Below are 139,933 nucleotides of genomic sequence, written 5' to 3'. Positions count from 1 at the left end.
CTTCAGAGCTACAGCATACCTGCTGCAATACCTCTCTCTTCCCAGCTCCTGTACTTCAGCTGCTCACCAGCTCTAACTCAGATTCTTCGCTCACAGTGCCACAGCAAACTCTGCCTGGGCCACACAACACACACTACACAAGCTACAATGGCTAAGACACACAAACTGGAACATTCCCACCCAATAATCAGTCGCGTCGCATAGGAAGGCTGCCGCACACTCTGAGAAACCAAACCTACCAGTCCTGAGCAGCTCCCCACCTCCTCCTGCCATCCACGCTCAGCACACACACTATTTGCCCCTCAAAAAATAAAAGCTTAGAATATACACACACACAATTAAAACACTATCTGAGATCCATAAATGCCAAAAAGACGTGCACGCACAGCAGCCCCTGCAGAGGTAATCACAGACTTACCCTTTGCAGAGGAAAGAGCAGACTCTCATACAACCCTGCTCAGGCTCTTGGTAATGCTGCATCTAAACTGCCAAGCCACATGTAGCATGAAATGAAGCTGGTTTTAGTCCTCTGGAAAATTACACAAGTAGGTTTATACATCTAGAGATTAAAATATAGCTCAAAAAAAGAAGAGCATCCCACCATCAAAAAAAAAAAAAAAAAAAAAAACCAAGAGCCAGCAACCTCTACTAAATATTCCTCTGTTAAGTGAATTCCAAGCACTTAGAAATCCGGAAATCCATAGACTCCAGCCTGCCTAGAGAACCCTGCAACTGACTGAAGGAAAACAAAACACTTACCCCAAAGAGCAGCCCAGGCAGAAGGAGCTCTCTGATGTCATGCCTGGGGCTCATATACCATTTGGCCCCGCCCAATATCCAAACCCTATCACCTGGAAAAGGGGAGGGACAAAGCACAAGGAAGTAGGAGCAGAGCAGGAGGAGCAGTAGCTGTTTCTTTTTGTTTGTTTTGTTTTGTTTGTTTGTGTTTTTTTTTTTTTAATCTGCTTTACCTGAACATCATGCAGAGAACAGACAAGAGACCTGGGGTGTTTCTAGAAGCAACAATCCCCATGCTTTTGCTGCAGCTTTTAATATTCAAAGGACAACACGACCAGTCAAGTAACTGGAACTTTTTCAAATGGAATTACGTCAAACACGTTCATTATCACTTGCAAAAACAGAGAACCAGCAATCACTAGCATGCCAGAGTGTTGTTGACGGAAGGAAGACAGGGACACTCAATATGAGTGATATGATCAGCAAGCTTCGATTTATTGGATAGCTCAGACGCCTTTTATTCCTTAACATATAATTAGCTCATACATATTACAAAATTTAAGCTCATGATTGGTTCCCCTACGTCCTTATCGTATCAGCTTCTTCCTCATCCTTTCGACCGAAATAACACAGTCGGTACTTTCCCAAACCGCCAAAGGATATTGCGTCCTTGTGTCTGATTGGCTCAGACAAGTTGTGTGCGATGTTTGTCCAACTCGTAAAGATTCAGCTGTTTTATGTCTACGTGACCTATCTCAGTTAACCATCCCTCTACAATTCCCCCGTTTTTATTTTGGACTACTAATACCTTTTCTGTGACTTGTTCAAGCTTCTTAGTTAAGCAACCAAAAATTATTCGCGCAGCTATTTTTATCAATATAACTATAAGCAGAAAGCGAAATCCCTCTTTGATTAGACTCACTAACCAGTTAGACAGACCCCCAAAGATGGACTGCAACCAATTGTCAAGCCAACTAGGTTGTACTGTAATTTTCTTTGTGTGCTGCATCAACCATTTCAACTGGTCATGAATCGATTGACCATGATCTGAAAGATTGAAACAACACATTCCTTCAAAATCTTCACATCCATGTCCTTGCGCTAAAAGCAAAAAATCAATTGCAGCCCTATTTTGTAACACAACATGCCTAAGACTATCCATATCTTGTGCCATTTCAGTAATAATTTCAGTTGTTACATTTGATTGCTTAACAGCCCAACAAGCAAGCTTATTAATGCTAGCCAAAGCATGTGCAGTTCCCACTGCTGGAACTAATGAAGCAAATATTCTCTCAGCAGCGCCCCATAATTCTACACCATCATCACAGTCAGAACCTAAAGTCTTAAGAGCTCGTTTGGATCTCTGCGACAAGCTCTGGTTCCGGAGACTGTATAAGTCCGGGGCGAACAATGTGAGTCGCCCTAGATAACATGGACCCCCAAACGCGTTGGCAGGTATTCCTTGCCACGCACGATCCCCGCAAATCAAAAACATGCCAGGTGGCAGAGCCTTTGCAGTGTCATTATTCCACATCGGATTGTTATTAGATTTTGCTTCAGCTCCCAAAGCCCCCAGTCCTTGACTCCATACTTGTGAAATATGATTTTGCTCGACCGATCGCAACTAGTCCTACTAGTTGCTTACAATCGACTCCCCGTTTTTCTAAAAAGCACTGTAATGAATCTAGGGCTACTTCGTCCTTCATTTTCCTATGATTTTTTTGCCAGCACTAATTTCCTATGATTTCAGCCTGCACTATGGCAACCTGCACTATGGCAATAAGCACGCTCTCACTAACACAGTACATAGCACACTCGCACACACACAGCACAATTGCACACCCAGAGGCCTCTGGCACATCTCAATCTCAATCATACCACAACCTCAATCATACCACAAGAATATAATTTAGAATGATAAGCAAACAATACGTGCAGCCAATATAATTTAGAATCATAACCAAACAAACAAGTATTGCCTCTCATTGTGTTCCTCGTGAAGTGACTTGCAACACTTTGTTTTAAAACCTTACCCTTACACAAATACTTTCAACACAAAATACCTGGACATTTAAGAATAACACATACAATTATTAACACTCCAGTTAGTATCCCTCCAGCAGCTGAAAACATACTGTTTGTCTGCAGCTTCAGGAGATCTTTGCTCCTCTGGTGAGCAGCTGAGAGTGGAGTCCCCTCCGAGCAAAAACGCTCAGGGTGCACCTAGGGGCGTCCACGCCGCAGCCGATCCCCGCAGCCGAGCAGTGTCTCCTCAAGTCTGCCAGTGGTCATTTGGCAGTGTAATCTGCATCTCTGCACTCCTGCCCCGCAATAGAGCTAAGTCGTCATTACTAATCCATAGAATGTGGCAACCCCACGGAATCTTATCCAGAAACATAGTTATAACACTGATCTGGGGACGAATAGTCTTTTTTGCATTGCAAGATAAACCTCTTATAAAATGAATGACAGAGAGAAGCAGCACAGCCGCCGCTGCTTCCATGGTTACGTCAGACAGTCTGCAGGGTCCTGATGTCCACCCCTCTGCTCTGTGCCAACTCACCACACAGTGAGGGTCCGCTGTCGTTGTCCACTGATGCCTCTGCTCTACTGTAGCAACCCGATCTCGGATGTCCCGCATCGCACCACGATTACTTCAATTTCCCAACTCCCTCCTCAATTCCTTTTTCCGCGTCCCTCCGCAATTCCTTTTTACAGTCTATACCCTGCGTGCTCCGCTTTTCTAAAAAGCACTTGAACAGATCATACGTCGCTTGCCTCTCCATACCTTTGTTTACGTCAGCACTGTTGCAGCCTTTGCAAGACCTCGGCGACGCGTGGCCGGCGGGACCCTCTATAGGTGCTCCTGGGTGCGAGGATTTAGCATTTTCATCCCTTCCACCTCCTGAGCTGCATTGCAGGACCTGTTTCCTTCCCTTATTCCGTCGATCCGTGGCTCGCAGGTTCACCGCCAGCAGGGTCCGTGTTCGGGCGCCATTTGTTGTCGACGGAAGGAAGACAGGGACACTCAATATGAGTGATCAGCAAGCTTCGATTTATTGGATAGCTCAGACGCCTTTTATTCCTTAACATATAATTAGCTCATACATATTACAAAAGTTAAGCTCATGATTGGTCCCCCTACGTCCTTATCTTATCAGCTTCTTCCTCATCATTTCGACCGAAATAACACAGTCGGTACTTTCCCAAACCGCCAACGGATATTGTGTCATTGTGTCTGATTGGCTCAGACAAGTTGTGTGCGATGTTTGTTCAACTCGTGAAGATTCAACTGTTTTATGTCTATGTGACCTATCTCAGATAACCATCCCTCTACACCAGAGCTAATACCCACCTCCTGCACAACGCTCGCTACTACTAATGCAACATACAGTTGTGCAATACCTCTCTGTTCCCAGCTCCTTTATCTCACCTGCTCAGTAGCTCCAACTGAGAAAATGTGCCCGGGCGGCGCCGCGCCGAAATGTGCCCGGGCGGCGCCGCGCCGAAATGTGCCCGGGCGGCGCCGCGCCGAAATGTGCCCGGGCGGCGCCGCGCCGAAATGTGCCCGGGCGGCGCCGCGCCGAAATGTGCCCGGGCGGCGCCGCGCCGAAATGTGCCCGGGCGGCGCCGCGCCGAAATGTGCCCGGGCGGCGCCGCGCCGAAATGTGCCCGGGCGGCGCCGCGCCGAAATGTGCCCGGGCGGCGCCGCGCCGAAATGTGCCCGGGCGGCGCCGCGCCGAAATGTGCCCGGGCGGCGCCGCGCCGAAATGTGCCCGGGCGGCGCCGCGCCGAAATGTGCCCGGGCGGCGCCGCGCCGAAATGTGCCCGGGCGGCGCCGCGCCGAAATGTGCCCGGGCGGCGCCGCGCCGAAATGTGCCCGGGCGGCGCCGCGCCGAAATGTGCCCGGGCGGCGCCGCGCCGAAATGTGCCCGGGCGGCGCCGCGCCGAAATGTGCCCGGGCGGCGCCGCGCCGAAATGTGCCCGGGCGGCGCCGCGCCGAAATGTGCCCGGGCGGCGCCGCGCCGAAATGTGCCCGGGCGGCGCCGCGCCGAAATGTGCCCGGGCGGCGCCGCGCCGAAATGTGCCCGGGCGGCGCCGCGCCGAAATGTGCCCGGGCGGCGCCGCGCCGAAATGTGCCCGGGCGGCGCCGCGCCGAAATGTGCCCGGGCGGCGCCGCGCCGAAATGTGCCCGGGCGGCGCCGCGCCGAAATGTGCCCGGGCGGCGCCGCGCCGAAATGTGCCCGGGCGGCGCCGCGCCGAAATGTGCCCGGGCGGCGCCGCGCCGAAATGTGCCCGAACAGACTTATTCTTCAGTGATGAAGAAGGTGACCCTGCTCAGTCTCTTGCAGTACTGCACTTACGCGGTCAAGAAACCGTACCGCACGGTTTCCCAAAAACAACGTACCTGGCAACCCCGCATAAACATACCTCAAATATGTGAATTCCATGCACATAAAGCCTAGAAGGCTTTATGGTCTAAAGACTCGACAGACAGCAAACACACAGGCAAAAGCTCCAGAAATATAACAAACCGCCCCTAACCCTGAGAAAGACCACTGCTTATATGCCCACTGCTGCCATTTTCAGATACACGCTCACACAGGGAGCCTCCATCATACATTTCTCCTAAACCCTGCTTCCATCACTTTGCCACCAAGGTTGTGACTTTGATAAGATTTGACATATAGGCAAAGACTTACAAAGCGCCCCGTAATTCTGCAAAAGTCATAAGGGACCCAGAAACACAAAGCAAACACACAAAATAACATTGCCATACTATCCGTAAAACTGCTGTAATAACTACTCACCTGAGGAAGAGCTGCGTGCAATACAGGCACCTACTACTTAGATCGCTTTACTATGACAGATCCTGCCAGTTGCCACCTCGAAAAGACATGCGTACCGGTTTCTACTTGAAAACGCATCAGTCCATAGACTCTGACCCACCTAAAGAACCCTGCAACTGACTGAAGGAAAAACAAAGCACCTACCCCAAAGAGCAGCCCAGGCAGAAGGAGCTCTCTCATGGCACACCTGCAACTCAGTTACTATTAGGTCCCACCTGGAACCTGAAGCCAATCACATGGGAAAGTGCAGGGGGAAAGCACAAAAAAAGCAGAAAGAAGAGGAACAGCAGCTGTGGTTTTATTACCTTATTTATATGGCTTAGCTCAACAGCAGGCAGAGAGCAGACAGGAGAACTGGGGTGTTTCTAGAAGCAACAATCCCCATGCTTTCGCTGCAGCTTTGAATGTTGGAAGGACATTACCACCAAGCAAGTAACTGAAGCTTTTCCTGCTGGAATTAACTCAAACTTTTATTTATGTAGAAAGAAAAATCTAGGAGCAGAACAGATTACATGCCAAAAGAAGAATTCAATTCCATTCCACTCACAGGAAAACTCACTTCCTTCAGCAGGCTATCTGAGAACTAAAAGGCTATGCTGATGGGTCAAAACACACTACAGGACACTGGGGCCGGGCCCTCCGCTGCACTGAATTAAAACCCATCCCTACACTCACCAAGGTACAACCCCAACCCAAACACAGACGCAGCATTTCAGATTCAACACAGTTTTCGGAACTGCTGGAAAGCAGGCTTCATCCTCAGCAAGGCGTGCTCAGGCTACACAGGACAGGGCTTTGGGCACCTCTTTGCCTACCACAGATGATCGACATCAGGAGCTGCCACACCAGACAACCTTTTTCTTACACAACACCTTTCTCGGGAGCCACGCAGCATTCCAGTGACCTGCTTTCCTCCTACTCTAAAGGCTATCTCAGCCCACCTTGTATGTGGCACCTCATAAACAGGAGACAAAGCAACCGCAGCAGCAAAAGCCACAGCACCCTTGGGACAGTTACTCTCATCCCCTTATGTACCTCAGCCGCTTGCCTGCCCCCCATGGGAAGAAGAGAAAGCCACCGCAGCACTTGGAAACCATCCCTGCACGTGCCGCTCCTTGACGCTCTCTGGCCCTATCTCACATCCTCAGCCAATTCTGTGGAGAGCCTGCCACAGCACCTGCAAAGCAAGACGGACACCTTTCATAGTCACTTTGTGCTACTTGGCTGTTCTGCTCCAATCCAGCTTATGACCAGCTCCTCTTCTTACACAGCTCTTCAGAGTGCAGTTTGCTCCTTTGAGCCTGTGCGAGACACCTGTGAAACAAAAAGAAAAGCATAGGCCGAGGCAGCATCCAAAGCCACAGCACAGCTAGGACAGTTGCTCTCATCTGCTGCCTTACCTCTGCCCACTTACCTGCCCCTGAGGCAGATGATTCCATTTAACCTCTTCAAACAGCTACACCACCTCTAAAAGACAAAGAGGGGATGCTTACACTAACAGTGAGAGCTGCAACACAACAACTGCTGCATCTGTTCCTCACTCACCTTGCCAGAGGCAGCTCTGGGTGTGACGTCCCAGGTTGTACACTGCGTTTCAGCTTTATCAAATGAAAACTGTCACAAGATAATCATTCAGGTGCCAGTAGTAGTACCCATCCCTCAACAACACAAGGGACCCCGTTTACAACATTATCATTTCAAAAGTGTGGACAACTTGCCTCAGCACCTCAGAAGTAGACCAAGCCAGTACACTGAGCTGCCGAATGAGAGCTTGACAATTCCGGAAGGTGTTCTTTCCTTTGGCTGGTTCCTCCTGAGGTTTATCTAAGGCTTGCAAAAAAAAAAAAAAAAAAAAGAAAAAGAAAAAAGTCCACATCTGCAAGCTTTGACAATTCAACAACAGAACTCTCCTCCAGAACTATTCAAGCACTACGCGAGCAGCTGCTCTCAAGCAGCTCAATTCTCCCCCCCCCCAACATCTGCCAACCACCAGAGATGACTGTGCCAGCTGCCCTTCAGTACATGCCCAGAGGCAGACCGGATGTCTTTGCCAAAACAGTCCAGACAATGTATTAGTACACCCATGCACTGCCACGTTAGCTGTCATCACTAACTGCCAGGCAGGACAGCTCCAGACCAAACACATACACACACAGGCACGCCACAAACACTACAAACAAAACACACAACACAAGGCGCAAGAAAAGGTGACCCCCAGAGGAAAGCCCTATGGCAACAGCAAGTCAGAATAGGTGCTCTGCATCAGACCCTAGGAGACTCAAATGTCACAATATGCGACTGCAAGCAACTGCCAGAACTGGGATGATGGAGGCCTAAAAAGCCTGCCTTCAAGACAACAGACCAGAAGGATGGGGACTGAAAATCCCATAAGACGATGCTTAGGAAATCAATTCCCAAGCAAGAGCTCTTGATACGGCCCAGATGACTTCTGCAAGAGCAAGGATGGAAACAGATGTGATCTCAAACCGAATATGATGCACAAGACCTGAAACAGATCTGCACCTCAAGCAGTGACTGCAAGACAAGAAGTGCTCACATCAGCCCTACGATGATGAAACAAGCATTTAGGACCTTTGGTGTGGCTACCAAGTTGCCCGTCTTGTCTGCCCAGTGGAAGAAGGCAATGCGGATCTCAAGACATGAGGAGCGCGTAACAGATGTTGATCATACCAGGAAACATTTGATACAAAAATCTATTACACGCACAGAAGCGATTCCTTTAAGCTCCCATTGCAAGACAAGAGGTGCTCAGCTCCCAATTGAATGAACATCAGCAATATTCCGAGGAGGTCAAGTGTTGAATACCCTCAGGATGGCTTCCCCAGGGCCAGCCAAGCACCAAGAGCAACAGTACAGTACAGCACACACAACACAGAACACAGATGACAAGCTGGGACTGCCCTGCCTTGCACGTGCTCACGCTGTATGTGACAGAACTTCCCACACATAATCTCTCTGCCTGACCTGATCGATCCTGAAAGGCCCCATCCAAAGCAATGACTTAAAAGCACAGACCCTCACCCTATGGGTGCATTCACGACCCCAACTCAAACAAAGCACTTTCCCCTCAACTTAGCTTGGGAATGCTGGGAGGCAGGTTCCATCCTCACCAAGGAACACAAAGCCTAGCCAGGACACTGCTTCAGGCACAAGGCTCCTCTTCACCTGCAGAAATAAAGTACCATTAGGCACCAGCACACAGGCCAAACTTCTTGCAGTGAAACACCCTCCTCAGAAACAAAACAGTAGACAACTGACCTGCTCTGCTACTGAAATCAGATAGACAACCTTTAGACAACTCCCCACCTCCCCCTGCCAACCACTCCCCAACATACAGTATTTCTCCCTCAACTTAGTTCTCAGGGCTCAAAATCCTTCCTCAGTGTGGACCACAGAGGCCAGCTAGGATGTTCCCAGTACCTTCTTCATAACAGGAAAAGAGGAGTCACCCAGAGGTGCACCAATAGACTGCTACACCAAAAACAATACCCGTTTTCCAACTTCTCTCCACTCACCTTCCCGATCCAGGCTTCAAGCTTCCATTCACTGTGCTGAGCCAAGGTCACGGGGCTTAGACCAAGAACAGAAACCTGACAATCCACAAAACAGTCTATACCCACTCCTTTCCTCCCCTACTGCAACAGCCAAGAAGCCCCAGAGCCACATGGCCCAACCCAGTACCACCGCTATGCTCACCTAACATCCCAAGGAGATGCATCGCGCTCCCAGCTCCTCTTGTGCTCCGAGCAGCTCCAGCATTTCAGGAACTAGAACCGCTGACGTCTGGCACATCTCAGAAACGTGGCAGGAGACATACTCTGCTGTCGCAAGGCGCTTGCAAAGTTGGCCCGACAGGTGATGCAGACTAACACAGTCCACCGAACAATTCTGGGCCCCCACTGCTGTCCACTCACCCTCATGCTTCGTTCAAGTTCCCGTGCCTATGCCCTGAGCTACAAGAAACAAAGAGAGAAGGTCACAACCACAATGGAGAAGCAAACAGTGCAGGTCCTTGCAGAGAACTCAAACACAGAGACAAGAGCTAGACAAATAAAAAAAACACCCTGAAGTCCAAAAATGCCAGATGGCCATGCATAGCAGCCCCAGCAGGGGTAATCACAGACAATCTTTGCAGACGAAAAAGGTGACCCTGCTTAGTCTCTTGGTAATACTGCACCAATGTGGTCAAGCCTCTTGTACTATGTAATGAAGCTGGTTTTAGTTCTTTGGAGAGTTACACAAGTGGGTTGATTCATCTAGAGATTAAAACATAGCTCAAAAACAGGAGCAAATCCCAGCACCCCAAAAAAAAGTGAGCCAGCAGCTTCTACTAAATATCCCTCTATTAAGTGAATTCCAAGTACTTAGAAATCCAGAAATCCATAGACTCCAACCTGCCTAGAGAACCCTGCAACTGACTGAAGGAAAATCAAAACACTTACCCTAAAGAGCAGCCCAGGCAGAATTAACTCTTATGGCATACTTGGGGCTCATATACCTTTTGGTCCCGCCCAGCACCCAAACCAAATCTCCTGGAAAAGGGGAGGGACAAAGCACAAGGAAGTAGAAAGAGAGCAGGAGCAGCAGCAGCTGGTTTTTATTTTTTTGTTTGCTTTTTTAAGATCTGCTTTACGTGAACAACATGCAGAGTGCATACAAGAGACCTGGTGTGTTTCTAGAAGCAACAATCCCCACGCTTTTGCTGCAGCTTTGAATATTAAAAGGACAATACGACCCAGCAAGTAACTGGAACTTTCTTAACTGGAATTAGCTCAAACTTTTATTTACACAGAAAGACAAATCTAGGAGCAGAACAGATTACACACCAACAAAATTAATTCCATTCCACCCCCACGAAAAAATCACATACTCTCATCCCCTCCTGTACCTCAGCCGCTTGCCTGCCCCACGTGGCACATGCTTCCATCTGTTCTCTTTACCCACTTATAGCACCTCTAAACAGCAAACTGGAATTTTACTCTATTGGATGTAGGAAAATAACTGCAGTGACAACCGCACCCCAAAACAAGAGTTACCTCTGCTCATCACGCACCAGAGTCACTGCAGAGGCAGCTCAGGTCAAGACGTCCTGCACTGCGCACTGCGTTTCACCCTGAACAAAGGAAAAACACAGGCAGAAGATAAACGTTCAGCTGCCAGCAGTAGCACCCATCCCTCAACAAGAAAAGGGACCCCATCTTGAGTTTTATCCTTTCAAAACAGCAGGCCACTTGCCTCTGTACCTGCAATTAGGTCCAACCTTGAAAGGAGCGGCCAGCATCACCCACACCACCTGGGAACACAAAAGGACACAATGACCACTCTTCTTGCAAGCACACACCTGCCACACTGCTCCTCTATCCCAAACAGCCTCACCTCGGACCCTCACAGGGAAACACCTGAGCGCCTTCCCTTCACTTCGGATAAGGGATGACCAGGCTGACAACACTCACCTTCCCTCAGAGCTTCATGACACGAGGATTTCCCTTCCCTGTCCACGACTGCACAAAGCACCTGTAGAGACAAGAGCAACGCACACTCTGAGGCACCTCACAGCCACAGCGTACCTGCTGCAATACATCTCTCTTCCCAGCTCCGGTACTTCAGCTGCTCACCAGCTCTAACTCAGATTCTTCGCTCACAGCGCCACAGCAAACTCTGCCCGGGCCACACAACACACACTACACAAGCTACAATGGCTAAGACACACACGCTAGAACGTTCCCACCCAACAATCAGTCGCATCGCACAGGAAGGCTGCCGCTCACTCCAAGAAACCAAACCTACTAGTCCTGAGCAGCTCCCCACCTCCTCCTGCCAACCACGCTCAGCACACACACTATTTGCCCCTCAAAAAAAAACAAAACCTTAGAACATACACACACACAAAAAAAAAAAAACAGCTGAGGTCCACAAATGCCAAAAAGACGTGCACACACAGCAGCCCTGTCAGGGGTAATCACAGACTTACCCTTTGCAGAGGAAAGAAAAGACTCTGATACAACCCTGATCAGGCTCTTGGTAATGCTGCATCTACACTGCCAAGCCACACGTAGCATGAAATGAAGCTGGTTTTACTTCTCTGGAAAATTATACAAGTTGGTTTATACAATCTAGAGATTAAAATAAAGCTCAAAAACATAAGACTATACAACCATCGCAAAAAACAGTGAGCCAGCAACCTCTACTAAATATCCCTCTATTAAGTGAATTCCAAGCACTTAGAAATCCTGAAATCCATAGACTCAAGCCTGCCTAGAGAACCCTGAAACTGACTGAAGGAAACCAAAACACTTACCCCAAAGAGCAGCCCAGGCAGAAGGAGCACTCTGATGCCATGCCTGGGGCTCATATACCATTTGGCCCCGCCCAATATCCAAACCCAATCACCTGGAAAATTGGAGGGACAAAGCACAAGCAAGTAAGAGCAGCAGTAGCTGTTTTTTTGTTCTTCTTTTTTTTTGTTTCTTGTTTTTTTTTTTTTAATCTGCTTTACCTGAACAACATGCAGAGAACAGACAAGAGACCTGAGGTGTTTCTAGAAGCAACAATCCCCACGCTTTTGCTGCAGCTTTTAATATTCAAAGGACAACACAACCAGTCAAGTAACTGGAACTTTTTCAAATGGAATTACGTCAAACAGGTTCATCATCACTTGCAAAAACAGAGAACCAGCATTCACTAGCATGCCAGCCCTGATACCCACCTCCTGCACAACGCTCACTACTACTGATGCAACATATCACTGTGCAACACCTCTCTGTTCCCAGCTCCTTTTACTCACCTGCTCAGTAGCTCCAACTAAAAAATGGGCCCGGGTGGCGCCGCGCCGAAATGGGCCCGGGCGGCGCCGCGCCGAAATGGGCCCAAACAGACTTATTCTCTAGAGATGAAGGAGGTGACCCTGCTCACTCTAAGCACTACTACACTTATGTGGTCAAGGAACCCTACCCCACGGTTTCCCAAAAACAACGTACCTTTTCTTTTTCTTCGTATGTTATATTTATGTAGAAAGAAAAATCTAGGAGCAGAACTGATTATACTGATTATAAGCCAAAAAAAAAAAAAAAAAAATCAATTCCGTCCCACTCACAGGAAAAATCACTTACTTCAGTAGGCTGAGATCCAAAAGGCTATGCTGATGGGTCAAAACACACTACAGGACACTGGGGCCGGGCCCTCCGCTGCACCCACTTAAAACCCATCCCTACACTCACCAAGGTACAACCCCAAACCCAAACACAGACGCAGCATTTCAGATTCAGCACAGTTTTCGGAACTGCTGGAAAGCAAGCTTCATCCTCAGCGAGGACTGCTCAGGCTACACAGGACAGGGCTTCGGGCACCTCTTTGCCTACCAAAGAAGGCTGCCATCAGCACCTGATTTGTTCCAACTCTAAACACTAACATCACAGCCCATATTGCCTGGGACACCTGATAAACAGAAGAGAAAGCAACCATACCGTTTTCAAGCCATCCCTGCACGTGTCGCTCCTCAATGACCTGCAACCTCTTCTCAAATCCTCAACTGCTTCTGTGGAGAGCCTGCCATGGCACCTGCAAAGCAAGATGGATACCCTTCGCATTCACCTTGTGCTACTTGGCAGTTCTGCTCCAATCCAGCTCACAAACAGCCCGCCCTTCTCGTGCTGCTCTTCAGAGTGCAGCTTGGCCCCTCTGAACCTGTGCGACACACCTGTGAAACAAAAAGAAAAGCATAGGCTGAAGCAGCATCCAAAGCCACAGCACAGCTAGGACAGTTACTCTCATCTGCTCCCTTACCTCGGCCCCCTCACCTGCCCTCGAGGAAGATGCTTCCATCTGCTCTCTTAGGCCAGCTACAACACCTCTGAAATATAAACAGGATTTTTACTGTATTTTGTGTAGTTAACTAACTGCAGTGACAACTGCACCCCTAAAGTACCTGCTACATCTGTTCATTGCTCACCTTGCCGAAAGCAGCTCTGCTCAAGTACCGTGTTGTACACTGTTTCAGTTTTAACAACTGAAAACAGATACAAGACAATCATTCAGCTGCCAGCATTAGCACCCATACCTCCACAACAAAAGGGACCCCGTTTACAACGTTATCATTTCAAAACAGCAGCCCCCTTGCCTCAGCACCTCAGAAGTACATCAAGCCAGTCACCGAGTTGTCTACGGAGTGCTGAACAGTTCCAGAAGGAGCTCTTTCCTGTGACAGGTTCCTCCTAGCTTTTACACTCTACTGGGGACAGGAAAGAAATAAGAATAAACATTTCAAAACCCCTTATCTGTAAGCTTTCAAGATTCGACAGACCTCCTCAAGCACACCGTTCAAGCACTTATGCGAGCAGCTGCTCACAAGCAGATATACTCTCCCAAATCCACATCTGCCAACCACCAGAGATGACTGTGCCAGCTGCCCTTCAGTACGTGCCCAGAGGCAGACCGGATGCCTTTGCCAAAACAGTCCAGACAATGTATTAGTACACCCATGCACTGCCACATTAATCACTAACTGCCAGGCAGGACAGCTCCAGACCAAACACATACACACACAGCCACGCCACAAACACTACAAACAAAACACACAACACAAGGCGCAAGAAAAGGTGACCCCCCAGAGGGAAGCTCTATGGCAACAGCAAGTCAGAATAGGTGCTCTGCACCAGACCCAAGGAGAGACTCAAATGTCACGACATGCAACTGGAAGCAACTGCCAGAACTGGGATGATGGAGGCCTAAAAAGCCTGCCTTCAAGACAAGAGACCAGAAGGATGGGGACTGAAAACCCCGTAAAACAAAGCTTAGGAAATTAATTCCCAAGCAAGAGCTCCTGATGCGGCCCAGATGACTTCTGCAAGAGTGAGGATGGAAACAGGCGCGATCTCAAACAGAATATGATGCACAAGACCTGAAACAGACCTCCTCTTTAAGCAGCGACTGCAACACAAGAAGTGCTCAGATCAGAGTCATGATGACAAAACATGCATTGAGGCCCTTCAGCACCACTACCAAGTCGCCTGTCTAGTCAGTCCAGTGTAAAAAGCTAGGAGGATATCAAGACCCAAGAAGCACAGAACAGACATCGCAGAAGCAACACAAGACAGACAAACAGAAGGAAACTGTCCTGCCTGGCGCACGCACTCACTCTACAAAATAATCCCGCTTCTTCTATTAGCCTGGTGACCCAGCCACAAGCAGCCTGAACGTGACCCAGCCTGAGCCACCCTCACCGTGGAACCAAGTCTAGTCAGCCAGCTGGCTCCATGCTGCTCTGACTCCCAGCTCCCATTAGCCACCCCAGATATGCAAATACCAGGTGCCCCCCAACTTAGCTCTCAGATTGCTGAATGGTAAAGTCCCTCCGCTTCAAGAAACGCACAGGCACTGATTTTCATCTTAGTCAATTGCCAGGCTCATCATCAGCTGCAAAAACAGAGTACCAGCATTCACTAGGACGCCGGCCCCATTGCTCACCGTCTCCAAAATGCTGACCACTACTGATGCAACATACGATTGTGCTCACCTGTTCCTCTCTGAGTCCAAGCTCCAACAGTGCAGCCAGTGTCATCCACACCACCTGGCAAAACAAAGGGATTAAATGATCGTTGCGTTCACAACAAGTCAGCCAATGGTGTTTGTTTTTTTTTTATTGTTGTTTTTTGTGTGTGTGTTTCCTGTATTTATTTTTTAGTCTGCTTTAGCTCAACGGCATGCAGAGTGCAAACAAGAGAACTGGGGTGTATCTAGAAGCAACAATCCCCACGCTTTTGCTGCAGCTTTGAATATTAAAAGGACAATACGACCCAGCAAGTAACTGGAACTTTCTTAACTGGAATTAGCTCAAACTGTTATTTACATTGAAAGAAAAATCTAGGAGCAGAACACATTATACACCAACAAAATTAATTCCATTTCATCCCCAGAAAAAAATCACGTACTCTCATCCCCTCCTGTACCTCAGCCGCTTGCCTACCCCATGTGGCACGTGCTTCCATCTGTTCCCTTTACCCACTTATAGCACCTCTAAAAGGCAAACTGGAATTTTACTCTATTGGATGTAGGAAAATAACTGCAGTGACAACCGCACCCCAAAAACAACAGTTACCTCTGCTCATCACGCACCAGAGTCACTGCAGAGGCAGCTCGGGTCAAGACGTCCTGCACTGTGCACTGCACACTGCATTTCAGCCTCAACAAAGGAGAAAGACAGGCAGAAGATAAACATTCAGCTGCCAGCAGTAGCACCCATCCCTCAACAAGAAAAGGGACCCCATCTTGAGTTTTATCCTTTCAAAACAGCAGGCCACTTGCCTCTGTACCTGCAAATTAGGTCCAAGCTTGAAAGGAGTGGCCAGCATCACCCACGCCACCTGGGAACACAAAAGGACACAATGACCACTCTTCTTGCAAGCACACACCTGCCACACTGCTCCTCTATCCCAAACAGCCTCACCTTGGACCCTCACAGGGAAACACCTGAGCATCTTCCCTTCGCTTCGGATAAGGGATGACCAGGCTGACAACACAAACCTTCCCTCAGAGCTTCGTGACATGAGGATTTCCCTTCCCTGTCCACAGCTGCACAAAGCACATATAGAGACAAGAGAAACGCACACTCTGAGGTACCTCAGAGCTACAGCGTACCTGCTGCAATACCTCTCTCTTCCCAGCTCCTGTACTTCAGCTGCTCACCAGCTCTAACTCAGATTCTTCACTCACAGCACCACAGCAAACTCTGCCTGGGCCACACAACACACACTACACAAGCTACAATGGCTAAGACACACAAACTGGAACATTCCCACCCAATAATCAGTCGCATCGCATAGGAAGGCTGCCGCACACTCTGAGAAACCAAACCTACCAGTCCTGAGCTGCTCCCCACCTCCTCCTGCCAACCACGCTCAGCACACACACTATTTGCCCATCAAAAAACGAAAACCTTAGAACATACACACACACAAAAAAAAAAAAAACCATCTGAGATCCATAAGTGCCAAGAAGACGTGCACGCACAGCAGCCCTGTCAGGGGTAATCACAGACTTACCCTTTGCAGAGGAAAGAGCAGACTCTGATTCAACCCTGCTCAGGCTCTTGGTAATGCTGCATCTACACTGCCAAGCCACATGTAGCATGAAATGAAGCTGGTTTTAGTCCCCTGGAAAATTACACAAGTAGGTTTATACATCTAAATATTAAATTATAGCTCAAAAACAGAAGCGTATCCCACCATCCCAAAGAACAGTAAGCCAGCAACCTCTACTAAATATCCCTCTACTAAATGAATTCCAAGGACTTAGAAATCCAGAAATCCATAGACTCCAGCCTGCCTAGAGAACCCTGCAACTGACTGAAGGAAAACAAAACACTTACCCCAAAGAGCAGCCCAGGCAGAAGGAGCTCTCTGATGCCATGCCTGGGGCTCATATATTATTTGGCCCTGCCCCGCACCCAAACCCAATCACATTGTAAAGGGGAGGGACAAAGCACAAGAAAGTAGGAGCAGAGCAGGAGCAGCAGGTTTTCTTTTTTTTTTTTTTTTTTTTTTTTTTTTAAAATCTGCTTTACCTGAACAACATGCAGAGGACAAGAGACCTGGGGTGTTTCTAGAAGCAACAATCCCCATGCTTTTGCTGCAGCTTTTAATATTCAAAGGACAACACAACCAGTCAAGTAACTGGAACTTTTTCAAATGGAATTACGTCAAACAGGTTCATCATCACTTGCAAAAACAGAGAACCAGCATTCACTAGCATGCCAGAGCTAATACCCACCTCCTGCACAACGCTGCCTACTACTAATGCAACATATCATTGTGCAATACCTCTCTGTTCCCGGTTCCTTTATCTCACCTGCTCAGTAGCTCCAACTGAGAAATGTGCCTGGGCGGCGCCGCGCTAAAATGTGCCCGAACAGACTTATTCTTCAGTGATGAAGTAGGTGACCCTGCTCAGTCTCTTGGCAGTACTGCACTTACGCGGTCAAGAAACCGTACCGCATGGTTTCCCAAAAACAACGTACCTGGCAACCCCGCATAAACATACCTCAAATATGTGAATTCCATGCACATAAAGCCTAGAAGGCTTTATGGTCTAACGACTCGACAGACAGCAAACACACAGGCAAAAGCTCCAGAAATATAACAAACCGCCCCTAACCCTGAGAAAGACCACCGCTTATATGCCCACTGCTGCCATTTTCAGATACACGCTCACACAGGGAGCTTCGATGATGCATTTCTCCTAAACCCTGCTCCATCACTTTGCCACCAAGGTTGTGACTTTGATAAGATTTGACATATAGGCAAAGACTCACAAAAAGCCCCGTAATTCTGCAAAAATCATAAGGGACACAAAAACACAAAGCAAACACACAAAATAACATTGCCATACTATCCGTAAAACTGCTGTAATAACTACTCACCTGAGGAAGAGCTGCATGCAATACAGGCACCTACTACTTAGATCGCTTTACTATGACAGATCCTACCAGTTGCCACCTCGAAAAGACATGCGTACCGGTTTCTACTTGAAAACGCATCAGTCCATAGACTCTGACCCACCTAAAGAACCCTGCAACTGACTGAAGGAAAAACAAAGCACTTACCCCAAAGAGCAGCCCAGGCAGAAGGAGCTCTCTCATGGCACACCTGCAACTCAGTTACTATTAGGTCCCACCTGGAACCTGAAGCCAATCACATGGGAAAGTGCAGGGGGAAAGCACAAAAAAAGCAGAAAGAAGAGGAACAGCAGCTGTGGTTTTATTACCTTATTTATATGGCTTAGCTCAACAGCAGGCAGAGAGCAGACAGGAGAACTGGGGTGTTTCTAGAAGCAACAATCCCCATGCTTTCGCTGCAGCTTTGAATGTTGGAAGGACATTACCACCAAGCAAGTAACTGAAGCTTTTCCTGCTGGAATTAACTCAAACTTTTATTTATGTAGAAAGAAAAATCTAGGAGCAGAACAGATTACATGCCAAAAGAAGAATTCAATTCCATTCCACTCACAGGAAAACTCACTTCCTTCAGCAGGCTATCTGAGAACTAAAAGGCTATGCTGATGGGTCAAAACACACTACAGGACACTGGGGCCGGGCCCTCCGCTGCACTGAATTAAAACCCATCCCTACACTCACCAAGGTACAACCCCAACCCAAACACAGACGCAGCATTTCAGATTCAACACAGTTTTCGGAACTGCTGGAAAGCAGGCTTCATCCTCAGCAAGGCGTGCTCAGGCTACACAGGACAGGGCTTTGGGCACCTCTTTGCCTACCAAAGAAGACAGCCATCAGCACCTGCTTTGTTCCGATTCTAAAGACTAACATCACAGCCCACATTGCCTGGGACACCTGATAAACAGAAGAGAAAGCAACCATACCACTTTCAAGCCATCCCTGCACGTGTCGCTCCTCAATGACCTGCAACCTCTTCTCAAATCCTCAACCGCTTCTGTGGAGAGCCTGCCATGGCACCTGCAAAGCAAGATGGATACCCTTCGCACTCACCTTGTGCTACTTGGCAGTTCTGCTCCAATCCAGCTCACAAACAGCCTGCCCTTCTCGTGCTGCTCTTCAGAGTGCAGCTTGGCCCCTCTGAACCTGTGCGACACACCTGTGAAACAAAAAGAAAAGCATAGGCTGAAGCAGCATCCAAAGCCACAGCACAGCTAGGACAGTTACTCTCATCTGCTCCCTTACCTCGGCCCCCTCACCTGCCCTCAAGGCAGATGCTTCCATCTGCTCTCTTAGGCCAGCTACAACACCCCTGAAATATAAACAGGATTTTTACTGTATTTTGTGTAGTTAACTAACTGCAGTGACAACTGCACCCCTAAAGTACCCGCTACATCTGTTCATCGCTCACCTTGCCAAAAGCAGTTCTGGTCTTCAAGTCCCGTGTTGTACACTGTGTTTCAGCTTTAACAACTGAAAACAGATACAAGACAATCATTCAGCTGCCAGTATTAACACCCATACCTCCAAAACAAAAGGGACCCCATTTACAATGTTATCATTTCAAATCAGCAGCCCCCTTGCCTCAGCACCTCAGAAGTAGATCAAGCCTGTCACCGAGTTGCCTACCCAGTGCTGAGCAGTTCCAAAAGGAGCTCTTTCCTGTGACAGGTTCCTCCAAAGGTATACGCTCTACTGGGGACAGGAAAGAAATAAACATTTCAAAACCCATATCTGTAAGCTTTCAAGATTCAACAGACCTCCTCAAGCACACCGTTCAAGCGCTATGCAAGCAGCTGCTCGCAACCAGATACACTCTCTCCCCCCCCCCCAACATCTGCCAAACACCACTGAGATGACTGTGCCAGCTGCCCTTCAGTACGTGCCCAGAGGCAGACCGGATGTCTTTGCCAAAACAGTCCAGACAATGTATTAGTACACCCATGCACTGCCACGTTAGCTGTCATCACTAACTGCCAAGCAGGACAGCTCCAGACCAAACACACACACAGGCACACTACAAACATTACAAAAAAAAAAACACAGAACACAAGGCACAAGAAGAAGTGACCCCCAGAGAAAAACCCTATGGCAACAGCAAGTAAGAACAGGTGCTCTGCACCAGACCCAAGAAGCGACTCAAATGTCACAACATGCGACTGGAAGCAACTGCCAGAACTGGGATGATGGAGGCCTAAAAAGCCTGCCTTCAAGACAAGAGACCAGAAAGATGGGGGGTGAAAACCCCATAGGAAGACACTTAGGAAATCACTTCCCAAGCAAGAGCTCCTGATGCGGCCCAGATGTCTTCTGCAAGAGTGAGGATGGAAACAGACGCGATCTCAAACCGAATATGATGCACAAGACCTGAAACAGATCTGCACTTCAAGCAGCGACTGCAAGACAAGAAGTGCTCGCATTAGCCCTATGACAACGAAACAAGCATTTAGGGCCTTTGGTGTGGCTACACAGTTGCATGTCTTGCCTGCTCAGTGGAAGAAGGCAATGAGAATATCAAGACCTGAGGAGCACATAAGATATGATGATCATATCAGGAAATGTTTGATACAAAAAACTATTAATCACATAGTAGAAGTGATCCCCTTAAGCTCCCACTGCAACACAAGCGTTGCTCAGCTCCCAGTTCAACATCAGCATTATTCTGAGGAGGTCACGTGTTCAATACCATCAGGATGGCTTCCCCAGGGCCTGCCGAGCACCAAGAGCAACAGTACAGTACAGCACACACAACACAGATGACAATCTGGGACTGCCCTGCCTGGCACATGTTCATGCTGTACATGACAGAACTCGACACACATAATCTCTCTGCCTGACCTGATCAATCCTGAAAGGCCCCATCCAAAGCAATGACTTAAAAGCACAGACCCTCACCCTACGGGTGCATTCACAACCCCAACTCAAACATAGCACTTGCCCCCCAACTTAGCTTGGGAATGCTGGGAGGCAGGTTCCATCCTCACCAAGGAACACAAAGCCTAGCCAGGACATTGCTTCAGGCACAAGGCTCCTCTTCACCTGCAGAAATAAAGTGCCATCACGCACCAGCACACCAGCCAAATTTCTTCCAGTGAAACACCCACCTCAAACACAACAGTAGTCAACTGACATGCTCCTCTACTGAAATCAGACAGACACCCTCTAGACAACTCCCTGCCTCCCCCTGCCAACCACTCCCAAACACACAATATTTGTCCCTGGACTTAATTCTCAGGGCTCAGAATGCACTATCAATGTGGACCACAGGGGCCAGCTAGGATGTTCCCAGTACCTTCTTCGTAACAGGAAAAGAGGAGTCACCCAGAGGTGCACCAAGAGACTACTACACCAAAAACAATACCCGTTTTCCAACTTTTCTCCACTCACCTTCCCGACCCAGGCTGAGCACTTCCATTCACTGTGCTGAGCCAAAGTCACAGGGCTTAGTCCAAGCAGAAAGAACAGACAAACGTGACAATCCACAAAACAGTCTATACCCACTCGTCTTCTTTCCTCCTGTAAAACAAGAGCCCAGAAGCCCCAGAGCCACGTGCTCCAACCCAGTACCACCGCTATGCTCACCTAACATCCCAAGGAGATGCATCGCACTTCCAGCTCCTCTTGCACTCCGAGCAGCTCCAGCATTTCAGGAGCCGCTGACATCTGGCACGTCTCAGAAACGTGGCAGGAGACGTACTCTGCTGTCGCAAGGTGCTTACAAAGCTGGCCCAACAGGTGAAGTAGTCCACAGAACAACTCAGGGCCCCCACTGCTGTCCACTCACCCTCATGCTTCATTCAAGTTTCCGTGCCTATGCCCTGGGCTACAAGAAACAAAGAGAGAAGGTCACATCCACAATGGACACGCAAACAGTGCAGCTCCTTGCAGAAAACTCAAACAGAGACCACAGCCAGACAAATAAAAAAACCACCCTGAAGTCCACAAATGCTTAAAGTCCATGAATGCACAGCGGCCCCAACAGAGGTAGCCACAGACTTACCCTTTGCAGATGAAAAAGGTGAACCTGCTCAGTCTCTTGGTAATACTGCAACTACGTGGTTGAGCCTCTTGTAGCATGTGATTGTTATAAATGGCTCAGGATTCAAATTAGGATTAAATAAAAAAATAGGATTTATTGAAAGAATATAAAGGAATAGAGGTAAGCAAACAGCGCTGGGTGCACCGGGAGTCTCCGCTCCACCAGGACGCACACCAGTTACATCAAGCAGCTGATTTTTATGCTCCTAGACTAATATATCTTCATTACTACTTCTAAAAAAAATAGATTATTATAATTAGCTTCTGGGGTCCTGTCCCTCCTACTGGAGCATGCGCATCAGTCTCCTCTGGGGGTCTCTAGGGGTCTTTCATGCTGAAGGCTCGTAGTCTTCCTCTCCCCCTTTGTACTTACTTGGCACCATACCAAGTTTATAGAACATTCTCTGCAGGTCTTGTCTCCCAGCCGTCCTTCAGCTTCTTTTTCCTTCCTCTTAATCTCTCGGCCCCCCTAACCAGATACCAAAGATCCGCATAGTATCCCATAACAGTCACTAGTTGTTATCAGTTGTTTTGAAACTCCCAGACATCAAACACAAACAGCTTTCTTATTTGACGCTTCACGAGTAATTAAAACATTCTTCCCCAGCCATTCACAGACACATCTATAGCAGTGTTAAGTTAATCTCGAAGAAGACAGGCAAAAAGGCTGTAACTGTTAGAAATAGAAGTCCGGAATAACAAAAGCAAACAGGTTCATAAATTTAAGGAGTGTTTTCTGAAGACGTGATAAATTAACTAGAATGAGGGGGAGACTGGGACACACTGCATCTGTGGTTCAAGAATTAAATTGCCAGTGCAGGGCCCAGAGGCAGACAGGATTCAAACAGAATTGTTCTTTATGGACACGAATTGTTAAAACATTCCTCACATGATCAAGCTGGTTTTAGTCCTCTGGTAGTCCTTTGGAGAGTTACAAAAGTGGGTTGATTCATCTAGAGATTAAAATACAGCTCAAAAACAAGAGTGTATCCCACCATCCCAAAAAACAGTGAGCCAGCAACCTTCACTAAATATTCCTCTACTAAGTGAATTCCAAGCACTTAAAATCCAGAAATCCATGGACTTCAGCCTGCCTAAACAACCCTGCAACTGACTGACGGAAAAACAAAGCACTTACTCCAAGGAGCAGCCCAGGCAGAATGAGCTCTCTAATGCCATGCCTGGGGCTCATATACCTTTTGGCCCCACACAGCACTCAAACCCAATCACCTGGTAAAGAGGAGGGGCAAAGCTCAAGAAAGTAGGAAGAGAGCAGGCACAGCAACAGCTGTGATTTTTTTTTTTTTTTTTTGCTGTTGTTTCTTTCTTCTCTGTTTGTTTCTTTTTTAAAATCTGCTTTAGCTCAGAAGCATGCAGAGAGCAGACAAGAGACCTGGGATGTTTCTAGAAGCAAAAATCCCTGTGCTTTTGCTGCAGCTTTTAATATTGAACTGACAGTATCACCAAGCAAGTAACTGAAACTTTCTGAACTGGAATTAGTTTAAACATGCTCATTCCCATCTGTAAACACAGAACCAGCATTCACTAGCATGCTAGCCCATACATTTCTCCTAAACCCTGCTCCATCACTTTGCCACCAAGGTTGTGACTTTGATAAGATTTGACATACAGGCAAAGACTCTCTAAAAGCCCCGTAATTCTGCAAAAATCATAAGGGACCCAGAAACACAAAGCAAACACACAAAGTAACATCACCATACTATCCATAAAACTGCTGTAATAACTACTCACCTGAGGAAGAGCTGCGTGCAATACAGACACCTACTACTAGATTGCGTTACTATGACAGATCATACCAGTTACCACCTCAAGAAGATGTGCGTACCAGTTTCTACTTAAAAATGCAACAGTCCATAGACTCTGACCCACCTAAAGAACCCTGCAACTGACTGAAGGAAAAACAAAGCACCTACCCAAAAGAGCAGCCCAGGCAGAAGGAGCTCTCTGATGGCATACCTGCAATTGAGTTACCATTTGGTCCCACCTGGAAACTGAAGACAATCACCTGGGAAAGTAGAAAAAAAAAAAAAAAAAAAAAAAAAAAGAAAGATGAGGAGCAGTAGCTGTGGTTTCTTTACTTATTTATATGGCTTAGCTCAACAGCATGCAGAGTGCAGACAAGAGAACTGGGGTGTTTCTAGAAGCAGACTAACACAGTCCACCAAAAAACTCAGAGTCCCCACTGACATCCACTCTCCCTCGTGCCTCATTCAAGTTTCCGTGCCTAAGCCCTGAGCAACAAGAAACAAATAGAGAAGGTCACATCCACAATGGACACGCAAAGAGTGCAGCTCCTTGAAGAAAACTCAAACACAGAAACCAGAGCTAGAAAAAAAAATAAACAAACAACCTAACGTCAACAAAAGCCAGAAGGCCATGAATGCACAGGAGCCGCAACAGAGGTAGTCACAGACTTACCCCTTGAAGATGAAAAAAGTGAACCTGCTCAGTCTCTTGGTAATACTGCACCTACGTGGTCAAGCCTCTTGTACCATGCAATCAAGCTGGTTTTAGTCCTCAGGACAGTTACACATGTGGGTGTATACATCTAGAGATTAAAATATAGATCAAAAACAGAAGAGTATCCCACCATCACAAAAAACAGTGAGCCAGCAGCCTCTACTAAACATCCCTCTACTAAGTGAATTCCAAGCACTTAAAATCCAGAAATCCATAGACTTCAGCCTGCCTAAACAACCCTGCAACTGACTGAAGGAAAAACAAAGCACTTACTCCAAGAAGCAGCCCAGGCAGAATGAGCTCTCTAATGCCATGCCTGGGGCTCATATACCTTTTGGCCCCACACAGCACCCAAACCCAATCACCTGGTAAAGGGGAGGGGCAAAGCACAAGAAAGTAGGAAGAGAGCAGGCACAGCAGCAACTGTGATGTTTTTTTGTTTTGTTTCTTTCTTTCTTTTTTGTTTTTTTTTTTTTTACTCTGCTTTATCTCAAAAACATGCAGAGAGCAGACAAAGCAAAAATCCCTGTGCTTTTGCTGCAGCTTTTAATATTGAACTGACAGTATCACCAAGCAAGTAACTGAAACTTCTTCAACTGGAATTAGTTTAAACACGCTCATTCCCATCTGTAAACACAGAACCAGCATTCACTAGCCCTAACCGTAACCCCAACCCTCACCCTAAACCCTAACCCTAGCCCCAGCCCTAGCCCCTAACCCCAACCCTAGTTTCTGAGAACTACATTTCCCGGCATGCTCTGGGCATTCAACATGGCCTCCCGGAGGTCCGGAGTCCCAGAACTTCATTTCCCGGTATGCTCTGGGCACTCAACATGGCCTCCCGAAAGTCCGGAGTCCCAGAACTACATCTCCCGGCACGCTCTGCGCACTCAACATGGCCTCCCGGAAGCCCAGAGTCCAAGAACTACATCTCCCGGCACGCTCTGCGCACTCAACATGGCCTCCCGGAAGCCCAGAGTCCGAGAACTACATCTCCCGGCACGCTCTGGGCACTCAACATGGCCTCCCGGAAGCCCAGAGTCCGAGAACTACATCTCCCGGCACGCTCTGGGCACTCAACATGGCCTCCCGGAAGCCCAGAGTCCGAGAACTACATCTCCCGGCACGCTCTGGGCACTCAACATGGCCTCCCGGAAGTCCAGAGTCCGAGAACTACATCTCCCGGCATGCTCTGGGCACCAAACATGGCTTCCCGGAAGTCCATTTTTTCCTCATCGTTGCTATGGCGTTGCTAGAGGCCGCACTTCCGCCTCTCGCCGTCCAATCACCGCCCCTCCCGCGTCACGTGCCGCGTCGCTGGCGTATTTAAGGCTCGCCCCCACTTCCGGCCTGCACAAAATGGCGGCCGCCGCGGTGGCCCACGCTTCAAGTGGGCGCTGGAGCCGGGGACGCCCCCGGGGGGGCGTTGAGGACCTGGCCGTGCTTTTTGGTGGGGATTTTGAGGGAATTTCGGGGGAATTGGGGGTTTGAGCAGGTATTTGGGGGTCCTGTGTTGGTCTGGAGAGGGTTGGGGGGTGCTGAGGAGGTTTTGGGGCGTCCTGGGGTGTTTTGAGGAGATTGGGGGGTTTGAGGGGGTCGTGAGGTGTTTTTGGGGGGGTTCTGAGGGGTTTTAGGGGCGATTTGGGGGGTTTGGGGAGGTCCTGGGGGGTTGTGAGGGGGGCTGGGGGGGATTTGGGGTGGTCTTGTGGGGATTTGTGGGGGTCCTGAGGTGTTTTGGGGGGTTTGGAGGGTCTGAGGGGGGGGGTCCTGAGGGGATTTAGAAGCGTTTTGGGGGTGTTGGGGGGCGGGGGTCCTGGGGGGTTTTGAGGAGATGGGGGGGGTGAGGGGGTCCTGAGGTGTTTTTGGGGGTGGTTCTGAGGGGATTTAGGGGCGATTTGGGGGGCTGAGGGAGGTCCTGGGGGGTCATGAAGGGGGCTGGGGGGGGAGTTGGGGGTGTCCTGATGTGGTATGGGGGGTCCTGAGGGGGTTTGCGGGGTCTTGAGGGGGGTCCTGAGGTGTTTCAGGGGGGCTGGGGGGAATTGGGGACATTCTGAGGGGTCTTGGGGGTGAAGCCTGGTGCCGGAAAATTATACTATACCTACCAGCATTCCTTGGACAGCCGGCACAGCCAATCACAGCCAACTACATTTACAGCACACACCGTAACCCTAGCCCTTACCGCCCTTACAAGAAAGCCTCAAGCCCTAACCCTAAAAAACCTCGAAACCCCTACAGACATAACCCAAACTATTTACCACACTAAATCCCTGAAGACCTATGCCTAAAACTCCTAACCCAATAAATTAAGATGTTCAAATCCCAAGCCCACAAAATTAAGACACTCAAATCCCAAACCCAAAAAATAGGACTCTCAAAACCTAAACCCAAAAATTGAGGACACTCCAAACACTAACCCAAAATATTAAGATGCTCAAAACCCAAACCCAAAATATTAAGATGCTCAAAACCCAAACGCAAAATATTAAGATGCTCAAAACCCAAACCCAACCCAAAACATTAAGATGCTCCAAACCCTAACCCAAAAAATTAGGACACTCAAAACCCGAACCCTGGAGAACCTAACCTAAATAAATAAATAAAATTTTAAAACCCTAACCCTAAATAACTTACCTAAAATAAAACCCTAAGACCCTAACCCTAAAAAACCTATCAACACTACAACCCAAAAACTCTAAAACCCTAACACGCTAACCCTGAAAACCTTAAAACCTTAACCCCCAAATCCCTAAAATCCTAACCATTAAAAATCCAACCCTAAAAAACTTAAAATCCTAAACATAAACCCTGAGAACACTTACCCTGAAACCCAACCCTAGTGCCCTACCCCTGAAACCTTAAAACCATGAATCAATCTTTGGAAAATAACATAGGTTCAGGAGAGGATCTCAGTAAAGTAGCATTTTTATTCGAGATTACAATGGTGGGCGTCACACAAGCAGGAGGGTGCCTACTAATTCCATACACAGTTTATATACTTTCTTTTTTTCCTCCCTAGGACCGGGACCCTCCCCTATTTCCCCATTAACTGTGCAATCCAGGTTCATACTCTACCTGGTGCTTCACATAAAATACACAGCTGCTGGCCTGTTACAAGTCACATTTCTTTTGAGGCTTTTACTCTTCGAGGTGGTAATGTTTCTTACACCGTGATTTCCACCTAATGGCAGTAAGGATTCTGGTTGTCTGCATTTTACAAGGTTGTCTGTTGTAATAAATCACTAAGTCCCAAATAGGATTACAATCAAAGTTTACAATTTATTAAATGAATAGAGGTAAGTAAACAGCACTAGATGCACCGGGAGTCTCTGCTCCACCAAGACGCACACAAGTTACATCAGGCAGCTTGTTTTTATGCTGAGGACCTGGAACCACAAAGTAAACACACAAAGTAACATCAACATCCTATCCATAAACATGCTATAACAATTACTCACCTGAAGAAGAGCTGCATGCAATACAGGCACCTACTACTAGATTGCTTTACTATGACAGATCCTACTAGTTACCACCTCAAAAATACGGGCTTACCGGTCTCTACTTAGAAACACATCAGTCCATAGACTCTGACCCACCTAAAGAACCTTGCAAGTAACTGAAGGAAAAACAAAGCACTTATCCCAAGAAGCAGCCAAGGCAGAATGAGCTCTCTGATGCCATACCTGGGGCTCATATACCATTAGGCCCCGCCCAGTACCCAAACCCAGTCACCTGGGAAAGGGGAGAGGCAAAGCATAAGAAAGTAGAAAGAGCAGCAGGAGCAGCAGCTCTGTTTTTTTTTTCTTCCTTTTTTTTTTTTTTTTTTTTTTTTTCTTCTTTTTCTAGCTTAGCTGAACAGCTTGCAGAGTGCAGACCAGAGAACTGGGGTGTTTCTAGAAGCAACAATCCCCATGCTTTTGTTTCAGCTTTTAATATAGAATGGACACTATAACCAAGCAAGTAAATGGAACTTTTTCAACTGGAATTAGCTCAAAACTTTCTTTTACACAGGAAGAAAAATCTAGGAGCATAACACATTACACACCAAAAAAATAAAAAAGCAATGTAGTAACATCACTCAACGGAAAAAAAAAAAACGTGCATGCACGGCACCGCTCAGCCTGCAGTATCCTTCAAAAACAGCAGAAAAAATGCACACCACACTGTCTAGGGGAGGAAATAACGGCCCAGAGCAACATGCCACTCCTGGCTTGGAAGCCGAGCAGTAATGCTAAACTACATTTCCCGGCGTGCCCCATGAACCAGCATGGCCGACCAGAAGCCCAAAGACAACAACTCCCGGCATGCTGCTGGGCACGAAGGCTGGCCACCGCTACTGCGCATGTGCACAGCCTCTGCTCCTGCTGTACCGATTCTTCGCCAGCAGGCGGCAGCAGAGAGCGACGGACCGCTTCTGCGCCTATCTGCCCGCCGTACTGATGTTCGGCCAGCAGGTGGCACCACAGAGCTCCGCGGCGCCCGTTCCGAGCCAGCCTGCTCTGCTCACGCGCGGAATCAGAACTGCAGCAATGGCTTTGAGACAGTTTGCTCGTTAAGGGAAGCAGCGTGAACTGCGCGGAACACCGCACGAAAACAGCAAGACACTCCACTCTGCTAACGCGGAAGGAACTGCCCTTCCGAACTATGAACGTGCCACGTCAGGCTTGAAAGCTGAGTGGCTTGAAAACTACATTTCCCGGCGTGCCCTGGAAACCAATGCGGCTGACAAGACCACAACTACCAGCATGCTGCGCGGCACGGTGCTCACAGCCACCTGACCCTGCGGACGCCCCGGAGCCACCCCCGTCGTCAGCCCTGCTCCCCCACCTCACGGTTCCGCCCCCCCCCCGTCAGAGGCTTTCCCTGTCCCAGTCTCCTCCACACCCTCACCTCTCCCCTGCTCCTCTGCAAGCAGAAGCAGCGCTGGCCACGCTTGCTAACCACTCTCTCCATGCAGACCGGCCCTAGCACACCCACCCCTGGGAGCAAAGACATCACAGGGCTACTCCACTGCTGCCTTTGCTTCTTCCCCCACTCCCCTGGCCCAACAGCCTGCAGCCCCCCAGCAAGATGGGCCCCACACGCCAAGGAGCAGTCCACATCTATCAGCCCCTGCAGCCTCAACTGGGGCCCTGCTCCAGGAACTGGGGACCCTCCCACCCCATTATGGAACCCGCACCCACTGACACAGGGATGGCCCCTGACCCACAGCTACAAACACAGACAGCAGTGCAAGCCAGAAAGCAAACTCTTTATTAACTGGTATACAGGACTCCCCAGAGGGAGACTGTGGCAGGGTTCTCTGCCCATACGTGGGAAAAAAAAAGTGACAGAAAGAAATTGAGAGAGAAATAAAATCATACAACCATAGAATATCCTGAGTTGGAAAGGATCCATAAGGATCATTGAGTCAAACTCCTGGCTCCACACAGGTCTATCCAAAAATTCAGACCACATGACTAAGAGCACAGTCCAAGCACTTCTGGAACTCTGACAGGCTTTGTGCTGTGACTATGTCCCTGGGGAGCCTGTTCCAGTGCGCAACCCTCTCAGTGAAGAACCTAGGGAGCAGGAAAGAAAGATTGAGAAAAATCAAATACTGCTGGGGCAACAGGACTGAGAAATGAAGAAGGTCTTAGAGGGAGTGGGCAGGGGGAGGCGAACACCTGAACACTGAGACTGAGGGGTCTCAGAATGGGACAGAGATGAGAAAGGAGAGAGCAGTGTGCAGCAGGGTTGAGATGGCAAAAGAGCGTCAAGGGAAGGGGAGAAGGACAGAGGCACAGAAAGAAACAGGTGAGCAAGCTGGACAGAGGGCTTGATGGCACGATGGCAGAGGCCATAGGACAGAAAGATGCGGACAGGTAGGACAAGGACCGGAAGGACTACAAGAGCAAAGAGCAGGGCAGACATGGGTACTTAAACATTAACAGGGGACAGTTGGTGTGTAATTGAGAAAGACGGAACAAAGGACAGAGTGGGGAAAAGAACGACATGGACAGAGAAGGAAAAGCCTAGGATGAGCAGAGAGGAAGGGGAAGTGGGGGAGGGGAGCAGGATAGAGAGAAGAAAGAACCTAGGAAAGGCGGCAACACAGAGGAAAAGGGACAGTAAGCAGGATGCAGTAAAACATGCAGATGGGAAGTAGGCCATACAGAGAGCAAACAAGCAGGACAGGGAAGAGGACTGAAAAGCATTCCAAAGAGACAGACGGGCTAGGAGGAGACAGGGGACAGAGAAGGGTTGCAGATACAAAGGGGAGCAAAGGCAGCCTGGGATGCAGAACAGGGGGGACACAGCCTCAGGGACCTGGCGCTTACCACAGCTCCCACTCTGGGCGCTGCCAAGAGGATTTCATGGTTCAGACACTTCTCGCTCGCTCGCTCTCCCGGTTTCCTCCTCTGTAAGGATCTGGAGGCTCAGCTGTCACCCGACCAAGAGAATACGCAGGGGTGCATCTGCAACAATGGTAGATGGTTGTCCACAGCCCTTGTATTTCATAGTAATCTTTCATAACTGAATAGTGGAAGGAGAAAAAAGATACACACCATGTCCACAAAAGCTTTTGTGGAGAATACTTAAAGAAAAACAACAAAAATAGAAATATTAAGCAGCCAGTACATCAGTTTTGTTAACATACTAGAAATTTCCACATTCTTTACCCTTTACCTTGAAGATGTCACCCAATTCTGTCACTGTTGACCATTAGCATTTTTAAAATTTTTCATTTAGCATTTTTTTAAATTTTCATTTAGAGGGAGAACGGGGAAAAAAAAAAAAAAAGAGGGGTGAGGGATTGTAGTGGGTTTACGTGGCAAGGTTTTGGTAGCAGGGAGCCATAGGGGTGGTTTCTGTGAGAAAGATCTAGAAGCTGCCCCATGTTTGGGAAGGGCCCCATTGTTTTCCAGATCTGAGCCAATAAGCGATGTTGTTTTGCGCCTCTGTGAGAGCATATTTAAGACAGGGAAAAAACGCTGCGCCAGACAGCAGCCGGGAGTGAGAGAACAGCTTTGCAGGTGCCAAGGTCAGTGTAGAGGGAGGGGGAGAAGTGCTCCAGGCGCCAGAGCAGAAGTCCCCTGTGGCCTGTGATGAGGACCATGGTGAAGCAGGATGTCCCCCTGCAGCCCATGGAGTACCACGGTGGAGCAGGGTTCCACGCTGCAGCCCATGGAGAAGACCACGGTGGAGCAGGTGGCCCTGCACCGACGGAGACTGCCGCCTGTGGAAGACCCCTGCTGGAGCAGATTCCGGGCCGGACCTGTAGCCCGTGGAGAGGAGCCCACGCAGGAGCAGGTGACCTGGCAGGAGCTGCTGCCCGTAGGGGAGCCAGGTTGGAGCAGTTTTCTCCTGAGGGATGGACCCCGTGGTACGGACCCATATCTGGAGCAGTTCTGGAAGAGCTGCTGCCTGTGGGAAGACCACGCCGGATCAGTTCATCAAGGACTGCATCCCGTGGGTGGGACCCCACAGCACAGGGGACGAGAGTGACCGAGAAGAAGTGGCAGAGAAGAAGTGCTGTAGACTGACCATAACCCCCATTCCCCCGCGCCGCTCGGGGGGAGGAGGTGGAAGAGGGTGGATGGGGGGGAAGGTGCTTTTGTTTTTTTTTTTTCCTTTGTTTTCTCACTTCTCTCGCTTGTTAGTAATAGGCAATAAATCTTACTATCTCCTTATGCCGAGTCTGTTTTGCCCGTTACAATAATTATTGCATGATTTTCTCGTCTTTATCTCAACCCTTGAGCCCTTTTCACATATTTTCTCCCCATTCCTCTTTGAGGAGGGGGAGTGAGAGAGCGGCTGTGGTGGAGCTCGGCTGCCCACTCGAGCAGAACCACGACAGGGATGAAGTGGCACAGCCATTTCTTTCCTCAGTAACACGAGCAAAAAGCTCACTCAGCAAGAACATGCTTTAAATCAGTCCATCCAACCCAAGAGGGGACTCCACCACACACACACACACTCCCGCTGCCTCTTGCAGCTCTTCCCACATCCCCCTGCCATCTCTCAATGTTCGTCCCCCCTCACGCCCAGACTCCCAAAGCCCAGCACAGCAGAGACTCTCCTCCCCCCCCTGCCGGTAGGGTCTGCTCCAGCACACCCCCAGCCCTGCACAACGGCTGTTTCCCCAGAAGCCACCGACCGCAGCGCCCTGACCACCTGACTGCCTTGCCCCGCACATCATCATGGGGCAGCCCTGACCACCAACCTCGGTGCGGCACCGTGCCTCGCCATCCCATCCTGAGCAGAGCCCGGCACAGCTCCTGCTCCGGAGAAGGGCGCTGCCATGTTGCCATGGCCAGGGCATGCAGTGCCAGCCCTACAGCATTGCTCGGCTCTTGCTCCTCAGTTAGCTCCGCATGTGCATGGAATCAGAGCAGCAGGCATGGCTTGCCAGAGCAGCACTGCTGTTCAAGCTTAAACAGAAAAACAACAACAACAACACACACAGCTTTATGCGTTTACACAACTTAGGGCAGAGGTTGCCCCTTTGTTGGGGTGGTACGCAATAAAGGCACCTACTACTGTATAGATGGCTTTACTCTAAATTATCCTGCTAGTTGCTACCTCAAAAAGATATGCTTAACTCTCTCAACATTGAAATGCATCAGCCTATAGACTCTGACCTACCTAAAAAAAACCTGCAACTGACTGAAAGAAAATCAACTCACTTACCCCAAAAAGCAGCTCGGGCAGGATGAGCTCTCTGATGGGATGCCTGTGGCTCATATACCATTAGGCACTACCCAGCACCCCGCCCCAATAGCCTGGAAAAGGGGAGGAGCAAAGCACGGGAAGGGAGAGAGAGCAGGAGTAGCAGCCTCTGTGTTAAATATCTGCCTTAGATCAACAGCTTGCAGTGTTACTGGAAGCAATAATTCATATGCTTTTGCTTCAACTTTTAATATCAAAAAGACGATAATCTAGGAGGGTAACAGATTACACGCCAAAAAAAAATCAATTCAGTGTAATAACATGACTCAAAGGAGAAATCAGGCACTTGAGTAGGCTATCTGAAAACAAAAGGTTACACAGCTGGGTCAAAAAATAAATAATAATAATAATAAAAAACAACAATCAAGGTCTGAAAAGGGTACAGATACCCTCAAAGGGCACAGGAGAAAAAAAACAGTGGTATTTAAAAGACCTACAGAACCTCAGGAGGGACCTGAGCAGAGCACACAGGTTCTTTGGGAGGAGGGAGGGTTGAGAGCAGGTAAGGCAGGGACTAGAAATGCTAAATAGAGGAGAAAACAAGTGTTGGGGGCCTCAGGCATGTGCAAAGAGAGTAAGGAGGGCTCCTGAGAGGACAGGGGAACAAAGGGAAAGCTGCTTACCTCTGGGAAGTCATCCACGATCTTTGTGCCATGGATGTTTGTCTCACATGCTCGACACACGAGTTAGGGGTCCCCATACGTTGAAGGCTTCTTACCTCTGATAAGTCCCCCCTGGGGCTTTCTTCTAGTAGATTATGGCTTTCCCAGAGACTGCACGGAGAGGCCCTTAGTCCCCCTTATAATCGGAGAGATCTCTCTTGCACAGAGAGATCCTTGCCTGAGCCTTCACAGCCTGTGATGCCATGTGCATGCAGCTGTTCTCAGGAAAACAAGCAGCTTTACAGTCTGAACTGTAAACAGCACGCGTTTCTTCTGGGCAGGTTTCACATCATCATCTCCCTTCGCAGGAAATGGAAAAGTCACTCCTGTTTGCTGCTCCGCCTCTCCCAACATCTCCCTCCCCCCCGCCCCCCATCTTCCCCTGCTGATTTTGCTCCTCTTAGGTCGCTGCACGCCTCCACCTTCCAGAGCAGCTCATTCTCATCGAGTTCTCCTGCATCCTGTCCCCAGCTGTTCCCATCCCACAGTGCTTTCAATGGCAACATTAGCTGTACTCGGAACTCCTTCCCGCTTGGTACCCTCTGCAGCTATCCCTGTTGTGGGAATGGCAGAAAACTCTGCAGGGCATCTGTAGCCATAAGGTTGAAGAATGCATTTACCTGGAAGTTTCTGATGAAAGATTACAAAAAGAGTCACACCTCTTCGCAAATGCATTACGCCTTTCCAGAGAGACACTAAGATGTCACATGCCATCTCTCTGTAACTTTTTCAAATTCAACAAGGATTTGCGGTATTACAAAAAATAACATTAGACAGAGAAGACCAGTAGTCCTGACAAATTCCCTAAGTCAGGAGAACCTGTCCAATCAACCCCAAACCGTTCATTACTTTTGAAAGCCAAACGAGGAGGTGCGTATTCGACTCTTTCCCATCCGTGTTCTTGTTCTGGCTTAACCTGGCAAGCAGGTAGCGCAAATAGCACCGTGGGAGACTTGGGAAGAAAAAATAGTCAAAGCTCATGGGTTCAGATAAAGACAGTTTAATTGGACAGAAATTAAACATCTCCGGCTGTTTCTCTGCCCCAGCTGCCAATCCCGTGGGTCCCAGCCTCCCTGGCACTCTCCCCTCCCCTCTTCCTTGCCGGGGAACACCAGCCCCCCCCCATGACACCTGTCCCACCGTACAAAGACAGCACAGACCTAAGCGCCCCCCCTTCCTTCACACCACTACCCTCCTGCCCGCTGGCCCCATGCCTGCAGCTCCCTGGCAAGATGACCTGCACACCCAGAGGGACTGTCTGCATCTGTCGACAACACCCCTCCCGCAGCCGGTGAAAACGGGGTCAATCCCCAAGGCCCTGCCCCCTCCGCACCCACCCCGCTATGGAACCTGCACCCACGGACATGGCGATGGCCACTGGACACAGGGCTACAAACACAGATGGGAGTGCAAGCCAGAAGGCAAACTAACTCGTGCACAGGACTACTGGGAGGGAGGGAGGCTGCAGTGGGGCTCCCTGCCCATACGTTCTCCCCTTCCCCTGGGGGACCATGGGGCTTGGGCATAAAACAGCGTCCTTCCCTCTGTCCATCTCTGCATCCGTCCAGTGGGGAACCATTGCCTCCTGCAGCCACAGGCTGCAACGAAGCACAGGAGAAGGAAGAAAAACGAAGGAAAAGGGCACAAGCAGGACACAAACAGCGAGAGAAAACAGACAGCGGGCGCAAATGGACAGAAGAACCACCCAGAGGGCAGGGAGCAGGACAAGGATGATCAAGAGGGTTGGTCAAGAAACACAACAGAGGCACAACTGCAACGACACGGACGACTGAGAGTCATAAAAAATTTACTATTACTGACTTAAGACATTTTTTGGTTTGGGGAAGTAAAAAACAAAACACACCATAGCAGAGATGACTGTTTAACAGCCTCTGCATTTCCAATATTTGAAAGGAAAAGTCACGAGGATAAGTGCAAAAGTATGCAGCTATTACCAACAGAGACACCAGAGGTAGGCTTCTCAATATTGCTTTTGGTATTTCAAAGGGAAAACATCAAGCCTAATATTTTTCATCCATAAGGCCTTGGGGAGCAAGCAGAACCCAAGACTCTTAGTATGTCTTCTGAGAATCCCAGCTTACAGTTAATGGCTTCTGGTCGCACAGGATGAGGCAGAGGTATAATTAATTCCTTCATCTCTCTGGTGTGACTTTTAGAAATGTTCAAATATGACCTATGACACATTCTGTTTCACTTGTTTAATTATGCTTGGCTACATATTTCCAATGACTTTTTAACTCAGTGGCTTCACTTTACTTCCAAGTCAGCACTGTGCAAACTTACGTCCCTTTTGAACACAGCACTGGTCCTCATTTTACCTCTAAGAGCTACCACTGCCACCACAGAGCTACTCCTGGGACACTTCATTTGCAGAAAAACAAAGAATAAATTAAAAAAAAAATCAATGAAGTATACATGCTTGTAATAACTTTATCTCCTAAACCCTTCTCCTTATGCCACCTTTACAAATGCATTCTGGATAGAAAACTGTGATAACATTTTGTTGTTCTTGGATCTGCAAGCGAATAGCTGTCTCACCATGGTGCAGTGGCACAGTTCAGTCCTGTTTGGTCCCAATTAGTGGCTGGTCAGAATATTTCTGAGGCTCAATGAGACGGGCTTTGGGTTCAGGTGTGTCCCAAAGGAGAAGCAGTTCCCACCACCACCAATAAGCAACAACTCCTTTTCATTTGGCAGAAAAACACTACTATGATTATGCAGCATTAATGGCCACTCCAAATGCTCCTGAAAAGAAAGAGATTTTAAGTCCTTAGCCTGAAACAGAAACCTGTGTAGTCTGGGGGACACCAGCCAGTCACATTCTGGAGAGGTACACAAAGGTCAAGATGGGGAATTGGACATAGAGCAGTAGGACGTCTGGACAAAGTACTCAAAAATCAGAAAGGGAATGAGAACTAGTAGCTTCTCTAATTACTCAGAAATTCAACATCTTAGGGTGGGACTTTTTTTTTTTTCCGTACTAAGGAGCAAAGGGAAATGCAGTAAGTTCACCAGTTAGGCACCTGGTAAATTCTGTTTCAATTATTGTGTCCACCAATCTGGATCAGACTTAGGAAGTAATCTTTGAACATACAGGACTTCAACAGATGTATACCTCATACAGTGCTGTAGAGATACTTCATATAGACACCTTCATTAAAAAAATAAGGACAACCACAATGGGTGACCATTTAGTCAACTACACCAACTACAAATATGGACAAAAAAAGATACCTAGAGAAGAACGTAAAAGCAAGGAAACCATAATGTACTCTTCTAAGATACTCCACTCACTGAACAACTTGCAGTTCAGTGATTCTGAATGAGAGAATGTCTTCGTACTCTCCAGGCCTCTAGAATTACTGGATAAGAAAATCACCAGGAGTAGTCAGCATGGATTTGCCAAGGGGAAGTCATGCTTGACCAAGCTGATGAGTTCCTACAGTGAAATGACTGGCCTGGTAAATGAGGGGAAATCAGTGGATATTACCTACATGGACTTCAGTAAGGCTTTTCATAGAACCATAGAATCATAGAATGGCTTGGGTTGGAAGGGACCTCAAAGATCATCTATTTCCAACCCCCCTGCCATAGGCAGGATGCCATCAACTAGATCAGGTTGCCCAGGGCCTGATCCAACCCGGTGTTGAACACTTCCAGGGATGGGGCATCCACAACCTCTCTGGGCAACCTGTGCCAGTGCCTGGCCACCCTCTGAATGAAGAATTTCCTCCTAACCTCTAATCTAAATCTCCCCTCTATTAGTTTAAAACCATTCACCCTTGTCCTGTCAATATCTGATTGAACAAAGAGTTGCTCTCCATCTTTTTGATAAGCCTCCTTTAAGTACTGAAAAGCCACAATGACGTCACCCCCCAGAGCCTTCTCTTCTTTAGGCTGAACAGCCCCAGCTCTCTCAACCTATCTTCATAGGAGAGGTGCTCCAGCCCTCTGATCAACTTTGTGGCCCTCCTCTGGACCTGTTCTATCAGTTCCACCTCCTTCTTGTGCTGGAGGCTCCAGACCTGGACACAGTACTCCAACTGGGGCCTCACAAGGGCAGAGCAGAGGGGGACAATCACCTCCCTCAACCTGTAGGTCATGCCTCTGTTAATGCAGCACAGGATGCAGTTGGCCTCCTGTGCAGTATTCTATAATATGGATGCAGAAGGATTGGTAGCTGCTTTTGCTTATGAATTGTTTGGCTTGACTTAGATGCAAATCTGTAGGCTTTAGAACCTACCAGTTCTGTTCTCAAGTATTGACAGTATTGTGTAGCGTATGTGGATTGGTCCCAAGTTCTGAAAGACTGGAAGTATTGGTTTTCTGTGCAGCACTGGATACTATTAGTATTACTGCTTTTATACATGTGTTAGAAGGTGATAGCACCAAAAGTTTTTGGCTAGTAACTCTCTATGTGCTTAAAGTAGCCATGCACAGAGTGCATGGTCACATACATGGTCACATACATTACAGAATCATATGAGAGATGTCATATACATTAAATTTTATCATATATTTTTTTATATTGCTCTATTATTTTGGATAAAACTTCATTACCATTGTACCATCATCACTGCTATGGAAAAAGCTGCAATGTCAGCCAGATGTCCTCATACTGCCTATCATAAAAAACAAATCTGTTACAAATTCCAGTTTCATCTGTACATGTGCATCCTATCCTAGGTATCTCAGGAAATCTGTTACGTTATGTAAAAGAAAAATAAAAGCTTTTCAAGCAAGAGGAGCTTTCTCCAACCAGTATTAACACAGATTAGGGCTACTCACATAGACAGGTTCAGATTTAGGAAAGTTTTGCCCAGACTATGCCAAAATCCTGCTGTGTAACAAGCACACTTGTATGACTGAGATGAGATCAGGTCTTATGTTTGAGAGATTAAGGCTTATGAGTAACAGCTGAGGGAGCTGGGGTTGTTTAGCTTGGATAAAAGAAGGTTCAGGAGAGACCTTATTGTACTTTATATTTACCTTAAAGGAGGTTGTAGCAAGGTTGGGACTGGGCTCTTCTCCCATGCACCAAGTGGTAAGATGAGGGGAAATAGCTTCAAACTGTGCCAGGGGAGGCTTAGGTTGGATATTAGGAGAAATTTCTTTACTGAAAGGGTTATACGGGATTGGAATAGGCTGCCCAAGAAAGTGGTTGAGTCACCATCCCTAGAGGTCTTCAAGAAATGTCTGGATGTAGAACTTAGCAGCATGGTTTAGGGGTGGACTTGTCAGTACTAGGTTAAAGGTTGGACTAGATGATCTTTGAGGTCTTTTCCAAGATGACTGATTCTATGATTGTTTTCCAGTGAATTACAGAAAAGAATCACAGAAAAGTTGAGGTTGGAAGGGAACTCTGGGCATCATCTAGTACAACCACCCCAGCTCAAAGTAGGCTCAAGTTGAGCAAGTTGCTCAGGACCTTTTCTAGTCAGTTTTTGCATTATCTTCAAGGATGGAGACTCCACATTCAGAAGAACCTGTTCCAATGTTCAATCACCCTTACAGCAAAAAGTAGTCTCATATTTAATTGGAGTTTCCAGTACTTCCATGCTGTTTTCTTCTTGTACTTCAGGCAGCAGCTACAGCACACAGCAATACCCACTGTGAAGTTTTAAGTGAAATAATACCACAGACCTTCATAAAAACTAACTGAGGCTCTGGTTTAATCTATTCTCATCATCCACTGACATCCTGAAATTGCTATATTTGTGCACATCTTAGTACTGCACCCAGTCTGAAATAGTGCAGCTCTGTGCCCTTCTGTCTTTTGCACACTCAGACTCTCCCTCTCTTAAGGCTATTATGTTCTCAAGGCTGGTCAAAGCACTTCAAAATTTGATTCTACCACAAAGAGGTAGAATCTAAATTCTACCATGCACAAATTTGACTCCTTTGCTTTCCCTATTCCATTTCAAGAAAAGGCCCTGAAGTTACCACCTTCCTTCGCACAACACTGTTTACCCTGAAAAATATAATCAGTACTTACCACACTAATTGTGTAGTCCAAGCAGAGACCAGTTATTAAGTCAATGACAGTGATGCCTGGCACAGAGAATGAGTGAAGCCACACTCCACCAACAAGCAGTAGTTTTCCATCATGCACGTGAGCAGTATGTGAATACCTGTGAGTTCAAAATTAGATTGAACTCCATTAATAATGGGAGACAGCTAGAGGCAGGCCAAAGATTCACTGCTGAACACCTTCTACTTACCTTGGGATGAGAGGAGGGTGTGTCTCTACTGTCTGCCACTGAAAGCCGTTCTCAGCCTCCCTCAGAAAGAAAACTGAACCTAAGGGCTGCTCAGCTGCTCCCAAACCTCCTGCAATTAGCACTCCTCCTTTCCAGCTACAGGCACTGTGAGAGTGACGGCCTTCTGGTACTGGACCCTCAACAGGAATCTAAGAAAACATAAGTCCAAGCCTGAAGGTTGCCTCTCTTCCCATTTTGTCTCCTGTGGGATTTAATATTCCTTTCCTTCCTGCCATAGGATAGGTATAGCTGGGGAGGGGAACAGACTGAGTAAGCACAATTGTAGAATCAGAGAATCAAAGAATCATAGAATGGCTTGGGTTGGAAGGGACCTTAAAGATCATCTAGTTCTGATCCCCCTGACGTGGGCAGGGATATTACCTGCTAGATCAAGTTGCCCAAAGCCTCATCCATGCTGGCCTTGAACACCTCCAGGGATGGGGCATCCACAACTTCTCTGGGTAACTTGTGCCACTGCCCCATCACCCCAAGTAAAGATTTTTCTCCTAACATCTAATCTAAATCCACTCTCTTTTAGTTTAAAACCATTCCCTCTTGACCTATCATTATATGCCTGAGTAAATAGGGAAGAATAAAAAAATCCTCAAGCTGCACACATGGGGGTTTCCTCTAAGGATGGCTACATAGAAGTGTTTCAATTTACACTGTCTTCAGTATTTCTCTAGATTTTATTTAATATTGTTCAGCCTTTATAGAGTTTTATTTCTGTACATGTATTAGAAGTAACTTTGTTTTCCTTCTTGCACGCTGCTCTCTGTTCAAGATACACCTGTGAACCTTAAGTTTACAAATACATGGATTATAGAATCATAGAATCATTAAGTTTGGAAAAGACCTCAGGATAATGTGGTCCAACCATCACTCTACCACTAATGTCACCCACTAAGTCATGTCCCTAAGCACCACATCCAACCTCTCCTTGAACATCCCCAGGGATGGTGATGCCACCACCTCCCTCGGCAACTCATTCCAATGCCTGACTACACTTTCTAAGAAGAAATGTCTCATTTCCAACCTAAACCTCCCTTGGCACAACTTGAGGCCATTCCCTCTGGTCCTATCACTAGTTACCTGTGAAAAGAGGCCGACCCCCAGCTTCCCACCCCTTCCTTTCAGGCAGTTGCAGAGAGCAATAACGTCTGCCCTGAGGCTCCCTTCTCCAGACCAAACACCCCCAGTTCCTTCAACCACTCCCTCTAGGACTTGTGTTCCAGGCCCTTCACCAGCTTTGCTGCCCTTCTCTGGCCACGCTCCAGGGCCTCGATGTCCTTCTGGTAGTGAGGGGCCCAAAGCTGAACCCAGCACTCGAGGGGCGGCCTCAGCAGGGGGACGAGCACCTCCCTGGCCCTGCTGCCTGCACTACTCCTGACACAACCAGGATGCCGTTGGCCTTCTTGGCCACCTGGGCACACTGCTGGCTCATGTTCAGATGAGCATTAATCAGCACCCCCGGATCCTTTTCCTCTGCACAGCTCTCCAGCCACTCTGCCCCAGGCCTGTAGCGCTGCATGGGGTTGTTGTGGCCAAAGTGCAGGACCCGGCACTGAGCCATGTTGAACCTCATCCCTTGGCCTCTGCCCATCGACCCATCCTGTCCAGATCCCTCTGCAGGGCCTCCCTATCCTCTGGTAGATCAACACTTCCCCCCCATCTGCAAACTTACCGAGTGTGCACTCAATTCCCTCATCCAAATCATCAATAAAGATATTAAAGAGGATGGACCCCAACACTGACCCCTGGGGAAAAACCTCCAGTGACTGGTTGCCAGCTGGATTTCACGCCATTCACCACTACTCTCTGAACCCAGCCGCCCAGACAGTTTTTAACCCAGCAACGAGCAAGCCATGGGCTGCCAGCTTCTCCAGAATACTGTGGGAGACTGTGTCAAAGGCCTTGCTGAAGTCTAGGTAGACTACATCAACAGCCTTTCCCTCATCCAACAGGCGGGTCAGCCGGTCATAGAAGATGAGGTTGGTCAGGCATGACTTGTCTTGCAGGAACCCATGCTGACTGGGCCTGATCCCCTGGCTGTCCCACACATGCTGTGTGATTGATTTCAAGATCACCTGTTCCATCACCTTCCCTGGCACCAAGATCAGGCTGACAGGCCTGTAGTTCTCCATGTCTTCCTTACAACCTTCATCTGGTCCAGCCAGCTGGTCTAGCCAGCCTCCTACCTCTAGCAGGAGGTTTAGGGGCTTAGGCAGAGGTAGTAGACATATGCTGGTATTCAAGAGATCAATGACTGCAGGGTGCTTGTGAGGTAAGTGCACCCTCAGCAAGTTTGCTGATGACACAAAGTTTGGAGGAATGGCTGATAGCCCAGAGGGCTGTGATGCCATTCAGAGGGACCTCGACAGGCTGGAAGGTTGGGACAAGAGGAACGTCATGAAGTTCAACAATGGCGAGTGCAGGGTTCTGCACCTAGGGAGAAATAACCCCAAGCACCAGTACAGGCTGGGGTCTGACCTGCTGGAGAGCAGCTCGGCAGAGAGGGACCTGGGAGTCCTGGTGGACAGCGAGCTGACCATGAGTCAGCAATGCACCCTTGTGGCCAAGAGGGCCAACGGTATCCTAGGGTGCATTCCAAAGAGTGTTGCCAGCAAGTCAAGGGAGGTGATCCTGTCCCTCTACTTAGCCCTGTTGAGGCCACACTTGAAGTGTTGTGTCCAGTTCTGGGCTGCCCAGTACCAGAGGGACATAGAACTACTCAAGTGAGTTCAGAGGAGAGCTACTTAAATGATGAGAGGACAGGAGCACCTGTTGTATGAGCACAGGCTGAAAGAACTGGGCCTGTTTAGCCTGGAAAAGAGAAGACTGAGGGAAGACCTCATCAATGTGTATAAATATCTGAGGGGAGGGTATCGAGAGGATGGAGCGAGTCTCTTTTCAGTTCTGCCCAGTGACAAGACAAGAGGCAAAGGGCACAAACTGAAGCACAGGAGGTTCCAGCTCAATATGAGGGGGCACTTCTTTACTCTGAGGGTGACAGAGCATTGGAGCAGGCTGCCCAGAGAGGTTGTGGAGTCTCCTTCTTGAGATATTCAAAACCCGCCTGGCTGCTACCCTGTGCAATGTCCTCTAGGTGATCCTGCTCAGCAGGAGGGTTGGACTAGATCATCTTCAGGAAGTCCCTTCCAACCCCACCCGTTCTGTGATTCTGTAAGATATAAGTGTGCACAAATGTTTGCTAGCAAATTTCAAGTTGTACTAGCTGGCAATCAAGAGACTCACAAAGCAGGTAAGAGAGCTCAGGATCTGGGCAGGCATCTCAGATGTGCAGAGGGACTGTACTGATACTTGATGGAACTGCAAATGCACACATGCCTATCAATCTACAGAATAGAGGCATGTGTGCTCTGACTACTGAACTTCCAGTCCTTATCAGCCAAAGAGAAGGGAGGGAACTAAAGGCACTTGACTCTGGATTTCATGTGAGTCCTGGTAATGTTATACATGGGTGCTGTTGAAGGCATCATCTTATCTGTAGCAGTCAGTGTAGCTGGCCATGCCAGTGCACTCTATGTGTGCACATATCTATGTGTCTTTGGGATATACAGTCAGCTTCACTACCAGTTGAACCTGCACACAAGAAAACAGCTGCCATATCTATTAGCCTGGGACAGATACATCCCAGGTCTTTGGGAACACTGGAGAGGATTCCAGTGGCCAGTAAGGAGGAATTTCCAGGCCCAGAGCTGCTGGAAGTGACCGCTACTTATAACAACTGTGAACAGAATTTCCTCCATGCAGTCTGGAATCATGCAGTCTACCATATGCTTAAATACGGTAATACCACTGTGATTTAGTTGAGCTTCCAATAGCACAGCACTTTCTATTCCCCAGGGCCTCCCTATGTTCTTACCACAGCGCAGGAAATTTCTGGAGTGTGCAGGAAATACCAATCTCCTAGCACTGGCTGCACAGCAGAGCGGCCTCCATATATAAAGAGGTACTTCTCACCTGCAGAAAAACAGAATGAAGGAGAAAGAGAAGTTAGAATTTGCAATGTCACAAAAGCAAAAACTTATATTTGCATGGAAGGAAAGCTGAGCTGAGATAGCTGGTCATGCAGCTGTATACTGTTTACTGTTATGTATACTGTTTATATGAAGACATACAGCAACTTAGAATCATAGAATCATAGAATATCCTGAGTTGGAAGGGACCCTTAAGGATCATCAAGTCCAACTCTTGACACCGCACAGGTCTACCCAAAAGTTCAGACCATGTGCCTAAGTGCACAGTCCAATCTCTTCTTAAATTCAGACAGGCTCGGTGCAGTGACCACTTCCCTGGGGAGCCTGTTCCAGTGTGCAACCACCCTCTCTGTGAAGAACCCCCTCCTGACGTCCAGCCTAAATTTCCCCTGCCTCAGCTTAACCCCGTTCCCGCGGGTCCTGTCACTGGTGTTAATGGAGAAAAGGTCTCCTGCCTCTCGACACCCCCTTACGAGGAAGTTGTAGACTGTGATGAGGTCTCCCCTCAGCCTCCTCTTCTCCAGGCTGAACAGGCCCAGTGACCTCAGCCGTTCTTCGTACGTCTTCCCCTCAAGGCCTTTCACCATCTTCGTAGCCCAATAAATTGTTTAAGAGATACAAGCATCACCCTTTTATCTAGATTTTTTATAAGGCAATTGTAGGAATAAAAATATTTCCACTGAGATGCCGTATACTTCATGCTCGTGATCATTGAGAACACCCCCATCACCCACTTATATTATGTACTGTCTGAATGTTTAAAGTCTGAATGTAATTCACACAACACAGTCACAAAAACAAAAGGAACAAACATGTTTTTAAATACAAATAACGGAGTTAAGGAATGAAAATTCAGACAATGGAAAGATGACACCTCTAGAAAACCCTAAGAGCATAAATCATAACAACACAATGACATGGATTGACAGAAAACAACAAAAGAGATGAATCCTCCTAAGACAACAAGAATGCATTTTTTCATAGAAAAGGGAGATCAAGGTAACTTAAGTGTGTTGGAGAATCTGGAGAAGCCTCAAAAAGGAGGTACAAAAGGTGCACTAGTAGTCTGGGTAGATGTCAAGAATGTGCATCATGTTTTCATAATGGACTGTGCAAGTAACACAAGTATTGATCGATTACTTTTGCTGAAAAGCAAAATCAAGGCAAAATAAGATGATACAATACAATCTAACAAAGACAAAAGCACTGTATTATTCATAACATTTTATTTATGCATTTAATTAAACACTGCCCCACAAATTCAAAGTACACTTATACTATAGAGTAGACTAACAACTACTTAGCAATCTCCTGATGCTCTCCTTCAGTAACACCTTGCCAGCTAGTAGAGAATGACATCGCTTAAGAAAGGACAGCTTTAACCTCCTGAATTCCACTCTCAGTCTCACCACTGACTAGCTAACAACTGCTCTAGTTTTCATCCATTACAATCATTATCTTTACTAGAGAAACCTTCAGTGTGCCATTGCTGGTCTTGATTCTACACCTCACAACTAATGAATAGTTATCAACTGCTAACAGAAGTGCAACCTTTCTTCTGAGGCACTTCTTCCAAAAAAAGAGCCATGGATCCTACTCCATAATGCTTTAAAATTAAAATACTGCTCTTCAGAGAAGAAGTCCTGAAGCTTTTTTTCTGGCATGATCAATCATGAATCACTTCAGCCATAAATGATCTCAAAAAATCAGTCTTCCAAAACAAATTATATACCTAGGTTTCAATTCGGCTTACCACTGGGGATTATGGGGCATATGTAATCAGAAATTATCATATTTCACGTTTCAAGAAGAGCCCTTTTGAATATATTTTCTACTTTAGAGGGTACTCAGTCTGTGATAGTTGTATTAAAACTAGGAGTGTGTGGTAGTTTTACCCTAATAAGCAGATGAAATCCATCATAGCCACTCTTTCACTCCCCTTCCTCAAAGGAAAAGGAGAAAATATGGAAAGGGCTGAAAGGTTGCGATAAGGACAGGGATCACTCACCAGTTATCATTATGGGCAAAACAGACTCAGCATAGGGAGTTTAATATAATTTATAACCTATAACTTATGGGCTAGAACAGTGAGAAACTAAAAGCAAACTAAAACACCTTCCCCCTGTATTGGGTTTATGTGGCAAGGTTTTGGCTGCAAGGGTGAGAAGAGCCCAGAAGCTAACCCGTGTCAAATAAGAGCCAGTTACGGCCAGCTCCAAAAAGGAATCTGCTGCTGGCCAGAGTGGAGACACTATGTGATGTTGTTTGTGCCTCTGTGAGAGCATATTTAAGAAAGGGAAAAAAAACTCCTGCACAAAAGGAGCTCGAGAGGAGTGAGAAACAGCCATGCAGACACCAAGGTCAGTGCAGGAGAACAGGAGGTGCTCCTGGTGCTGGAGCAGAAGTTCCCCTAAGGCCTGTGGAGATGCCCATGGTGGTACAGGCCATCCCTCCACAGCCCACGGAGTGGAGCAGATGGTGGAGCACCATGGTGGAGCACCATGGTGGAGCAAATTTCCATGCTGCAGCCTGTGGAGGAAGCCACGGTGGAGCAGGTTAATATGTCTTGAAGGAGGCTGCGGCCCATGGAGAGCCCCTGCCAGAGAAGAATCTGTTCTAGTGCTGTAGCCTGTGGAGAGGAGCCCATGCAGGAGCAGGTGATCTGGCAGGAGCTGCCACCTATGGGGGACCCCTGTTGGAAAAGTTTGCTCCTAAAGGATGGACCCCATAGTATGGACCCATATGGGAGCAATTCTTGAAGAGCTGCTGCCTGAGGGAAGCTCACATATGATAAGTTCAGGAAAGACTGCATCCTGTGGGAGGAACACCATGCTGTAGCAGGGAAAGAGAGTGTCAGCAAAGGAATGGTAGAGAAAAAGCATCATGGCATGACCGTAGTCCCTGTTTCCCACTTTTACCTTTGAATATTACTTCAGTTGTACTGTGTCTCCAGCGCAAAGCAAATGGTTCAGCAGCAGGCTGCAGACTTACAAGCTCCACTGTAATGTCATTTGGATCCGAGTCGTTACAGGTTTTGGGGAACTTAAGCCACAGCATTCCCAAAGCTGCATTTGGGGATGTTCGTCCTCCTACCACCAGGGCCAGGCTGCTTGAGAGACATGACACAGTATGGTACAATCGCTCGTCTGTAGAGACATAAGACATCACAGTTCACACTGATCTTCCATGAAATTCAGAACCTTTGCATCTCTTTGACTGTCAGTGTAATTGCACTCTGACGTCACTTTCCACTAGATGCTATTTCATAGCTAGCATAAAAACATCCTCCTTATCCTTGCCATCAATACCCACCTTGTGATACTCACCCCATCTTTTATCATGATTTTCCTTTTTCACACATCCAGCCTTCCAGTAGCCTTCATGCTTAATTAGCACATGAAAATTTCTCATACGACAGTGCTGTCCATTCTCCTCCCCAAAGCCTCCAGTGGTCAGAATTACATTGGGTGTGATAAGAGCAGAGTGGTGACCATAACGTCTCAAGCCAGAAGCTTCAGAGCGCACTTCACACACCAATGCATTGATACTCCCAACTATCCTGACAGGACCATGATGATGAGGAACTGAAGGCAATGAGAAACAAAGCATGTTAAATTTCATACAAAGAAGCAACACCCACACTTAAAATGACAGATTAAGCACAACTATTCAGCTTTTCAAAAAGAAAAAATCGTAAAGCAAGTCGGTACTTCCAATTGACAATCTGACATGCCCTAGAAATCAAGCTGTAATGATTTACACTACCCTGAGTCAACTTGTCTCTAAATTGGAGACATGGATTTAGCGGATGGACCACTAGGTGAGTAAGGAATTGGCTGGATGGTCGGTCTTAAAGAGTTGCAGTCAACAGCTCGATATCCAAGTGGAGATCAGTAACAAGAGGTGTTCCTTAGGGGTCAGTATTGCGACTGGCATTATTTAACGTGTTTGTCAGTGACGTGGACAGTGAAATTCAGTGCACCCTCAGCAACTTTGCCGATGACACCAAGCTGTGTGTGGTCAACACGCTGGAGTTTAGGGATGCCATCCAGAGACTTCAACAGGCTTGAGAGGTGGACCTGTGCAAATGTCATGGAGTTCAGCAAGGCCAAGTGCAAAGTCTTTGCAACTGGGCTAGGGCAATCCCAAGCACAAATACAGGCTGGGTGGAGAACGGATTGAAAGCAGCTCTGAAGAGAAGGACCTGGGGATGTTGGTTGATGAGAAGCTCAACACAAGCCAGCAATTTGTGCTTGCATCCTAGAAAGCCAACCATATCCTGGGCTTCATCAAAGTGTGGCCAGCAGGTCAAGGGACGTGATTGTGCTCTACTCTGCTCTTGTGAGACCCCTCCTGGAGTACTGTGTTCAGCTCTGGGGTGCCCAGCACAAGAAGGACATGGACTTATTAGAATGAGTCCAAAGGAGGGCCATGAGGATGATCAGAGGGCTGGAGCACCTCCCCATGAAGACAGGCTGAAGGAGTTGGCTGTTTAGCTTGGAGAAGAAAAGGCTCTGGGAAGACCTCATTGCAGTACCTAAAGTACCTTACAGTACCTAGAGGGGGCAAGAGAAGGACTCATTATCAGGGATTGTAGGAAAAGTAGTAATAATTTTAAACTAAAAAAGGGTAGATTTAGATTAGATATTCGGGAGAAATTCTTTACTCTGAGGGTGTTGAAGCAGTGGAACAGGTTGCCCAGAGAAGTTGTGAATGCCCCATCCCTGAAGTGTTTAAGGCCAGCTTGGATGGGGCTTTGGGCAACCTGGTCTAATGGGAGGTGTCCGGGCCCATGGCAGGAGGGTTGGAATCTTTACGGTTCCTTCCAATCTAAGCCGTTCTATGATTCTATGATTCTTTTCCATCCTTTTCTGCTCCCTGTAACACAGATTTCAATCTTCAGATGCAGACAGAATTGCTTGTGGTGCTGTACTATGAACAAGACCAGTGATGCTAACCAGGTTAAAAATAATCTGCTTTCCACTCTGAAAAAGGAAGCAAGCAGCCAAATGCAGGAATTTCTTGGACTGCTACTGCTGCCAAGTCTTTTTCATCATGGAAGCACAGCCTTGGTCTTGGCTTTACTCCTGCTGTATCACTTTTCGCCCATTTAAAAAACATAAAAACAACATACAGAAGATTTCAGAAACAGAAATGCTACATACACAATTCCACCCACAGGAGATAACAAAAAAAAGAAAAGAAAACTTGTGTTACACAGTCCCGAGTGCTCTCCTGGACTGCTTTGATGGTGCACTAGGTATAAGATATAACAACCTATCCTGGAAGAACAGAATGGCCCAGAGAGCTATATATGGAGGCAAGTTGGAATAAATTGAAAAGACAGAGTCTGGTGGATCCCAAAAATAGGAGGAAAAGCAGGGTAGCCTTGTGTTGCAGCCATCTATAAACAAAAGGAAGAACTGTTGGGACTGGAATGTTCAATAAATTAACAGAAATTAACATGAAACTGATCAGAACCACTTGCCGGGACACAGCTCTGGCTTTGCTAAAGACTGTGAAACCATTGTGATGAGGATGGAGAAAGCTAATCAGGTGGTAGCATCACATGCATTCCTTACTGAATTTTACTGCCTCCTAAAATTTCTCACAGGGAGACACATGATATAAAAGACTATAAAAACTAGTCAGTATGTACCTGTCGTACTGGATAACAATGGAGTCCAGGAAGGTTCCATCCCCTTTGATGCAGTCAAGACAAAGTAATGAGAACATTTCAGATGCCATTCCTGTAGAAAGCCAAAGAAACAAAAACAAACAAGGGCTCTCAAAAATCTCAGAGCAAGTGGCAGTAAGGATCTAAGAATGGCCAGAGTGATAAAGTCTTAGATCAACCTGGCTTAACAGTGTTTCCAACAGTGGCCAAAATAAAAAGCCTAAAGCTGAATCTGAGAAAGAACAAGTACGTATACAGTAATACCTTCCCTTCTCCCAAATGTTTACAGCCCAGGGCTTTTCTGTTTTATCAAACAATCCCTGGATTTTTCATCCAAGAACCTATACAGTTGCTTTTTAAACTCACATAAACCTCTTTCACCTGTAACATACTACAGCAAGGAATTCCATAGCTTCATTACAAATTGCATGATGAACACGATTTTTTGGAACCAGTTTCCCTTAATGCTACCCAGTTCTGATAATAAAAAAAGACTGCAGGTTGTATACCAGCGGAATTAAGATTTCTTAAAGGTCATGGAATGTAAGTGATTCCAAAGAAATGACAAATGTTCAAAGGTGCCACTTGGTCACTGACGGTCGACAATACCTAAATATGATTTACAGTTTCGCTGTGGAATCACTCAAAGGCAGAAGCACAAGCAGAGTACTGTACTGGAAGTTAGCAGCAATACCAAACTACACCCTGGCTTTTGTGGACATCAAGTAATTGAATATGTTTATCCCGAGGGAACTGAATAATTCAGACAATTATGTGACAAGAAGGCACAAACATGAAATTAAAAGGCAAAAAAACCCACAGAATACTTAAAGTGGAAGAATACACTATTTGTCTCTAGGAAAATTATTCCAAAAACAAGTCACCCTCAGCAGTAAGTATGTATTTTACATTTCTAACCTAATTCTATCAAGCTTGTTGCCAATAAGACTTGGATCTTACTCTATCTGGAAGGTTAATTGAAGAGCTCTCTGCTTATATGTATCTTACTCTTATGCAGAACGTCCGTTGTGGACTTGTAAACCTCCTCTGTAAGGAAATGGTAAACAGTCTTTACTTTCTCACTGTATGAGTATTTTCCTCGATCTACAATAATTCCTGTAGATATTGCTACACCACTTTGCAAATCTGCCAGAATCTTTCAGTCAATATTATTTTTTCATGTAGCACAGCAGATCCTGCGTGGAGGCAAAATAAATGCAAGTACATTAAATTGTTTTCATACTGTGGGCTATTAAATTTCTAGAAAGAATTATAGAGAACCACAAGGTTGAAAAGGAAACTTCTAGTAAGCATCCTACACAACATTCATCTCAAAGTTACTCATTGTCCTTGTCCTATCTTCTCTCCTAGACTTCCAATAGTTGCAAATTTGCCATCAGTTAACATAAAAATGGCAGAGAATATAGTCATAACTGAATTTCAATCATTATTATAGGAATGGCTTCACAAAATCAGACCAAAAGATATCTGAAGCCAGTAAACTGTATTCAACAATGACAAATGGTAGTTGACTAGGAAAATGCAAGAGAAGCACATACTCCACCCAGGAAAGCTCCCAGACATTTGCAGGTCAGGAACCTTACACAAGGTATACTTTTTATGTATTTAAATGATCCTCTATTGATTTCTTTCATTAAAAGAATTGCTCCTTTAACCCATGCAAACTTTTAGCATATATAGCATCCCTTATGCCACCAGCTACTTTGCTACGCTGAGACTGCCTCCTCAGGAGATCACTCACTGAGGAAGGAATAAGAAGCTTTTCTAATATATAAGAGAGTTTTCTTCCGATGTTACTTGAGGAGGATTACCTCATATTCATCAAAAGGCTCCAGAGACTGCACTCTTTGTTGTTCATTTTCTGGAGTACAACAGGTGAAAAACTCATTCATATCCATGACACTGCACTCAGTCCAGCCCTAAAACAGAAATCCCTCAAAATCATTACTTCTGGAAGAACAGAGACTCACTTCCCACAAGAAAATAAAGACCTTAAATAAAGTGCCTCACGAGCCTTTAGGACTGTCTAGCTGAAACAGCAGCAGCCCAGATTGCAATGAGGATAGACCTCTTGCCTGTAAAATTCTGAAAAACGTAATTACATTAAAAGCCTTAGAGGAACCCATCTTGCCTTAATTCCATACCAGAACATAGGCTGCAAGTTTGCAGAGACCTTCAAATGACTAGTCATGTTTACCAGAAAGGGCAGTGGCTTTGCCTTGTCCCTGTTTGCTTCAAACCATAGGTGGCCCAGATGACAACTTCGAAAATAATTTAAAGTTACAATCTACTATAATTTAAAGTAAAATTAACTTAAAATTAACTTAAAATCAAGTTAAATCTACTATAATTTAAAGCTACATCTACTAAGATGTTGAAGGGCTTAGAGGGGAAGACGTATGAGGAGCGGCTGAGGTCACTTGGTCTGTTCAGCCTGGAAAAGAGGAGGCTGAGGGGAGACCTCACCACAGTCTACAGCTTCCTCACAAGGGGGAATGGAGCAGCAGAAGCTGATCTGTTCTCTTTAGTGACCAGTGATAGGACCCAAGGGAATGGACTCAAGCTGTGACAGAGGACGTTCAGGCTGGGTATGAGGAAGAGGTTCTTCACTGAGAGGGTGGTCGCACACTGGAACAGGATCCCCAGGGACATAGTCACAGCACCAAGCCTGTCAGCATTTAAGAAGCGTTTGGACTGTGCTCTTAGTCATATGGTCTGAATTTTTGGGTAAACCTGTGTGGTGCCAGGAGTTGGACACAATGATCTTATGGGTCCCTTCCAACTCAGGATATTCTATGATTCTATGATCTTTCCCAGGTAAATCAGGTTTCACAGAATCACAGAATCACAGAATTTCTAAGTTGGAAGAGACCTCAAGATCATCAAGTCCAACCTCTGACCTAACACTAGCAGTCCCCACTAAACCATATCCCTAAGCTCTACATCTAAACGTCTTTTAAAGACTTCGAGGGATGGTGTGCCCTAGGGCTGCAGGTACTTACTTTTTCAAAAAAGCGCCTCTGCTGAGCCTCACAATCAGGGTATTGTGACAAAGAATGAAGTGCAGAGTTCAGCTGGCTAAAATGCTGCTGCATGACACGTCCAAAGGAGTCCTCAGGGTGCATCTGCTCATACAGCAGAAAGCATGCCTGAGAGAAATGCTCTGCTGCCCACTGAATCAAGGCATCTGACCTGTCAGGCAGATGTACATAAGAATAATTAAATAATTGTGGGTCCAGTTATTATATGGCACATGCAATAATCTTCCTGCAACATCATAAAGCATGCTATTAAGGCATCCTGACAGAGATAATTTACAAAAGAGAAGCCTGTGCTGGGGACCTATGAACATGTCCTCCTCCATGCATGAAGAAATAAATCAATCATTTGAGGTTTTTCCCTCTTTTTTTTTTTTTTTTTCCCTTTTTCTTTAAGAAAATAAAAAAACATAGAAGGTTCACAGAGTAACAGAACAACTGAGGCAGCAGGTACCTCTGGATGCATCTGCTCACATCCCTGCTCCAACAGGGCCACCCAGAACCACTCATCAAGGACCATGTCCAGATGGCTTTTGCAGATCTCCAAGGAGATTCCACAGCCTGTTTGGACAACCTGTGCCAGTACTCCATCACCTGCACAGTAACGAAGTGCTTCCTGATGTTCTGACAGAAACTCCTGTTTCAGTTTGTGCCCATGGCCTCTTGTTCTGATGTCACCTGGAAATCAACTACCACATTATACATATGATATAAGGAGCTGTTTGGGACTTGCACAGAATCCATGAGCTTTTAGTTATAAGACAGCAGGTCTCCCAGCCCAAGATGACTTACAATGAAATTGCTTCTTTTCACTTTACCACCTAGCTAACACAGGGTAATTCAACTGACCTGTTGAATTACCTGCTGTTTTCCAGATAGGTGAGCACCACCTCTGCTATGAAAAGGGTGGGGACTTCATTGTCCAGTCCTGCTTCTTTTAGGGCTGTACTCAGCTTAGACAACTCTGATAAATCCACTCCCAGTAATTTATAATCTTCTCCAGAAAAGGCAGTAGTGACTCCTGTGGGACAAAAATGATACAAACTCACTACAGTGTTCATGCAGTACTGAAAACAAAAAGGACAAACAGGAAAATCAGCTCCACCAGCAATCATTTATAAGGCTGTGTCCATCAACTCGATTTCTCTGCAACATATACAAGAAAAACCCGTAACTGAATGAACCACAAAGGGATAGCAACAAGAAGCATCAGTAAGAGACCCATTAAACTCAGAACTAAAATTCCATTATTCCTAATACAAAGTTCTCCTACTGGTTTCCAATAGAATTATATTTACTATTACAATAAAACTTTATCATGTTTACTTTAATAACATTTTTATATTACCACTATAATTCAGAATCAAGAGCTCTCATTTATGGACCCTTCAGTTCAGGCTAAGAAAGCACCATTGCTTTGTTACAATTTGAATGTTTTCCCTCACAACTGTAAGAATATTCTCAAATTTAGTTGTGGGTTTGGTGCTTTTGTTTTGGTATTTTTTTTTGTTCTTTTATTATTACTATCTTAAAACCAAACTTCATTTTTGTGAAAGGGTATGGGATTTTGAACTAGGACATGCTAACTGTCTGCAAATACTAAGACTAGTCTTATAGATCCCTGTTCTCAGAAATAACTGTCAACTTATATGTACATTATCACAGCACGCCTCTGTACTTCATAAGAATATAAGTTGTATGCTGCTTGAACCTTTTCAACCAAAATCAGATCATAAACTAGCAAGTTTGTAAAGTGACTTTAGAAATTGCCTGCTCTATGCCTCTATACTAGTGCAATCCAACAATTAAATTTGTCCTGTGAGCTGATAATTTACACTGTTCTCAAAGGCATCCATTAATGGAGGTTAAATGGCCTTCATAAGCATCCCATGCCAGTATTCCCTGTTACTTTCTTCTAATATCTAACTTGCCTATCCATCACTTCTTGTCCTCTAGACACAGAGAACAGAGTATTGCCATATGTTTTGACAACTGTCTTTTACTTCAAGTATTTGGAAAGTTACTGGTATGGACAGAATTCTTTTCCATAGGATGTTGTAGATATTAAAAACGAGGATGGATTCAAGAAGAAACTGGACCAGCTTATGGAAGAGCTACTCACTAAGACATGTTCAGCTGCTCATGGGAGACAGGAACTTGTGTTCTACTTCACAGAATCACAGAATTTCGAGGTTGGAAGAGACCTCAAGATCATCGAGTCCAGCCTCTCACCTAACACTAACAAGTCCTCCACTAAACCGTATCACTGAGCTCTACATCTAAACGTCTTTTAAAGATCTCCAGGGATGGTGACTCCACCACTTCCCTGGGCAGCCCGTTCTAATGCCTAACAACCCTTTCGGTAAAGAAGTTCTTCCTAACATCCAACCTAAAACTCCCCTGCTGCAACGTTAGCCCGTTCCCCCTCGTCCTGTCACCAGGCACATGGGAGAACAGACCAACCCCCACCTCGCTACAGCCTCCTTTAAGGTACCTATACAGAGCAATAAGGTCGCCCCTGAGCCTCCTCTTCTCCAGGCTGAACAAGCCCAGCTCCCTCAGCTGCTCCTCGTAGGACTTGTTCTCCAGACCCCTCGCCAGCTTCGTCACCCTTCTCTGGACTCGCTCGAGCACCTCCATGTCCTTCTTGTAGCGAGGGGCCCAAAACTGAACATGGTACTCGAGGTGCGGCCTCACCAGAGCCAAGTACAGGGGGACAATCACTTCCCTAGACCTGCTGGCCACACTGCTTCTTATACAAGCCAGGGTGCTGTTGACTTTCTTGGCCACCTGAGCACACTGCTGGCTCATATTCAGCTGAGTATCAACCAATACTCCCAGGTCTCCAACCACTCATCTCCCAGCCTGTAGTGCTGCTTGGGGTTGTTGCGCCCCAGGTGCATGACCTGGCACTTGGCCTTGTTGAACTTCATAGTGAGAGCCACATTCTGCTCCCCATTCCCTTCCACCAGTTCAGGGTACTGGGTATCCAGAGAACAACTGGTTTTGCCGCTGAAGACTGAGACAAAGAAGGTATTAAGTACCTCAGCCTTTTCCTCATCTCTTGTAACTAATTTTCCCCCCGCATCCAGTAAAGGATGGAGATTCTCCTTAGTCTTCCGTTTTGCATTGATGTATTTGTAAAAACATTTTTTGTTGTCTTTAACGGCAGTAGACAGATTGAGCTCCAGATGAGCTTTAGCCTTTCTAATTTTGTCCCTGCACAGCCTCACAACATTGTTATAGTCCTCCTGTGGACTGCCCTCTTTTCCAAAGATTATAAACCCTCTCTTTTCTCTTTTTTTACTTAACTTGATAGCTGTTCTCCATCTGTATTTAAACTGCAAATTACAGTCTAAATGTAGTGGCTTGCATATGTCTCTGTTGTATTTCATTCCCCATGTTCCAGAACATACTTCAGTCCTTAATCATTCTCCTGACCTATCACAGAGCATGCAGCAGTTTGCCATTGTTTTTGTATTGGTAAGCTCAAAGTTGGACATAGTACTTCAAAAGATGTCACAGAATGAAATTGAGCTCTTCACAAACCCATTGTCAGCTACACATCTTCTAGTTATCTCCCAATGCTTACAAATGGTTTCTTTGTTCCTTTTTTTTTTTTTTTTACCCAGAAAATGAACATATACAACTTCGTAGTTCCTCTGCCATCATGCCTAACATTTAAAAGGCTGAAGCTTTGTTTGTTTCTTCTGGAACATTTAGCATCCACAACATGTTCCAGAAGTATCATACCTAATCGCTCCCCTTCAGTATCTCCCACAAGTGCTGACAACTCTTTTGTTGTTTTGATCAGAGTAGCTTTCTGGCATGCCACATTTGGGAAATCCACCTCATACATCACAGTGTGATGCAGAAGACCCATGTCTTTCAAACGGAAGTACAAGGAGTCAAAGCCAGCACCTAAAGACAGGATCTGCAGATAAAGTATCAGAAAATAGTTACATTCAACTCTAGCAGCACCCTGAGCATCTACCCGTGAAGAATATTCAAGTTCAAGAACACAATCTGTTGAGTGACAAAAACAGGCAATGTACCAAAAGACGTAGGATATTGTATAGACACTGTTCCCTCCCAGATATTGCTGTCAGAGTGACAAATGGAGAGCCAGTAGCGACAGTCAGATTCTCCGTGCTCTTCCAGGGAAAGATCACAATAGATGCACTAATAAGCTAAAAGTGCCAAGATGCAAAAAAGATTTTTCACAAGTACAGTGGAAACTACAAGTATACCCAGACAAAGAAACTGTACCTGTGTCCTAGGATAGCTTTGGGTCTTTAGCAGAAAGTCTTGAACACAGTGATCTACAGCACGGGCACGGATATAATAACCCCTGTGAAATGAAATTCAATTATTTCTCCAACACTGGCGCCCTGTTTCAAAAAAAGAACCAGACCTTGATAATACATACAGAATTCCTGTATTCAGTGTCTTAACCATCAAGACTACGAATAACCCAGAGAAAAAAAAAGAGTGTAGATATCCTAACTGGACCTGTTCCATTTTGCATGCATGAATATTCAACGGGTGAAAAGTACGAATCCAGATGGTTCAGATACTTCCCTACAATGTGGGTGGCCAACATATGAGCTCCTTCTCCCAAATCAGACAGCATAGCAATATGAAATTAACTCCTTTACACGCCCTGTTGCTCCTCCAAGCCATCAAATCCCTCACTGGAATGGCGACGCCGGGCCCCGCGCACCGCCCGCTCCTCACCGGTGGACAAGCGGCGCGCGCCGCCGCCGCCGCCCCGCCAGGAGCCGCAGGAACCGGTCCTCGAAGTAGCCCCGCTCCGCCGCCGAGCACTTGCTGATGGCGCTGCTGCCGCCGGTACCCTGCACCTGCCGGGACACGGACACCGCGCTGGCGCTTCCGACGGACTCGGGCGCTTCCCCGCCAAGGCCAAGAGGCACCCGGGCCCACCGGGGCGGGGCGGAGGGGCCGCGCACGGCCAAGCAGCGCCCAGGGGCTCCGAGGGCTGGGCGGCTCTCACCGGCGCCGCCGAGCCCCAGCCTCTCTTCGCCCGGTCTGCCGCCCCCCTCCCCGAAGCCCGCCCAGGCACCGCCGGCCGGGCCGAGGCCCCGCCTGCGCGGAGACGTCCCGGGAGGCATCGCCCCGGCCGGCGCACACTCACGGCGGCGTCGCGCGGGGCGCCCGGGCGCCCGCGGCCCATCCCGCCCGCACCGCCCGGCAGCGCCGGGCAACCCGACCGCCGGGCGCAGGCCGCGTCGCACCGCGCGGCGCGTCAGGGGCGGGACGCTGAGCGTGGAGCGCGCCCCCTGGCGTCCCGGCCCGCCCCGCGGTCCCACCCCCGGGCGACCGGCCTGCAGCGGCCCCCCCCGCGGGACCCGGGGACCGCGATCCGCCCCGCCGCAGTGCCTCGCGCTGCCGCCGCGGCGCTCGGCGGATCGCGAGCGCGGTCTCGTACCTGGGCCCGGTAGCGAGGGAGGGCCAGAGGCACGTCGCCATGGCAACGGGCAGCCTCCGCGCGGTAAGCGGAGGGGCGGGGGGAGCCGCGTCAGAAGCTGGGAGCGGGGCTCCCCGGGCAGGGCGCCGGGCTGCCCGGAGGGTGCCGATCGCCCTGGCGGTGCGGAGGGCTCCGAGGCTGTCGATCTCCGTGACGGGGCGTGGAGCGCTCCGGAGCAGGACGCAGAGGTGCCCGGGGTTCGCCGGGCTCGTCGTGGCCCTGCTGCTGAGCTCCCCGGCGGGGGCGCAGAGCTCGCTGGAGCGGTGCGGAACTCCGTGCGGCGCTGGAGTTGGAAGTGACACCGGCGACTGCACGTATTTTGGAACATAGCTTCTCGGGGCTCACAATCTGGCAGTCTTCACGACAGACGGGCAGGGGCAGGGGGGGTGTCTGTGGTAGAGGAGAAGAATGTTCCATGTTATTTCTCTTCAGGGCTTGCGCTAGGAGTTCTAGAAGAGCCACGGAAGCCTGAACTGTTAGGTGTCTTGAGTACTGTGCTTGCATCCTGTGCAATATATCTCTCTATATATTTCACTCCACAAATTACTATATTGTGCATTAAATGAGTTAGAATCTGAATATGTCACTTTTACAGAGAAATGATCAGTATGCATATTTCTGACTGGGACCCATGTCCCAGCTCAATCCTCAACCCACTGTTAGCATTTTTTCAACAACCACGTGTAAATTTGAGGTTTAAAATAAACCTCTCTGAGATTTATTTTATTAGTGTTACCTCTTAGGTGATGCCTAGCATATTCAAAATAGCCTGTAGCTCCCATACTTGTATTCCAGAAGTTTGCACAGTTTCTGCAGAGATCAAGGCTTCCCTTCCCTCCAAGTTCCCTTTTTGGTAGCTGTTCATCATTTTGTTGGGCTTGTCACGTTTCTAGAATCTGGAGATGATATTTTGATTTAGTTGCAGTTATCACTCAGAGGGAACGTTAGCCCATCCTGCTGGCACTTCAGGTCCTGCAGTATTTCTAATTCTACAAGCATCCTGAGAATGATGATGGAAAAAAATGCTTGGCAGCAAGTTGGGGAATGGTTACTCAATTTACTGCATCCAGCTGTCCCAGGAAGTCCTTTCAAGTCCTACATTTCTATATCCATAATCTTCTGTGCAAGCTCTGTGAGAAGACACTGAAACATGAAGTAGACATCTTGGGTTTAACATGAGAAGACAGACCCAAAGAGCTTTGAGGGAGACTGGGAGGTTAGTTTCCTGTCCTCAGGACAAGGTACCACATGCATACTCCATGAGGGGAGGCTCTTTATTGGATTTCCATGGTGAAGGAAAAGATGGTGTGCAGCCATTCTTGTGCCTTTGTGTCCAAACCCTATCTTCCACGGGTATAAAATCCTGTAATCACTCGTAATTTTATCAGGCTCTAGTTTAAAAGCAACTGGGATTTTTGCTTCTATCTCTTTCTTACTTTGCAAAGATGATTTAGAGCCTGATTGCTGTAATAGCTAGAAAACTCATCCAGACTTCTTGTTGCATGTATTCATAGCCATCTTATATCCATCTAGATTCACAGTTAGTCTTAATATGAAATGGTTCCTTTACCTTTCTGGCACTGACTCCAAGTGTACAAGCAGATTAATTTATCACCACTTGGTCTGTGTTTTGCCAGATTAAGTTTAGCTAAGCAAGTTCTGTTGGTGGGAAGTAGAAGGCTTTTAAATGCATTTCTGAGAGGGGATGGATGCTATGTGCAGCGGGTGTGCTGCCGTAGCACTACTACATCTCTGGAGGTCCCTTCCAACCCCTTCAATTCTGTGATTCCCTCTGGTTTGGACATCTTTGCAGGCTGACATGGGGGAGGGATGCCTCATCCTGATGTGCATGGCAACCTTCCCGCCTGCTCTCTCCTTCCACTCCTTTGAGGATTCCCCTGGGGCTCTGCATGACATTCAAAGCCTGTGAGGAATGCACAACCCACCCCCTTTAACATAAAACACATCTCAGAGCAGCACAAGCATCTCGAGGCCCCATGCTGCTCCCACCCCCAGCCAGGCGGGCGGTCTGAGGAGAGGGGAGCGCATAATGAAAAGCATTTGCTGCAGCAGCTATCTATAGTCTTTTGTTTGGGAGCAGGCAAGGGACAGGCGTGGCCCTGCCTGCCTGACCTCAGAGCTGACGTCAGAGAGCCCCAGATGAGTAACTGAGTGCTCTAAAGGGAGAAGCGCAGCCAGGATATACGGAGCACAAGGTGCAGGGCATCAGCATCACCGAGAAAAGAGGTAAATGGGAGGTGTTATCTCCCACAGAAGGGTACACTATATACACGAGTCAAGGCTCTGGCGGCAGATCTAGGTGGCCCAAAGATGTTGGGACTTCTCCATAGATTGACTCAGCAACACAAAATATGTGCTTCTGATCTACAGTAAAGCATTTTTCCTTATTTGTCCTGCCATTTTAATCACTTGGATGCATGCTGCAGGTTATCAGTTGCAGCACAGTCTCTGTGTCAGCTTGCATCTGCAGAGCAGCTCTAGGAATGGTAAAATGGTTACACATCTGCCTTGTGCTATCCAGTAGGACTGTGTATGAACAATATTGCTAGCTAAAATAATTGATTCTTACGTCACCTATATTGTCCTGTTGCTCCCAGTCACTGCAACAGGGAAGGGCTGGGCTCATCTGCTAACCTAGGGCAATGTGGTAAGATCCTGGAGAACATATGGTATGAATCTCAGATCTCAATCATTTTATTTTAATGTAATATCACAGAGAGGTCTGAGTGACAGGACAAGGCCTTGTCAGGCTAAGGCCAATATGGCAAAATTTAGAGACCATAACTTATAATCGTAATTTCTAAGTCCTATACATACATGCTACACTTGAACATACAACCTAAGTACTTAACAAAATACAACTGGGTCATCAAGGACAATTATTAACAAAACAAGCTACAATCACAGGAGCCAACTCCTGGTCATTTTTAAGAATTTCAAAAAAGAACCAAAACAGTACATTATAATCCAAAATAATCTGCTGCCAAGGAAGATACTGTGATTTTTTTCACTGTACTGCTCACCGGAATCTTTTCTCCTCTTCAAAAAGAATTATGGAACAAAGTTCAGAAGATACCAATAGATATTAATGACAGGGACGATGGAAAAGGAAAGAAGACATAGTTATCTTATGTCTGGTGATAAGTTAAGAAGCACACAGGACAGTTATGAGGGCTCTTAAAAGACAAAAGAAGTAGTGCACTTTATTGCCTTGTAGAAACTGCAGTAGAGAAGGGGGAACTAAGGTGGAATGTAGCTATACTAGCATGGAAAGAGAATATTTGCAGCAGTGTTATAATGGATGAAGACTCGTGAATTGACAAAGAGGGTGAAAAGAACTGGCTGAGGAGATGTGAGAACAAAGAATGTTGAGGTATGGTTTTGTTTTTCTTCTGTTTTTGTTTTGCAGAGATCTTGGACCAAAACATCTTGAGCAATTACAAATGCACTGATATTTATAGGATGAAAATGGCATATCTTGTGAAATTGTTGTATCCTTAATACAGTATCAGACCTGGGCAAAATGGTGGAACGTTGCTACACACTGTGAGAGGGAGCAATGGTTGTCATTAACTATACAAGCATTATACATTTCTGAGCAAGATAATAAGTTTGTTTGTAATGCCAGTGGAGATACATTGATATGCTAGGAGGTTTGCTTCCCCGTTTTATTCCCATGCAATATTATGGTCTTTTAAAATATCCTTTCTAATAATTTAGAACTTCATTAAGTTATATTATCCATTCCATATTGAAGAACAAAAGCTTGATCTCAGGCAATGCTGTGGTTGAGTTTTTCTTTAAAAATACTTAAGCTGTCTGAAAAATGTCTTGAAGTCTTCTCCTTGCAGGAAGATGCTCGTATGCTTCACATCAAATGATACTGACCTCCCAGTCTGGCTTTCATCTTCTTGGTGGGAGGCACTCCTTATCTTGTAACCCACCATTAGAGTTCCTATACTACCTGCTGCTTTCACCATTTTAAGTAATACATTACCAAATGTGTCTTTTGTATTTACATTCAGTGATTCTCTGGACATTTTGTGAATAAACATGGATTGTGGCAAAGCACCCATGATACTTTTGGTAAACTAATATGGCATTTTTTGCTGCATTACACTTATGTTTATGCTATTCAAAGACCTTATCACACCTTCTCAATTTGCTTTCTCTCTCTAAACAGATCAAACTCATTTATTGTGCAGTATGAGGTTTTTCAAAAAGGTGTGAGCAAGATTGGACTCTTTAATTTCTGTTTAGGGAAGTTTCAGAAGTAACCTTTCTGCCTTTGTTTACAGTCCTGATGTATGGGGGTGTTGCTCCACCAGCCGCTTTAATCATCAGACCTGAGCATCTCCAAGCTCACTTTGTATTTTAGAGACAAGGACACTGCCTTGTGCTTCTCTCCAAATGCAAAAATGAAACACTGTCTGTTTAGTAATTTCTCTGGTGATTTGAAAGCCTTCAAATACCTGGCTGTTACATTGTTTCCTCCTCAAATCTCTGGAGGATTTGAGATCAAATTTTCCCATCTGTAGAATGGAGATAATAATTTTCTTACTTCCAAGGTGGAGAACATGAGAAAAAAAATAAAAGAATTTTGGCTCATGAGAGACAGATACAGGATTTCGATAAGGTATTTGGCAGTAGTGTATGAAGACCAACGTCTTTGTGCAGGTGCTAAGGGAGCCAACTAGGAAAGGTGCCCTCCTAGATCTGTTGCTGGAGAACAGAGAGGGTCTTGTGGGAGATGTGGCAATTGGCAGATGTCTTGGTCATAGTGACCAAGTTTAAAATTTTTGGGGACAGGAGGAAAACTGCCACCAAAATTTCAGCCCTGGATATGGGGAGAGCAGACTTTAGGCTGCTCAGGGAACTGGTTAGCAAGGTCCCCTGGGGAGCTGTTTTTGAAGGCATTGGTGTTCATCAGTGCTGGTCAGTCTTTAAGCACTGCCTCTTAAAAGCACAGGAACAGGCAATTCCAAGATATTGGAAGTCAAGCAGGTGGGGCAGAAGGCTGGCTTGGCTGACCGGGGATCTTCTTCTGGAGCTTAAGCAGAAAAAGAAAGTGTATGGCTGCTGGAAGTAGGGTCAGACAACGTGGAAAGAATACAGGGATGCTGTTTGCATTTGTAGGGGAAAAATTCCTGCAGCCAAAACCCAATTAGAGTTGAAGCTGGCCAGGTCTGTGGGAGCCAATAAAAAGTGGTTTTTTTGTTTGTTTGTTTTTAATTTGTTTTATTGTTTGTTTATTTGTTTAAATATGTGAATAGAAAAAGGAGGATCAAAGAAAACACAGGTCCACTACTTCATGGGGAAGGTTACCTCACAGACAAAGACATAGGCAAAGCAGAGACATTTAATGCTTTCTTTGCCTGTGCCTTCAATGCTAATGATGGGCTTTGGCACCCTGGGTGCCCTGAGCAGGAAGACCATGACGGTGGCAATGATAAACTGCTAATCAACACTGAACGTGTGCAGGATTTGCTGCTCCACCTGGATCCATACAAGTCCATGGATCCGGATGGGATTCATCCCAGGATTCTCAGAGAGCTGTCTGATATCATTGTGGGACCTCTTAATTGTTTTTCAGTGATCTTGGGAATCTGGAGAGGTCCCAGTAGACTGGAAGCTGGCGAATGTACCACTTTTCAAGCAGGGCAAGAAAGAAGACCCTGGTAACTACAGGCCTGTCAGTCTCACATCAGTGCCTGGTAAAGTTATGGAGAAGATTATCCTTGAAGTTACTGAAGTGCACCTGGGAGACAATGCAGTCATTGGTCCCAGCCAACATGGGTTCATGAGGGGAAGGTCCTGTTTGACTAACTTGATTTACAATAAGATTGCCCGTCTCATTGATCAAGGGAAAACAGATGATGTGATCTTTTTGGATTTCAGTAAAGCTTTTGACACAGTTTCCCACAGGATCCTACTGGACAAAATGTTCAGCATACAGTTTAAAAAAAAAAACATCATACAATGGGTGAGCAATTGGCTGATGGGCAGGGCTCAAAGGGTTGTGCTAAATGGGGCCATATCAGGCTGGTGGCTGGTCACTAGTGGGGTCCCCCAACGCTCCATTTGAGGGCCAGTTCTCTTCAATGTCTTCATAAATGATTTGGATATAGGACTAGAAGGTCTTTTGAGCAAATTTGCTGATGATACTAAACTTGGAGGAGTTGTTGACTCTGTCGGGGGTCAAAAGGCCTTGCAGAGAGACCTGGACAGATCGGAGAGATGGGCAGTCACCAACCACATGAAGTTTAACAAGAGCAAGTGCTGGGTCCTGCACCTGGGACGAGGCAACCCTGGCTATACATACAGACTGGGCGATGAGACGCTGGACTCACAGGGTGGGATCTGGGAGTTTTGGTTGATAGCAAGCTGAATATGAGTCAGCAGTGTGCCCTGGCATCCAGGAGGGCCAACCAAATCCCGGGGTGCATCAAGCATGGCATTGCTATTTGGTCTAGAGAAGGGATTGTCCCACTCTACTCTGCACTGGTGCAGCCTCGCCTCAAGTACTGTAGGCAGTTTTGGGCATTACAGTACAAAAAGGATGTGAAACTATTGGAGAGTATCCAGAGAAGGGCTACTAAGATAGTGAAGGGCTTAGAGGGGAAGACATATGTGGAGCGGCTGAGGTCACTTGGCCTGTTCAGCCTGGAGAAGAGGAGGCTGAGGGGAGACCTCATCGCAATCTACAGCTTCCTCACGAGGGGGAGTGGAAGGGTAAGCACTGATCTGTTCACTTTAGTGGCAAGCGATAGGACCTGTGGGAATGATGTCAAGCTGTGACAGAGGACGTTCAGGCTGGATATGAGGAAGAGGTTCCTCATTGAGAGGGTGGTCATGCACTGAAACAGGCTCCCCAGGGACGTAGTCATGGCACCAAGCCTGTCGGAGTTTAAGTAAGTGTTTGGACTGTGCTCTTAGTCATGTGGTCTGAATTTCTGGGTAAACCTGTGTGGTGCCAGGAGTTGGACTCGATGATCCTTATGGGTCCCTTCCAACTCAGGACATTCTATGATTCTATGATTCTAAGAGCTGATGGAACACTGAGCAGTGTTTTTAAACTTTTGGTTTAAAATACGTTTCTGTATGTAACAGTGGATAATTGTCATCCAGCAGGGTTATTTCAATGGGAGTCCCGCAAAGCAGTTCATGGTTACAGAGTGGTAGCTGTGTCCTGGAAAGCAGGAATTAAAGGATTTATTGATTGCATTAGATGACCAATACAATATGAATTCTCAGTTTGATGATAAAACTAGATAATATAGGTAGACCAAAATCTATTTTGAAGAGTAGATAAAAAGGGCAATGTCACAGAATCATAGAATCTTTGAATAACTTGGGTTGGAAGGGGCCTTAAATATCATCTAGTTCTAGCCCCTCCTCCATGGGCAGGGACACCTTCCAGTAGACCAAGTTGTTTAAGGCCCCGTTCAACCTGGCCTTAAACACTTCCAGGGATGGGGCACTCATAACTTCTCTGGGCAACTTGTTTCACTGCCCCACCAGTAAAGAATTTCTTCTGAATGTCTATTTTAAATCTACCCTCTTAGTCTAAAACCATTCCCTCTTGTCCCATCATTATCTGCCCACATAAAAATTTGTTCTTCATCTTTTTTATAAGACCCTCTAAGTATTGAAAGGCTGCAATGAGGTCTCACTGGAGCCTTCTCTTCTTCAGGCTGAAATATCATGTACAAAGGATGATTGGTACTACTTATGTATATTTCATTGCTGCAATGAAATATAAATTTCCCACAGCATTCTCCTGAAGAAACTGGCTGCTCAAAGCTTGGACAGATGTATGCTTCATTGGATTAAAAACTGGCTGTTTGGCTGGGCTCAAAGCGTCGTAGTGAATGGAGTTAAATCCAGCTGGAGGCATGAGTGGTGTCCCCCAAGGCTCAGTATTGTGGCCAGTTCTCTTCAATATCTTTATCAATGACCTGAACGAGAGGATCGAGTGCACACTTAATAAGTTGCAGGCGACACCAAGTTAGGTGTAAGCATCACCAAGTTAGGCATAAGCGTTGATCTGCTTGAGGGTAGGTGAGCTCTGCAGAGGGACTTGGATAGGCTGGATCTATTGGCTGAGGCCAACTGTATGAAGTTCAACAACGGTAAGTGCCGGATCCTGCACTTGAGGCACAACAACTCCTTACAATGCTACAGGCTGGGGGAAGATTGGCTGGAAAGCTGCCTGGCATAAAGGAACCTGGGGGTATTGGTTGATAGCTGGCTAATATGAGCCAGCAGTGTGCCCAGGTGGCCAAGAAGGCCAATGACATCCTGGCTTGTATCAGAAATAGCATGATCAGGAGGACTAGGGAAGTGATTGTCCCTCTTTACTTGGCTCTGGTAAGGCTATACCTCAAATACTGTGTTCAGTTTTGGACCCCTCACTATAAGAAGGAAATCGAGGTGCTAGAGCGTGTCCAATGAAAGGGCAACGAAGCTGGTGAAGGGTCTAGAGAACAAGTCTTTAGAGGAGTAGCTGAGGGTGCTGGGGTTGTTTAGCTTGGATAAAAAAAGGCTCAGGGGAGACCTTATTGTACTTTATATTTACCTTTAAGGAGGCTGTAGCGAGGTTGGGACTGGGCTCTTCTCCCATGCACCAAGTGGTAAGATGAGGGGAAATAGCTTCAAACTGTGCCAGGGGAGGCTTAGGTTGGATATTAGGAGAAATTTCTTTACTGAAAGGGTTATACGGGATTGGAATAGGCTGCCCAAGAAAGTGGTTGAGTCACCATCCCTAGCGCTCTTCAAGAAACATCTGGATGTAGAATTTAGTAGTATGGTTTAGGGGTGGACTTGTCAGTACTAGGTTAAAGGTTGGATTAGATGATCTTTTCCAGCCTGATGTCTTTTCCAGCCTGTGTGATTCTATGATTCTATGATTAATTACTGGCATAATATCAGTGTTCTGAGATCAGCACTTAAACTCATTCTGGTTTTAAGTTGTAAGGAGTTCTGGTTTGAGACCTCCCTTTTAATCAGAGAATGAAGGTACACAGTCTCTTTAGTTTTAAAATGATTGTAAAGTTATCTTTGTATCCACAGTGGGGCTTTCAGAAAGTCAAGTCCGATCTGGATTTGGACTGTGAGTTCAATTTTGTCAGCATCCTAGGTACGAGGCCTTCCATGTTCTTCTAACAGATGACTATTTCTTGCCAATCTCCTGATGTTTCAGGAAGCAGCATGTTGGCATGTTTGCCATCAGACATGGTGCTGCTTTCCCCACATTAGATCTCCTCATCCAAATGGTGTTAAAACTAGAATCACATTCACTGATTTCTTTGCAAGAAGCTCAGATGAACTGCACTAGCAAAGGAAAAGTATCTCTCCAGTGTCTTAAGCCCCATTTCTTCACCTTTCCTTTATCAGCTTCACTATTATCTTTGCTCCCATGAATTCATAACCTAACACACATCTAGCCATTTTCCAGGAGTCTCTGGTCCATGAATTTGGCCTCGTTTATAGCATCTGAACCAGGATGTCATCACATTGGGGCCCCACACATAGATGGCAAGGGAGGAAACAGTATAAATTATGTTGGGCCCTGCTTTCTTGTGGTGAGATCTCTACTTGCCAGGAACTTCTGGCCTTTGTTCTGAGCTGGGAATGGTTTTCGTAATGGAGAGGGAGGCACTTTCTATTTTGAGTGGAGAAAGCAATACCAGAGAAGGTTTTAATTATCTCTCATCAGTACAAAGCAGCCAGCCTGCTGTACAATTGCAGGAGTTGATGAACAGTGTAGTCCCAGTCCAGTCCATTACAGCAAGAAGGGCTGCAGGAATGGAGCATGTTCTTACCCCAAGAGAAAGGGGTCTTTGTTGGAGGATAAAAGGAGTTCTTAGTAAGATCCAGAATGGACTTGCTCCTGAGAAGAAAGGACTTCCTCTCTCAGGTTTGGAGCAATAGAGAAGCAAACACCAATTAGAAATGTAAGGGAAGCACAGTAGGCTTTTCTCACCTTTCTTCCATCTCTCAGCTGAGGTGACATGACATTCTGGTATTGTCCTTCTAAGACATTCTAAAGACTAATGTACAACCTGGGCTACTGCAGTTCATAACCTACCAGGGAATGTTTCAATCATGTGGAAGATGCTCGTCTTCATTTTCATGCCTTGCCTTGCAACCATCCTGTTTTTCTTCAGTGTAGCCTGGTAGTCAAGCACTTTGGGTTCCTGGTATGAAAATTATCTGATCAGTATTTTTCAAATGCTTTGGGGGGAAGTGTTTTTGTTTACATTCTGCTCCTACTTTTTAGTTCTTCATGTGTTAATCCTCCATCTTGTTACCACTATCTGTTAGTGGTTCACATCATCTTTGCTAGATCCTTTCTCTGCTTTGTTTTTGCTTTCCCATTGTAATCTGTACTGTCAGATGCATTAATTTTCTATAAATGATAAACAAGCCTTAAATTTTGCTTCTTTACTTGAGAAATAAAGAATCAACAATAAGCACAAAACAGAAAACCTGTAGTTGTGTGGAATGGAGGGGAAGGATAATGTTTCTCAGAATTACAGGCTTCTAAAAGCTACATATTGTTCATTCTGTCACATGATTATGGTAGAGGATCCTAAAGCCACTGTGAGTCACAATGTTTTATAGGTGATTGAAGTTGGAAATGCTGTCTTGCTGAGTATGGATCTGCACATCAGATATGACAGTCCTGGCAAAGTACTAGAATCATAGAGTCATAGAATCATAGAATATCATGAGTTGGAAGGGACCCACAAGGATCATTGAGTCCGACTCCTGCCACCACACAGGTCTACCCAAAACTTCAGACCATATGACTAAGAGCACAGTCCAAACGCTTCTTAAACGCTGACAGGCTTGGTGCCGTGACGATGTCCCTGGGGATCCTGTTCCAGTATGCGACCACCCACTCCATGAAGAACCTCTTCCTGATATCCAGGATCTTTGGTTTAACTTAACATGATTAGCATGATGCCCAGAGAAACTGTGGATGCCCCATCCCTGGAGGTGTTCAAGACGAGGTTGGACAAGGCCCTGGGCAACCTGATCTACTGGGTAGCATCCCCGGCCATGGCAGGGGAGTTGGAACTAGATGATCTTTAAGGCCCTTCCAACCCAAGCCTTCTATGGTTCTATGATTCTATTATTAGTAAAGTATGTAATATAATGTTTATAATATATTAAATATATATTAGAATAATATGTTTATATGTGTGTATTATTTTAATATACATAAGCATACATCTACCAGTTCTCCCTTTTTTATAATGCAAACACACATGCTCCTGAGAAATGCCATGAAGTTTATCTTGTATAAATCATCTAATCTTCCAGACAACAAAAAAAAAAAAAAAAAAAAAAAAAAAAAAAGCCATCTGTGTTTTCATCACAGAGATGCCTCCTGTGTAGGCCTAGACTGTTAAATCATAGTGTTTACTGGAGATGGTGGCAGGAGAAAGAACACCTGAAAGTTAAGCTTCATCCATTTCTTGGATAAATAGTTTGCTTTAATGAAATTAAAGCAAAACTGCACTGAAGATCAGTTTCACTGTGTTACACTTGCTATGGTAATACATTTCTGAAGAATTAGAAATGATACTCAAACTGCTGGTGGAATTACTGGGATGAGCAATCATCTACTGAAGTCCAAAAAAAAAAGTATTCTTCTGATTTCTCTATTATTGTGACCCTTTCTCACATAATTTTACTTTGAACACTTTTTTTCAGATTTGCCAGGTGCCTGAAGAATGGAGAATGCTTAAGTTGTTTAAGGTTATTTTTTCCCTTCATTACAGAACCACAGAATCAGAGAGAAGGGAGGGTCCTCTGAGGTCATCTTGTGAAAGCTCCTTCCTCAAGCAGGGTCAGTGAACCAAAGATATTTCCTCCTCAAGCTTCTTTAGACTGAGAGGTGCAAATGACTGGTCAGTTGATTTAAAAAAAAAAAAAAATTGTTATTGTTAGACCACTGTTTACCACCTTATATTTTCATCTCATATTTCAATATAGAAAAGAGATAACTGACCAACTATTCTGTCTTGACATCATTAACAGTTTATTGCCACATAACAGATTTCCCTATGCTGGATTTATTTTGTTCTTAGTTTACTTCAAAAACAAAAACATGCTTTTATTATCTAATATTAATATACCAGTTAGGTATATTTTCTCCTTTCCTTTTTCATTGGTTTCAGTTTTACATGATCTAGGGGAATTATGCCACTTAGAAATTACCTCTTTTCCTTTTGCAATTGCCACCTTTTCTATTTGCAGGATACAGATTTGACATGCTGAAAGCAGACATGATCCCATAATTACAGCTTAATTACCCTTTTTTGTTTTGTTTTGTTTTGTTTTGCTTTGTTTTGTTTTTCAGTCCATAGTAATGTAACTGAATAGGGAAGGGAAGGGAAGGGAAGGGAAGGGAAGGGAAGGGAAGGGAAGGGAAGGGAAGGGAAGGGAAGGGAAGGGAAGGGAAGGGAAGGGAAGGGAAGGGAAGGGAAGGGAAGGGAAGGGAAGGGAAGGGAAGGGAAGGGAAGGGAAGGGAAGGGAAGGGACACACAAACAGATTTTGATTCAGACATTAACAATGGCAAGATATTCACACAATTAGCTCATTTGTATTGTTAATTATTTGGGCTGTTAAAAGTTTGTATTCTGCATTTGAGTTAAATTGATCTCTTTCTTAGCATTCCATCAAGGACAGTTTTGCATTCTGTTACAGTCAAGCTAACAGACCTATAATTGTTCAAAATACTTTTTATTAAATATAGCTAATGCATTTGGTATTTACCAAATATTTCACCTCTAACGTGGCAGAACCGATTAAAAATTGCCTCCATTAACAATTGCTTCAGATACATATGCCCATTCCTTCCTTCTGGGATGGAGAGGAGATGAGGAGACGATTAGTACGAACTAAATTAAAAATAAATTCTAATTGTTTTAATCTGAGAAATTATCATTTCCATATTCTTGTTCCTAGTAGCACCTTTGTTTTTGATACCACGCTTCTCAGGTGTAGAAATCAGTGCCTTTGCATTTCTATAGATTCTACATGAAAGTCTATCATCTTTTCCAAGTAGGCATTCATCCAGGGAAGTCTGGTGCCTTAGCCTATGCAAAGATGGTATTAGGCCTCTGTACAATAACAGAACAAAACACCTGCTTTTGTATAGTGACTCTAAATTGGAGAGACGTGGATTTGATGGATGGACCACGTAGGGGGGATGGTCGTGCTCAAAGAGTTGCAGTTAATGGCTCAATGCCCAAGAGGAGATCAGCAACGAGTGGTGTTCCTCAGGGGTTGTCGCGTTAAGGGGTGTAGCTGATTAACCGTTACGGGCCCGGTCAGATTCAGGTTACTGAACCAGTCGGACATTCACCAAAAACACATTAACCGCCTGGGGGTCCAGTCAGACATTCACCAAAAACGCATTAACGGCCTGGGGGTCCGTTCAGACATTCACCAAAAACGCATTAACCATCTGGGGGTCCGCTCGGACATTCACCAAAAATGCATTAACCGCCTGGGGGTCTGGTTAGATTCAGAACACTGAACTATCACGGATAACCACCCTCACCCTCGTTGCACTCAATGAGAGTTATCACAATGCAATCAAGTATGGTTTATTACAGCAACAGATAATCAGGTTCTTTTGGATTGCCGGCGATAGTGACTGTCTGCAAAAGCAAGTTAGTATGCATAAAATACACAGGTGTTATAGGTGTTATAGGTGTTATAGATGTTACAGGTGTTATAGATGTTATAGATGTTATAGATGTTACAGATGTTATAGATGTTACAGGTGTTACAGATGTTACAGGTGCGCAGCCTAGAAATAAACGCGTTAAAAGGATCAAAGACTCTATAGAGATTTATAAGCAAGTATTCAGATCTCACCCAAAGGCGTCCCAATGGGGGGGAAGAGAGGCTCAGCCCGTCGACTGATCCCAGGAGTCAGGAGGTCCTAAGGATGTTGTCCTCGGGATGGTATCTCCCCTGACGGTGGTATCTTCCCTAACATCCCCTTTCTCTTGGGCCAATTTATATTATTTTCTATCTTTTAGGTGGAGCTTGAGTGGCTCTAGTCAAGCATATCTTAGTTATGATTGGTGTAAAGTTTTCCCGTCTCCGTTTAAAGTAATAGGCTCCGAGGAATTCAGAGCGCATGCTCAGTGAGGGGTGGTCGCACCTTGGAGGCGGGTAGCTTTTGGGATGGAGGTGTGTTTTGGTATTATAATGATATTATAATGAGCAAAAAGTACACTAGGGTACAGCATTTGTCAAAACATGACAGGTCTTTGGCTTAGGGTGGCAAAAAGTGCAGCTGTGTGCACAAGAACAATCGAGGCCCCATCTGATTACAGAGCCTAGCCGTGGTGTCTCCACTCCACTCTACGCTCCGTGCTGTTCCTTAGAGCTAGCACACCAAGTTTCCCCAGCGCGATAGCATCAAAGGTTGGGAGCCTAGGGAACGCTCAGATAATGCAGTTATGCCCTACCCTGAAAGCCTCTTCAATGCTGTACCTTTTCCTAAAAATGTGAATGTTAGTTTTATTTTCCTAGTTACTTCAGGCATTTACACCACATAATCCACCCCGTGACTATAGTCACTCAAGCTTCACAACAGTTGGAATATGTCGGGGATATCACATACATTCTCGGATTGAGGTTTATCGAGTGTATGTACATTGTGTAGAGATGCTAAGTGTTTCATCATAAACCAGAGTTTAACATACAAACTAATTGTCAGTATAAAACATAATACAGTGAGTATTAGCAGAACAATAACAGGGTGAAGCATCTTGTTGAAGATTCCCTTGGCAGCTGGCGACCATCCAAACAAAGTGTCCCACCAACGGTGTCTCTCATCTCTCTGACAGTAATCAGAGTCTTTTGTCCATTTTCTCGGACCTGTGTCATCAGCTGCTTCAGGTCCTCATGTACCAGCAATTTCTTCACCAAGGTAAGGTTCATTCCAATAGGAGTAGGCAGCAGTTCATGAAGCAGAATATAATTAGATGCAATAAGTTGATAAGAAGTGACAGGAACTGAGTATTTAAAATCACATCCTAGAATTTTGGTAAAATTGCAAACACAAACATTAGAGTGATTATTGATATCTACCACTGCATTATCTACGACTATAGAATCACAATGAGTTCTCATGCAAACACAACCTTTCCCAATATATACAAGTACAGTTTCAAGGGTTTCATTAGGATGTATCTCAAAGTGGCAAATATTTTGCTCAATGTCAAGACAAATGTCTTGGGATTCCAGCGTGTTACTTTCACAGATGAAACCTTTTTGTTCACGCACAATGTATGCTTTTACATCAATTGTTTGCCACTTTCCTCCCTTTTGATGGGCCCATACTTTATGCTCTTTAGGATAAAGTATAGTTCCATTATGATTGAGTCCTAATGCAATGATTGGCTATACATTGTATACAGTGGCATTACTTATAGTAAGTATAAAGGCAACAATTTTATCATTTTCTGCATAATGGGTAAAGTTGACTAATTGCCATCATGCTTGAAATTCTTTTTCAAATTCTGAAGCATTATCCCAAATCAATTTTCGAATTTCAGTGGGCAAAGTTACTCCTTCTCCCTCTCCAATAATAGCTGCTGCTACAGATTGTATCCATAACTGTTCTTGGATACAGCTCAAGGCAAGGGAGGTATTGCCTTGGGCTTTTCCAAGGGCATTTACAATTAATTGATGATCATTTTCCTCAATTTGTTCCCAATGGGGTAAAATATCTGATAGAAGCCATTGATTTGCTCCTAAAGCCAATAAAGTTGATTTTATTGGTTGTTCCAGTTTCCTTAGGTCATCTGTAGTAGCAGTTATTCTACTTATTAAAACCTCAGCATCAATGCTATTTAATATACCTAATCCTGTCCCTAATAACCCAGTTGCATCCCGTGGCCCTCTTTTAGGGACCAACTAGGGTCAAAGAGAATTTGTTGTTGAATTATGTAAGGGCCTGTATTGAAGATGGAAGGAGTTAGACCAATGGGAGGCTGAGTCGGTTCGTTTTCAAATATCTGCGGAGGCAGAGGCTTCTTATTCTGTGCCTCTGTAACCCCAAAGACAGTACACAATTATAGGTTTGGTGAATCAATGTATACTGTCTTAATTTCAGTCAGCCGATTATAAGTGGATCGGTTAGTTATTCGGCAACCAATTTGTATTGTCTGTCCAGACATGGCTTGAAGTTCAGCCATTCTTAGAGAATCATTCCAACTCCATTCATCTTTTGAAAATATTTTGTTTCCATGTAGAACTAAAGTAGAGTGATTTAGGTCCTTTCTGTTTTGAGATGTTCCAGTGACTGTGCTATACTGTGACAATACATGGTTAGATGCCATGGTGAAACACCTCAGCTCCATGCACAGACACAGTAGTTAAGTTTCCTTTAAGGTCTGTAATTGCTTCAAGGTCAGGGTAAAGCATGGCATTATTAATCCAAACTGTTCATTCGTCATCTTCCAGCTGTCCATATACAGTTTGCTCAGGGTTCCTGTGAACACAAAAGAAAATAAAATATGCTCGGTTGTATTCAACCGGCAGGGTTAGAAAGAGGGTGAAATAGCAATCTTTGATTTCCCATGCATAGAAATATTTGGGAGTAGTTAGCACTATTACTACTGTTAGATACACAGAGGGCTTTCACTATCTCTGCCATGTTTGGAACTGCGGCAGTCAAAGGTATAGTGTTAGCATTCAACTGTCTGTAATCCATTGTAAAATGCCATTGCCTGGTTGGTTCCTTTACTGGCCACACTGGTGAATTATAAGGTGAATGGGTCCTTTTAATAATGCCTCTTTTTTCCAATTCTGTTACCACCCCGTCAATCCCCGTAAATACTGCTGCTGACAACAGATATTGCCGATCATTAATGATTTTAGCAGGGGATAAGGGTATGGATGTTTGTAACAGGCTCAGTCTCATGGTGCCTGAATCCCTTTGATGTGTCGCGAAACTCCACACAGTTCCATCAGGGAGTTTCCACATGCGACCATGCAGTATGTCAAATCCTAAAATATTAGTATATGCAGCACCAACTAATACTTCTATTCTGGTTAATTTTTGTTCCTCTGGCAACCAGAGTGAAATTTTTGCAGTGGGGCATTGTTTTTCCACACCATTGATTCCCGTGAATTTAACCCTGCGTTGACCAGGTGTTATGCTCAGGGTTTGTGCTGTCTCATGTGTAATTACTGACATTTGGGTCCTGGTATCAATAAGAAAATTTACCAATATTTTTGGGGGTTCAACAGGAATGGCAATTATAGGGTCAGAGTGTTCATTAGAGAGCCATTGAATTGCTAATGCCCACTGAGCAGGGTGGCTCACTGCCCTCCCCGGGGACAAGAGTTTTTTTTTTGCCGACACCACAACTCACTCTGTTCCCTATTAGGTTTGAACCTCTCTTTGAATTTGGGGTATCTGGGATTTTTAGTGTGGATTTGGCAGACTCGCCGAGAGTGGTATTGGGATTTAATGCTGGATGAATTAATCCAGCCTATTTGGCATCCGTATTTATCTATGTCTTGTACCAATTCACTCCAGGTGGGAATAGGGGAGTTAGGATTTCGCCTACAACCACTATCATCATCCCTACAAGCAGCTAGTATGTGATCTTGGGTGTTTTCTACAAACATCTTAAGACAATCAGGGAGTCCACGAATGAGAGGAGTTAACCGAACTGGATCAATGGGAGCCAACATTGGGGATTTCCTAAATTCATCTCTTTCATATATCGCCTGAATACAGGCTGCTTTTTGTACTGCTACAGCCAGGTCAGAATAGCCTGTAGCTCTAATTTCCAGGGGTTCCCCTCTCTCTTGGGGATCTATACCACCTGCCCAATATGCCGCTCGTGCAGTGATAGAGTAGCTATGGTCTCCTGGTGTGGTGGTTAAAAACACTCCAGGTCCCCAAAAGCCACCTGCTTCTTCCTCACTCAACATAATTCGATCTCCTCCTTCAAGAGAAACTTGACACACATACTCAACTTCTGATTCCCCTGACCGCCTTGAGAACTTCTCCTGTATTTTAACCAACTCTGCTGGTGACAACGGAATCGTTTGCACAGTAGTACGGATTTCATCATTATCATCAACAGTAGTCTCAGTCTTAACCAAAGGTCTCAAGGAAATCGATTGAGGTTCAGAATCAGAAATCTCTTCAACACCATCATCACCGTCAGACCAGAAATCACTGTCCCAGCTTTCAGGTTCTGCACTATGCAGCACTCCACGAATCTGCTTGACCGGAGTGCAAGGCTGTACTTTATTTAACAGATGACTAACCCTCTCCAGCAATTGTTTAAGATGATTATTTTCACTCACAAGTTTATCATTTTCAGTCACAAGTTTGTCATTCTCAATGGAAAGTTTATTATTTTCATCCAAAAGTTTATCCACTCTGATTCCTAATGTTTTTCCCGTCTCCTTTTCAAAGGCCAATGATGACTTCAACACATCAATCTCTGATTTCAAAGCTGTATGTTCCGCATCAGAGATCAGTTTGGGAGCAGGAGTTTCCTTAGCTTCTTGCTGAGCACAAGACAAACAGGCTCCTAACACAGCACAAATCGCACCTTTACCCTTTCTTTGACCAATCTTTCGTGAAGCCTGACACTGCTCAATGCACTCCACCACCTTTTCCTCATCTTTCCAAAACCTTTGGGCCCACTCCTTCCCCGCCTGGGAAGGGGCACGCTTGTATTTTTGCAGAAGTTTATCCATAGCAATCCTGCCGACTACGCCAATTTTACTGTCGCGTTAAGGGGTGTAGCTGATTAACCGTTACGGGCCCGGTCAGATTCAGGTTACTGAACCAGTCGGACATTCACCAAAAACACATTAACCGCCTGGGGGTCCAGTCAGACATTCACCAAAAACGCATTAACGGCCTGGGGGTCCGTTCAGACATTCACCAAAAACGCATTAACCATCTGGGGGTCCGCTCGGACATTCACCAAAAATGCATTAACCGCCTGGGGGTCTGGTTAGATTCAGAACACTGAACTATCACGGATAACCACCCTCACCCTCGTTGCACTCAATGAGAGTTATCACAATGCAATCAAGTATGGTTTATTACAGCAACAGATAATCAGGTTCTTTTGGATTGCCGGCGATAGTGACTGTCTGCAAAAGCAAGTTAGTATGCATAAAATACACAGGTGTTATAGGTGTTATAGGTGTTATAGATGTTACAGGTGTTATAGATGTTATAGATGTTATAGATGTTACAGATGTTATAGATGTTACAGGTGTTACAGATGTTACAGGTGCGCAGCCTAGAAATAAACGCGTTAAAAGGATCAAAGACTCTATAGAGATTTATAAGCAAGTATTCAGATCTCACCCAAAGGCGTCCCAATGGGGGGGAAGAGAGGCTCAGCCCGTCGACTGATCCCAGGAGTCAGGAGGTCCTAAGGATGTTGTCCTCGGGATGGTATCTCCCCTGACGGTGGTATCTTCCCTAACATCCCCTTTCTCTTGGGCCAATTTATATTATTTTCTATCTTTTAGGTGGAGCTTGAGTGGCTCTAGTCAAGCATATCTTAGTTATGATTGGTGTAAAGTTTTCCCGTCTCCGTTTAAAGTAATAGGCTCCGAGGAATTCAGAGCGCATGCTCAGTGAGGGGTGGTCGCACCTTGGAGGCGGGTAGCTTTTGGGATGGAGGTGTGTTTTGGTATTATAATGATATTATAATGAGCAAAAAGTACACTAGGGTACAGCATTTGTCAAAACATGACAGGTCTTTGGCTTAGGGTGGCAAAAAGTGCAGCTGTGTGCACAAGAACAATCGAGGCCCCATCTGATTACAGAGCCTAGCCGTGGTGTCTCCACTCCACTCTACGCTCCGTGCTGTTCCTTAGAGCTAGCACACCAAGTTTCCCCAGCGCGATAGCATCAAAGGTTGGGAGCCTAGGGAACGCTCAGATAATGCAGTTATGCCCTACCCTGAAAGCCTCTTCAATGCTGTACCTTTTCCTAAAAATGTGAATGTTAGTTTTATTTTCCTAGTTACTTCAGGCATTTACACCACAGGGGTCGGTATTGGGACTGGCACTATTTAATATCTTTGTTGGTGAGATGGACAGTAAGATTGAGTGCACTCTCAGAAAGTCTGCCAATGACACCAAGTTGTGTGGTGCAGTCAACACACCGGAGGTTAGGGATGCCATCCAGAGGGACATTGACAGAAATCAGGTTGGCCAAAGCCCCATCCAGTCTGGCCTTGAACACCTCCAGGGATGGGGCATTCACAACTTCTCTTGACAACCTGTACTAATGCCTCACTACCCTTACAGTGTAGAATTTCTTCCTAATGTCTAGTATAAATCTAGCCTCTTTTAGTTTAAGACCATTCCCCCTTGTCCTATCATTATCTACCCAAGTAAAGAGTCCTTCATCTTTCTTGTGCTAGGGGCCCCAAACCTGGATGCAGCACTCCTGGTGGGGCCTCACAAGGGCAGAGTAGAAGGGGACAATCACCTCCCTCAACTTGCTAGTCACACCTCTGTTGATGCAGCCCAGGATGCAGTTGGCTTTCTGGGCTGCCAAAGCGTACTGCCAACTCATGTTGAGCTTTTCATCCACCAGAAACCCCAAGTCCTTCTCTTCAGGACTTTCAATGAGTTCTTCTCCCAGTCTGTACTCCTCTCTGGGATTGCCCTGACCCTCATGTGGTTCATATGGGCCCACTTCTCCAGCCCCTTTGAATGGTATCTCTTCCTTCTTTGGTATCAATCACACCGCTCAGCTTGGCATCATCAGCAGACTTGCTGGGGATGCACTTGATCCCATCCTCTATGTCATTGATAATGATATTGAAAAGTACTGGTCCCAAGACAGAACCCTGAGGTACACCACTCATCACTGATCTCCACCTGGACATAGGTCCATTGACCACTACTCTCTGGGTCCAGCTGTTGAGCCAATTACTTATCTACCGGATGGTCCATGCTTCAAATCCATATCTGTCCAACTTAGAGATTGGAGTGTCATGTGGGACCATAAAATCATAGAATCATAGAATATCCTGAGTTGGAAGGGACCCATAAGGATCAAGTCCAACTCCTGGCACCACACAGGTCTACCCAAAATTTTTGACAATGTGACTAAGTGCACAGTCCAAACCCTTCTTAAATTCAGATAGGCTTGGTGCAGTGACTACTTCACTGGGGAGCCTGTTCCAGTGTGCGACAGGCTGTTGCACTGTGTCAAAGGCCTTACAGAATCCAAGCAGATGGCATCAGTTAGTCTTTCCTTGTCAACTGATGCAGTCACTCCATTATAGAAGGCCACCAGATTGGTCAGGCACAATTTGCCCTTGGTGAAGCCATGCTGGCTGTCTTGGATCACCTCCTTGTCTTGCATGTGCCTTAATATTGCTTCTAGGAGGATTCATTCCATGATCATGCCAGGCACAGAGATGAGGCTCACTGGTCTGTAACTCCTTTCCTTTGTGTCTTCCGTTGTACCCTTTTTTAAAAAGGGAGTGATGTTTCCCTTTTTCCAGTCACCGGGGACTTTGCCTGACTACCATTGTTGGACAATAATGGACCTAGTACTGGCCCCTGGGGGAGACACCACTAGCTACTGGCCTCCTACTGGACTCCACACCACTAAGCACAACCCTTTGAGCTCTGCCGTCCAGCCAATTATCAATCAACCTCAATGTTGATCAAGGCTGCACTTCCTGAGCTTGTCTATGAGAATTTTTATGGAAGACAGTGTCAAAAGCCTTGCTGAAGTCAAGGTAGACCACAGAATTTTTTTCTAGGTTGGAAGAGACCTCAAGACCACATTCACTGCTCTTCCCTCATCTACAAAGCTTGTCATTTCATCATAGAAGGCTATCAGATTTGGTTAAACAAGATTTCCCCTTGGTGAATCCATGCTGATTTATCCTGATTTCCTTCTTATCATCCACATGCTTGGAGATGACCTCCAGGATGAGATGTTCCATTACCTTTCCAGGGATGGAGGTGAGGCTGACTGGCCTGTAGTTGCCAGGATAATCCTTCTTGTAATTTTTGAAGACTGGCTTGACATTGGCGTTCTTGCAGTCCTTGGGCACTTCTGTTCTCCACAACCTTTCAAAGATGCTTGATAATGGCCTAGCAACAATGTCAGCCAGCTCCCTCAGCACTTCTGGGTACATTCCATTAGGGCCCATGGATTTGTGGATGTCAGGTTTGCTTAAATGATCTCTGACCCGATCCTCTTCGACCAAGGGAAAGTCCTACCTTCTCCAGACTTACTCTCTTGTCTCCACGGTCTGAGATTCCTGAGGGCTGATCTTAGCAGTAAAGACTGAAGCAAAAAAAGACATTCAGCAACTCTGCCTTCTCTGTATCCTTTGTCACCAGGGCACCCAACCCAACTACATTTTCTCAGTCTTCATTTTTCTACTGATGTATTTGAAGAAGCCCTTCATATTGTCTTTGATATCCCTGATGCACGAAGAAGGAAGAAATGACTAGAATCTGTATCTTGTTCTGGTACTAATTTTAATTAATGAGAGTTGCTGAAGGACTGAAGAACATGAAGCAAATAGCCACAAAAGTTTTCTTGGAATCAGACAGTGAAAAAGCTCAAGACTCCCTCTAGTCTTGCATCAGTCTCCAAGACTGGATACAAATGGATGCACAGGAAGGTGTGGAAGAACAGGAAAAGGATGCTTCATAAGGTTTTCACCTCAGTACATCCCCAGACCCAACATTTTGTGACTCACAGAGTTCATGAGCTGGAGACAGTTTCCTTTATTCAGAAATCCTCAAATATTTCTATTCTGTGAACTAATCCAGGTACCCCTTGAGCCAATATAAATTTTGAGCATCCGCAGCATTCTATGGCAAAGAGTTCCTCAGTTCCATGAGTTCTCATAAGAAGTACCACCATCTTTTGTTTATTTTGATCTTGGCTTCTGTTAGCTTTATTTCATACCTCTTTTATATTAGAAGAGGCAGTGTACGAACAAAATCAGCTCCACAGAGCTGAGCAAAATCACCCTCCACAGACTGCTCATGATTTCATTATCTTATTCCATATTCCCCTCATTTGTCTCCTTTCCAGAATGGAGACTAAATTGTTCCTTGCATTGAAGCTGATCTGGACCTTTGGTCATCCTTGCTGCCATCTTCTGAACTTTCTCCTGCTCTTCTGTAACCTTCTGGAGATACAGTGACCATTAAGTGCACACAGCATTCAAGATGCATGGCAATTAAAAGTTTGCACAGTCACATAATGCAGTTCAGTTTGGGGTTTGGATTTTCTTTCCCTAATTGCTCCAAATATTTCTTATGTTCTTTTGACTGCTGAGCACTAGGATGATGTTTTCACCAGACTCTTTTAAGTTGAAGCTTTCACTCTCTGTGTAGTAATCATCTCAGATCCCATAATTTGACATGTGAAGCTGAGACTGTTTTCCCTTAGGCTCCACTTTAGATTTGCCTCTGCTGAATTTTATCTGCCACTTTTATTATGAATTAGCTCAGTCTCCTAAGGCCATTCTGTTCTCCCTCAGCAGTCTGTCATCCAAGCTTCCCTCAACACTTAGGATCAGCCACAAATGCTGCCTCACAGATTATTCTGTTTTGCAGCCTGAACATATATAAACTGAAAGCAGAGGTCCTACTACAGAGCCTGTAATTCTGCACTGGCAGCTTCCCTCTGTGGAATGATCCAACAATTTGGAGTCTTTCTTGGAGATCTTCAAAAGCCAGTTTGACGTGGTCTTGGGCAACCTGCTGAAGGTGGCCCTGCTTGAGCAGGAGGGTTAAACCAGATAACCTTCAGAGATCCCTTCCAACCTCATCTGTTCTGCCATTTGGTGATTCTGTGACTTTCTCTTTCTCTCTATTTCCAGTCTTTTAACAATGTTTCCATTCACTTACTTTCCCACTTTTTTCCAAAAAAAAAAAAAAAAAAGTAGGAAAAAAAGTAAAAAATTGACACTACCAGGAAGAGTCTGTCTTCCTCTTCTTCGTTCTTTTCTATTGGGTTTTTATACACATTGGTAAGATCTCCCTAAGCTATATCTTTTCCAGGCTCAGCATTCCCAACTCTCTCAGCCTCTCCTCATATGACAGAGTTTTCAGTCTCTTAAGCATTTTTGTGGACCTTTGCTGGACTCAACCAGACACAGTACTCCAGATGTGGCATTGTCACTTCTGGCTCGAGAGGAGTGATTGCCCCGCTGACCTCTTGGTAACCTTCTTGCCTTCCTCTCTGGAGGACAGCACAACACTCTAGTGTATCTGCCACTCTTCCCAGTTCTGTGTTATCAGCCAGCTTGCTGAGTGTGTGTGCTGCTCCATCTTCCTGATCATTAATGAAGATGTGAAACGTGACTGGACAAACTGGTAACTTCAGGGTACTCCACTGGTGACTGGTCTCCAGCTGGACTTTATGCCATGGATCACAATCCTTGGTGCTGGCATTTCAGACAGTTTCAGATAGTCCACCTCACTGTCCCAGTACTTCATCAGTTTCTCTATGAGGATGTTATATGTGACATCTTTACTAAAGTTGAGGCAAACAATATCCACTGTTCTCCCTTCCTGTACCAATACAGCCATCTCATTGTAGAAGGCTATCATTCCCTAAGGTTAAGTCTTCCTTGCTGCAGTTTCCTTTTGGTCTTTGTGACCTGGGATTCCTGAAGACTACTTTTCTGTGTCATTTGTCAGCAGGGCACCTATCCCATGTATCAGTGGGCCTACATTTTCCTCAGTCTTTCTTTAGCTGATGATGTGCTTGTAGAAGCCTTTCTTGTTGTACTTCACATCTCCCTCCAGATTCAAGTAAAATGGACTTCAGTTTTCCCTACCCCATGACCACATGCTTAGATATATTCCCCGAGTCACCTGCCCTTTCTTCTACCTCTTGTCTGCCTCACAGTGGCCTGTGTTATTTTTAGACTTTTAAAACACATTAAGGCAGTTCATATGTCAAACCTTTTCTGTTTCTTTTTTACTTCTGCTAGGTCAGATATGGTCTTTAAGTATTATGTAAAGCAGAATCAGCTAAATTTCTTTTCATAGTCTGACTCTGTTGCTGGAGAAGATAGGCATCTGTGATTTAACCTGGTCTAAATAACTTTTTTAAGGATGTGGTAGGCTTATATATTCATTTCTAACCTCTGGGCTGGTTTTGGTTTATGAATGATTTTGATAGCTTAAACCATTTGAGTTCAATGGTGACTTCTTTGTTATGTTCATCACAGTAGCCTAAACTGAAAGTTTATGCATATTTTTTTTTTTCACTTTTTAAAATATTTTAAACATGATAAGTGTCACACAGACTTTTCTTGGTCTGTATCTAGGATTCATAAACAATTCTGTATTACCGAAACAAACAAAAACACTAATTTTAGAGATTAAGACTGTGTAATACATATATTTCCACTAGATGGTGCTGTATCATACTAGTTCGTTCGTGTGTGCGTGTGCGTACGTGTGTTTGTATGTCTTCCTCTCTACATTAAGAAACCCAGCTTCCTGTGTCTATTTGTGGCAGGTATATATAGTGCTGTTCCAATGTCATATATGCATGTGGTGTATTTAATGTGGAATAATGGACTGTTGGGTTAGAGTGTACTTTGTTGCTATTTAGCTGATGGCACATACAGTGTATTTGTGGCATATCCTAGAGCATTCCAGTGTACATTGGTTGTAAATGACAACCTTGACTTGTCAAATGGATGTTTGGCCATCTTCAGTTTTCTTTTCCCCATAGGAATTATCAGATCTTACTTCAGAACCTGTTCCTGTGTGACACACCAGAGTTTGAACCCAAGGTCCTGGTAAGTGTACAAGTGTAGATGGGTGATTCCTGGACAGCCAACTTGTCCTTGCAGACTCCTCCTCCCAGTTCTCTGCTGCTAGGCAGAAGAGCCCAATGGAGCCAACAGCATGTGGGTGAGACTTGACTCTGCTGATCTCAGAGCCTTTCCTTCCTGAACAAACATTTTCCATTCTGAAATAATCACCTCACTATATATAGAAAGCACCACCTCCTCCAAAGCAAAAGCCTTTTTCTTTGGAAAGGGATATCCCTCAAATTGTTTTCTTCCTTTTACAAAACACCAGCAAGCCCTTTGCTGTCAGGTTTTTATCTGCCTGTGAACAGTGCTGATCAAAGGCACATGTTCAGCTCACACCAAAATAACCTGGATTCCCCATGCAGGTCCTGTGCTCCCTACCCCCATCACATGGATTTTGAGACTATGTCTGTAATCACAATCCACAGTATTTCGGAAACCACCTCCCCATCTCACTTCCTCCCAGCTGATTTTCAGGGGAACAGAAGGAGACTTGTTTGCTACCAGGGAGGAAGTCCAGGCCTTACCGAGCAACTTTCTAAGAGGCACCTATGAGAATGAGGCACTTTAGTCAGTGTAAGTTCTCAGAGGTTGCTGCCAAATGAGGTCACCCTGCTGCAGAAACGTGGATGAAGAGATTCCAGGAGGATGGAAGAAGCCAGGACAGGAAGTAGAGCAGTCAGTAGCACAGGGCTCAGCTCAGTCAACTTCCCTCTCTGGAAATGTTGATTTCAGTTCTGTCTTGGCTCACAGACTAAAATGTGTTAGATAGTTTCCTTCTCATAATTTTCTCATTCCCTTTTCTCATCATAAAAATCATTCCATGGTTTGATACAGTTCAGCCATCTCTTTAGGAGGGTGTAACAGGGCAAGCAGCACACAAAGGGCAGTTCAGAGACTGGGACTGGGTGACACTGACTTTTCTGAATCACAAAACCCACAGAACTTCAAGGAGAGACTCCTCTTTAAAAACCTGCTCCTTTGCTGAACTATCACATCTCTCAATAAAGATGGATAATCCTGTCTGCTGGGTAGCTGTTATGACCTTGTCTTAGTTATTCTAGTGATTAATTCCTCTCTCCATTGAATAGCAGCTCTTTTCTTTCATTGTTTACAATTTTAGTTTCCTTCCTATTGCTTCTGTTCTGCCTTCATTTTCTAGATTTGAAAATAATATGCAATTTAATTTTTTGTCTCTTACAAATCCTTAGAATTCACTTCATTTTCTTATCTTTCTAAGCTATCCATGTTGAAACTTGTTCTCTGGATTTTAACTCATTCTTGTGACTTTGAGGTCACTTTGACTTTTCTACAGTCTTTATAAAGATTGAACACTAAACATATTACTAAAATTGCAATAACATAATTTTCCTATTGTTCCATGTACTTCTTTTTAGGCAGTTAATACTTCCTTGCAGATTATTGCTAGAGAAGATACTAAAAAGCATTGGACTGTAGAGAATTCTGTGCAAGACCCCATTAGGAAAACTGCTGGAAGTGGATTTCTCATTTGCAGTTAATCATGTGATGTAATACGAAACATGAGTATGCTGTTTAATCTTGCTTTGATCTGTCTCTCATGAAAACCGAGGTAAAACACCTTAAAGAGATCTGTTATATCTGTGTATGCATATATCAAACAAATTAAACAGTCATTGGAAATATTAACAAGTAGACTGATTTATTTTGTTGTTGTTGTTATTATTATTATTTGCATTGTTGTTGTTATCATTTCAAGTAACCAAAGCCTTTCTGTCTCACTAGCAATTTTTGCAGCTAGTGGAAAGTGTTTTGGCTGCGTTATCTTCAGTGACATTTGACTTCCAAGTCCAAAATCAAAATGTAACCTAAAAGTGTTTCACCTTAAAGCATTCTTACTATAACTTATATGCATGCCTCTGGATTGGTAGTGATTTATGAAACAATCTATTCAGCGGTCCCCATGACCTAAAGAACTAACATGTTTTTGATGAGTTTTACAACAAACAGAAATAATCTTGGCCTTCTTCTGGGTTTATGCATGACAGGCAGATCCTATAAGATGTAATAAAACTATTAATGGAGTTGTTACAGATTATTTTGTAGTTGGAGTTATTGTGGCTATTACATTGTATAAGAATAAGAATTACTATTATTGCTGGGTAGAAATGAAAAAAAAAAATGTAATTATTCCTTGGTAGGAAGATTATCTATGGTGTAAGAATAATCAGCTGCACCAATATAGACTGAGAAATAATGGTCCAAACAGTAGCTCTCCAGAAAAGTGTTGGGTTTAGAGTTATCTCTAGGCAGAATATGAATCAGCTGAGGGCACACTCAAATAAAAAACAAATAAACATCATATAAGATGGTATAATCAGGAATATGACTTGCAAGATACATCAAGTAACCTCTCTGGCTCTACATTGCTCTGATTAGGCCCTTACTTGTAGTACTGCACTCAGTCTTAGTGAGTGCACTTCAGAGAACATAGATAAATCTGAGAAAGTCCAGTGGAAATGATTAGAGGTTGAGAAAATGCAATATGGAAATATTAAATGCTCTGGGGTAGTGTCTCTTAAAGAAGAATGAAGAGATATGATAACTGCCCTTGTTTGTAGAATAAAGTTGCAAAGAGAACAATCTACTTCTTCTAGTGTTCATGATAGATAGTACAAGAAATAATGGGTTTAAATAATAGTGAATAAATTTAGCACTGGATAGATTGTCTGTCAAATTTATAAAATGTTTGTTATGGGAGAGCTTTAAGAAGTGGTTAGATGCACATCTGCAGAGCCTGACAGGCACTTCTGGGTTCTTCTGAACTGTCTTTGAGGTATAGGAATGAAGCAGTTGACAACCCTAGATTTTTTTTTTTTTCTACTGTTTCATATCTGCCTATTCTACGTTGTTTACAAATTAGCTGCAAAGAATAACACTGCTACCTCACTTGCAGCCTTATCCTTCCATTGTTCTTTATTGTACCTGCTTATTTTCACTTTTGATTACTTTGTCTTCTGGGCATGAATTGTCTTATTGCTGCACTTGAAATCTTTACCTTTAGATGCTGCTATAACTTAAATAATACCAAATGATCTGTCTGAGAAGTCCCAAGTTGAATTACAAGAGAACTGCAGGATGTGAATCCATGGAACTGGCAAAATCGAGAAGACCAGGGCAGAAACAGGTAGCAAAGAGCTACATTTTAAACCCAGCTATTTCAAAGGTTTTGCTGTGCTAGAGAAGTCCACTAAAAAGGAAGACAGAATTCACAATCAAGTGGTCAGGTCATTTAGGGCTGGGCTAGATAGAGCCCTGAAAAGAACAGAGACTGTCATACTCATATCCAGGATACTATGAGAAGGATGGGATGAAAGGGAAGGTGATGGCTGGGCATCCTTACTTTAAGCATGATGTAGTGTAAGTGTGGTGTTAAGACCACTGCCCAGTCCAGCTGCTTCTAGGACTGCCAGATTTCTTAGATTCATTCTCAGAAACAAATGAATGGAAGCCATGATTTCTTCTTGCTGTACCCTAAAACCATGCATCATAAGCAGACCAGCAAAGGGACTTACATTCAAGGCTGCTCATGAATAAAACCATGGCATCTAAATATGCCTGCTGCAAGAACCTTATGTGACAGGAGCTTAGTGTCCATTTAGAAAAATGTAAGAGATGAAGAACTATTTCACTGTAAGGTTCAAATCCAGCTAGTCAGGTTATATCTAGCATCAGTGCCCCAGCAGCATTTCTTTTTAACCAGGCTGTGAATATAGAGCTGCAAAGCTGAGATGACTGTGCTGTTTGCCAGGTGAAATGACCTTGCATCTCTTTCCATATACTTCATGGATTTCAAAAGCATTCCACATGGCAGAGTTAGACTTGGGATCTCAACTGAAAACACTTATGCATGTCTTAGAGAGAGCTGTACTCCTGACCCCCACATCCTACCCCTCTTTGCCATGTATGCTCCTAGCAGGTGCCTGATTTCTTTTATTTTTAACCTCCATTCTGAATGCAGGAAGCCTTTGCTTGCTGTGAACATCCGAGAATCAGAGCCCAAGCACATCCTAGAAGGATTTCCTGTTTGGGACTTCTGAGCCAGACTCAAACATGCAAGAGTGGAAGCCTCCCAGCAACTTAATCATTCCTCCTGGGCTATCTGCCAGATTGCTCCTATCTAGTTTAGCAGCAGAAGACCATAAGATGCCATCTAGCAGGAAGGTGCTAAGCTGCCAGACCACTCTCCACATGCTGTTGAAGAAGGTGGGAACATGCAAAGTCAGTTCCGGGGTAGGGATGTGTGGGACTCGAGGATCAAGGTCATTGTGGTGGCACAATAGATACATGAGGGTTATCATGGCATCACATTACTCTTCAGTATTTGCCTATTGAGCTAGAGAAACACAAAGAACGCAGAGACCATGTTTTCTATCTATGGCTATCCCACCAGTTTCTAACCCAACGAAGCGTACGCCAGTCCAAGCCAAGAGCAGCCAGTTTCTTGAGGAGAATGCTATGGGAAAATGTGTCAAAAGCCTTGCTGAAGTCAAGGTAGACCACGTCCACATTACTATATATATATAGTAATAAGTTCTAATTTATTAGAATTAGACAAAAAGGACCAATTTTCATCTCTAGCTAGAGGTGATATTTGTGTAAGCATTGCTGGTCTAAGAAGAGAGGTATTTAATGATCAGGCTTGATGTCAAGGGAATAACAAACATCACAGATACTGAAGAAAGGACTGAAGTGAATGATCTAGGCAAATGCAGATTGCTTGTACAAGTTTACAGGGTTTCAGTATAGATTTTGATAACATGACAATAAATTTGAGACCTCATTAATGTACATGTATATAAATATCTGAGGGGAGGGTATCGAGAGGATGGAGCCAATCTCTTTTCAGTTGTGCCCAGCAACAGGACAAGAGGCAACAGGCACAAACTAAAGCACAGGAGGTTCCAGTTCAATATGAGGGGGCACTTTACTGTGAGGGTGACAGAGCATTGGAGCAGGTTGCCCAGAGAGTCTGTGCAGTCTCTTTCTCTGGAGATATTCAAAACCCGCCTGGCTGCCATCCTGCACAACATGCTCTAGGTGATCCTGCTCGGCAGGAGGGTTGGACTAGATGATCTTCAGAAAGTCCCTTCCAACCCCGCCCATTCTGTGATTCTGTGATTATGTGATTCTGTCATTTTTTGAAATGGCAAATGTGATAAAATGCAGCAAGTTTGTCAGACTAGCACATTAGACGACTTTCTTTATAAGTGATCTTTTAGGGGGAGCAGCAAAAAAGGTAGATCAGACTATCTGAACTGCAATGCTATAATGCCACATGAGAAATTATTTGTTCAGATGGAGAAGACAGAATTTAATACAAAAACTGTAAGATGTATAAGATTGGCAAAAAAAAAAAAAAAAAAAAAAAAAACAGCAAGGTTATCAGTGAATCAGAACTTCTAGGCTTGAGAGAATGCACTGGTTTTTCAAGATGCAGTTCTGGAGCTCATCTATTTCATTTTTTGCAGATCTTGGGGGAGGAAGTTATACTGATAAGGTTGATCAGTGAAATAATGTAAAGAGGCCTTGCGAGAATAGCGGGTGACCAGAACATCATAAAAGAAAAAAGATATTATTAAGGACTGACATAATAGAAATAGTATGAAAACTGTAATTTCATAGTAGACTATTCCTTCACTGTTAAAAGGGATGTCCAGAGGTGCATAGTCCAGCCTCTCATTTGAATCAGGACTGTCAACAATACTAGGTCAGATCTGCCTTGAAAACTTGCAAGGGTAGAGATTGTGTGAGTAGCTTTTTCCAGTGTTGCGCTGCTCCCCAGTGAAGAAACTCCTCCTAATGTCCACTCTGAATATCACAAGCTATAATTATGGTGATTGTTCTTGTTCTGTTGTCTACCACTATGAAGAAGCATTTGGCTCTGTCATCTTTTTACCTGTCCTTCAGCTAGGGTGCCATTACAAAGCCCCTTAGCATACTTATCACTAGACTAAGCAAGCACTGCTTAGAATCATAGCATAATAGAATCATAGAATATCCTGAATTGGAAGGGACCCACAAGGATGGTTGAGTCCAATTCCTTGCTCCACGCAAGACCACCCAAAAATCAGACTATATGTCTGAGAGCATTGTCCAAGTGTCTCTTGAACTCCACCAGGCTTGGTGCCATGACCACTTCTCTGGGAAGCCTGTTCCAGTGCCTAACCACACTCTCAATGAAGAACTTTATCCTTAGCCTCCCCTGATGAAGCTCCATGCCATTCCCTTGGGTCCTATTGTTGGTCACCAGAGAGAAGAGATCAGCACCTGCCTCTCCTCTCCCCTTGTGAAGAAGCTGTAGGCCACCATGAGGCCTCCCCTCAGTCTCCTCTTCTCTCGGCTGAACAAACCAAGTGACTTCAACCACTCCTCATATGTCTTGCCCTCCAGACTTTTCACCTTCCTCATAGTCCTCCTTTGGCTGTTCGCTGATAGTTTTATGCCCTTCTTATGCTGTGGTGCCCAAAGCTGCATGCAGTGCTCAAGGTGAGGCTGCACCAGGCAGAGCAGAGTGGGACAATCCCTTTCCTTGACTGGCTAGCAGTGACATGCCTGAGGCACCCCAGGGCACAATTGGCCCTTTTGGCTGCCAGGGCACACTGTTGACTCAGATTCAATTTGATGACAATCAGTACCCCCAGATTCCTTTCCACGGGGCTGCTCTCCAGCCTCTCATCCCCAAGTCTGTATGTGCAGCTAGGGTTGCTTCTTTAGTCTGTCCATATAAATCTGTGTGCCAGGCCCCTAACTATCTCCTACAGTTTTTCAATATCCTTCGTGAATGGAGGGAACCAAAAATGTAGATAGGTGTCCAGGTGCGGCTTCCCTGTATGCCAGGCTGAGGGGGATGACTTTTTCCTGTGACCTGCTGCTTGCCCTTCTAATGTTGCACAGTGTGTTGATTGCCTTCTTTGTAATGAAAACATACTATTGACTTCATTCAGTGTCTACCCCAATTCCATGTAGATCTCAGCAGGACTGCAACTCATCGAGTTGGTTCCCAGCCTGTACCAGTTACGGGGTTGTTCTGCTTCAGGTGCAGAGCTTTGTACTTTTATTGAACTTAATGAGGTTTCTGCTGACTCAGTTCTTAAAACTTCTCTCTGGATCTAAGTTCTCCTATGCAACATATCGGATGCCCCTCCTAACTACCACCTGAAAATTTGCATTTTGTGTCATCATAGATATGAAGATACTGAACAATATTAGCTCACAAATCAATGCTTGGCTAAAACAGGGAGCCATCCGCTAGTGGAGCAGCCTTGACGGTAACCCACTCTTGTCCTGTTTTCTTTCTTAGTAGACACTGGCGGGGCCCCAATCACTTGCATGGCAGGCACTATAGATAAGTACTGTCCAGCCCAGACGTTTCAAGCCCTGATGTGAGACAAGGTGTTAGCAGGTTACAGAATCTTGTACCCGGGGCTCTGCACTTGAGAAAGTAGCTGTGGTAAAGACTGGCGAACAGGCTGTGCCCCTGTGATCCTGTCCCCACATCCTTGCAATGCCACCCACCGACTCTCTCCATCGCCTTCTGCCCAGCCCTCTGTCCCATACCATCGCACCACCTCCCTGCCCTTTGCTCCTTCCTACCCTTTCCCATTCCCCGGGCCCCCGGCGCCCACTGCTTCCTCCCCATCCCTCTTTATCCCGGTTGCAACCCTTCCTTCCCCGCCGTGCAGCCCCTATCCCCGCCGCTGCTCCCTTGGCCCCTTCGTGCTCCCTGTCCCGCCACACCGTCCCACCGCCACGGCTCCCGGCACGGGGCCGCTCCGGGGCCGCGCTCCGCCGGCGCGCTCCGGTGGCGGGGCGGGGATGGGGGCGGCGGGGGGAGCGAGGGGCTGAGGGCGGCGCTGGGTCGGGTTTCAGCAGGAGCCTCCGCGCCGAGGCAGCGCCGACCCGCCGCCTGCCGCCGAGCTCTCCGCGGGGCGGCCGCGGCAGCGGGACGGCCGCGGCAGCGGGAGGCCGGGACACCGGAGCACCGCGGGGGCCGCGGCACCGGAGGGCACCGGAGCGCCGGAGGTACCGGAGCGGCCAGCAGTAACGGAGCGGCTGCGGCACCGGAGCACCGGGATACCGCAGCACCGGGGTAGCGGAGCGGCTGCGGGGCGTCTCGCCGGGGCCGTATCCTGCGGGATGTGAGCGCCGCCAGCGCGGGACGCACGGCGTAAGTGCCAGCGCCGGGGACCGACCCGCGCCCGTTGCCCCGTCGCCTGCGCCCGGTGTTCCGCACGTCCGCATCGCCGCACGGCGGGCCGGGCCGGACCGGGACCGGGCGCTTTGTTCTGCCTCCGCTGCGCAGACAATGAGGCGGGGGGGGGGAGGGGGCGGGGGCGCCCGCGGCGCAGCACCGCGGATCCGCGGCTGGACCGGCCTCGCCCGCGGCGCGACGGCAGCGGGGCCGGCGGTGGGAGCGGACGAGCGGGACGGTGCGGGCGCGGGCTCGGGCGAGGCGCCGGGGGTGCCACCGCAGAGGCAGAGCCGCCGCGGGGCGGGCGCTCAGCGGTCACGGCAAAGGAGCCGCGGAGGCGCCGGGCGGGGGCTGCGGGCCCGAGTAGAGCCGTGGCCAGGGCCGGGGCTGGCATAGCTCCGGCACGAGGACTGCACCGTGCAGGGCGTCCCAGGAGCACCAGGGAATAGGGCTGTGCACGGGGACCGGGAGCACCAGCAGGCGGGGGGGCGCCTGACGGCTGGGAGTCCCTGTGGGGCCAGGAGCCCCAACAGTGCGGGGTCAAACGGCCCAAGAGCTCTGAGTGACAGAGAACCCCGGTAGCCTGGGAGTGCCAGTGACCAGGGAACCCACTGGACAGCAAGCAGCCAAGGACATGGACCACCTCTGTCGTGGGCATACAGTATGGCAGAGGCCCAGCCAGTGCTCAGATGCCTGTGGGCCGGGACTGTGGGAACTGGCTAGCACAAGGAACTTTTATTAGAGATGTTTCCTATGTGGGGGAGTGTTTTCAGAGACAGGACAGGCTAAATGGAGCCCTGGCATGGCACAGAAATGGGGTACACCAGGGATGAAGTGGAACTTGATTGCATCCTCATGAGACTCATTACTTGGGTCTGATATTAGAGGGAAATAAAGCTGTGTGGCAGGGCAGGGAGCGAGCAATAGGGAATGGGATTGAAGTGCTGGTGCAAGAGGGCCAGGTAGGAGGAGATGGAATGGCCAGGAGGCATCTTAACTGTAGGTCATGGTAGACAATAGAAGTTGAAAGTGAGTTGTTAGCCTTGGGCTGCACTGCAAGTGAGGCTGGACTGTGTCTATCTCTGAAGGCAGAGAATCAGAAAGTCTTCAGAGAGACCTGTGTGAATGTAGAAGAGAAGAACATGTTCCAGGACAGTGGAGTGGTACTCAGCAAAGATTAAAGAGGCTTCTGCATCCTTCCTGATCTGGACTGGAGTCTCAAAAACATGATAATATGAGTCATGGCCTCTCATGTGAGGCTTTGGATATGGAAGCAGCATCTGCAGCTTTGATGGAGCTTTTGCACAGCAAGCGCTCTGACATATGTTTGTGGCATGCACAGTGGGCGCATTTCTAGCTTCTCTGCTGGGGCCAGTGTAGGCCTGCTTTCCCATCCTCATGGCTGACAAGAGATCCAATGCCACTGGTAGGCAGACAGGGATGCATGCATTGGCCCTTCTGTAAATCCTTATTTATTTTTTTTTTCTAAATGTGACATCTCGTAAGCCTAGGCTTGGTGCTTCTGGTGCCCTGGCATATCAGCCCTAGGCCTGGGGATGCCTCTGTATACTGCAGCACCCTTCCTGTCAGCCTCCTTACTTGGCTCTGGACCCCAACCTCCTCCCTGGACAGACTGTGATGCTAACAGTTTTCTTCAGAGGCTTCTGCTGCCAATTGTTACTAGGGAACTCAGTGCCCAATGGTGGGAGGGACATAGAGGGAGCAGGGCAGTCTGGCTCACATTACACAGGCTGGGCCTGGACCAGTTGAGCCAGCCCCTAGCACTGAGCTATCTGCTAATTGGAAGCAGCTGTTTGGATTTGGTGACTCTGCATGCACTGAGGTCACTGCCGTCTGTCTTCCTTGCCGACCCAAGCCTGCAAACTTCATAGGAACAGAGGTCTGTTAGTACTATGGACTCGTGCAATCTGGCAACCTGCAGTTTCGTCTTTTGCCTAAGAGGTAGCTAGGCTTTGAACCTACCCATATGCATCCAGGGAGCATAGAAAGGGAGAAGTTCACACAGACTTTCATCACCCCAAGAACGCTTGTTCCTCACCCCAAGAACCCTAGTCTCTGTTCCTCGGTTGTCCCAGTGCTCTCAACTGCTCTTTGCACTCTCCAGCTTGACTTTACCAGTTTCCCTGCCCCCATGCCAGTAGCCCACAAAACCTCACTGCACTCCCTTCTGCTTCCCAAAAGCCATATCAAGAATCAAACCTTTTTTTTTTTTTTTTTTTTTTTTTTTTTTTTGTTCCCGTATCTGTGCCCTGATCAGTGCTGGGCATTATCCAAGACCTTCCAGCTTAATCCTTTCCTCAGCCACTGAGATCACCTCATTGCCTCTCTCTGTATGTCTGTCTACTAGTTCTTCTACCCTTCTTTTCCTTAAGTTTTCATCTACTCACCTGCCAAGGTTTTGAACCCTCTGCCTTGTACCTTCCCATGACCTGGGCAACTGAGTCACAGTTAGGATGATGCAGTTTCATCACAGAAGCAAACTTGGGCCCCATTCCTCCAGTTCTGGATGTGTTTAGTTACCCCTTCAGCTGTAGAAATTTAATTAATTCCAATAGAAAGAGACGGACCTGACCGGGACCACTGAATTGGTGCAGGTCACCAGCTAGCAGCCCACAAGTACAAGTAACTTCTTTTTACTTCTGCTCCTGAAAGAGAGGAGCAGATATGAGGATTCATATTTGCTAGGTGCAAGAACAGTGTGTGGCTTTACTTGCCATGGATGAAGTCAGGCACTGGGTGTATACATACATGTAGGTTTCTAGTTTGTATAGCCCATTGAAGTAAACAGATATTTCTTCATATGAAGAAAACACTTTAAAAATTTTATTTCTGTCACTAACCCAAGGTTTCCACAGGAAAAATCAACCTAAACTGATGTCCTGAGGTGGAAAAGAAGACCAAGGAATAACCATACTACAGCCCCTGGAAAGGGTTAACACTGCTGTAGGGTTCTGTAGACTAAGGGCTGCCATTCTTAGTCCCTAAACTAAGGCAGTATCAGCCACCTCCGTCCCCCAAGACAGGGAGGTTCCTGCCGTCCTATGTCTGACATGAGCAGCTCCTGAGTGTGGTTATGGGACCAGCAGCAAATGCTTTCAAGAGAGTCCAAGTGTGAGCTCATGCTGCCGCCATCCCTGCAGACCACTAAGCCTCGTTTACCGGGGGCTAAAAGCAGCACTGGGGCTGGTGTTCTTCACAAGGTCTTTGACTGCTGAGTTGCTTTGGCTACTCGCAGGGAGGGTGGGCAGAGCCCTTGGGGGCTGACTGCCTTTGGGCACCGGGAGTGTGTCCAGCGTGTCCAGTAGTGGTGTTGCTGCAGGGAGCTGCTCCTCCCTGCTCGTCCCTCCCCCACTGCTGCAGTGAAATGAAGCTACAGCAGGGGGAAATGGAGTGAAGGAGCCAGAATGAGCAAGGAGCAGTAAGAAGGAGACAAAGGAGGAGAGTGAGCAGGGGAGGGTGTGGGACGGGGAAGGAGCCAGAGCAGCTGGCAGTTCAGAGGGAGTTGCTGCGTTCCTACTGTACCACCACCACCCTCCATGGTACCAGCTTGGGGCATCCACAGATCTCTGTGCCAGGCCAAACAATGGGCCCTGTCCGCCCTAGGAGGACAGGATTTTATCCTGGGCATTCCCAGCTGTGGGTATGTCCTTTGCAATAGAGCCATTCTGATTTATTGTTCACTGGATGTAAGCCCACTCCAGTTCTGCTGCTCCCTTCTAGGGACACCCGATTTGCACTTCACATTTTTTTGAGCCTAAATCCCTGTTGTCCTGAAAAGCATGCTACTGGGGAGGGGGGGATTCAGCAGGGTCACTTGTTGGGCTCTCTCCCAGTTTAAGATTGTATTTTTCAGTATAGAGAGGTGCTAGGCTGCTGCTTGTCCAAAAATCTCTGTGGTCTTGCAGACAGCCTTTCTCAGCCTCACTGGAAGCATTCAGCTGTTAAAGGCACAGGAACCCTCTGCTGTAGGGCAGCTGGCTCCAATGTTGCTGGGAGAGCTAGTGGTTGGGAAGAATGCTTGGCTGTGTAGAAAATAGCTTATGTGATAGGGTACCAGCTAGTAACCTCAGCAAGAGGTCAGGTGTGCTCTGCTTATCTGACGTAAGGCACTGTCCTAGGCCTTCCTTCTGGGCACCCTCTGCTCTAACACCTTTTAATCTCATGAGGGATAAGTGATACAGAGCAATCAGGCAGGAGATACCTGGTAGGCTTTCCCTCCACATGTTTTTCTTTTGTCATTCCTTTGCTGCTCCCTCTTAACCAGCCTCTGGTCTGCATTCCTTGCAGGATTAAAGCACACTGCAAAGAAGATCGAGCAACCTTCTGCTCTGCAAGTCCCTAGTAATGGAGCAGATGAAGGGGTCAGCCGTGCTTCTTCTGGAGCTGCTAATCCTTGGGGGCCTGAGAGCAGGGAAGGGCTCTGCCGTCCTGGGTACCCTGGATCTACAAATAGATGAGGAACAGCCAGCTGGCACCATCATTGGGGACATCAGTGCTGGCCTGCCACCTGGTACCAGTGCCTACATGTATTTTATATCAGCACAGGAAGGCAGTGGTGTTGCCACTGACTTGGGAATAGATGAGAACACGGGTATCATCAAAACAGCCCGTGTCCTGGACCGAGAGACCCGGGACCGTTACAGCTTCATTGCTGTTACTCCAGAGGGCATCACAGTAGAAGTGAATATCCAAGTTAATGACATCAATGATCATGCTCCAGCCTTTCCCAAGCAACACAGTACCTTCCAGATTCCAGAGCACACACCCATTGGCAGCAGATTTCCCTTGGACCCAGCCTTTGATGCTGACAGTGGCCTGCTGAATACCCAAGGCTATGTGATTAAGGGTGACAATGTGGGGCAGGCCTTCCGCCTGGAAACACGGCGAGGACCCAATGGGGTCTTGTATTTGGATCTGGTGGTCAGCAATGTCTTAGATCGGGAGAACCGATCATCATACTCCTTGCTTTTGGAAGCCTATGATGGTGGCTCCCCTCCCAGGAGCACCCAGATGACGCTGGATATATCTATCCAGGACATCAATGACAATGCTCCTACCTTCAACCAGAGCCGCTATCATACTCTTATATCAGAGAATTTGAAACCTGGCAGCAGCATCCTTCAGGTCTTTGCCTCTGATGCAGATGAAGGAGAAAATGGGGATGTGGTTTATGAGATCAACCGTCGACAGAGTGATCCTGACCAGTACTTCACCATTGACTCCCGAACTGGAGTCATCAAGCTCAACAAGGGTCTGGACTATGAAGTCAGGAAGGTGCATGAGCTGGTGGTACAGGCACGGGATAAGGCTGTCCATCCTGAGGTCACTACAGCTTTTGTCACTATCCATGTGCGTGACTACAATGACAACCAGCCCACCATGACTATCATCTTTCTGAGTGAAGATGGCTCCCCTCAGATCTCTGAGGGAGCCCAGCCCGGCCAGTATGTGGCCCGCATCTCTGTTTCTGACCCAGATTATGGTGAATACTCCAATGTCAATGTCACACTGGAGGGAGGGGATGGTAAGTTTGCCCTCACTACCAAGGACAACATCATCTACCTTATCTGTGTGGACCAGCTCCTGGATCGTGAAGAAAGAGACTCCTATGATTTGCGGGTGACAGCTACTGATTCAGGAACACCTCCACTCCGGGCAGAATCAACCTTTGTGCTGCAGGTGGTGGATATCAACGACAACCCTCCACTCTTTGACCAACAGGAGTACAAACAGAGCATTCCTGAGGTTGTGTACCCAGGCAGCTTTGTCCTGCAAGTGACAGCTCGAGACAAAGACCAGGGTCCCAATGGGGAGGTGCGGTACAGTATCATGCATGGCCATGACACCCACTCCAGCTGGTTTGCCATTGACCCTGCTACAGGTATCATCACTACTGCTGCTCCACTGGATTATGAGAAGGATCCTCAACCTCAGCTGACAGTGCTGGCCACGGACAGGGGAACTCCTGCCCTCTCTTCCTCAGCTGTGGTGCATGTGGCCCTGCAGGATGTCAATGACAATGAGCCAGTGTTCAGGAGTAATTTCTACAATGTGTCCCTGAAGGAGAACACCCCTGTTGGGACCTGCTTCTTACAGGTAGGCACAACTGTCAGGAGTTGATCTTGAGGAGGGCACAGCCAAGGCTATGAGGGGTTTGGGATGGGAGACCTGCCACTGAAGGATGTTTAGTGCAGTTTTCATGGCTTAGATAGGTCCTGATGGCAGCAGGAATGCTAGAACAAAGAAATCCCTACTCAATGTGAGTGGGAAATGGGGCAGAACAGTGTTACACCGTTTCTGCATGTAAGTACTGAGTAATATCGCTGATACTGTGGGCAAATCTCAAGGAATTCCTTTGTGCAAAGCATTTCATTGGCATCAGCTAACATTGTGCACCACAGTACAAGGCATTGCTGGCACAAGGATGGAGCAGCCTTTCAGGCCAGGATACTAGAAATGGTGCTCAGGAACAAGGGTCAAATCTGTAGGAAGCTGCTAACTTCTCTCTACCCCTGTGAGATGATTAGGTGAAGTTCATCAGTGTTTGAAAGGCTAGTTGTGAATATTAGCATTAATTATGCATGATTGGCATTGTTGTATTACCTTGGAAGCAGCATCTTTGGAATTTGAACTGAGACGCAATTGCTGCATCAGCCTTCAAGCAGTAAGAGGTCTCAGGTGAGGCCTGAAGGGTTCGTGCACCTCTATCAGGTTCTGTGGATGCACGGCAGTGATGCCATTTGTATGACTCCGAAGGTCTGTTCAGGGCAACACGCTGCCTTGTCCCAGGTGGGTGGGGTGGGGCTAGGGCCAGGGCTGGGGACAGAGGTAGGGCAGAGGCCAAGGGTGGGAGTGGGCTCAGGGCCAGGGCAGGGGTGGAGCAGCTCTGGGGAGTGTGGAGGCCCCAGGTGTGCGCAGGGACATCTTGGCTGCAGCAGCCCCAGGGGAAGTCCCCGCTCCTCTGTGCCGTCCGGCTCAGTGTTGCTTGCTGGGCAGGAAGGTGTTCTGGAAATGCAATTGGCGATGGCAGCTGGGCTCCTGGCCACAAGCATGGGTAGAGGCAGGAGGGAGAGCGGGTTCCACAGAGGAGCTGGGGTGGCGCAGAGCCACAGGGATGGCATGAAGAAACTGTTTGGGTGTGCGAGGCCTGGCCACGGTGAGGACCGGCACAGCGTGGGGGCCAGCCCGGCTCGCACAGCACAGGGGGAGGCGCTGGCCCGGAGGCCAGCAGCAACTGAGGATTTGGCCAGATTTCGATGGTCTTGGCTCAGCCCTCATGTTTCGTTTGGAAACAGCGCGTCTGGGCTGAGCGCAGGTAACTCCCGCGTGGCCCCAGCACAAAGCAAACAGCTCACACATCTGCTGCTGCTTCCTCTGAGCCGGGAAACGTGAGAGGATGGGAAAGGAGGCAGGCCAGGCTGCCGGCTAGGCACCAGGCCGCAGCTGGAGTGGGCCAGGTCGGGGAGCTGGGCAGATCTGGGGTGGGGAGCCTGGATCTCCTGCTGGTTCAAGCCACCCCTCCCCCAGAAGAGTCTTCCAAGGAGCCATTGGGGTCAGCAGTGGCCAGCAGCTGGCACCGTCCCACGGGGTTGCTCATGTCAGCCCCTGTGTGTCCCCTGCTTTATTCCAGCTGTCTGTGACCTCCAAGCATCAGGGCTTGTCCTGCCTTAGGAGGTGAAAGGGTCTGTGGCGAGGTCTGGATTTGGTCCAGACCCATGTAATATTCACAAGAGCCCAGACCATGGGCAGGCACTACCAGCATGATGTGCAGAACACAGCTGCCAAGGCCAGCATGAAAAAAAGGGTTTGGTTCTCCATTGGACCACCATATTTCTAAGCAAGAAACCTTGGGAGGACCAGGTCTATTTTCAGATGTTGATATCTGCTCTCTGTGGGCAGGACAAAATGATGGGAAAGTGAGGAGTCAATGTGAGTGCGAGTGACCAGGAGAGACTAGCTGCAGGTCTCCTGCATGCCCACACACCCCATCCGCTCTGCCAGGTTGGTCTTTGTGTTTGGTGTATGAACAGGGCTGAGCAGAACAGGTTGCTGGCCTGAGCTCCAGAGAAGAAAGGAATCTCATAACATCTTTGTTTATTACTTGTGTTTATTATGGGCCAGGTCTCACGGTAGCAGACTCTGCATAAGCCCTAACCAAAGGAAACAGCAAACTCACAGTTCAGGTCTCAGATGAGAGAGAAATGCCAGTAGAGAAGGAGCCCAGGGAATCAGTGGACACAGCACCTTCAGGCAAGAGAGCAAGGGATAGTCAATAATCGGTTGTCTCTGTTTCTCTGTGGCCATGAGTTGATAGTATAGATGCTTTAGGGCTCATCGGACCACATTCAAGTGCTATGTTTATATGATGCAAAGCACTGTTCTGGTATAAATTCACCCTGCTGGCTTAAATTTGCTTTAAATATTCTGTTGGATTGACTTTGTACCAGCATGCTGCATGCATGGTCAGATATTGTCTTTCTGGGCCTTTCTAACTTTTCATGCTAAATCAAGTATTGTCTGTCCTCTGGCAGCCACTGTAAAGCACAGAGAGAGCTGTGTAACCCCCATGTTGTGAATGGTGGCTGATTTGACTGAAATGTGAATGAGATGAGATGGTGGATTACTGATTCTTGCATAGATTCAATATTAATGATTTTGGAGCCAGGGTTTACATATTTCCCTTGCACCCATACACACAGTTGTTGGCGAAGAAGATCACCACCAATCAAAAGCTGACCAGCAACACATGCAACGTATATCCGTATCTTAAAATTTTGAGGACAGGTCTGATGAGCTTTTGAGTTTGAGTACTGTTTTGTGATTCTGTGGGACTGGCTATGCTGCATGCACAGCACTGGGACAGCCTCTGGGGCTGCACCATGACCTGCATGAAGTGCTCTAAGCTAGATCAGGCTGCAGGAACTGTATTACAAAAAGAGAGTCCTAAGGGATAATCATGATGCATTGGTTATGGTACTGAAGGGGACAGCTGTGAGAGGACACAGCGAGTAGTCACACATTGGGACTGGAGCAGCAGGAAGACTAATACTGACTTTGCTGCTAGAGAGAGTGGTGGAAGGACATTGTTACATTCATTCATTTTCTTGGGACAACGGATTTGGCATTAACCTATTTTCAGACCTTTGCACGACATAGAACAGGCCTCCTCCTGCTATGAAACAAGAAGACAAGTTTCCCAAGACAAGATGGGGAGATGCCTGTGAGCTCCTTAGGGATCAGCATGAGGAGAGGGAGTGCATCATGCTTCTGGGAGAGAGGGCTGGGAGAGCGAGTCTGGGGGTACAGAGGGACTGGGAACATGGGGGAGATGCTGGTACATGGGGAGGTTGTGGGGGAGGTGAGTGCTGTTGTTACCGCCAGAAGAGCTGCATTTGTTCCAAATTCCTGTGAAAGTTATTTCCTTGCGCTGCCAGCAGCCTCCTCCTGGGCTTGGCACAGCAGCCAGCGCCATGATTAATTCAAGTAGCATTTCCCCTGGAGCTGCAGCAGCTTTTCCACTGCAGCCGAGAGGCCCCAGCCCCTTGCGCTCCTCTCCCCCATACTCTGCTCCTCCCCCAGCCCCCTCCACAGCTCCCTCCTTCCTCTGCACTGATCTCCAGCCCCCTCACAGCTGCCCCTCTTCCCTCACCTCTGCTTTGGCCCCAGGCCCCGTAGAACTCCCCTTCCTCCTATAGTCCTTGCTCATGCCCTCCCTCTTCCATGCTGCCCACAGCCCCACACCTGTGCACACTGCTCCCCCAAAGTGCCCGGCACTGCTCCTCCCCTCCCAGAGCCCCAGCCTGCCAGCATACTCCCCCTCCCCTTCCCTCAGTCTCTGCTCCCTCCTGTTCTTCCACACCCCTTGGCTGCTGCCAGCTGCTGTCGTCTGCCCCCCAGGGACCCTTGCTGTTTTGCCCCTGGGGCAGATCTCACTGACAGTGCTCTCCCTCATGGGCATGGCCATGGGGCAGGCACCCCAGCCTCTTCCTTCTCCCCTTCCTGTCTGGTGTTCCCCTGCTTGTCCTGCTCCCTACTCTGCTGCCCCAAGCTCCAGTATCACCTGCATGTCTTGCATCATCATGCCCCATCCTGCTGTGCAGACCCGCTCTGAAAGCTCTCACTACCAGAGCTTTGTGCAGCCAAAGCTCAGCTCAGCACCCTTCTCTGGAGTCCTTGGCATCAGCACCCTCCAGCAGGTCACTTCCCACCCTGCACTGCTGCTGCCCCACTCAAGCCCCCTTGAGCACTCTTCCTTTGCAGGGTCGTGACTTCTGCCCTCCCTGCTCAACACCCCAACTTGTCCGCTCTGCCGAGGTTCCCAGTGCCCTATAACTCCTTGCTGCTCTAACAGAGCAGACATCTGTGTGCTTGTGTGTGAGTTTTTCTCCTACTCTTTCTGCTCCTTACTTTGCCCCTGCTCCTGGAAGAACTGGGACTCCCGGAAAGTTTGTACTCACCCTCGGGTTCCTGTAGCCAGTTGCCCTCCACCACAGTCTTATCACCCTGCCAATGTCTTTGATTAAACTGCTTCCCTTCCTCCTCAAACCCAAGGGCTTTGCTACATCACATTCAATTCTTGGATGTCACAATCTGCCCCTGTGCTCCATACCTAGCTGTGTATGGATACAGCAGCCCTGCGTCTGCCCATGCCTTGGCTGTGGCTGTGGAGCTGCCAGCCAGAGCCTCACCATGTCCTGTAGCTGCTGGGCTGCAGGAGCCAGTGGTGCAGGCATGCAGTGACTGCAGCTGTGCAGAGGGGTCTCCCTGGACGTGGCACACCCCACAGCCTCAGGGTCTGACCCTCGCCTCAGCCACGCGTGCTGGACAATCACTAGGGCCGAACCCTGACCCCACACACTCCCCTGAGGCCTGAGTATGCTGGAGGCTGAGACGCAGTCCGGGAGCCAGAGACAGCTCCTGAAATAGCAGCCGTGGCCGCTCCCTGGCTGCTTTTAGCTGGTCAGCAGCTGTGCCAGGGCTGGGGAGGGCAGGACGCCTGGCACACACTCAGGCAAAGGGAGCCGTGCGTGGGATCGTTGACCACACTGGCGCCAGCCTCCCCTCCTCTCCCACCAAGAGCCGTCACTCTGAGGGGCGGGAGCCCAGAGCCAGATGTTTGCCAAAGCCACAGCGTAACATGTGCGTAGCAGAGATCCAGCCGGGGCAGGGCTCCAGATGAGCTCCCTGCCTGCTGACTGTGCTTGCTGGAGATGAGGAGGATAGCCAGAGAACGGCTGCTGAGAAGCACTCCATCCTTTTCATGAACTGTGGACTGCATAGGGGAGTAGAGAGGTCAGTAGTAAGGCTGGGAGAACAAAGATGGCTGTATTCAAGGGACTCTGGTGTTGCCCTCTAGATGGATCTGTGGGAGGGAAAAGCCTTGACTCCAGGTGATGCAGCTGAGGACTCTAGTGTGCGGCTTTGCTTCTCCATCCATTCTCTGCTCTGGAAGAACCTAAAAGCTTTGTGGTGCCTTGGTTCTACTTCCTTGCATCTTGTCTTGCCAGGGTAGTAGGAGGATGGTGAAATAACAAGACCTCAAAGTTTCGATGACCATGTTTGTCCTGCCAATTCTCCATGTGGTGTGGAGAGGCACACTTTCCCAGCATCTGCCGTCCTTTGCTCAAAGCAGTCATAGCTCCCTGAGATTCGTGCTGTGGTTTCTTCCTAACCCTGCAACATCTTGCTGCTCTTTTCCATCCACTGCTGCTACTTTGACTGCATTAGTCTCATGGGTACCCTTTTGCCCAGCTGCTCTTGACAAGTGGCTGCAGGCTATACAAGCAAAGTTTTGAACCAAACAGGAAAGAAGAGTCAGGTAGCAGATGCTGCTGCACAGTGGTCCCAGGGCTGTGTGCAGGGCTGATGGAGCAGAGCCACTCTTTCAGAAGGACTAAAGCTGACTGGAGTTCTGGGATGTTCAGAAGGGCCTTTGGCTGCAGATCACAGAATGACAAAGGCTGAGATTGAAGGGACCTCTTGTAATCATCTAATCCAATCTCCCTGCTCAAGCAGGGCTACTCAGAGCTGGCTGCCCAAAATCCTGACTACACAATGCCTATGGGCAACCTGTGACAGTGCTCAGTCACCTGCCCAGTAACGAAATGCTTCCTGGTGTTCAGACAGAACCTCCTGTGCTCCAGCTTGTGTCCACTGCCTCTTGTCCTGGCACTACCACAGAAAAGAGCTGGGCTCCAACATCTTTGCACCCTCCCTTCAGGTATTTACAGACACTGATGAGATTCCCAAGCTTTCTCTTCTCCGGGCTGTACAGTGCCAGCTCTCTCAACCTCTCCTCCTATCAGAGATGGTACAGTCCCTTCAGCATCTTTATGTCCACCAGGCCCCCCAGGTCCGTTTCTGTCAGGGAGCATTCCACCTTGGGAGCTCCCAGCATGTCCTGGTGCCTGGACTTGTTCCTCCCCAGGGGCAGGACTTTGCACTTCTTGGTGAACTCCACGACGTTTCTGTCATCCCATTCCTCCAGCCAGTCCAGGTCCCTCTGGAGGGCAGCACAACCCCCTGGTGTATCCGCCCCTCCTCTCAGTTTTGTGCCATCTGCAGCCTTGCTGAGGTTACACTCTGCCCTATCACCCAGACCATTAATGAAGATATTAAACAGGACTGGACATGGTATTGACCCCCAGGACTCATTACTGGCCTCCAACTAGGCTGCACCACTGACCATTACACTCTGTGTCCTGTCATTCAGCCTGTTTTCTATCTACCTCACTGTCTGCCCATCCAGCCCATACGTCACCAGCTTGTCTGTGAGGATCTTATGGAGCACAGCGTCAAACGCTTAACTGAAGTCTAGGCAGACTATATCCACTACATTCCCCTTATCTATCAGGCCAGTCACTTCATCATAGAAGCTTCTCAAGTTGGTCAAGCATGAGTTTCCCTTGGTGAATCCATGCTGACTGCTCCTGATGATGTTCTTGCCCTTCGTGTGCCTAGAAATGGTTCCAGGATGAGTGGCTCCAGCACCTTCCCCAGGATCAAGGTGAGGCTGACCGCCTCTAATTTCCAGCTTGGAATGGGCTGCTCTTGGGCCTGAAGAAGGTGATCCTTGAATACTAAACAGCTTTCCTGGGGTCCATACGGTGTGCATTAGCGTACAGGCACTTAAGAGAGGCATCCCAGCATAGAAACAGTTTGGGAGATTTCTCCGTAATGGTGCCTTGTAGGCGCTTCCCTGCCTCCATGCAAGTGCTGGACATGACCCTGGTTAAGCCCCATTTTGCTGACTTTGTGATCCATTCCTGTAGGTCTATTTCTCATTACTGCTACTACCTCGGAGTCTAATTGTGCTCTTTTAAGACTAAGAGGTGGTAGTTCTCAGAAACTCTTCCCTTATTGGTACTGGTGAGTGGACTAGACAACCCACCTCCTCCCTGAACAAAACAGCCACATGCTCAGATAGTTTTCCAGCTTGCAGCTGTCCTGTTCTAGCCTGTAGAACACCATTCTCTAAAGGGAAATCCTTTGCCATGAAGAGATAATGAATGCATCCTGCTATTGTGTATGGGAAGTGTTTCTGTCAGCAATCAGCTCCTTGCTCTTGAAGACAGAGGGAGATTTGAGACCCATCCTGCTGTAGTCCAGAACGAAGCCAGAGCAATGCAGTTCCAGTGCTCCCACTTGTCTTTGGGTTTTGTTATGATGTGCTTGGCTGCAACATGGTATTTCTCTGTAACCTGTTGTAGTTGCGTAGGGCAGACATAGCATTATTTCTGCTACACTGCCTCTGTGCCTTGCTCTCTCATTCTGCCTACAGCATGCTACTGAGACAACCCAGCCTTCACCCAGCCTTCTCTCAGCCCAAGGTGCACCGGAGTCCCCCCCTGCACACCATGCTAGCCATGGCCAGGTCTAGTCTGCAACAGGCTAATACACCTCTCCCATGTCCTACAGCATACCCCATCCTTATCTGCCTCTTGTGCCCCATGCTGTTCCACTATATCCTAGGCCCCATACAGATGCTCCCATGGATGCTATTATTGGCACCTTTCTGTTGTCACCCCCAGTAATACCTCCATCATCTCGCTGTATTGCCATCTTCCTCCACCACCCCTTATCCAGGGTACCCCCCCCAGCCATCCAGTGTTGCCTCAGTTCTGTGAGGGACGTACAGATCCAGCACCTGCTCGGGCTTGGGGCACTCCTGGCCTCTTCTCATGACTGCCACCCGCATTGCAGGGCAGCCAGCTTGGTCCCAAACCATCAGGGTATGCTCACAGCACCCTGTTTCAGGGCCAGCCAGAGCTGGTTGCTTTCCAGCAGTGCAGAGTTCAAGAAAAATGCACTCTGCTCTGGAATTCCTTACTTCTGGGTACTGTGGTATCAAACTGTGTAAATTAAGAAAGTAAATACCCACATTCACAGAGAAAAATCCACCACACACTTTAAGCACAAGGACATCAATGCTAATGCAAGAAGTTGAGGCTGGTACAGTGTGCCAAGGAGGTGGCAGTACCGGAGGGAAGTCTCTGAATCATAGACCCTGGCTCTCACAAAGAACTTCAGTTTCCCAGGCCAACAAGGGGTGACACACAGTTGGACCAGATGTTCACTAAAAGGAAGAACTGCCTAAGGATGTGGTAATCAATGATAGCCTTGGCTCTAGCAACCATGAAATTATAGTAATGTTCAGTATCCTAAAGGGAGTGAGGAAGGAGAGTAGTACAGACCAAGGACTTAAGACCTCAGCTTCTACAGGGATGTGTTAGGTGGAAGGGTTCTCATGGGAAGCAGGTCTGAAGACCAAAGCACAGGAAAGCTGGTAAGCCTTTAGGAAATCATCTTCCAAGCACAAGAACAGTCCATCCCAGCACTTGGGAAAACAAGGTTACATATTGGGAGACTGCTTTGGTTAAGCAGAGACCTGTGGGCTAAGCTGCAAAAATGCAGCATATGGGAGGTAGGCACAGAGGCAAGCTACAAAGGAAGAGATTATAAACAGTGCCTGGGCATATAGGGGTCATATCAAGAAAGCTAAACTTCAGGTGAGACTTGTGAGGAAAACTGAGGGTAGTAAGAAGAGCTTCTACCACTGTATTGGTAGCAGGAGGCGAAATAAGGACTTACTGCTGAATGGGGTGGGTGATTTAGTGACAGCAGACTGAGACACTCAATGCCTCCTTTATCTTGGTCTTCACCAACAAGCCCTCCCAGGCCCTTCATGCTTATTGAAAGGGTTCAGAGAGCTTCTTGACAGGGTTTAGGATTGAGTCAGTATTTCTTCAGTGACCTTGACCCATATGAATCCATGGGACGCAACAGGCTGCATCAAAGGGTGCTGACAGAAATGGACTTGTAGAAGTGCTCTTTCAAATGTGGTGGAGACCAGAGGAGATCCCTGACAACTGGAGGAAAAGCACCCCAGCTTCAAAAAAAGGCCAAAGGGATTATCTGGAGAGCCTACCCTGTTGTCAGTGTTGCTTTGGTCTCTGGAAAAATCATGGAATTAGTCCTCTTGGACCATGTGTTTGGCCACACAGAGGAAATTGGGAAGGCAGCAGCCAGCAAAGATTGAGCAAGACTAAATCATGACTGAGCAGTCTGTTTGCTTTCTGTGGTTCATGGCCTGGATCTGTTAGTGAAGGGAGAGCAGTGGATGATGAGTGCCTTGACTTTAACAAGGATTTTGACACCTTCTCCCAAGGAGAAGGTCATGGCTTGGAGAGGCACAACCAGGTGGGTAAGAAGTAGGTTTCTGTATGGTTGGGCTCACAGACTGGTGGCTCGTGAGTTGTGCTATACTTGGAGGTGGGGGCCAAGTGGAGCACCACATCCCTGGAGAATGAGAGCCCATTGGCAGAGGTGGAAACATGAGTTTCAGGCTGGATCTAGGAAAAGGCTTTCCCCATGAGGACTGTCCAGTAGTGGAGCAGGTTGCCCAGAGAGGCTGTGCAGCCTCCTGTGCTCTCCTTCCTTGTGTCCATTGGGCTGGGCAAATGCAAGGCATTTGGGAGTGCTCCAGCAACACAGTCCCCAGATGCCTGTTAATCTAATGGACAGGGGTTTGCAGGACTAGCTGTTTTTTTCCTCACATACCTGCATTACTACAAGAAGGCAGGAGCCTTGTGACAAGCTGAAGACATACAGCATCCTATCAAACAGAATCACAGAATCACAGAATCACCTAGGTTGGAAGAGACCTACAAGATCACCCAGTCCAACCTCTCACCTAACACTAACAAGTCCTCCACTAAACCATATCACTAAGCTCTAAATCTAAACATCTTTTAAAGACCTCCAGGGATGGTGACTCACCCCACATGCATGACCCACCATGGGGGTCTGCAGTTGTCCCCACTTCTGTTCATAGCCCACAGCAGGAGCCACAGCATGCTGAGGTCCTGTGGGGAACAGCAACAGGCACAGATTCCCAGGAGGAGGTTTTTCCAACAGAATCTGCATCTCCCTGACGCATAAACATGCCCACTGCCAACAGCAGTGATTCAGTATATTACATCTCACATAGCCTCTACTCACCAGTGCCACACAGCAGAATATTCACATGTTCCTGTGCTCCTTTTCTGTTCCCTTAACCTTTCTTTCAGGCTCTCTCCTGCAGTACATCTTTGGCTTTACTGACCACCTGTACTCGGCCTCTGCCAATCTCTAGCACCTACTAAACTTCTTTTTTGTATAACACATGGTCTGTCTTGGGTGTTCTCACAGTTCCAGCATTCCCAGGGGCCATTTTTCATAGCACTTTTTCCCATCCTGGCATCCTGCAAGGGTAAAACCTCTTCTTGCTGGCACATGTTGAGAGTTCCAGGTGATATGTAGCCAAAGAGAGAAAATACTCCCTGGTAAAGAAAATAAGAAAGAAGCAGGAACTACTTTCCCAAGAGCCATGAGAGACCCACTGCATTTGGCTTGGAATGGGTTTATACTAAGCTAAAGATGCAGCATTGGCTTCCTAGCCTGTATCTGTCACCAGACCCTGCTGGATTAGGCACTGTCAGACCCAGGCTGCATGGCTTGCAAAGAGCCACAGCCTGATGGTTGCGGTCCCACACAATCTAAACATGGTGAGCAGAGCCAAGTGCTGGTAATATGGTCCATTGACAGTCCTGGGCAAAGCAAGCAAGAGCCAGTTTCAGCATCCTTCCAGAGAGTCAGGTCAAGGCCAAATGTAGATAGGGACAGAGACAGAGATAGAGTTAAGGCTACAATATACATCTGAGGGGTCTGTCCAGGAGGTGAGCTGCCTACAGCATAGGTCTGGGGTCAATCTAGGAGGCAGGACTAGATACAGTGTTGGAGATGAGTACGCTAACATAGCTCTGGCCAGGCATGGGCGCCCAGACCTTAGCTTGAATGGAGCCCCTAGAGCCATGGACAGAAGGTGTGGGCTAGGTTCCCTGGCTGAGGCTGATCAGGGCCATTAAAGCCTATTAGTGCCCTTAGGGCTCAGATTCTCCACCATCTACCTCTTTAAGGAGGATATTAGTTTGTGTCAGGCAATGTCAGCTCCACATTACTGTGTAGCAGGTACCACTCAGCCAAGACCATGCAGCTAAGGCACAGAGGGCAGTGATCAGAAGGATCCTATTCCCTTAATTAATTAATTATTCAGTCCTAGTTCATATCTGAATTCTAAAAAAAGATAGGCTGGCAATTCTAAGGCTATTTGGAAATAGGCTGCATGCCTGTGGGGTTTGTTTGTTTGTTTGTTTTGTATGTGTTTGTTTGTTTGTTTTCTATTTCCTTCTTACATCAGATGAGGGAAATAATAGAATATGAGAGAGACTACCCCCAACAACACACTGTGCAGCAGCACAGACCAAAAGCTGGGTTGCAGAGGAAAAGCTGACGGAGGAGAAATTAAGATTTTGCTTCCTGCACAAGTGAAGCAAAAGGCAGAAGAGGCAGGAGGAAGCAAGGGAGAGTGTGCCTCTTCAATATGATGGACCAGCCTGAAAAACGAGCATCCTAATGCTATTGAAGGCATTAGCCTGGAGATCTGGTTGGAGACAAGGGTGCTGGAGACTGACCTTAGGGCCTCACAAAAATCCCTTTAAGGGATTCTGCATTTCACTGCAGACTTTGGAGACAAAATGTTCAGTATGGGTAGTTGTTCATCGGTTCTGCTGCCATGTTCCAAAGCAGGATGGGAGAGAGGGGACAAAGGCACTCAAATGCTGACAGCAGCTGAGTGGGCAGCAAGCCCTTATGGACAACCCCAGCAGGACATTTTGTGCATCATACAGCACCTCAGCATCTACAGGGGTTGTGTGTGACCACAGTAAAAAGGCTGAATGTGTTCTCAAGTCTGTATGCAGGCCGAACTGTGAATATTAAGTGTTTAGCCAGATACTGTATACTCAGACCTAGGAATATCACAACAGCCATGTCAATACTGGTATGTAAAAGGCATGGTAGCAGGAGAAATGTACTAATTGAAAAACACACAAAAATGTGAAATGTTAAAACAAAATAGCTACAGTTTGGCACCGTCACCCACAAGGATCACTGAGTGCAAATCCTGGCTCCATACAGGACCACCCAAAAATCAAACTGTATGTCTGAATATTGTCCTGTTTAATATCTTCATTAATGGTCTGGGTGATAGGGCAGAGTGTAACCTCAGCAAGGCTGCAGATGGCACAAAACTGAGAGGAGGGGCGGATACACCAGGGGGTTGTGCTGCCCTCCAGAGGGACCTGGACTGGCTGGAGGAATGGGATGACAGAAACGTCGTGGAGTTCACCAAGAAGTGCAAAGTCCTGCCCCTGGGGAGGAACAAGTCCAGGCACCAGGACATGCTGGGAGCTCCCAAGGTGGAATGCTCCCTGACAGAAACGGACCTGGGGGGCCTGGTGGACATAAAGATGCTGAAGGGACTGTACCATCTCTGATAGGAGGAGAGGTTGAGAGAGCTGGCACTGTACAGCCCGGAGAAGAGAAAGCTTGGGAATCTCATCAATGTCTGTAAATATCTGAAGGGAACACCATCTCTACTTAGCATATAGGGTTGTAGCTGCACATTCTGTAGCCTTGGTCAGAAACACAGCATGCACTTTGGCTCTACACATTGTGCCTAGTGTAACCATGGTGATCCTGCAAGCTTGTGCAGGTGTTCTCTACAGGTGAAATGACCCCACAGCTTTGTCCACATCTCGTATCTTCAGGCCGACCTTCTGAGCACATGCAGGTGCCTTATGCAGGTGTCTTTTATGCACATGGGGACATGCAAGTGTCTTGGACAAAAGTGCAGTGGTCCTGTGAGCTCATGTAGGGACCTCATATTGGTGTTGTGATCCTGCAGGTTAGTGTATTTCCCATACTCACACAGTGCCCCTGCAAGTTCATGCAGGTGTCTTGTTCCCAGCTGCAGCCTTCTCCTCTTCTTTCTCCTCCCACATAAACTCCTCCTGGGAAGAGCCAGTCTTGGCTCTGCAGGATATTCAAAATCGGAGGCAGGGCTGCTGCAGAGGATCCACTCAAGCTCAGAGGTCTGCCTCCTGCAGACACACGTTCAAGCAGCAGGCCTTGCACAACCCCAAGTGGAGGGCTCTCCCATAGACAGGCTGACCCCATTTTCCTCGTTTCTCAGGCAAAAGTCAGAAGCCTCCTAAGTTACAGTAAATCCAGCTGTTCCAAAATTTTGGGTGGGCACTAAATAGAAAGCCTGGGGCTGATCTGGATTAGCTTTTAGCAAAGTTCCTAGAAAAATGTCCAGACTTGGTTTAAAAAATTCCAGGAGTGGTGAATTTGCCACAGGCCTTGCTGAGCCATTTTGGTGGTTAATTAACCTCACAGATAAAAATGTGCAGTGTCCCAGATTGCCTGTGCTCTGCAGTCTGCAGCCATGGATCCCAGCTGTGCATGCCTGATGGACTGTGGTGTCTGCCATACCTAGTGGCTGATCAAACACTGCACTGCCACTTGGAGAAGTGCCCAGGCAGCATCAGTCCCTACCAGAGACAACATCGTGCTGGCCTTCAGGGGCTGTCAGGCCCCACAAGCACGGGCTAGCTAAAGGCAAGCAGCCAGCCCCATCCCACAGGAGGCAGGCAGAGGGCATCAGCGGTCTGCAGGCAACAGGGCTTGGGCTGGGGTCACTAGGTACAGTCCTGTGCCCTCTCCATACAGTGACAGAGACACAATGTGAATTGTACAGCAGCCCCACACTGAGCTAACATGGTCAGCTGCTCCTTCAGATGTGTTTGCTGTTCCTGTGGCTTTTCTCTAGACTCTGGTTTAGCACCACACCTCCAAGTAAGACAAGGACCAGACACAAATCTACAGTGCTGGTATAGCAGTGACACAACCTCTCTTGGACAATAAGTGGTCTTGTGCACGAACTGTTTGTGCTAAACCTCTTACCTGCTTCTTGAGGGGCCATCAAAACAGGACAGGGAGGTGGAGTGATAGATACACATTAATGGGGAACTTCTCTCAGGATCCCTTGTACTGGCTGTACAGCTAGGTTTGTGTCTGTTGCCAGACTCTTGGCTCCATCAGGCATTCCTGCAGGGAGATGGTGCTGGGTACCGGGGAGCAGGCAGGGAGATGATACTGTATTGTACGATAGTGAGAGCTCACCTGTTTCTCCCCTGTTCCCAAAACCCCACCCAGCTCCTGTGGCAGAAAGCTGGAGTTCCAGATAACTTCCCCTGTAGGTGTCTGTCTTATGACAGGTCAGATTCATACTCTAATGTGAACAACTCCAACTGCTATCTGTCTTTATCATTAGGTCTCTGACTTAACACCCTCCTGTTGCTCCCTGACAGCCTCAGCTTTATATCTGGGGCTCTAGATGGATTCTGATCTGAATGATGCAGGTTCATAGTAATCGCATCCAGACTTGGGGCCCTCATGCTGCACCTCACCTGTGGCCCTGCCAACCAGATACTCAGCCTGTGCTGCACACAGTGACCATTTCCACTCAGTGGCCCCGTCCCAGCCTACTTCATGAGCCCTCTGCAGCCAGCCATGCCCTGCTCTGAACCCCTGAGCCAAAGCTTCCTCAAGCCAGGAGCTCCTGGCATGTCCAAGATGCTATTGCTACTGCAGGAGCAAAGAGAAAACAGCAAAGGGAGCTGAGGCAGGATGGAGGGAGGAGTTTGAACAGAGCGGGAGGCAGGTGGGGCCAGTTCCCCAGGCTGCTGTCATGGCACCTGTGTCTCTGAGTGCTCTGCATCTGGAGCAGGGAGGGAGATCTTGTTCTATGGCACTTCTTCCAGCAGCTGCTGTATGGTAGGGGAGCAAATCTCCTCTGAAGCGAGCACTGTGCTTGTTGTCAATGTGAACTCAGGTTCTCTTCCTTGGCATCCCCTTGCAAAGGGCCCACAGGCCTTGGGGCAGGAGGGCTGGCGGAGGAATGTCACAGGTGCTGCCTCCCCTCCCTGGGGGAGGGGCTGTGGATGCCAGGCAGGAGAACCAGCAAAGGGCTCCCTCAGGTGCTGCCTCCCCTTCTGGGGTGAGAGCATAATGAAGTCCTACCTTTTCCCACTTTATTCCTTCTTCCCTGGCCCAGCAGTCTCTGGTCTCACTCTGGTTGTTCGTCCATCTCTGAGGATCTGGTGGTAGCTCAGGTTGGGGGCCCTGCCCGTAGGAAGGAGCTGTTTGCAGCCCCCAGCTGGGCCCATTCCTTGGCGCGCATGCAACGTTCCTGTGCTTCTCGCTCACGGGAGCCGAGGCCCCAGCGCTGCTGCTGGGAGGAGCTGTGGCTGACGAGGCCTGAACTCCACTTCACCCGGGCCTGGCCCAGCTGCCTCCCTCCTGGCTCCGTCCTCCAGCTTTGTTCTCCACACCGAGCTCCCAGCTGGTGAAAGAGCCATGGGCAGTGATGCTGCAGTCAGGGGGAAGAAGCTGTTTTCTGCTGAGCTGAGCTGCAAAGAGACGGAGGTGGAGCAGGACCTTGCAGACAGGGAGCAGTTTTAATCTTCCTGCTGTGTCCGTAGATGCTAATGCAAAGCCTGTGCCACGGGGTCTGGTAGGTCCAGCTGTCAGAGGGCAATGCCACCCCCAGGCATTCTTCTCAAAGCCCAGGGCTGCCAGGCACAGAGCTCTGACAGTGGGGCAGAGCCTGGGACATGGGTAAGGAGGGTCTGGTTTGCTTCCCAGCTTGTCTTAAGTGTCCTTGCAGAAGAGAAAGAGCAGAGGGCCAAGGCCAGCTGCTGCATGAGTGTGGGTTGTCTCTGGATGGCCGATCAAGCTGGGTGCAGGGGGGATGCTTGTCTGCTAGATCTTTGGCATCTCTGCACCTTTTTGCACCCACATCCTCCCCCTGTACAGGCTTTTTCTTTGCTAAGGGAAATCTGTAGACCTGGGTAGTGGATGTTGCCCCAGGGTTGCAAGAAAGGTTTTACCTGGAACAAGCCACCTCTGGCATGCAGGCACCCATGGCAGCGCTGTAGACAGCAAGCATGGTGCAGCTCTTGCAAGTCCGCAATGCAGTGCTCCCCAGCCCTGTGTCCCCTCCTGGCAAGTGCCAGTGTAGGCTGACCCTGGGGTGCCTGCTTCTGCCTGCCACTGCCTAGGGCACCATCTGAATCCGTGTGACCCTGCAGGACCTGTCCTCCTTCAGAGAATGCTGCAGAGGAAGTCATCTTGTCTGGGACAAGTATGTCAGGAGTGAGTCATTAACAGTCAGTATGCTTTGCTGTGGCCAGCTTTGAGGGCTGTGCAGTAATTGTGGGCTGTGGAGTAGAGGACAGTAATGGGTTATGAAGGTGGTGGGCTGGGTCTGTCTGCTTAGGCTGGTGGTCTCAATAGTGCTGCCCTGCTTAAGTAGTGCCTTCTCCTATCCAGGTGACAGCCACCGATGCTGACAGCGGCCTCTTTGGCTCCCTTTCCTACTCTGTTGGTTCTGGCATCGGCAGTGTGGTCCCCACACAGTTCAGCATCGACAAGAACACGGGGCAACTGTGTACGGTGCAGCCTCTGGACCGTGATGAGGGCACGTCTGCCTATGATTTCACCATCACTGCTGTTGATGGGGTGAGTGCTGCAGATGCCAATGGGGATGCAATGCTGCTGTCGCAGCACTGTGCAGGGAATACAATTGTCCTTGCCCCTGCTGTTTGCCCCATCTCTGATCTGTTTTTTTTCCACAGGGTGGCTTGAACTCCATGGTGTATGTGAAGGTTTTCCTGGAGGACATAAACGACAATCGGCCAGTGTTCTACCCGCTAGAGTATGCTGCCAGCATTAGCACACAGAGCATGCCGGGTACAGCTGTGCTGCGTGTTACTGCCCATGACAAGGATGAAGGTCTGCATGGGAAAGTGACCTACCGCATTGTCTTGGGGAACTCACCCCCTCTCTTCTCTCTCAACAAGGACACAGGTGAGAGAGCTCAGGGCCAGCCAGAGGAAGCATCAGCCAGAGCAGTGGGATGTGGGAAGATGTGAAAGTCATTCTGAATGTTTCTGTTTGGCCAACTCAGCAATTCAGGCTGCCACCAGAATATGTCTGTTCCTCTCCTGGACATTTCTTCCTTGTCCCAGTGTCTTGGTCTCCCAGCTGCTCATTCTGAGACTCAATCTCTGACTCCTTGGTTCTGCTTCCTGCTCTCTTCTTTATTTGTCCCCTTTTTCTTCCTCACTTTCATTGTCATCCCGAACTCACTGCACCTTTTCTCCTGCACACTGCTTGTTTTGTCTCATGAAGCTTTATCCTGCTTAGTTTCTTGTCCCTGCCCAGTTGCCTCCTCTCCCCTGATCAATTTACTCTCTTCCCTCATAACTCTATTAGCCAACCTTTCTCATTGCCTGTCTTGTCTCTTGCCTTCTTTGGCCACCAAAGTCAGACCAGTTTCTGCTGGGGAGGTGTGTGCATGGGTGTATGGTGCCAGGGGCCCTCAGTGGGACAGGATGGTGTCCTGTGCTTGGCAGAGGCATCAGGGTCTGCCCACATTGGTCCCCAGGTTGCCAAAATTTGGCTGGGATGAGAACAGGCCTACTGGCCATCCTAATGCAGGCCCACCTCCTTTGTAGGATTTGTCTTGGAAGGTTCTGCAGTTCTACATTTCCTCCAGGAGCCTACTCACAGCCCAGATCCCACCTGCCACTGCTGCACCCTGACCATTGCCCTGTGCCCCCACATCAGAAGTTCTGTTCCCTCCTTCCCCTCTCCCAAGACCTGCTTAGCTCAGGATTAGACTTGAGGCTGAGAAGGGAGAATTTGGGGAGTTTTTCCCATCAGGGTTCCTATTTACTCCAGTTCTTCCATGGCAAGTTGCCTTGAGGCACACATTGTTTGCTACCCTTTTAGGTTTCTCATTTCCAGATCAATCTGATCTAGCTGGTGGCATCCCTGCCCGTGGCATGGGTGTTGGGACTATATGATCTTTAAGGTCCCTTCCAACCCAAGCGCCGTTCTATGATTCTACAAATTTCAAGCTTATAGTTTGTCCTGTTGCTCTGGTGCCACGTGATGTAGGGGTGCAGGCTTAGTGCCCTCTGAACGTCTTTATTCCCTAGGTGTCATCTCCCTCTCATGGTCCCTGAGTGGTAAAGCCAACACCCTGGTGCAGCTGGTGATCTCTGCACAAGATGGAGGAGGCCTACAGGCACAGCCAAATGCCCGAGTGAACATCAGCATCGTAGAGGGCACAGTCTCGCCCCCCATCTTTGAGCAAGCCCAGTACTTCTTCACAGTGCCTGAGGACATTTTGCAGGGCACCAACGTGGGGGCTGTCCGTGCCCAGAATCCTCCAGGTATGGGCCTGGCACTTTTATATGCAGTCACTTTCCACTGTTCCTGCATTGTTTTGAAAGTCTGGTATCACACTTCCTCAGAGAGCAACCCCATTCTGGGAGCTCCATGCATGCTCAAAGGCATGCACATCTGAACGTGCACCCCAAGATTGTCATTCTGTTCCAGTACTTGCTCTCAAACATGCTTTGTGTACACACACACCATGCACACAAACATGCACAGTGCTGCTCTATATCTCCAGACCAGAGTCTGCCCTAAACAGCAATGTCCAACCCTGCTGCTGTCTGTAGCAGGCTGAGGAGGTGGGCCAGGTACACAAATCATTCCTTCTGTCTTCATTTCCCTATCTGCAGGTCATGCCGATGACATCTTTTATTCCATCTCCTCGGGGGATCCTCATGGCTATTTTTCCATTGACTCTGGATCTGGGCAGCTCCGCACCAGCCTGCCTCTTGATCATGAGTCTCAGGCAGTCCTCATTCTAGATATCCAGGCCCGAAGTGGTTCACCCCCTGCCTATAGCAACACCCGTGTGAAAATCTCTGTGTCAGATGTGAATGACAATGCACCAGTGTTCCCAGCCACCTCTGACTCCATTCTGCTGCCAGAAGCCACAGAGCCTGGGACTACAGTGTACACTTTGCAGGCTGAGGACCGTGACAGTGGTGCCAATGGTCAGGTGAACTTTGAGCTTGTGTCAGGAGGTGATGGCACCTTCAGTGTTGAGCGCTCAACAGGGGCAGTGCGACTGGTCGGGGCACTGCAGTATGAAGCCAGCGCAGCATACAGGCTGGCCATTGTGGCCCGAGACAGTGGAGTTCCCCAGCTCAGCTCCACCTTCACACTCCTGGTGCATGTGCAAGCTGAGCATGACAATGGGCCCATCTTTGACACACTCACCTATCGTGTGGAGGTGCGGGAAGGTGTGCCTGTCTCCACTCGCTTCCTGCAGGTGCGGGCCCTGGCACGCGATGCAGAAGCCATGATCCTTACCTACCACTTGCGTGCAGATGGGGATGCTGCCAGCTTTGGCATCATGCCCGAGAGTGGTTGGCTGTATGTCAAAAGTGCCCTGGACCGGGAGACACGGGACCTGTATGTGCTCACAGTGCTGGCATCGGCAGGAGGCAGTGCCACGGGGGGGGAAGCCCGGAAAACAGGCACCAGCACTGTACGAATCAGCATCACTGATGAGAATGACAACAGCCCTCGGCTGAGTGAGGAGCGTTACTTCTTCACTGTTCCTGAGAATCAGGCTCCCGGTAGCAGTGTGGGAAGGGTGATGGCAAGTGACCGGGATGCTGGACAGAATAGCCGTCTCACCTACCGTCTGCTTCAGCATGAGCCCAACTTCCTTATCCACACACAGACAGGTGAGAGTCCCCCTGGTTTCTTGGGCTGGGGCTCGCTGGGGAAAATACCCAGGGCAGGTCAAAAGTGATGCAGGCCAGGCCAGTATCACAACAAATTAATCATCTTCCTACCCCTGCAGTGCTGGGCTCCCCAGCAACATGCTTGAGCACAGGCCCTTCTCTAAAGAGGATTTCTCCCTCACAGGGGAGCTCAGCACCAAGCACAGCCTAGACCGCGAGCAGCAGTCCAGCTACCAACTGTTGGTGATTGTGCAGGATGGAGGAGCACCACCCCGCAGTGCCACAGGAACCATCTATGTCACTGTCCTGGATGAAAATGACAACACTCCTGCTTTCCTTCATGTGGCCAGTGGTCAGGAACTGCCTGTGCAGGTAGGTGCAGCAGGCTGAGGTCCTAGTGGGGCAGCAGCATGGTAGCCTCTGGGCTTGGGGGCAGGTAGGGGAAGGGCACACAGCAGAGTCTCAGGGTGGGAGAGCAGTCACAGGTTGCACCCATGCAGCAGCCAGGGCAGTCTGGCAAATCTGAGGGAGATGTGCTAAGATGGGCATGCCCTTGGGAAATAGAGGCCTCCTTGTACACAGAGTGGGGACTGCAAAGGGCTCTGGTGCCAATAGGACTGAGAAGCAGGCAGAAGCTCTTGGCTCACAGCTGCTTGCAAGGAGGAAAGGTGAAGGGGAGCCCCAAACCTGAGCCAGCAGACCCAGGAGTAAAATGCTCACAAGCAGGCAGGCATGGGGTGCATTTATCTTCTGGGTCTCAGGACTTTCAGCATAGCCACTGAGGTTTCTGGGAGGTCAAGAAAGCACTGCCCAGGTTGTTGAGAATCTGTGATGGTCTCCAACCCAGCTTTCCTTCTCAGTATGGCCTGGTGGCTGTGGTAACCCATGCTCCCAGTGTGCTGTGGACTGAGCTATGTCTGTGCTGCTGAAGAAAAGTGGTAAGGACCAGACCTCATCTCCCAGCCCTGCTCTGCTGTGGCCCCTCTGGAGCACCTTCTGTGGCCAGGACACCAGCAGTGATGGATGGTGGGCGATATAGACCCTGTCCTCATTCTGTATGGAATGGGGAGCACCTACAACTGAAAGGATGCAGTTGCACTGCATCCTTACAGCACTTCAGGCAGCCTGCTCAAAGCCACTTGTGTCCCACTGGGTTTTAAACATCCTGATGATGGGAGCCTTTCCCATGCTGCAGGTCCTGCCAGGGCCAGGCTGTGCTGGCAGGTCACTGCTGCAGCTGGGAGGCCATTGACATGGCCTGAGGTGCTACAGCTCTGGTCAGGCCTGCCCTGATGGTTACTGCTTCCCTTCCTGCTCCATCCACAGCTCCCCTTGCCCAGACTTTCTCGTGCCTGTCCATCTGACATTCCGCTTGCAGATCTGTCTGGGAAGGCGTGGACTGTATGATAGCATCTCTCAGGGCTTGGTGAAGGAAGGGAAGGCAAAGTTAGTCTCATGCATTCTCTGAGCACTGGCCTTTGGATCACTCCTGCAGGCCAGGGCCAGCTGGCCATTACACTGCTGGGTGTAACAGAACAGGCTCTGCGGAATGGCATTGCTAGCACTCTCCGCAGTCTGCTAAATGTCCTTGCTTATGTGTGGGGACACCAGCAGCACAAGTGTGCTGCAGTGGATTCCATCGTCTGGGCCATGAAACAATGGGAGTGTTCTGCTGGAGCTCAGGTCTCTTCTCTTGCGAAGATACCACAAAAGCACGTGCATCCTTGAGGAGACACAGCAAGGCTGAGGTGTATTTGGAGTTCTGAGGGCAGGTAAATGCAATGAGAGGAAAAATGGGAGATGGCATTCATTGTTGCTAAGTAGAGAGTGCTAATATACATGGCAAAAAGCAATATGAATTTCACTTACATAGTGATGGGCTCTGAAAAGGCAACTGAAGTCTAGGAAGAAGATCAAGGTATCGCTGTAAATACTTTGTGAAAATATCAGCTCAGGACTCAGCAGCAGTCAAAAAGGCGAATCAAATGCTGTATTTTATTAGAAAATGAACAGAGACTGAGAGAAAAACTCATCTCAAATTCTGTGTACATTCTATTGTGCCTTCACAGAATCACTGAATCACAGAACGTTAGGGATTGGAAGGGACCTTGAAAGATCATCTAGTCCAGTCCCCCTGTTGGAGCAGGAACGCCTAAATCATGTCACACAGGAACATGTCCAGGCAGGTTTCGAATGTCTCCAGAGAAGAAGACTTCACAAGCCCCTTGGGCAGCCTGTTCCAGTGTTCTGTCACCCTCACCGTGAAAAATTTTTGTCTCACATTTAAGCGGGACCTCCTGTGTTCCAGCTTACACCCATTGCCCCTTGTCCTGTCATCGGGTGTCACCAAGAAGAGCCTGGCTCCATCCTCTTGACACTCACCCTTTACATATTTATAAACATTAATAAGGTCACTCCTGTGTCCTCTTCTCCAAGCTAAAGAGACCCAGCCTTTCCTCGTAAGGAAGATGCTCCACTCCCTTAATCATCCTTGTGGCTCTGTGCTGGACTCTCTCAAGCAGTTATATGTATTATAGTCATTACATTGAATAAGCAGTAGTGCTATAAAAGGCTCAGAAAAGAGTGTTAATGTGATCTCTAGTAGATAATGGCTTCCATGCAGAGAGAAAATACTTGAACATTCTTTGGCATGACAGATACTGCAGGAATATGACAGAGGTGTGCATTGAGCGGCACAGAGCGAGTCATGGGGAAATTAGAGGTTGCACTTTTCACAATACAAAAGCTAGGCAGCTTCAGGAAATGACCGGGCAGCAGGTTTAAAATAAACAAAGGCAGTACTTTTTCATGCAGAACATAATTAAAATGTGAAATCATTGCCAAAAGTTGCATGGGTTCAAAATTAGATGAATTCATGGAAAGAAAAAAATCCAGCAAAGGCTGTTGAACAAAAATATGATCTGTGGCTCAGGAAGTGACTTAGACACAGACTGCTGGAAGCTGGGAAGGTTTCACAGGAGAATTATTCCATACGTACCCTACTTCTTGCATCTTCTCTATCCACTGCCAGCCACTGTTTGAGTTGTGCCTCTAGTTGAGACAGTTTTCTTTGGACCAGGTTGGTATTTGCAACAGCCGTCTTGGAGGGTGGACATCTGACCTGGACAAGCCTGCCTGGTGGTAATTTTACTAAGGTGGAGGTTTTTGCAGAGGCAGAACCACTTCTATTGCTATTTATTTCTCTGTTTGTGCACCTGAAATGTCATTTGTAATGGAGCCTGTGTGGATGCTGCTTTTTTAACTCACCCACTGAGTCACTGCTTTCCTCAAGTGGAGTTTGATTTCTGGTGGAAGGGCAGTGTGACCATGTGCATGAAGTTGGAGCCCCTTGTATCTTCGAAGGTGATTATGAACAGTATGGGGGCAAGCCCTGTCCCAACTTGTTACAGAGAAAGGCTTGGAAGGGGCCTCCTAAGCATGGCCCTGCTCAGAGGTGTCCACATAGATAGTCCTTTTCATAAACAACTGAGCTATATTTAGAAGGTCCTTTGCCTCCACCACTGCTGTAAAATGCTGTTCCAGATTCCTTGATCTGGTAGTTAGAAACCATCTCTTAATTTCCAGCCTAAACTAATTTCTGACCACTTTATACTCATTTGTTCTTGTGCCAATATTGTGTTTTTGCTTAAATAGCTCCTCTCTCTCCTTGGAATTTCCCTCCCCTTTCCTCTATGTTTACAGAGTGCAGTCACATCACTGTTTGGCCCAGCTAAACAAGTCCAGCTCCTCTGGTTGTTGTCCCCCTCCGCCCCCGCTCCCCTTCTGTGAGCGCCACCAGCGTGGTGCCAGCAGCTTGTGCAACAACATTAACACTTGCCTCCTCTCAAAAGCTTGCAGACTCTTTCCTTGGACTCTTTCTTGGATTGCGTTTGTCCTGTGTATGCATGCATTGAAGCGGTACCACACAGAGATCAGAGAGCACAGCTGGGTCTGTGAGGATGATTTGTGCTGTAGGATGTGAATTTGGTCTGTGACAGCATCATATTGGTGAGAAAGAGATCACAGAATCTGTGCCAAGTGGGCTGCCTGTTCTACTGTTGAGGTGTTTATGGGTGCAAATAGTCACCACTGGAGGAGAGACGGGTCTGCCAGCAGGTGTGGGTTGTTTGCTGAGGGTACCCCTAACACTGATGGATGGTGAGGGGCAGTAATGGGGATGTGTCTATTTCCATAACTATCCACGAAAGGAGTGAGTATCCACTAAAGGAGCCTGTGCTCTTAGTCATATGGTCTGAATTTTTGGGGGTTAGACCTGCATGGTGCCGGGAGTTGGACTTTATGATCCTTACAGGTCCCTTCCAACTTGGGATATTCTGTGATTCTATGATTCTAGGAGTTTCCATGCAATGCTGTTAACGTGTGGCCCCTGTCAGGAAGCATAGAGTGTAGTGTTAGCTGAGGATGTGCATAATTCATGCCTTATAGGTACTGTGATGCACTGGCACAGAATGGTAGTCTTAAGTGCCTGCAGACAGCCAGTCAGTAGTGCTAACTAGAAGAAAAGGAGAGAAGGGAAAAGCCCTAGGAGTCGGAGTGTTTGGATGCAGGAAGAACTGCCTGATGCATTTCCATTGATCATGAACTGCCCTGGGCTGGCTGGTGGGAATTAAGGGGACCCTTTCCATCGCCAGTGTGAGTGGCATCTGCACTAGTCAGAGCTTGAACATTTCTATTCCCCTCCAAAGGTGTCAAATGGGCGTAGAGGGGGTTTTCTTTGCTGCAGAGGCCTTGGGTGTAACTTTGGTGGTGTCCCTCCATCACCCTGCAGCTCACTGCTGCAACATGTGCCAAGGCTGCTGAGCTGCGTCAAGCTGGGCGGCACAGGGGGATGGCAGGGCAGGACCTCCGTCTGTCTGCTTGGCTGCAAACTTCCCATGTTGTGCAGACTCAGGTCTTGGATGGGGGGCTGTGCCCTGGGCAAGGTGCAGGATGGGTGTAGGAAGGCACAGATGCTGTGCTTGGGGTCGGTGGGAATGGCTCTGTGACACTCAGCTGCTCTCTGGGCTGTGCTGCAGGTGTTGGAAGAGAAGCCGTCGGGACTTCTTGTTGCCTCCCTCCAGGCCAAGGACCCTGACGAGGGTGAGAATGGGACCATCACCTACTCACTAATAGGTAGGAGCTGCTGACCTGGCTACCTGTCACTGTTCTCTGTCGTGCAGCCATGACCCTTGTGGGCAGATGGGTGACCACTGCCCCAGCCCTGTCAGGCCACAGTCCTTCCTCCATCCCAGCATGTTCTCTGCCCCTCCCTCCTCTGCCTCTCCCTGCAGCATTTCACCTTCTCTCTGCAGGAGCCTGGGCAGAGCGCTTCACACTGCATGTGGCCACTGGAGAGCTGCGGACTGCCACAGTGCTACGCCGGTCTGACCGTGCTGAGTATATCTTCACTGTGACAGCCAGTGACCGGGGCACGGTGCCCCGCAGTACCTCGGCCATCATCCGCATTCAGGTATCCAACACCCCAGCTGCTCTCGTCCCTGTACCATCCACCCCTTGCTCATCTCTTGGAGGACACCATTCTGCTACTTGGCAGCCTTCCTCCATACCCTTCTTGCCCTCCACCACCTTCATCCCAGGGCACCCTCTGCCCTTGCTCAACTGTTGCTCCAGCCCCACCATTGTGGTGGAGAACATGGGATGGGAAGAGACTAGCTGCCACTCATTCATAAACGCTCTCATTCGTAAAGTGGTCAGCATCAGCATTAGTAGTAAACATTTTTCTTCTGCAGACTGGGACAGCCATCCCAGTCCTACACATGTTGTTGCAGAGACAACCTTAGAAGTCCCCTGCCCAGAGGCATTAATTCTTCCCAGCATCTACTGAAAACATTTCTCTTGATGTACAGGAATTTCTTCATGTATGCATAGCTTTTGCACTCACCGTCTGGCGTGTTGGCTCAGATAGCTGAGTCCTTTCTCTGTTGTTAGTAATGAATTTAATTTTACAGCAGAGACTCTGTTTCCCCCCCCCAGTCAATGCACTTTCACAGTACACCATTTCACATCCTGTCCCCATTGTTGCAGTTCCCATGGTCACTTGACTCTCTTCGTTTGATGTTCTGTTCTTTCTCTGTACTGGCAGTGCCCTCTAACTCTGTCAGCAAACCTTTAACGTACACAGCTTTCTTTTATTATTATATTAAATTAGATCTACTGTGTTTCCTTTGTGTTTGAGGAGAGAAGTACTGTGTTAGCCTGGCACATCTGCCTTTAGCCATTCTGCAATACATTTTAAAACTATTTCCTTTTTATGCCATGTCTAACTGTTCTTGTTTTTCAAGTTCCTTGGCCTTCAAAGTGCTGAGACCAGGCTGACACGCTTTTTGTCCCTGAAGTGCTAGTTTGCATGCCCATAATGTAGCTATTTGCTTGGCAGTCACTAGTTCTGATACTCCTCTGAGTTGACAGTTTTGCTGGACTTCATTTTTCCCCAACTCCTTGACAAGAATGCACTGAGTTCTTCAACATGTTTTCCCTTCAGATGACACAATTACTTTCTCTCACTCCCATCCACAGGTGTACATCATCCCTGAATTAACTTCACAATCTTTAATAAAAGCAGTAATAGTATTTATTTATCTTCAGATCACACTATGTTGTCTTTCTTCTCTGCACCTCTCATCTGAATGAGCATTACTTCTCTTCTTGCCCACTCTTGCTTATGTTTTGCAGAATTGTTTCTGGTGGCATCTGTTTCTATTACAGTGTCTAACCCAGTCACAGAATCACAGCACGGCTGAGGCTGGAGGTATCTGGTCCAACCCCCGCCTGCTCCAGCAGGGCCACCCAGAGCCACTTGCCAACAACCACATCCAGGTGGCTTTAGAAGACCTCCATGGATGGAGACTCCACCGCCTCCCTTGGCAGCCTCTTCCATTGTCTAACCACCTTTTCAGTGACGATTTTTTTCTTTAAAAAATCTAGTATTAGTATTAATCTAGTAATTTAATTAATTTAAATAATTTAAAAAATTTAATTACTCTAGTATTAGTATTAATCTAGTATTATTATCTAATCTAAACCTACACTGGTGCAACTTGAGGTCATTTCCTATTTCCTGTTGCTTGTTACTTGGGGGAAGAGATTGACCCCCCACACTACAACCTCCTTTGAGGTAGTTGTAGAGAGCGGTAAGGTTTCCTCTGAGCCTCCTTTTCTCTAGGCTAAATAACCCCAGTTCCCTCAGCCATTCCTCATAAGATTTGTTCTCTAGATCCTTCGCTACCTTCATTGCCTTTCTTTGGACATGCTCCAGCACCCTAATGTCTTTCTTGTAGTGACGGGCCCCAAGCTGAACTCAATGTGGCCTCACCAGAGCTGAATACAGAGGGACAATCACTTCCCTAGTCCTGCTGGCCACATTATTTCTGATACAAGCCAGGATGTCATTGGCCTTCTTGGCCACCTGAGCACACTGCTGACTCATGTTGAGTCTGCTATCAACCAATACCCCCAGGTTCCTTTCTGACAGGCAGCTTTTCTCCAGCCTTCCTCAAGCCTGTAGCATTGCATGGGTTTTTTGTGACCCATAGGGTGGTAGGACCCAGCACTTAACCTTGTTGAACTTCATACAGTTGTCTTCGCCTCATCAATCCAGACTATCCAGATCCTGCTGTAAAGCTTTCCTGCCCATGAGCAGATCAACACTCCTGCCCAACTCTGTGTCACCTGCAAACTTACTGAAGGTACACTTACTCCCCTTGTCCAGATCATTGACAAAGTTATTAAAAAGAACTGGCCCTAATACTGAGCCAAGATGGATGCAACTTGTGACCAGCCTCCAACTGGAGGGTAGACAACATTCACAGCCTTGTGCCCAGTGCCTCCTCTCTCATCACTGGGTGCCACAGAAAAGAGCCTGGCTCCATCTTCCATACACCCTCTCTTCAGATATTTGTATACATTGATATACCTGAGCCTTCTCTGCTCATTCAGCAGCTCTGTCTGTCCTTACCTACTCTAGTTCCTCCGGTGAAGCTTGTCTTTCATCCTGTCAAACCTGTGCTCCTTCTCAGCATGTTTTTCAGGTTGTTACTCATCTGTTAGGCCACAAGACCTGTGACCTTGCCTTCATACACCTGCACTCCTCAGGCCCCATGTCCACTGGCTCCCCAAGAGCCCCCCTCCCCACCCTGCCTCCCCAACATGCAAGATCCTGGTATGCACCCCTGACTGCTGCCTCTCCTCTCAGGTGCTGCCATCCTCCCGTGTGCTGCCCCGGCCTGATGCCACCGTGCTGACACTGCACCCTCTCGAGGGGGTCAAGCCAGGGTCTGTGATCGGCTCAGTGGCACCCCCAGATGCCCCTGCACGAGGACAGCTGACCTACACAGTGGTAGGAGGTGGTGGGGATGGCACCTTTGTTGTTGACAGTGTGACAGGGGAGATCTACGCTGCCCAGGAGCTGGATTATGAAGCCGGGGCACGGCACATGCTTCAGGTGAGTGCTGAGGACACACAGCATGGCTATCCTTCCAGCCGACTGGTGCTGGTACAGATCCATGTGCAGGACTGCAATGACCAGGCACCCACCTTCCCTGAAGACCCCATCACCATTGTGGTGCCCGAGAACGTGCAGGCTGGTTCGTCCATCTTCACCTTCCAGGCGCTGGATGGGGATGGCGTGGGCCCCAACAGCCAGGTGCGCTATGCCCTGCTGCGCCAGGAGCCCCCTGGGGCCCCGTTCCAACTTGACAGCCGATCGGGACTGCTGACCCTTCGCCAGGGCCTTGACCGGGAGGCTGCTGCCTCCTTCCTCTTGGTGGTGGAGGCCACAGACCAGGCACGCAATGTCAGTCAGCGCCGCTCGGCAGCTGTGACGGCCCGTGTGTTTGTGACTGACGAGAATGACAATGCACCCGTGTTTCTGTCACCTGCTGCTGTCAGCGTCATGGAGGATCAGCCAACTGGGTTCGTGGCTCTGCACGTGGTGGCCCAGGACAACGATTTGGGAGAGAATGGGCGAGTGAGCTACTCGTTACGAGCAGGCAACAGTGATGGCCGCTTCCACCTTAACCCCAGCACTGGTGAGGGCCTGGGAGGATGCAGGGTGGGCAGCAGAAACACTGGGAATGTGGGGGCTGAGGAGGGTGCAGGCACATGTGGGGATGTAGCATGGTGCACAGAAGGAGAGTGTGGGCTGGGGATTACAGATCACCTGGAGGTAAGAAGGACTTACAGGGTGTGGACAGCCCCAAGCATAGCACCTGGCTGGCGTGACCCTGCTGTCTCTCAAGACCCTGGCTCACCCCAGTGCCTGCAGCCTTGTGACACCTCTGTCCAGGGAGTGGTTGGCCCTGATGGCATGCAGTCCCAGATCATCCCTCTTCCCCTGTCTGCAGGTGCGCTCTCTGTTGTGCGGGCACTGAACCGGGAGGAGGTGGTGCAGCACAACCTGACTGTGGTGGCCACAGACCATGGCTTCCCACGCCGCTCAGCCACACAGCTACTCTCTGTGCTGGTTCTGGATGTCAACGATGAGGCTCCCAGTTTTGAGAAGCCTGAGTATGAAGCACACATCATGGAGAACCTGCCAGCTGGCAGCCCTGTACTGCAGGTGCTGGCCACAGACCGGGACCTGGGTGAGGATGCAGGGCAAGAGTGAGCTGCCCAGTTTGGTCAGGAGCCCTTCTTGGGATGCAACTTGCAGGACGAGGTGCACTCTGCTCCCTCCCATCTGGTTTGGAGAGCCTGGGTGTCCATGGAGGGAGGAACCATCACCTGGCCTGGTAAAGAGGGATGGGATGGACCCTGGGAAAATCTGAGAATGAGAACAGAGATTGATTCCCTTTACTTCCCAAGTCAATGGGCTTTGTTCCTTGGAGGTTCCTTATCCCATTTTCCCTTCCACAAGCTGGGCTGGGCTGGGACCTCTCTCCACCACACATCTCTGCCCACACCTTTACTTGGCAGGCAGTGAGAGCATCCTCCTCCACAGTCTGTCTGCCCCCTGGATGGGAAGGCTGGGAGGAAGGAGGTGCGGGGCTGGGAGCCAAGTGAGAGGTTCTTGGCATTTCTGTTGGGCTGCCCTCAAATGTACTCCTCCCTGCAGGTGCCAATGGGCAGGTGACCTATGGGGGTCTCTCTGGGGGACCGTTCTCCATCCACCCACAGACGGGGCTTATTGTCACTACACATGCCCTGGACCGTGAGGAGCAGGAGCAGCATGTGCTGATGGGTATGGCTGTGCTAGTGCATGAGAGGGAGGAGCAGACATGGCAGGGTGGGTTATAGGGAGCACAGATAAGACAGATGAGTGCTCCTCACTGCTGGGGAAGGGTGGTGTTGTGAGGCGGGCAGGCCATGGGAAGTGATGAGGGATTGCAGAGCATGCAGGGTTGTTGGGTGGTTTGAGCATGTAGGAATTCCCGTGATCCCGTGCCTGGCTCCCCTGTAATTGTCTGTGACTTGCATGTGACAGCCTTGGTAGTAGCTCCCAGTTAGCAGGGTACTCTGCAGCACTCTTGCTGTGTTCCTGCAGTCTATGCACGGGATGGTGGCCTGCCCCCCAACCTCTCCAAGGCAACTGTGCGGATAACAGTAGGGGATGAGAATGACCACACACCACACCTAGAGAGTGAATCCTGGTCTGTGGAGGTCCCTGAGAACCAAAGCTGCGTAGCACTCTACACCCTGCGGGCCACCGATCCTGATGGAGGCGAGAATGGGCGCTTGGAGTACCGTGTGGCAGGTGAGGAGCATAGGGACAGAGAGAGCTCTGTAGTTTCGTTCTTGGTGGTTGGTAGCAGCTGTTCACCCAGGCTTGCTAGGAGCTCTTGGAAGCATCACCTGTGGCAATTCCCGTTCCACATCAGCTCTCTCCTGCTCCAGACCATATGTTGCTACTCCTTCCTCTCAACCCTCTAGTTTCACTGCCCCCGGTAAATGTGCACAGGCCACATTGCCTCATTCCCCAGGCTCTCTCTGGTTCCTCAGGCTCAAATTAGTTCCACACCTCTCTTACCTGCTCTGGCCTGTTGAATTTACAGCTTGTTAAGTGAGATGTCTTTGTTGTTACACCAGGCATTATCTGTGGCAACAGCACTGCTCTGTGAGCTGGTGGATCCAGTTCTTACACATACACACACACGGCTGGACCAAGGAGGTTCAGTCCCACTTAAGTCCCACTAGGGACTTACAAAGAACAGTTCACTCTACCCTCTCTGGCAGGCCACACTGGGATGGACTTCATGCTGTCCCTCCACGCAGCATAGGTTAGGTCCCTCCTTGTGCCAACCTCAGGTTACAGTAACGCCGTCTTGCTGTTCCCTGTCTTCTTTTCCAGATGGAGACCCTGGGCAAGATTTCATCCTAGACCCTGTCTCAGGTGTCCTCTCCACTGCACGTGCTCTTGACAGGGAGCAAGTTGCTTTCTACACCCTCACAGTGGTGGTGCAAGACCATGGCACCCCTCCACGCAGTGCCACCATGTCAGTCAACGTGCGGGTGTTGGACCTAAATGACAATGCACCTGTTTTTGCTCAGGCCAGTTATGTGGTGGAGGTGCCAGAGGATTTGCCTGTTGGTGCCCTGGTTCTGCAGCTGGAAGCTGAGGACCCTGATGAGGGCACCAATGGGCAGGTTACCTACTATCTGGGCAATGAGTCACTGGGCATGTTCCAAGTAGAACCACAGAGCGGGCGCATCAGAAGTGCCCAGGCACTGGACCGGGAGCGCCACGCCAGTTACAGCTTCCTTGCCAAGGCTGTGGACTCAGCACCATGGGAACCCAAGAGTGCAGCTGTGCGGGTCACTGTCACAGTGCGGGATGTCAATGACCATGCTCCTGCCTTCCTGCACAGCCCGCTGACTGTCAACTTGTCTCGCCACACATCACTCAAGCAGGTTGTGGCCACCATGAGGGCAGAGGACAGGGATGCAGGTGCCAACGCCTCCATCCTGTATCGCCTTGCCACCCCCAACTCTGCATTCGCAATCAACTCCTACACAGGGGATATTCAGCTGCTGCAGCCCCTGGGCTCACTCAGCCAGCGCCAGCGGACTCTCTTCATCCTGGCCACAGATTTGGGGCAACCAGCGCTTTCCTCTACTGGCGTGGTGGTGATCCATTTGCAGGAAGAGCCCTACCGAGGGCTGCGCTTTCCCCGGAGCACCAGTGAAGTGGCCCTGCCAGAAAATGCTGCCCCAGGTATCAGCTGAGCAGAGTGCCCGGCACAGACTGGCATGAAATGGGAGAAGATGGGGAGGAAGAGGGATATTTAGACTGGGGAGCACTGCAGGGTTTTTGGAAGTCATTGTGCTTTGTGTATATCCAGGGGACAGCAGGGCCTAACTGGTGCCCAGGGTATTGAGGGTGGTAATCCTGTGGGTCACAGGTGCACAGATGCTCCTGGAAGGTCTGCAGGGTTCAGTGAGACCATAGAAGGGCTGCAGACAGGCCCTAGAAGTCCTGGCTCTCACCTCCTTTGGCAACAGTATCCTCAGGCGGGGCCATGTTCCTCTAGTACAGCATGTGCCCCTGACCTCTGGCACCTGCCCTGAGACTCTGCTGCCCCTTCAACATTGTTCCCTCCCTTACAGGTACTGCTGTCGCTAGCATCCAAGCTGTGCACACAGGGGGCTCTTCTGGGCGCATCACATACAGCATCATCAGTGGCAACGAAAAGAATGCTTTCCTTATCCAGCCCAATTCAGGTACAGCAGCAGGACCACTTGGGGAAGCAGCAAGGGAAGGTCACTTGTGCTCTGCCAGTGCCTGCTCAGCTATGACAAGTCTCAGAGCCCTCCAAAGGCACAGGAACATAGTCTACACCTCTACCAGTAAATTTAATGGTATTAGGATTTGGACATAGACACTATCCCATCATTGTCCAGAGGTTGCAAATGCAGCTCTTAGCACAATTTTGGTCCCTGCTAACTGGATCTTTCCCCAAAAAATTTGCAGGCCCAGTTCAGAAGTTAGCAGAGGGCAGTGTTCAGGATTTATCACCAGGGTAGCTCACCAGGGCTGATGAGAAGGCTTGAGATTTGGAGAGGGCTCAGAAGAGCTCAGTATACTACTTCTCTCTATTTGAGAGTGGGTGGATGGGCAGAGGGATGGATTGAGTGTAAGGGAACAAAAGAGAAGATGGGGACTGGGTGTGCTGGTTCCTCACTCACCCCCTCTCCCCCTGACCCTGCTGTTTCCCCAGGTGCCATCTCAGTTCAGGACTCCAGCAGCCTGGATTTCGAGGCCAGCCCCCGGCTGCGCCTTGTGGTCCAGGCAGAGACAGCAGCTTCCTTCAGCTTTATGGCCATAAACCTTAACCTGCAAGATGTGAATGACAATTTGCCACGCTTCCAGCTGCAGAACTATGTGGCATTCATCTGGGAATCACAGGGCTATGACTCCCCAGTCATCCAGGTAGCACTGGGGGCACAAACAGGGACATCTGAGCCCCTGGCTGCCCCTGCCAGGGTGAGGAGGTGGGGGGCTGTGCCATAGGCCCGTGGCTGGCACCTATAAATCTGTAGGTCTGGCCTTGGAGGTCTGTAGTTTGTAGGGCTCCACAACTGCACTGCTGAATCTCTCCTGTGGCTTTGCAGGTCCTGGCAGATGATCTGGATCAAGGAGTGAATGGGCAGGTGACTTACGCTATTAACCAGTCCCTGCCAATGACAGGCTTGTACCACATCGATCCTCAGACCGGCACTATCACTACTGCTGCCATCCTGGACAGGGAGATCTGGTCACAGACCCGGTAAGTAGGGCCAGACCAACTTGTACTGTAGGTATGAGAGGGGCATAGGAGCAGCATCCCCAAGGCTGCAGAGGATAGTCTGTTACTTGGTGCCACCCAAAGCCATTGCCAAACAACAGCAGGAACTCAGACTTAGTAGTAGCATGTGTAGCAAATGGCACTGAGGGCATGGCAGATAGTCATGAGATGAGCCTGCGCTCTGTTCAGCCTGGATTTCACAAATCTGAAAAGGTTGTGAAGGGGGCAGTGGACTCTTCAGTAGCTGCATCCATTCTCTTTCCTGCCTGCTTAATCCAGACCGTATCTGTTCAGTCCCTTCCCATTCCCACACATTGCACCCTCCTGCTCTGCCACATGCCCTCCAGAAGCTATCTCAGCCCTCTTGCAAGTCCCTCTGCATTCAGCCCAAGTCCTCTAGGTCCCTCACCGCATGTGCACATTCTTGACATCCCACAGTCAGCCTAACCACAACCATGTAAGGTGATGACAAACTCTACAAACCATGAATTTAAACCTCCCCCTACCTTTTTACACATGCATGGTTCAGATACAAGGAACAAGGAACAACTTTGTCCAACTCACCAAGGCTATGTTCCTGCTGTCATATGTATGTTTCAAATCTCTCTTCACTCTTCCAAGGCACGTGGAGGCCTAGGGGATTCGTTCCATTCACATACACGTCACTGCTACATGCAAACAGAGGCTCCATGTATTCCCCAGCTCCCAAATATGCTCCAAATGCTGTCACCTGTCTCCTTGCATGCCTCAACACACTCTGCCCACATCTTTTCTCACCAACATTCCAGATTCCTGCCCCTTGCACATGCTATGCTATGCAAAAATATAATACATGAAAAATGCTATGGATGCATCCACTGTAACCCCCTTGCAAAAGCCCCCAACCATGCATGTGCACATGACAGGGCTGTGCATGCTCCAGACTCTTGTGCCCACATCCCTGCCTGCTCATATGTTCCAAGTGCTGGGCACAAATCCACTGCCCTCCAAACACAAACCCCAAATGTACATCCATCTGCTGCCCCATATTCCGTATGGGCCCACATCCACTGACCCACGTGTACTCCAGATGCTCTGCACATATCCATTGCCCCATATACTCCAGATGCTGTGCGTAGTTCTACTACCATGTGTACACACTCCAACCCTGCACACATGTGCAGTGCCGCCTTGCACCATGTTCCAGATGCTGTGCATGCACGTACTGGCCCTCACACATATGGCCACATTTGTGAACCTTGTGCCGTGCCCTTGTGCTTTTCCACAGTTTGGTGGTAACAGCAATGGACAGAGGGACACCTCCTCTTGTGGGCTCAGCAACACTGACCGTTGTGGTGATGGACATCAATGACAATAGCCCCACCATCCCATTTCCTTGGGAGGTGCGGGTCCCAGAAAGTAAGTGCAGCTCAGCCCCATAGGTCAGTGTGTCCAGCAGTGGCAGGAGCTGAAGCATGATAAACACCTGTGGGTGGGGGAGAGGCCCCAGAGAGGCTTGCTCATTCCCTTGATGAGGGATGGCTTGTGCTGACTCGCTGGCTGAGCTTCCCCAAGCCCTTCGCCACTGCCCTGTTTGTTATGTCCTGGAGCTGGGGGTTGTATGGCTGTCTGTGATGCAGCAGCTGTGTCCTGATGGAACCAGCTGAACCCGCAACTTCTCCTTGGTCTCTGCCCACTTCATGGGGGCTCTGGCTGCATGAGTGGCCTGCTGGCTCTCTGCCCTTGGTACGCCTGCCCAGTCCTCCTGCCTGGTTCCCAAGACCTGCTCCTTGACCACTAGGACATCTCCCTTATGCCCAGTGCTCAGGCTGGTTCCCCCACGTGAGCTGGGTTCTCTTCTCAGGAGATGGGGCTGCTTGCTCATGCCTTGCCTCTCCTCAGACACACTGCTAGGCACCCAGATAGCACAGCTGACAGGGAACGATGTGGACTCGGGCCCCACACTCTCCTACACCCTCGTGCTGGATGGTGATGCTCTGGGCACATTCAGTGTGCTGCGGTATGGGGGACGCATTGCCCTTACGGGGCCACTGGACTACGAGCAACGCAGCCACTACACCCTTACCCTGCGTGCCTCTGACACCCGCCATGAGACCGAGGCCAACCTCACCGTTGTCGTGGAGGATGTGAATGACAACGCACCGTCTTTCAGCCAGGGCTTCTACCAGGTACTGTACACACACGCACCTGAACACGCACGTGCTGGCTCCCCTGCATAAGCCCCTGTGCTGCTCCTGCACACTGCCTGGCTCACCTGGGCTTAGGAGGCACAGAGATCCCCTCAAGGATGGGTCTGAGCCCATCCCGGCCCTTCTCCTCCTGAGCCTCTATCCACATCCTGACACACCTCCTGCTGTCACTGCAGTGTGAACAGGAAGCTAAAACCAGGCACACGGCACTGGGATCAGCAGCTGCAGGCCTGCACAGCTGCATGCAGATGGTTCATGCCAGAATAAGTGGGAGCAGCAGGAAGGCCAAGATTGGTGGGAGATGGGTCACAGGCTGACGTGTTTCTGGTGAGACCTGGCCAGAGGCCCCATAGGGAGGTAAATGGACAAAAGCTGACCAGTACCATGTGATGTATCTCTGGAGCAGAGATGCAAGAAGTTGGGAAGACACAGAAATGCTTGAAGGTTGGGAGAGCAGACCAGTGGAAGACTGCCTGTTTGTACATGTTGTTTGGCACAAGAGGATGAGAGGTGTTTTGCGTTGAGTAAAATACCTTTTATAGAAAAAAAATAAATATAAAAAATAATATCATCTAATACGTTTTTCAGCATAGCAGAGGATGGTAGAGAAAAGGATGAATAACTGGATGCTGAAGTTTCTCAGAAGTCACACTTACAATGCTAGGTGTCATGCATATGGGACAGGTGACCTCAAGTGTGTGGCCCTGCTACAGAGGTGGGAAGGCCCTGGTCAGCGAGGAAGTGAGCTACTTTGGCCATGGCTGCCCTGGCCAGCCCAGACCTTCTCCCAGCTTTGCTGGCCAGATCCAGTCAAGCAGGAACAGATGCCCACAGAGGGACATGATTTTGACTGGGGCTTTCTTCTTTTCCAGGTGACGTTGCCAGAGCACACACCTGCAGGCAGCATCCTTCTCACTGTGAGTGCCACTGACCCAGACTCTGGCAGCAACGGGGATGTCACCTTCCACCTGGCTGTGCCCAGCCCTGACATCGCCATCGACCCCAGCAATGGTGTGTGGGGCTAACTGCTACATAGGGTTCATGCTGTAGATTGATCCAACAGTGCATGCAGAGGGAGGGGCCCCCATGCTGGCCCCTCATTACGGCTGGGGTAGTCAGAGAGGCAGACATAGTGGTGGCAGCCATCAAGGCACACCACCACAGCATCCCAGAACACCATGCCCACCTCCCTGCTGGCTCCCCATGCTGACTCTGGCTTTGTGCCCTCACAGGGACCCTGTTCACCATTCGGCGGGTGGAATTTGATGCCAGTCAGCCTACCCTGGACCTGGTGGTGGAGGCCCGTGACCATGGTTCTCCCAGCCTTTCATCTTGGGCCACTGTGCAGCTGCAGGTGCTTGACGTGAATGACCACAGCCCCAGTTTCCAGGTGCCATGCTACAATGCCAGTGTCCCTGAGGACTTGCGCCCGGGAACCACTGTGCTGACACTGGAGGCAGGTGATGCCGATCTCTCACGGGAGAATGCTGGCTTTGACTACACCATTGTCAGTGGCAATGGTGGCAATGCCTTCCAGGTGGAGAGCCGTGTGGCCTGGGCAGGAGGACACCTCCGCACACAGGGTGCCTTGGTGCTTGTGGAGCCCTTGGACTTTGAGGCCATCCCAGTCTACAACCTCACTGTGGCAGCCTCAGACCGGGGCCTGCCACAGCGCAGTGCTACAGTGCCTGTGCTCATCACTGTGCAGGATGTCAATGACAACCCACCCGTGTTTGCCCGAGCTGAGTACCGCACAGCAGTGAGTGAGAATGTGCTCCCTGGCACAGAGCTGCTGCGGGTGATGGCCCATGATGCTGACTCAGGGCCCCACGGCCATGTTCACTACACCATCAGCTCAGGTGACCAGCATGGGCTCTTCCAGCTTCATGAGAGTACAGGGGCCCTGTGCCTGGCACAGCCTCTTGACCGTGAGGCCCAGTCACTGCATGCCCTCGTGGTACAGGCTACAGATGAGCCAGGCGGCCACTTTGCACTGGTACCTGTAGCCATTGAGGTGAAGGATGTCAATGACAACAAACCATACTTCCCAGTGGAGATGCTGAGTGCCAGCATGCGGGAGAACCTGCCTCCTGGCACATTGGTCACCACCCTGCGTGCCATCGATGCAGACACTGGCGTCTTTGGGGAGCTTCGGTATGCAGTGCTGGAGCAGCCAGCTGGGGAGCCTGGTGTGGCAGAGGGCCGGGATGCCTTCGCCATCAACAGCAGCTCTGGGGAGCTGCGCTCACGTCTTACTTTTGACTACGAACGAGCTAAAGCCTTCCAACTCCTAGTCAGGGCCACCGATGCTGGCAATGCTTCTGCCACGGTGACTGTGCGGGTACTGGTGACTGGGGAGGATGAATATGATCCCATCTTCCTGAGCCCTTCCTTCAGCTTTGAGGTCCCTGAGGGTGCCCGCAAAGGGCAGAGCATTGGGCGAGTGCTGGCAACAGACGAAGACGAGGGGGCTGATGGAGTTGTGCTGTACTCCCTCACAAAGCCATCACCGTACTTTGCCATCAACCAAACCACGGGCACCATCTACCTGCGCATGGACAGCCAGCCCCAGGCTGGGGCTGGGCGCGCCAAGAGGGAGCCGCGTGAGATGAGTGTGGAGGTGCAGGCACGCAGCCCCCTGCCTGCCTCCCGCTCAGCCTCTGCACAGGTCACCATTGACATCACACACACGTCCTTCGGCCTGGCTCCGGACCTCAATCTGCTGCTGGTGGCTGTGGCTGCCTCCCTGGGGGTTGTGGTGGTGCTGGCTGCTGTGGCCATCGTGCTGGCACTGGTCCGCTCCCGTCACCGCCGGGGCCACGAGAAGCCAGAGGGGGACAGGCCACTGGCCCGCGTGCAGAGCGGCTCCCTGCAGAAGCTGGGCCGCGAGGAACCGGCGCTTCCTGGGGGTGAGCACATTTACCATCAGGCCCTGCCAGGGTATGGGGGTGAACCAGCAGGGCCCTACACACGAGGTGGCTCACTAGACCCCTCGCACTCCAGTGGCAGAGGTTCTGCTGAGGCTGCTGAAGATGACGAGATTCGGATGATCAACGAGTACCCACGTGTGGCCAGCATCACGGCCTCTATGCAGGAGCATATCTCTGCCCGTGGCCCTGACTCTGGCATCCAGCAAGATGCCGACCAGCTCTCCGACATCTCCTGTGAGCCGGCCGCCCTGGAGAGCACCCAGTGGTTCAAGAGCAAGAAGGGCTCCGGGCTGCTGCTGCCAGGACCACCCCCGCAGCTGTACCGTGAGGATGGGGGAGGCAGCGCCTTCCTCGGTGTGCGCTGCGGCCTCAGTGTGTCCTCCCAGCCCCAGGACTATGCCTTCCCAGAGGATGGCAAGCCCTCTGTGGAGGGCTCGCTCACTGCCATCGTGGCCAGCGATGAGGAGCTCCGAGGCAGCTACAACTGGGATTACCTGCTGAACTGGTGCCCCCAGTTCCAGCCGTTGGCCAGCGTCTTCACCGAGATCGCACGCCTTAAGGATGAGAGCTCCCTGCGCAAGCCCTTTCCAACCAAGCCCAAGGCAGAGCCCAAGCCCCGCATTGATCCCCCACCCCTCATCACCTCAGTAGCCCACCCAGGTGCCAAGTCTGTGCCCCCCAAGCCACCAGCAGGCAGGACCTTCCCACACCCATCCTCCCTGCGCCGCTCACCCATCAGCCACGAGGGCTCCATCTCGTCCTCTGCCATGTCGCCCAGCTTCTCCCCCTCGCTGTCCCCACTGGCTGCCCGCTCCCCTGTGGTCTCGCCCTTTGGCATCTCACAGGGGCCCTCAGCCTCTGCCATCAGTGCCGAGCACTCACTGGAGCCCCCTGAGGAGGCCGAGCTCAGGATTTAGACCTGGGCCCGTGGACTCCGCCACCCCACCCTGCAGCCATGGGGCCAGGAGCAGGGCCAAGCCCAGGGCCACTCTGCATGGGTGCTGATCCTGCTCTCCCAGCACCTTGCCTGGCCTGGAGCCCCCATGAGCTGCAGGTTCCCATGTCTTTTGGGACTGCCGGCTCCTGTGACTCCCTGTGGTCTGGCAGATTCAGTGCTAGTTTTGATGCCCTATGGACTGCTGATCCTAGTACCAGCACCCCAGGGCATGGTTTCTTGTACTGCTCATGGTGTCTCAGATCGGCGCCTGGCACGCTGGTGCTTCGTGGTACTCTGTGCTCTGAGAGGGGCCGGGAGCAGATGGGTGCTCCCTGCCCTGCTGGGCCAGGGCACTGCAGACTGCAGACCCTGTTCTTGCCTGGCTGTTTGCCCAAGCCATGCAGCACCCTGGGTGCAGTAGGAGGCTGGCCCATCCCTGCTGGCCCCATCTCTGTGGGAGCTTATGGGGCCGGGGAGGAATGCTCCCTGGACAGGGATGCACTGCTCGGACAGCACAGCCCCAGCTGCCTGCTGGTCTGCCCATGCTGCCTGTGGGAATGGGGATGGCTGAACTTTGCTTGCTGATAATATGGGGAAACACATCCCAGGCCAAGCTGTAGGGGGAGAAGGCATCAACCACTGTCTGCTTGCCTATCCATGGCTGATGGGGGGGAAAGGGGATCCTTTCAGGTCCCTCAAGCCCTTCCACCTGCCCCCACTGCATTTGCCTCTTGTAAGGGCTCTCCCTCCCAGAATTGCTGGAGGACACTGCTCCTCAGGGGCTGGCTGGGAGGCTGGGTGCCCTACACAGCACAGAGAGGCTGCTCCCAGGCCCAACTGCCTCTCTGAGCTGTGGGCTGGCTGAAGCATCAGGCACAGACACTGGGCAGGCTGTGGCAGGGCTGGCAAGAGCATCAGCTGGCCCCAGGATGACAACCCCCCCAGGAAAGGCACCGATGTGGCCGCTCAGGGACTCAAGTCAGTGACCACCTCTCGCTCTGTCTGCCCCAGGCCTGGTGGGCAGCATGCAGCTGCAAGGAAGCAGGGGTGGGGGGTACCCTGAAAAACCACATGGCCTGAGGCTGGCTTGGTGGCAAACAGCACGTTGTCTTGCAGCCACAGTATGGGATACGGGGTGGCAGGCCTCCCCCAGGGCCCTGCAGTGCAACCTGCTCACCAGGACAGGCTGGGCCACCAGGAACACCTCCAGAATGTGGGTGGTTGCCAGAATCCCCAGCCCTCTGTGCAGGGGCTGCTCTGCACCAATCCTTCATGTTGTGTTGTGATCATGGGGGAGAGCCACATTTCCTTGGGGCTGGTCCCCATCCGCACACCAGCACTGCTTGCAGCTGGCATCAGCTCATGCCAGGGCCAGCCCCTGCCCCAGTGCTCACCCACAGCCCACAGGGCATTGCATGGCCCCGCACCTTGGGAATGCAGTCCTTGTGCCGGCCACTATGGCCCTGGGTGCTCAGGATCACTGTGACTCA

The 139,933-nt window shown here is 48.3% G+C and overlaps 2 protein-coding genes and 1 long non-coding RNA gene across 9 annotated transcripts; 2 read left to right on the top strand and 1 right to left on the bottom strand.

The window, feature by feature from the left end:
• Positions 1-29,999: 29,999 nt before the first annotated feature.
• LCMT2 (leucine carboxyl methyltransferase 2) lies at positions 30,000-58,156 on the bottom strand. Of its 7 annotated transcripts, XR_004253207.1 has the most exons (16): positions 58,118-58,156; positions 57,700-57,824; positions 57,232-57,313; positions 56,716-56,896; positions 53,824-53,983; positions 52,927-53,116; positions 51,736-51,843; positions 49,886-49,976; positions 47,553-47,810; positions 47,145-47,372; positions 44,112-44,209; positions 40,187-40,374; positions 39,961-40,096; positions 36,504-36,710; positions 30,891-31,028; positions 30,000-30,131 (listed from the first exon to the last, which is right to left on the bottom strand). XR_004253207.1 is itself a non-coding variant. In XM_032186340.1 (15 exons), the coding sequence occupies exons 1-14, from the start codon at positions 58,154-58,156 to the stop codon at positions 36,543-36,545; spliced, it is 2,052 nt and encodes a 683-aa protein (XP_032042231.1). In that variant the 3' UTR covers positions 31,061-31,086; positions 36,504-36,542. The 7 variants fall into 7 exon arrangements, 5 of the variants coding, with proteins under 5 accessions (XP_032042251.1, XP_032042231.1, XP_032042219.1 ...); XR_004253208.1 differs by lacking the exon at positions 36,504-36,710; XM_032186340.1 differs by lacking the exons at positions 30,000-30,131; positions 30,891-31,028 and adding an exon at positions 31,061-31,086.
• Positions 58,157-58,339: 183 nt separating this feature from the next.
• LOC116488654 lies at positions 58,340-86,411 on the top strand. The gene is made up of 4 exons (XR_004253210.1): positions 58,340-58,474; positions 70,264-70,331; positions 84,250-84,316; positions 85,732-86,411. It is a non-coding gene; the product is annotated as an uncharacterized LOC116488654 (long non-coding RNA).
• A 6,086-nt stretch (positions 86,412-92,497) lies between these two features.
• Positions 92,498-138,543, top strand: DCHS1 (dachsous cadherin-related 1). The gene is made up of 21 exons (XM_032207377.1): positions 92,498-92,543; positions 96,876-98,684; positions 115,365-115,553; positions 115,670-115,901; positions 117,038-117,274; positions 117,629-118,648; positions 118,833-119,020; positions 123,685-123,781; positions 123,961-124,118; positions 126,861-127,695; positions 128,011-128,250; positions 128,721-128,846; positions 129,150-129,359; positions 129,954-130,817; positions 131,210-131,323; positions 131,821-132,032; positions 132,215-132,369; positions 133,655-133,785; positions 134,269-134,555; positions 135,449-135,587; positions 135,809-138,543. The coding sequence occupies exons 2-21, from the start codon at positions 96,933-96,935 to the stop codon at positions 138,421-138,423; spliced, it is 9,801 nt and encodes a 3,266-aa protein (XP_032063268.1). The 5' UTR covers positions 92,498-92,543; positions 96,876-96,932; the 3' UTR covers positions 138,424-138,543.
• Positions 138,544-139,933: the final 1,390 nt, after the last annotated feature.

This window comes from Aythya fuligula, chromosome 1 (assembly GCF_009819795.1).
Source record: "Aythya fuligula isolate bAytFul2 chromosome 1, bAytFul2.pri, whole genome shotgun sequence".
Lineage (NCBI taxonomy): Eukaryota > Metazoa > Chordata > Aves > Anseriformes > Anatidae > Aythya > Aythya fuligula.
The sequence above is the reverse complement of the archived record's forward strand: the minus strand, read 5'-3'. Positions and strand labels throughout refer to the sequence as shown.

Excerpts from the sequence above, each read along its gene's own strand:
- LCMT2 (XM_032186340.1), bottom strand. The coding sequence starts at position 58,156 with ATGGGCCGCGGGCGCCCGGGCGCCCCGCGCGACGCCGCC. Across the intron at positions 57,825-58,117 it reads GCGCCCCGCGCGACGCCGCC|GTGCAGGGTACCGGCGGCAG; the intron begins GTGAGTGTGCGC and ends GTGTCCCGGCAG. Across the intron at positions 40,097-40,186 it reads CACCCTCCTCTCATCCCAAG|GTATTCACATACTGCTCACG; the intron begins GTAAGTAGAAGG and ends TTGAACTCACAG.
- DCHS1 (XM_032207377.1), top strand. The coding sequence starts at position 96,933 with ATGGAGCAGATGAAGGGGTCAGCCGTGCTTCTTCTGGAGCTGCTAATC. Across the intron at positions 117,275-117,628 it reads CCGTGCCCAGAATCCTCCAG|GTCATGCCGATGACATCTTT; the intron begins GTATGGGCCTGG and ends CCCTATCTGCAG. Across the intron at positions 123,782-123,960 it reads CATCACCTACTCACTAATAG|GAGCCTGGGCAGAGCGCTTC; the intron begins GTAGGAGCTGCT and ends TTCTCTCTGCAG.